The sequence below is a fragment of the Triturus cristatus genome, chromosome 5_2 (assembly GCF_964204655.1).
Source record: "Triturus cristatus chromosome 5_2, aTriCri1.1, whole genome shotgun sequence".
Lineage (NCBI taxonomy): Eukaryota > Metazoa > Chordata > Amphibia > Caudata > Salamandridae > Triturus > Triturus cristatus.
Window position 1 is genome coordinate 566,124,936 of NC_140588.1, and position 144,179 is coordinate 566,269,114.

General features: G+C 44.2%; 1 protein-coding gene across 1 annotated transcript; it reads right to left on the minus strand.

The window, feature by feature from the left end:
- Positions 1-33,724: 33,724 nt before the first annotated feature.
- On the minus strand, positions 33,725-100,667 carry GPR119 (G protein-coupled receptor 119). Its single transcript, XM_085606644.1, has 2 exons — positions 99,112-100,667; positions 33,725-37,424 (listed from the first exon to the last, which is right to left on the minus strand). Exons 1-2 carry the CDS (start codon positions 100,092-100,094, stop codon positions 37,397-37,399), a joined length of 1,011 nt encoding a protein of 336 aa, XP_085462770.1. The 5' UTR covers positions 100,095-100,667; the 3' UTR covers positions 33,725-37,396.
- Positions 100,668-144,179: the final 43,512 nt, after the last annotated feature.

The window sequence follows — 144,179 nt, forward strand, 5'->3', positions numbered from 1 at the left end:
GCACCCCTTTTGTCTCTTTCTGCACTCATCTTCCCTCTTTCTGCACCTCCCTTGCTTCTTTCTGCCCTTCTCTTGTTTCTTTCTGCACTTCTCTTGGTTCTGTCTGCCCCTTCTTCCCTTTTTTGCATCCCTCTTGCCTCTTTCTGCTGTTCTCTTGCCATTTTCTGCACATCTCTTGCCTATTTCTGCACCTCACTTGCCCCTTTCTGCACTTCTCTTGCTTCTTTCCATACTTATTTCTTCTTTCAGCAATTCTATCGCCTCTTTCTGCACCTTTGTTGCTCTTTCTGCAACTCTGTTGCTTCTTTCTGCACTTCTCTTGACTCCTTTCTCACGCTTCTTGTCTCTTTGAAGACCTCGGTTGCTTCTTTCTGCACTTCTCTTCCTTCTTTCTGCACCCCTCTTGCCTCTTTCTGTACTTGTCTTGCCTCTTTGTGCACCTCTCCTACCTTTTTCTGCACCCCTCTAACCTCTTTTTTAACCCTGGGCGTAGATCGCATAGTCACGCTACGCTACGAGAAGTGCACTTTGCAGTACGTTGCACAACGCGTAGCTACGCAAACTGCATAGTGCGGTAGGGAACTGCTGTCCGCAATGATTGCACAGTGCCAGATGCTTGTTCGCACTGTGCAGTCATTGCGAACGGCGTCATGCACAGTGCAAGCGGTCGTTTCTGCCGCTCAAGTAGATTTGTACTCGAGCAGCAGCTTTCTCAACGCGGACTGGTAGTTTCTCATACGCGACCACTCACAATGAGAAACCTGACCTCCCCGCTTTGAGAATCTCGTCAGGAGGTTTAGTTTCCACGTTTGCGATCGACAACATGATGTTGCCGATCGCGAACGAGGAAAAAGTCTTGCCGGGATGTTGATTTTGTTCGCTCGCGGTCGCCAACTTGACGTTGAGGACCACGAGCGAGCAAAAAATACCCGCTATGCGTTTTTGCACTGTGCTACGTGCGATTTGCATACCACGTAGTTGCACTCGCTACGCACACTCCACGAGCGTAGCGTAGTTTCCCGCCCAGGGTTACTCTTTTTGCACATCTGTTGGTTCTTTCTGCACTGCTCTTGCTTCTTTCTGCATCTTACTTGCTTCTTTCTGCACTTCTCTTGCTTTTTTCTATACCTCTGTTTCTTCTTTCAGCAATTCTCTTGCCACTTTCTGCACTTCTCTTCCTTTTTTCTGTACCCCTCCTGCCTCTTTCAGTACCTTTCTTGCCTCTTTCTGCACCCCTCTTGCCCCTTTAAGCACCTCTGTTGATTCTTTCTGCACCCCTTTTGCTTTTTTCTGCAACTCTCTTGCCTCTTTCTGCAGTTCTCTTGCCTCCTTCTGCACCTCACTTACCTCTTTCTGTACTTCTATTGTCTCTTTCTGCACCTATGTTGCCTCTTTCTGAACCTCACTCTTTCTTTCTGCACACCCATTCCCTCTTTCTGCACCTCTTTTTCCTGTTTCTTCAGTTCTCTTGCCTCCTTATGTAACACACTTGCCTTTTCTGCACTTCTGTTGCCTCTTTCTGCACCTCTCTTGCTTCTTTCTGCACCCCTGTTGTCTCTCTCTGCACCCCTTTTGTCTCTTTCTGCACTCGTCTTCACTCTTTCTGGACCTCCCTTGCTTCTTTCTGCACTTCTCTGTTTCTTTCTGCACCTCTCTTGCTTCTTTTTGCACCTTCTTCCGTTTTTTGCATCCCTCTTGCCTCTTTCTGTACTTGTCTTGCCTCTTTGTGCACCTCTCCTACCTTTTTCTGCACCCCTCTAACCTCTTTTTTAACCCTGGGCGTAGTTCGCATAGTCGTGCTACGCTACGAGAAGTGCCCTTTGCAGTACGTTGCGCTACGCGTAGCTACGCAAACTGCATAGTGCGGTAGGGAAATGCTGTTCGCAATGATTGCACAGTGCCAGATGCTTGTTCGCACTGTGCAGTCATTGCGAACGGCGTCATGCACAGTGCAAGCGGTCGTTTCTGCCGCTCGAGTATATTTGTACTCGAGCAGCAGCTTTCTCAACGCGGACTGGTAGTTTCTCATACACGACCACTCGCACTGAGAAACCTCACCTCCCCGCTTTGAGAATCTCGTCAGGAGGTTTAGTTTCCATGTTTGCGATCGACAACTTGATGTTGCCGATCGCAAACGAGGAAAAAGTCTTGCCGGGATGTTGATTTTGTTCGCTCGCGGTCACCAACTTGACGTTGAGGACCACGAGCGAGCAAAAAATGCCCGCTATGCATTTTTGCACTGTGCTACGTGCGATTTGCATACCGCGTAGTTGCACTCGCTACGCACACTCCACGAGCGTAGCGTAGTTTCCCGCCCAGGGTTACTCTTTTTTCACATCTGTTGGTTCTTTCTGCACTGCTCTTGCTTCTTTCTGCATCTTACTTGCTTCTTTCTGCACTTCTCTTGCTTTTTTCTATACCTCTGTTTCTTCTTTCAGCAATTCTCTTGCCACTTTCCGCACTTCTCTTCCTTTTTTCTGTACCCCTCCTGCCTCTTTCAGTACTTTTCTTGCCTCTTTGTGCACCTCTCCTACCTCTTTCTGCACCCCTCTTGCCCCTTTTAACACCTCTGTTGGTTCTTTCTGCACCCCTTTTGCTTTTTTCTGCAACTCTCTTGCCTCTTTTTGCAGTTCTCTTGCCTCCTTCTGCACCTCACTTGCCTCTTTCTGTACTTCTATTGTCTCTTTCTGCACCTATCTTGCCTCTTTCTGAACCTCACTCTTTCTTTCTGCACTCTTCTTCCTGCACCTCTCTTGTCTCCTTCTGCACACCCATTCCCTCTTTCTGCACTTCTTTTTCCTGTTTCTTCAGTTCTCTGGCCTCCTTATGTACCTCACTTGCCTCTTTCTGCACTTCTATTGCCTCTTTCTGCACCTCTCTTGCTTCTTTCTGCACCCCTGTTGTCTCTTTCTGCACCCCTTTTGTCTCTTTCTGGACCTCCCTTGCTTCTTTCTGCACTTCCCTTGTTTCTTTCTGCACCTCACTTGCCTCTTTCTGCACTTCTATTGCTTCTTTCCATACTTCTTGCCTCCTTTTGCACCTCTGTAGGTTCTTTCTGCACTGCTCTTGCTTCTTTATGCTGTTCTCTTGCCATTTTCTGCACCTCTCTTGCCTCTTTCTGTACCTCACTTGCCTCTTTCTGCACTTCTCTTGCTTCTTTCCATACTTCTTGCCTCCTTTTGCACCTCTGTAGGTTCTTTCTGCACTGCTCTTGCTTCTTTATGCACCTCACTTGCCTCCTTCTGCACTTCTCTTGCTTCTTTCTATACCTCTGTTGCTTGCTTCTTTCAGCAATTCTCTTGCCTCTTTGTGCACTTCTCTTGCTTGTTTCTTCACTTCTGTTGCATCTTTCTGCGCCTCTGTTGCCTCTTTCTGCACCTCACTTGGTTCTTTCTGCACATTTGACTTAAAGAGATTTTTAATCCCCCTGCCCTGTTATGTACTAGGGCCTTACAGGGGAGGTCATGCCAATCACAGTGGTACTCCAACCCATTGTGTGCCCTAGTGTATGTAGGTGTGTTCACTGTATTCTAAGTGTCTTTTAGCATAGCACTGGCTCCAGGCCTGGTTAGTCAGAGTCAGTTACCACCAGTACCCGTCCGCAAAAAGTTGGGGGCACAGGATGATTTGCAACAAGGCCTCTTTCTGCACCTCTGTTGGTTCTTTCTGCATATCTCTTGCTTCTTTCTGCACCTTTCTTCCTCTTTCTGGACTTCTGTTGTCTCTTTCTGCATTTCTCTTGTTTTGGAAGGGGGAATACAAGGAAGTGTTTAAGTTGTTGCATAAAAAGATAAGGGCTAAAGAAGGGTCAAAAGAGTAAGAGTAGAAACTGGCAGAAAGACCTAGAGTACCAGTCACCATTTAAAACTGGACAGTGGCGTTTTTGATATATGACAGCGTATGTTGTGAAAAATTCCCAGTGCGCTGTGTAGCTTTTAAAAAATAAATGGATGTAATTTGGAAAGCTTATATCACCTTTCAAGGCTATGCCTGGGTGTAGTATGATAAAGAATCTAGGGCACGATTAGCAGATTATTCAGAAGGTAAGTTGGGTGAGCTAGACGACTGATGGATGCATACCATGGTGCCTGTGTGACCCACACCATCTGTGTTTACGGCCAGTGGTTTGCTGGTAATTTACAGGTCCCTTCAAGAGTACTCCACCCAGGGAGGGGTGGGGCCTGCAGAAAGAGGATAAACAGGGCAGGGAGGAGCGTGTTGAGCCTATAATGGAGAATCATATAGTAGGGGATATTTTATATTCAGGCGTGAGTGCTCAAAATTCATTGTGGAAGGTATGTGGGAGCGCAAGGAGTATGAGGGGTCCAGTGGCAGCAGACAGCACAGAGAGAAGGGGGAAACAGGGATCTGTGGGAAAGGCTCATACAACAATTACAACGGACAGGTTGGTTTATTAGCTACAATGGTACGACAAGTAGGAGTACAAGAGGTTTTTGATAGATTTGATTTGATTTGATTGAGGATTTCTACCATAGTTTTCAACTGGGATATGTGGGGCCCAGAGACAGGAGATGGGCAGAGAATCTGAAATCTGTGTGGGAGTACTCAGAAGTGGTCGGGAGAAACTGAGCAAGGAAGTTTGAGAGGGAAGAATGACTGGCTGTTGGAGAGAATGATTGTGTCGCCAGCGGGGGTTGTAGCACAGAAGGAGAAAAGGCAGCATCTGTCCTGCCTGGAAGGACATTCTGTAAAACATTTCACTCCGGAACAAATATCTATGGTTTCCTACTCATCAATGGAAGTGGCACTGGATATGGTGAACAGAGCAGGACAGGGAGCTGAAATGACTATAAGTAACATTAAGACAACATTCAGACTACTCCCAATATATCCACAACAGTTCAAGCTGTTTGGTATACAATTTTGGGAATAATAGTATGTTGATAAAGCACTGCCAATGGGCTCTTCAATATCATGTGTTTCATTTGAGAAATGTATCTACTTTCTGCAATGGTTGTTCAGTGCCACACTATTTGGATGAATTTTTCTTTGTGGAACCTCCTGGCTCTGTGGACTGCCAACAGATGCTGGTAAGTTTTAAGGACCTCATGGTGGACGTGGGGCTGCCCCTGGCGGAAGAAAAGACGGTGGGTCAAAGTACAGTTTGACCGTTTGAGCATAAAAATTGACACAGAGAAGAGAGACGCTCGACTGCCAGAGGACAGAAAGAGAATGATGATACAGATGATAGACTCTTTGCTGGACAAGAAAAAAGTGCAGGTGAGGGAGGTGCATCTCCTTTTGGGTCATTTGAACTTCGCATGGAGGGTTGTGCGGGCAGCCAGAACTTTTTGCAGGAGATTGGGCCTGGCCTTATCAGGTTTTACTTTGCGACACCGGTTGCGGCTGAAGGCGGGGTGAAGGAGGAATTGAGGATGTGGTGCTCAGTTTTGAGTCATTTAATAGCATTTCACTGTAAGGTTTGGGCGAGGAGAAAAATTGGAAGATTCAAATTGTTTCTGATGCGGCAGGAGGAGTGGGTTTTGGCCTGTATTAGTAGGTCATTGGTGAGCAGAAAAATGGCCTGAGGATTGGGAGAGGGGCAAAAGGAGCACAGCATTTCTGGAGTTGTTTCCACTGTAGGCCGCTCTGGTTCTGTGGGGTGATGAATTTGCCAAAAAGAAAGTGTTGTTCAATGTGGATAACATGGCAGTGGTACAGCTGGTGAATAGGCATACCCTGTCATCATCATTCATTAGCTCACTTCACCACCCCAGTTCAGACACATCATCATTCTTTAGCTCACTTCACCACCCCAGTTCAGTGAATAGACAGTCAGCAAAGGATGTACATGTCTTGAAGTTGTTAAGAGTTTTTGTGTTGAATTGTTTAAAGTATAACATAAGTTTTAGGGCACGTCATGTACCGGGTCATGATAGTGACATTTCAGATGCTCTGTCTCATTTTTTAGTGGCAGAGGTTCTGTGATCTTGGTTCGGGGGCAGATGAGGACAAGACACTGATGTCAGAGGAATTATAGGAATTAGGTGCAAAGGGATGCTACAATTTGTAGAAGGTTCATTGGTGCAGTCTATAAAATGGCCATATGGACAGACTTGAAGAGAGTTTTAGGGATCAGGGGCACAAGAGACGATTGGAGGACAAAGCAGGGAAGAGACAGGAGGATGTGGTAAATTTTATCATGTCTATGATAGAGAAAGCATGGTCAAAGGTGACAATAGCGTGGACGTTCTCAGGTATTGGCTTTGTGGAAAGCTGCTGTGGGATCATGCTCCATCGGTAGGGGGCTGGGTACAAGGTTGTTGGAATAATGGGCAAGAGAGGCAGGGAATGGGGGGCAGAAGAGGAGATCTTTGCTATGGCCAGAATTTTTAAAATAATGGAATTGTTACCAGCGGTATGTACAGGCAACGGGGAGATGGTTTTGTTTTTCTGTTTGATGAGTTGCATGCTCTTTCGGACCTTCAGGATGTCAGAGTTGCTGGGGAGAAGAGAGGTCGAAGGACTCTGTTGGTCAGAGGTGCAGCCGTTTGGGGGTGGGGGTGTTCAATATTACATTAGGAAGTGCAAGACAGATCAAATGGCAAAAGGGGCTCGAGTTCGCACCCTGTAAGGCAGTATTGTCCAGTTTTTGGTGTCAGCAGTTGAGAGAGTGGGTGAGGTGCATGTAGGGTTTGGTTTTTCAACATCAGGATGGATCACAGTGACTGCATTTCAACTGTTGCATGTGTTATGCAAGGCAATGAGACAGTTGGGTTTACGTACAGCAGAGTATGCGACACGTTCATTTAGAATAGGGGCCGCAACTGAAGCACATAGAAGGGGATGGGGCAAGGAGCCATTCATTTGTGAATTGGGAAGAGAGGCAAGCGAACAAGAAAGGTTTTGGAACACAGCTTGGTTTGTTCCAGCATGGGGTTGAGGATTTTTGGAAGGGAAAAGTGGGAATGTTGAGGGGCGAGTTGGTGCCTTGTTTGAATGGGCTAAAGGATTCAGGCATTTGCCCAGACATGTTGGTACTTCACCTAGGAGAAAATGATTTGGTTCTGCGAAAAGGTTTAGCGCTTTTGAATGCCATAAAGGCCAATTTGGAGGCAATATGGAAAGGTTGGAGATACAATTACATTATATGGATGGAGCTGGCCCTGTGGAGGGAGTGGAGATGTGGAGACAGGCTGGCTGCCATTGATAAAGCACGGTGGAAGATAAATAGAGAATAGAGGAGGTTTTAGAAAGTGAAGGAAATAGGTAGGGTGGTTCATTTGATCTTCAAATTCTGATTGGCACATTTTTAAAGAGGCAACAGCATACATTTGTCTATCATGGATATGCACCATTATTTGCTGCAGTTAGGAGAGGCAGTGGGTGATACGCAGGGCATCAGAAGGTGGCCAACAGGGTAAAAGGAAAGGTGGCAGTGGGGCTGCAGAATGGGGGAAGAGGTTGGAAGGGGCAGAAAATCTCCCAAAAGAGTTTTTCTGAGTAGCTATTGATGATAGGTTTTCATTATTTGTATTGCTGTGACAGAGAGAGAAAGCAGTTGAAAGGGGAGGGTGGGAGCTGCTTTTATACCTGCCAAGCCTGGAAGTTAAAGGTTTCCAGTTGGAAGAAGCAAAGTTAGTTCATTAGGTTCACAATGTAAAGTGCAGTGCAGAGACAGATGGTCGAGTTTTGGGGGAAGTGTTGGATGGTAAAAATTAGATGTGGTGGGTATTTGTGTATAGTGAGGCTTTTAGTTTTGTAAAGCACTTTGCCTAGTGCTTTGTAATGTTTTGTGATGTGCACCTTCTTCAATAAAGCAGCCTTTGTCCCACTACAGGTTATCAGTGGTACATGCTGTCGTCTGACCCAATCTTTACTTTTTTCTCTTTTTATATCAAATAATGCTACCACTGGCTCTACCGTTTACCTACGCTGCATGGGAGTCACTCAATTCGCACTGTTCGGGGGCCTGCTCTAGAGCTCTTTGTAAGGAATTTTGTTGTTTTAGTTCTTGGTTCAGTATTTTTCACTTGGGGCATCATCCTTTTGGACTTTAGAATATTGTCAGTATTTGTCTAATGAGGGGGCCTTTCTTATTTCCGTTCTGCTTGAGGAACAGCAATGCTGGTTGCAGGCTCTGGGAGCACCATCGATACTGAAGGCAAGGAGATATTGCAAAGATTTTCCATGGATGAAAATATTGATATTCTGAGGATTGCTGGTAATTTTATTTACTTGCAATCCTTTGAAAGTGAACATCACGGGAGAGGCATGGCCAAGCCGAGCTACGAGATGGCGGCTTAATCTATCGGCGCCGACGACCGAGCACGACATCCGTCACACATCCGGTTAAATCGCCTATTTAAAGACTCTAATGCCAACTGATCGCTATCTCCTGGGGCCAGAACGGGGGGACAAAACACCCACAGCGAGCCCTGCACCATCGGGCCTGGTTGGGGAGGCGGCATGGCCGTGCGGCCTGAGCATCGGTTGTGATATCGGCGGCGCGTGCTCACCGGGCTTGTTCCCTCTGGTGTCTGGATGGTGGCGTACCAGTGAGCTGCGAACCGTTGTGCCGCGAGGGAGGCCTTGGACCGCGGCTTCTTCATCTGCGGCCCGCAACTGTCAGCGGGCGCGCCGCCGGCACTCCGGAGCCCAGACGGGCGAACAGTGTGCGGGCACCCAAGTGGTCGGTAAGAGCGGCACTGCGGACTTACATCTGTGTCTGCCCCTGCTAAAGGGGGCGGTGATGTGGTGTGATTGCAGCAAGGAGTGAGCCCAGCGCCGCCGCTGATCCGGAGCCTCTGACATACTGTAACCCAGGTGAGTACCTGAGAGGCTGGCAGACGCGGAGCTGCAACATCAGCCTCTGGATCTGTCCTCATTAAAGTGAGCGGTATTGTGGTGATACAGCAGCGAGAAGGGAGCCCAGCGCTGGCTGTGAGGGAGGGGAGTGCCCAGGCTGAATACTGCTAAGTCCATATTTACTGAGGGGCTCTCTGGCTGGGCCCACTGTTCTAAATCCCAGTAGATGCCTGTATGTACCACAAGAGAACGCTGACTCCTGCTAAGAAGCTCCTGGGGGTGGAACCCCCTTTTCCCCCAACATCGACCGTGTGGCACAGCTGAGTCGTAGCTCTGGAGAGGCCTTGGCGCGCATTTAAAACTACCCTGGTGCTGGGGTGTTCGGGTTGTATGCTACCAGTGACCTGAAATCCTGCTGTTTATGGGCTGTGTCGCGGAGCTGAGTCTGGTGCTTCCACGACTACTGCCACATAAAATACTACCTACCTACCGTGAATAAGCCCCATGGGTGGGACTTGCACACATTATGGCGGGGGGTCGTGGCTCGAAGGCAGCCCTCCAGACCAAATTGTCGAAATATGCATGGGAGGGAGGCCCCGTCATGAGCCCCAAAGGAACCCAACATACATCCGATAAACCTGAGGCTAGTGGGAAGCACAAGGAGCCAACTCTGCAGGATATTCTTGAAGCCATTACCAGTGTTCGCACGTCCTTGGAGTCGCGCATCGACACAGTATCCACTGAGGTGTCTCTAATCAGAGAGGATATGCGCTCAATGAACATCACGCTTAAAGGATGTTGAAATCAAGGCTACCTCCCTGGTGGAAGACACGTCTGGTGGTGGCTCGCCCATGCAGGACTTGAACGAAGCGGCGGGGGGCGCCAAATAACTGGTCTGTATGTTTTTTTTTGTTTTTTTTAATTTCTCTTTTGAAGTTGGAATGGTTCAAACAAACGACGGGCTGTGGGGACAGTGCTGTATTAGCCACCTGCATCAGACTTTGTTGTCTCAAGTTGGACTGTCATGGGGGCGTGGTTGGGCTGCTCTCCCCGAATTTGGCCCGGTTTTTCGTTAACTGAAAGGGTGTCTTTGGGTTTGTTTTAGGCCCTGGCTGATACTCCTTGTATGCATATACTTGACTATTCATGTTGATGCTGGTACAGTAAAATGTCTTTACGAAAATGCTCGGGTTGGCTGCACGAACCCGTAAGTTTTTGGAAGGGTGGGCGATAGTCACTCTGCTAGTTTGGGGGGTGGGAGGTGTTGCTTCCGCCAAGCAAGGAGGGGGGTATTTGGGGGTTGTACGCGGGGTTTGTAGGGTGGGTGGGGGGATTGTAATTGTGTTTCGATTTTGGAATTGTTATTGTATGAGTTGGTTATTTTTGTGTTCCTTTTGTTTTGGCATGTCACATTCGATTGTTCTAGTGAGCAGGACTCGACTGACGAGGCGCTTGTAGTGTTCTCATTGGCAACAGTACTCAAGAATGCAGGGACGTCCTTCCCCTTCTCCCCCTTGATGTGCCCCTCAGCGGGGTACCTTGTATTTACGACATCGGACGATGGGTACCACGCATAGACAGAAACTTAACCTATTATCCTGGAATGGGCTGGGTGACAAAATCAAAAGAGGGGTGGTTCTCCAATTCTTGAAGCAACATTCACCTGATATCATCCTTTTGCAGGAGACCCATCTGTTGGGTAATGGTTTTAAGGCCCTGTCTCGGTGGGGATTCCAGCTGGCTGCCCATTCCGCCTTTGGTTCTGGCTCTCGAGGGGTGGGCATCTTGGTTCGCAGGTCCTTCCCCATGATTGTTAACAAGGTCCACACGGACCCCCTGGGCAGGTTCGTAGCAGTGTCCGGGGTGTGGGAGGGGGCCGCCCTTAATCTGGTATCTGTGTATATCCCGCCAGGCCTACACACACAGGCATTTATAGATCTTGGTGATCTTCTCCTGAATCTACCGGACGGGAGATTGTTGATTGGGGGAGATTTTAATTCCATTGTTTCCAATTCCCATGATCGCTGGCCCCGAAAAGACCTGCCGACGTCCCGTAAACACATACATGGCTTTTTGGGGGCCATGGGACTGGTGGATGTCTGGAGATACTTACATCCCAGCGAGCTACAGTACACCCATCTCGCGGGGCCCCATTGCAGCATGTCACGAATAGATTATGTACTCACACTCACGAACCAGATTCTTAATGTCAAACAGATTCAGCACTTGGCTAGGGGGATTTCAGATCATTCACCCGTGCTGTGCAGGGTGGAAGTGGGGGAACCCACGGCTGGCCGCGTGGCACCGCTTATCCTCTGGTATCTCACTATTCCCTCAGTTAAGGATAAAGTATTGGGCGAAACTGACCTCTATTATCAGTTGAATCAGGGTTCAGTCAGTTCGTCAGTTTCCCTTTGGGAAGCTTATAAAACTGTCATTCGGGGGGTAGTGTTGGGACAGGTTGCTGGACAACGCAAGGAAAAAGCCGCAGGCATGGTGCGATTAGAGGGGGAGGTCCTAGTCTTGAAACGCGCAGTTCGTACGCAGGACTCGGAGGAATCGCGTCACAGGCTCTGAACTAAGATGAAATAATTTTCTGACTTGGCCACTGACGCTGCCAAAGCACAATACAGGGCGACTCTCAGCAGAATTTATGATGTTGGCGATAAGGCAGGCAAACTGCTGGCATGGTTGGATCGTAGAGAGGGGGCGAGGTGAGTGGTTGTGGAAATTGGCACCGACCAGCACTCCCGCATTACCGCGCCACAAGACACTGCGGATGCGTTTGGGCAACACTACCGCTCCCTATATACTTCTAGTACAATCTATTCGGAGGAGGATGCTTTATCTCTACTCCGCGATATAGACATGCCGACACTCACTGCAGAGGACAGCTCCAATCTGGAGCGTAACCTAACTGTGACCGAAGTGGAGAAGGCCATCCATGACTTGCGGGGGGGGGGAAGCATCGTGTCCCAATGGGATCCCCATATAATTATTTAAGCTGACGGTGAATGTAAATGCCCCTTATCTTACTGACATGTACCGGGAGAGTAAAGAGATTGGAATCCTTCCTGAAGACCATAGACTGGCCACCGTCATCCACAAAGTGGGCAAACCTGCAGATCAGTGTTCTTCGTATAGGCCTATTTTGTTGCTCAATTGCGTGGCTAAAATCCTTGCGAAAGTCCTCGCTACCCGTCTGTTGCAGGTTCTTCCCACCCTGATCCACCCGGATCAGTCCGGGTTTATGCCGGCAAGAAATACATCTCTTAATCTCCGCCGACTACATGGAGTACTATGCAGGGCGGACACTATTAGAGAGGATGCCGTGGTGGTGTCCCTAGATGCCGCATCGGCCTTCGATACCATAGAATGGACCTACATGTTTGCGGTGCTCCTTAAATTAGAATTTGGCTCAGAATTTATTAACTGGGTGCGCCTTTTGTATTGGCAACCGCTAGCGCAGGTGGTCGTCAACAATCGCAAGTCCCCTGTTTTTCCCTTGGGAAGCGGCACTAGGCAGGGATGTCCCCTGTCACCGCTCCTCTTCGCTTTGGCCTTGGAGCCCCTGGCGGCATGGATCTGGTGGGACCCAGCCATCAGGGGCGTGAGATGGACTCATGGCTATGAGGACCGCATATCTTTGTACGCGGACGATATCCTGCTTTACCTTGCCACCCCGGCGAAATCGCTTAATGTGGTGATGGACATATTTTGTAGATTCACAGGTTACCGGATCAACTGGTCCAAATCTGTGCTCTACATCCTCAATGGGCAGAAGTCCCGACTTCCCCGGGATTGTCAATTGACGGAGGCCGTGGCAAGGTTCAAATATCTGGGAATCTGGGTATCAAAAGGCTTGTCTCGATTTTATGAGACTAACCTCCAGCCTCCGTTAACGCGCCTCAAATCAGATGTCCAACACTGGAAGTCACTTCCCCTAACTCTCCAGGGGCGTTCGGCATTATTTAAAATGATGTCCCTCCCCCGACTTTTATATGCGCTACAGAACACGCCAATACCGGTAGCAGCGTCATACTTCAAGGATATAGAGTCTTTGGTGCGGGAATTACTATGGGAGGGTAAGCCCCCCGCATTGCTATGCAGAAACTCACGTTGGGCTGGTACGACGGTGGAATTGGGTTTCCTGATATGAAATGGTACTATTGGGCTTCACAGCTTGTCGCCGTCAACCAATGCCGATATAGACGACACGACGACCCGGCCTTTCGAATAGACCGATGGCTCCTCCCAGGAGGCGACTTCGAGGGGGCGGTGTATAGTAAGTCACCATTATCCGTCCTGTCGGAACCGACAAAACATGCTGTGCATGTCTGGAAAGACGCTACCAGGAGTCTGGGTTGGGAGGGCAAACTCACCAGGGTCACACCGCTATGGCACAGTGACCGGCTGGGTCGTCTGTCGCGGTCCCAAGGATTCGACAAATGGGAAACCATTGGCATCTCCAGAATTGGGGACCTATGGAAATCGGGGAGGTCATACCATTCTCCCAATTGCAGCAAGAATATGAAATGGCCAATTCCGAACAGTTTCGGTATCTCCAAATAAGGCACGCGTGGCTCGCAATTCTCCCAAAAGGGGCTGACATCCCTGAGTCCTCTCCGCTGGAGGACAGGATTTTGGATGGCGATTTGCCAGAGAAGGCTATATCCCTTATATATAGAAAACTCATTAACAACACGCCGGATCCCCTGATCCGCCTCAGAGGTAAATGGGACCACGATGTGGCTGGGTTGGATGACGAGGAGTGGCGGACTGCTGTGGCATCTCCGCGGGAAGTCGCCATCTCTTCCAGATTCTGTTTGGTCCAACTCAAAATCCTTCACAGAACATATTTGTCTGGACCCTCACTGGTCCATATGGGCTATGCCCAAGACACTAATTGTGTCCGGCACTGTGGGCAAGAGGGCACCTTTATTCATACACTGTGGGAATGTGCTACAATACAGAAATACTGGGAGGGGGGTGGTACGTATGATCGAGGAGGCGTTAGGACAGCAGATACCATGTAACATCAAATTGATTTTGTTGAACGTCTGGGAGTCCACGGACCTCAGTGCTAAAGAGAGAATTTGGGTGGCTCTGGGCTTCATGGTGGCTAAGCGCAATATTGCACGTCTATGGAGGGCCCCGAAGCCACCCAACATTGGTGACTGGGCTAAGGACATGGACAGGTGTATGGTGACGGAGGTACCTATCTATGTTTCTAGGGGGTGCCCGACGAAATGGTCACAAATTTGGGGGTCATGGAACACTTTTCGCGGGGATATATGAGAACCACCCGGGGGCGGGGAGGAGGATGCTGCTGTAATGTTATAATATGTGATTTTTTTAAATGACCTTTGGAATGTATTGTGCCATGGGCTATTGCTGCTGTATTAATGTGCTCTACAGACCCTTTGAGCATTACGGTGCCTTGTTTGTTTATATGCCTTTTTACAATAAAAAGATTTATAAAAAAAAATTTTTTAAAAAGAAAGTGAACATCACGTTTGTATGTTGATACCAATTATCAATTTCCTTTCCTTGTTTCTGTTAGGGATGATACTTTCTGTTCTGGAAAAGTTTTTAGTGCGACATTTTGGCTGCTTCCGCTTTCCATTTTTTTAACCAATTCTGCTCAGCCCATTAGCTTGAAGGTGCTTCTGATTTGTGGTTTTTGGATCTTGGATATGACTGCCAGGTCTCTCTAAATGTTCTCTGCCAGGATGCCACATCTTCTCATACAATCTGTCTACCCTTTATTTACATGCATAAAGCCTTTTGAGACATTAGACCTAGAAAAACTCTGAAGATGGTGGGGTGATTAAGATTTGCCCCTTCCCCTTTCTAAGGTGATGATCGAATAGATGATTGATGTAACTCCACTACCTTATCTTCAAGTTAGTCTCTCTTCAATCGCTTTCCTGCTCCTATCTGCCCCATTGTATAAACAATGGTCATTAATCCCTCAATCTAGTAATAAGTGGTCTGTAACATGAAATCAAATGCTGTATGCAGTGGGAGGAATATTTGCAGACCCTTAGATGGGATTCTGGTGAACCGCTTAGCATCTTACTTTAACGAGGCCAAACGATGTTCATTTTTTCAGATTTCTATTCAGTCTTCACATCAAGCTACTGGTTACCTCTGAAAGTCTAATGTGAGCCTAAAATGAAGGAAAACTAAACGAAGACAACGGTATTACTTTTGGGGGCCTTTATGATCTTTTGTTCATTTGTAAGCTGATAAAGGAGGTCCTAATTGTATGGTATCTTTTGTCCACCTTTTCTGATTTAAGACTTTAAGTGTTCAAAAATACATCTTGACACCTTGCTTTTAATCACATAGGCATTATTTTGTCCAGCCTGTAGCCATTATGTCAGGTGCCTCCTCGATTGTTTTAGTTTTTCATAGTTTGTCCTTTAACTCTGAAGAACTCACGTTCTACTTTGTTTAAAGGCAGGGAGTGGATTACTGTTAACCCTGGTAACAGTTTGGAAGACTGAAGAAGTCTTATGCTTCCCATATAGGGAGAATAGTTCTTTCTGCAGTTCTTCCTATTAAGACTGTTCAATTGTATGTACATTTGTGGCAAATGCAATGCACGCAGCTTAGACAATTGCTATACACACACTCTTGAATGCACAGTTCTACAATGTCTCCGACATGCTATTAAAGGTAAACAATTATTCTCTAAAACACATCTAAACTAGATGAAGGACCTGGATTAAAGCTCCATGCAGCACCCATATTTTTAGAACTGGTTGTTTTAGAGCAAGTGTACAGCCTATTACCTTGTTGTAACAAGCCAACAAGCCAACTTTCTGCTTTCACAATCTGATCACTAGCGTACTTCTCCAGTATAATCTACAAAACTGCAAAACGTCAGTGCATGCAACAAAGTAAAGCCTTTATACAGCCGGAGATGACGTTTCTTCAGTGTTTTGGGGCTCAGTCATAATTTTCTGGCAACATTTTGGATATTTAGATTTGGACCAATATTTGGGGTTGCGCATGGTTAGGTTTGTCTCACTAAGTGCTAATTCAGAGGGAAGACTTCTACAAACGTGAAACCAGACGTTACCGTTGGCGCCTCAGGTCAACATAGGTTTGCTCACGATAATGTGAATGAATTTCTGAACTCTTTTATTGCTTGGGTGGGGACACTTATATATGGCAGAGGTTTTGTCCCCCCCAAATACAAACATTTGAGCCATCAAACACATTTATCTCCTTTGCCTTGTGCACCCAGATAATTTATATAGCCCTCCTGATCTCACTCCCACATATTCAGGATCATCTTTCCCCTTCTCCTCAACTTGTTTTGAGTGCAGAGATAACAGACAGATGTTTATGTTTTTAATAGGCCAGCAGTGCCTATAGACCTTGACCACACCGCGAATGCAACCTATTTTAGAGTGACATAGTAAACATGCTGGCTTGGATCTTCTTGGTACGATCTGTATTCACATAGAGTATTCAGTTCCTCTAAGTCACAGGGGAAAGAATGGGTAAAGCAGTAAGTCGGAAGAGGCCTGAGCAAGCAGATTGGGGGATCTGATTGCTCAGAAGAAAGAGCCGTAACACAGCAAGATGGGTGTCATGCTTCATCATCGGGCAGTTCCTCGTTGGGCCGGTGCTGCAATGCCCAACTGGCCCCTCAAGGGGGCTCTTTGACGGAGGTCTTTTACGGATAAGATGCAGTGATGAAGTGTAAGTGGAGGTGCAGTATTTGTAGATTGGTGTAGGTGTGGTATAAAAATAACTAAGAAAGACCCTAAGGAGTTTTAATGCAGGGGCCCTCTTGTTATAAGTAAAAACACAGGGTGGCTGTGTTGCAAACAATGATCCAGTACAGCTCACAGAGCAGTGAAAAAATAGGTCAACGTGATTCTTGCCATTGATAGTCGCTGTCGATCTGGGCAATTCATCAGGACCATGAACCTAATCTACAAATTATTGGGGTTGTAGGTGTAATAATTAACAAATTACCTAATCACAAAAAGGCACTATCAAAGTGTAGGTTATACCTTAAAATATCTAAAGTCCGACCTAAAGGGAAAAAATAAATATACAGAGGATGAGAGGTAATACAGGTGTGGGTATTCAGGCAGTCATACGCCACTGCAAATTGACAATACATTAGACAATTGTAAAGAAAATAATGCCATAGGCGAAATCACGCCTGTCAATGAGCATGCAAAACATATAAACAAACACACAAACCGGCGGGTGATACATATGTGAGATTTTACAGACACAAACCCCATCATCCACACATATATGAGTGTGGTCAGGCACTATTATAGTGAGCACAGACAAAAATGCAGTAGAAGAAAGCAAAGGTGGAAAATCTTACCCAATTTGAGTAAGCAAATGACCCCTTAGGTGATGGCAAAGACAGCGCTAGCTGCGGAATAAAACTAATCAAAAAAGCATTTATTAGCACTTGAATGGTGAAGGCAGGTTTGCAAAGTAAGGTTTTCTCAAAGATACTCACGCCGTCCAGCACGCGAGGAAAGTGGCGACCTACCCGTCTCTGCCACCCTGGAAGTAATGAGGAAGCATAGGAGGCGGTTTAAATACTGGACTAAGTGGTAGTAATCAGTTGCAGGTGTAGCTATAGTGTGCAGGTTTGATTACTCGTGAAACGGCAAAATGAGGTCGATGTTACTGCCATCTTGGGGTGGGTCGAAGTGCAATACAGATCTGTCAAAAACGTTTTAGAATCGCAAAGAGATTGGCAACCCCCGCTTGAGAGAGGCGGGTGCCACGTGTGCAGAATCCCAGCTACCTTCAGAGAGTACTCGTGGGGCAGGGCATCTCGTGAGGCATTGTCGTAAAATAGGGCAGGGGAGCCACCCATCCCTTGGGATAGTAGAACGAATTGGCTGCCATCTTGAGGAGAATGTGTGATATTGAATATCCTCATTCCGTAATGGGGCAATACGCAAACAGGATATATTATTTAAGAAACAAGGTTCATATTGAGGAACCTAGTGTATAGCGCTCATGTACATTGAGGGATCTTGTATGCTGGACCTAGAAGCTGATAGAGCATTAAATTAACCTTACACAGATGTTAAAATGTGCCTTGACAAAGAACGTAGAGAATACTTAACCAAAAACAAACCGTAAGAAAATGTGCATTTCACAAATGTGTAAGAACAAATGTGCAGCCTGTTAGTCGACAGAAAGCTCCCATTTTCATTGTGCTTACATGACTAGACCTCATATTCTTTTCTTTTTCCCCTTTCCCTTTAATAAAATAATTTCTTTTAGAACTGCTTATTTAGTTAAAAATGTAACTGTAATAAGTGTCATTGTCAGAAAATGTGCTGTTCTTTCTTTCCTCACACCATATAATTTAATGTATTAGATCAAGTCACCCGCTATGTATAATAATCAATAAAAGGTTTAGTAGAATTAAGGCTTACTGAAGAAAACTTTTCTGATGATCTAACCAGGACATTGCAAATAGAAAATGTTTCATTTATCCCAAGGCCGGAACCCCTCTAGGGTAGAGAGTTTACCAAACCAAGTTCCCCGCCATAAGGGGGTCATTCCGGTCAAGCGGTGGATCCAACCGGTTAGGTGAAGGGCCGCCATCTAACAAATGAGGGACACCCCCATGGATGAAGGCAGGGTACTCGGTAGACATGCTCCATATAGGAGTTCAAGCAGGCCATATATCCCGAATGAATAGATTTCTAATCGATTTACCTGATCATCCCAGCCCCGTGAACAAGTCATTAACTGACACCATCTTAAAAGACAAATAGGACTCCAGAGATGTTGTGGAGTCCAAAGTGGATGGTCTCCGAGTGGCTCTCTAACTGCTGAATATGAGATAATATAAGTAAATGTCAGGTAGCCCCAAGCCTCCATCAAAGGGAGACTTACATAACGACTGAAACGCCACTCTGTGTCAGCCCCCACTCCACACAAAATCGGTAACCTTTGCGGTCAGGGCGTGGAACCACTTACGGGGGATGGGATAGGGATAATTACTCAACACATACAAATAGCGCGGTAGGCACACCATTTAAAAAAGGGCCGTACAATAGGATTCAATAGTAGCATGATCCAGCATCCTTTGCTGCACTGCCTTAATATAATCCGAGAACAGGAGAATCTTTGAATTTTCGAACCGCAGATCAGGACGGGTGCGGGCCTCCTGTAGTATCACACCCTGGTCTTTAAAGTTGAGCAGCCTCAACAGGCCGCGGGAGGCCCCGGGAGCAGGCCTCAGGACCAGGGAGCAATGTGCCTTGCCGATAACAAAGAAGGGGGACAGTTTGTTTTCGGGTACCCATGATTTGAACCTGTCCTCCAGAACACCCGCCAGGTCTCTCTGCTCCAACGTCTCCGGTAAGCCAATGAGTCAAAGATTGTTACGGCAAGATCTTTTTTCGGTGTGCTCCACCCTCTGTCAAGGTGGACACCGAAGACGCAGCTGAGTTTGGAAATTTCATCCTTGGCAGAGGAAACACAGGTCTCAACCTCTGGGTTACTCTGCACCACATTTTGCAGGTCTGGGCACAGCAGGGAGAGATCCACTCGGAAGCCATATACTTTTGACTCTACAGCATCCCTGGAGTCCTATACGGCTTTAAGGACCACATCCAGATCCACCGCCCGCTGTGCTGAGTCAGGCCCTCTTTCTGTCAAGCCCTCTCTATGTTCCTGTTAGACCATTGGTGGGACCGTGTACTGATCCATTTTCGTCTGAGCCGGAGATTGCGGTGGAACCTTCCCTCGCCCCATCCTCCAGGGGCGAGAGTCCAAAGACCAGGTAGGGAGGGAGCAAAAACACCAAGAGGCCGGGGCTCAGGGTGACCCAAAACGGGGTGGAAAGAAGCCATTGACCAGTCAGGTCCCCAGGCAGCAAGCCCCAGCACCCGATGTCGAAGATGAGGAGAGATGTGTCCAGCACAGTCCACAGTACCACACACAGTAGGAGGACTCCCGCTCAGACCCCTGCCCTGGGTCTGCTCCTGAGGAACACTTCACTGCTTCCCCAGCTCCAGGGGGTTATTCAGCCAACAGTTCTCCATTGACACACATGTTCTTCACCCAGGGCCCAGCTCAGCCTCCACACATGGTAAGTCCACTTATCCAGCCACACAAAGACATCAGGGGCCCACTGCGGGATGCCACTATCTCACAGTGCAGAGGGATGTGCCAGCGTCCAGAAGCCTCCCCCCATCACGCCTGATCCAGTACAGTCAGGGTCAGTCTGCTCTGTTAACTCCTTGAGGTGGCACCCAGCAGTTCAGTGCCATAGCTGCCTGCTGCAGTCTCCACAGCACAACCAGGCACAGTCTGGCCTCCAGCCAGGCGAAAAGATAGATATGCTGCAGGGATTCAATTCAGCAGGCTGCAGCCTCCATTCCCGACCCCCCAGCCTCGCTGTGGGTCCCTTAGAGGCACCCCTGGTGGCCTGCGCCCCCCACGCGTACAGTCCAGCCAGAGACGGGAAGGGGGCCGGGGAAGAGAGAAGAAGATGGGCCTATCACACGTTTGCGGACGGCGGTACAGCTACACCGGCCTTGACTAGGAGGGCCCAATATCCAATTGGGCCCACGCTGCATGATGGCACTCCCCTGCCCGGATTGGTGCAGTCAGCGTTCACTCGGCTGCCGTCAGGCCTCTGCCCAGCCCACCAGGACAGGGCGCATCACCCGCTGGAGCGACGTACCGCAGGCCAGCTCCACAGCTGCCGGGGGGATCCGTTTGTTCTCAGGCAAATCCATGGAGTGAGCCGCTCCCACTAAGTGCGGCAGCTCCGCTCCTCTGTGCAGCCCTCGCAGAGGATCTACAACACATCCAGCCTCCCTGCTCCTGCGTCGGCCCGGCGGCCCCAGGATGTTCAAAGGAGGCGCCTCAGAGCCCTGCAAGGAGCCCCAGGAGTCGGAGAGGCCGTCGTCTCCAGGCCAGATAACGGCAGTTTCCTTCGGCCGTTGGGAGCTTCGCTAGTGCTCAACCACCATCATGGCTTCCACGGCCATCGAGCAGATTCCAGTTTTGCTTGTTCATCATAGTATAGCTCCCATAAATACAGCCTCCATATCTCTGCATGGATGTTGTTATACAGGATCATCTTGCTCTAGTGCCCGAATTAGTCCCTGGAATTTATTTGCGTTATGCAATGCTCGCCAGTTCTTTATATGGTGCCAACGTTTTGCTTTAAATTATTTTCCTCTTCTTGCCATCATTTTGCTTTATAATCTGCTCTTAAGCTATTCAGTTCTTCTTGTTGAGAAGAGGGGTTCCACACCTGGTGAGGCACCTGTAGGGGCAGTTAAATTGACTTTTCATGACCCTCAGATCGTATGTATGTTTTATGGGCTTTTTTTTTGTTGTTTACCCTAGCTTGATGTTTCTCATTGCTGAAGGGGTTTATCGCCCGCTCTTACATAGAAATCAACTAATGATGAAAGGATGTTATCCCAATAACAATTATAATCACATTCAGCCGCAGACTGGAATTATTTCTCTATTTGTTTACTTCTGTGTAACAGTCACCAGCATTCACAAACCCCTGCAGAGTGTTCCTCTGAAGTTTTCCAGGCTGGGATTGTTTTCGTCTTCTGCTGTGGTCATTAATTGATTAGTGCACTTAATGCACCATCTAATTTCTGTTACCAGAGGCCAATGACCGGTCTCTATCCTGGACACTATGTAAAATGAAACAATTTGCTGCAATAGGGAGGTAGTTACTAGGGTGGAATATAATAAATTGCCTTTTGTAGCTACAAAATGCAATGGCCGAGCAGGTATATCCAATGATATTCATATGACCTGAATGCTGAATATTGGTACCCTAAAACTGGAGTTGGTTCTGGTGAAAGACCTTCGCTTGATTTTCATAGCTGGGATCTCTCAGAAGAATAACAGGTCTTTTACTTGGTTATGAATAAGCCAAATTGGGTTCAGAGGCTCGTTTAAATTCTCTGTAAGGATAAACTACATGATTGTATTTCCCATTTGCTGACTGATGATGTGATCAAACAGGGTGGATTCCCTAAATATTTTACGTAATGCATCCTGTGGGATGTAGCTGCTATACAGCACTAAAACTGGATGGTTAATAACCCAGCAACATTTTATTTCTGTAACTAGAATATAATCCAAGTCGCTTGGTATTATTCTTTTTGGTATTCTCCAGCCACGATGTAATTATGGTGTCTTGTTTAATCCAGGAGGTAGAATCTTGAAGCACAGGATCATCCTTCAACTATGTTTCTTGTAAACATTCTGGGCCTGATTCACAAAGTGCCTCCACGCGTTGCGGAGGACCAGCAGTCGTGGGGGAGCCTCCGCATTCAGGGCAGAAGCTCTGCAGTGAGAATTCTCACTGCGGAGATTCCGCTCCGAGTGCGGAGACTCCCCCACGACTGTGTTAAAGAAATAGCGTACATTTTTGCTACGTTGATTTTTGTTTTTCATTAGCTTTTTTAGCTTTCATGATTCCTTCTTGACATCTCCAACATTGGCTGCTCCCTAGTTACATTTGAAATGGGCTCAGTGTTAGCATGTTATCTAATTGTTTATCCTCCTCCGGCTCAATGGAAGCCAATATTGATGTTGATTCAGAAGTAGGCATGCTTGGAATAGAATTGTCAAGCAACTCTGAATTTGCAGACATAATTGATTCGTTTTCTCTACTCTATATTTGTGGATGGATTATGATTGCATTAATGTCAACTGATTAGTTTTCTCTACTCTATATTTGTGGATGGATTATGATTGCATTTATGTCAACTGATTAGTTTTCTCTACTCTATATTTGTGGATGGATTATGATTGCATTAATGTCAACTGATTAGTTTTCTCTACTCTATATTTGTGGATGGATTATGATTGCATTAATGTCAACTGATTAGTTTTCTCTACTCTATATTTGTGGATGGATTATGATTGCATTAATGTCAACTGATTAGTTTTCTCTACTCTATATTTGTGGATGGATTATGATTGCATTTATGTCAACTGATTAGTTTTCACTACTCTATATTTGTGGATGGATTATGATTGCATTAATGTATATTGATTAGTTTTCTCTACTCTATATTTGTGGATGGATTATGATTGCATTAATGTCAACTGATTAGTTTTCTCTACTCTATATTTGTGGATGGATTATGATTGCATTAATGTCAACTGATTAGTTTTCTCTACTCTATATTTGTGGATGGATTATGATTGCATTAATGTCAACTGATTCGTTTTCTCTACTCTATATTTGTGGATGGATTATGATTGCATTAATGTATATTGATTAGTTTTCTCTACTCTATATTTGTGGATGGATTATGATTGCATTAATGTATGATGATTAGTTTATTCTATATTTGTGGATGGATTATGATTGCATTAATGTATATTGATTAGTTTTCTCGACTCTATATTTGTGGATGGATTATGATTGCATTAATGTATAATGATTAGTTTATTCTATATTTGTGGATGGATTATGATTGCATGAATGTATATTGATTAGTTTTCTCTACTCTATATTTGTGGATGGATTATGATTGCATTAATGTATGATGATTAGATTATTCTATATTTGTGGATGCATTATGATTGCATTAATGTATATTGATTAGTTTTCTCTACTCTATATTTGTGGATGGATTATGATTGCATTAATGTATATTGATTTGTTTTCTCTACTCTATAGTTATGTATGGATTATGTTTGCATTAATGTAAATTGATTAATTTTCTCTACTCTATATTTGTGGATGGATTATGATTGCATTAATGTATGATGATTAGTTTACTCTATATATGTGGATGGATTATGATTGCATTAATGTAAATTGATTAGTTTTCTCTACTCTATATTTGTGGATGAATTATGATTGCATTAATGTGTATTGATTAGTTGTCTCTACTCTATATTTGTGGATGGATTATGATTGCATTAATGTAAATTGATTCGTTTTCTCTACTCTATATTTGTGGATGAGTTATGATTGCATTCATGTATTATTCCTGCTTTCCTGGTTTGATGGTCTACTCCTCATTGGATCCATTCAGCCTACTGCATGCTCCATTTTGCCAGGCACTAATCAGTGAATGAAAAACGGTGGGTAGTGACCCTAGCTTATTGATGTTCTCACCACAAAAGCAATGTGAAACCTCTTCGGATTGAATATTCTCATGCTTCTAGCTGACCTCAGAGGAAATAAATTTGGTAATGCAATCCTCAGTAGGCTATTGATCTCTGTATCCATTTTTTGTCATTGAAGATTGAGGGTATCCACTGTGATTGCCAACAGGGCTGCCAATCCAATGTTTGATTGATTATATTGTTCCATTCTACATTGTTAAATACAACCAGCTGTTTTAGAGCCTTGTTTAGCCCCAGTCTGTTCCATCTCTGATAGGCGCAGCTAAAACATTATGATGATATTTAATACTGTGATCAATCCATTAAACAGAAGGTCAACCACATAGAGCAAACAGTAGCAGCTCACAAATAATTGCTGCTGCTATCCAAGGTCTAGATTTGTTAACTAAGCACCAGGACTCTCAGTAGTATTAGAAAGTGTATGTTTGGGGACCATACATGAGTTCATTGTTTCTGTGGTATATAAACATGTCACTCCTAATTTTACTCATGTTTTAGTGTTGCTCTTGATGGTCTTGTCATAGACAATGTGTAGTGAACTAAATTTGCACTCACTCGGCTGATCCCAAGAGCGCTAGTAGCAATAGTCACAGACTTTGTACAAAATAAAAAGTTTTGTAGGTTTGCAAAATGCAATTGTTTTACAATATTCCAATTTTCTGGTATTTTTCAATGGGTCAATAGCTCTGTTATCCATATGCCATAGCAGTGCCACTGCTTTAAGACCTGTGGCCACCAACCACCCGGAGATTTGTTGCTAGCAGTATTGTGAATCTTGTTAAAAGCGTTTGCAGGGTACACCACTACTCCCCTTCAGCAAGTCACAATAAAGTCTCCACTTCCCACAGGTCGGCATCTCTACTCCCACCCTAGGCACGGACACAAGCTCTACGCTGTGTGGAACACCCACAGAAAGATTTGCCCTCCCCCACAGCTCTGGCTTTCCACCGTAAAGGGGAGGTTGGGCAGCACCCGAAGTGACCCCGCAGTACCTGGTGAGTAGGCCGGCATGAGAGGGGCACGAGCACTTTAGACGCTTCTGCCAGGGACATCCTTAGGATTTTGGGGACCCGATGCCAAACATATTTTGAGGGCCCCTGTTAAGAACATCTTCGAATTTGATTTCCAATTCCAGATCCTTCATACCCTCTTAGGCCAGTTCACTGGCAGTGCACAGATAGGAGCATTGGGCTCAAACAAAAATTATGGACCTATGTTTCGACGATTTAGACTTATTAAGTGCTACAAATTACACACCTCCACAATACAATTCTCCGTATAAATTCCTGGCTAATGATGAATGACTACAATTTACAAGGACACATTGAATTACAAGAACTACAACTCGAGTGTGTCCAACTTAGGAGAAAGATTTGAACATGAGTAAACTTAAAAAGATTTTTTAATCTAAAAAAATGCAATTCGTTAAAGAAAAATGTGAAATGTATTGCAGCATTTTCAGGATCATTTTATGCTACCTGTAGGCATGTATTTAAACATTTGAATGCTCTACACATTTTAGGTTGAGTGGGTGACATCAGCACAGATGTCACTGGACGTGACTTTAGAAAACGGAGTTTTGTTACTTTAACACAAATCAGACTAGTTTTCAATAAGAAAGCATTGTCTCAGGTTGCATATATCTTAACATAGGCTCAGGCAGGCAGCTGTCTCACCCAAACATTATAAATTCTTTGCAGGCTCAGGTATCAGCTTCACGAGCTGTGGAGATGTAAGGTTTTTGAGCTGTCCCTCTTGTTACACAGTTTGCACAAGAATTTACACATCTAATTTTTTTTATTTGTAATTATTTTATTTTCTTAAATTTTCAAATACACAACAAAAGAATAAAAACACAAATCAATACATATCTGGAAGGGATGGAAAAACAGGAATCAACAAAGAACAACATATTACAAAGATCTTACAGACAACACAACGGCTTTATAAAGCAGTTCTATCACTTAGACATGTGACAGTAACACCATCCCTGTAATTACACAGATCTTACAGACTCAGTCCTCTAACAGCCTAGCTGCTCTCAGGTTTCACCACTGTTACATGCTCAAGCATCTGAAAGAAAACTTGCTGGCACATGCATCAACCTAGGCTTTTGCGATTCCTTAATTGCGATTATTAAGGAATCGCAAATAAGGAATTGCAAAAGCCTATGCATGTAGGAATCGGTATAAAAATAGCGATTCCTACACATTCCTTAATTGCGACTCGCAAATTACGACTCGCAATTAAGGAATACCGTCCCATTCATTCCTATGGGCCTCCAGGCCCTTAGGAATGAATTGGAGATTGCATGAGCAATCTCGCAAATTGCTCATGCTATTTCAAGAGTGCAAGGGTGTCAAAATGACACCCTTTTGCACCCCTGAAATTGATCTGTGTACATATGTTGCACACACACACGCCCTAAGGGCATGTGTGTGCGCAACATGAAACTTTGAAAAATGCACAAAAGTGCATTTTTCAAAGTTTTTGCAAATTACCATGAAGTTCAACTTCATGGTAATTTGCTCCCCCTATTAGCGAAATCGCTAATTTTTTTACTTTAATGCATTGCATTTAAGGAATCTCAATTTGGGATTCCTTAAATGCAATCGCAATTTAAGTACTCGCAATTTAGAGATTCCTTAAATTGCGATTTTTGCATTTGGGATGATGCATCCCAAATGCAAAAATACCGGACGCAAAGGGGCAGATTCTGAGAATCTGCCCGTTTGCGAGCGGGTTTTCCTTTGTTGCATGTGCCTGTATGTCTTTATTTACCCATAAAGTACAGACTAAGGTCTCCAACAGCAAAGCTAACGCTGATGTTACAGAAATCTTTCTCGCTCAGTCGTTAGACAGGCAGAAGCAGGTGGGGTATGGGAAGCAGCATTGAAACCTGTCTTCACACACACACACACACACACGCACGCACACACACACGCACGCGCGCGCACACACACGTATAGCTGGTACCACACAGACAGCAAGCAAGCTCCCTCTCACAAGTGACAGAGTCTGAGTAAAATAGTGCAGAACAACTGCGGACTGCCCTTGAAAGTGGAATATGGACCCTGCACAGGACCAACTGTCTTTGTTTGCCTTGTAAGAATATATTATTGAAAAAGTGACCTTGAAGAGATAGATGCTCTCAGAAATTACCCTTATCTGGGCAGCTCTTGTGAGTGTAACGATTATATATGCCTGCATTATTAATGTTAACATGTGCTGAAACATACAGTAGGTGAGATGTAATATGCTAAACAATAAACACATAAATATGAGTCACGCATTAGATGTTAATGCAAGATCTATATGCGTTTACATCTCATTCATTAAAACAAAACTTGAGGAGTCAAACTTTGTATGACGGGGACCGAAGATGTGCAGTTTGAATAATAATCTTGAAATTCAGACGTACAAAGATTTTACACACTGATTTTCAACAGTAAATCCACAACCAAAAAAGTTGAATCTTTTGAAAGACATGTCAAAGGTGTGAATCTGAAATTCACTTTCAAAGAAATTCACAATGAAATGCACTGTGTAAGTCCAGCATGTTTTCAGCTAAGAAATCAGCAAAATTGAACTATCTCATTACTGGCCATATAGATGAGAAAGGAAAATAAACTCATGTTTACAATGTGGATGTGAAAGAACAGTTTCTAGGTTCAGCTTCAATATTTATGTTTATGAATAATTGATATGTTCATATTGTCTAACAGCTATCTAGACGGATAAAGCTATGTATGCATCTATACATACTTATGCGTTCATACGCATCAGTATAAAACATTGATAATATGTTTTTTCTAGACCAAATTCTAAAAAATGAGTTAAACAGTGAATCTCATAATTGTAGTAGGTCCCACCGAGATTTGGACTCGGATCGCTGGATTCAGAGTCCAGAGTGCTAACCATTACACCATGGAACCCTCTCACACAAGAGTGACTTTTCCATTGAGACAAAAGAGAGCGCATCAGTGATGGCCTTCTCTTATATTGATAAAAAGATATCTCATTTGAATGGTCATAGTGGATAGAGCTTTAATGTGATTTGATTCTTTTCAGCTTTATTCTCTATAAAAGTGTTAGATATTAAAATGTTTATCTGAATATAAAAGTTATATCACAATGTTCATCTTTGCCTGTAGCATAATAAAACCCACCTTGCACGCCTTAAACGTCTCTGGCTTCCGTGGGTTTGGGCAAAAATCCACTATGTGTGCTGGTTGGCGGTGGAGGGCATGGCTGGTGGTTCTTTCGGTACCATTGGACCCAGTGGCGTAGCTAGGGGGGGGCGATGGGGACGGTCCGCCCCAGGCGGCACTACTTTGGGGGAGGACAAAGGCATTCACATAAGGCTCGGCTTGCTTTCGTGGACGTTCGGGACGGGCAGAGAAAGAATAGGACTCGGGCAATGTCCTCTTCTTTTTTGTGCTGGCAGCTGTCCCCCCCTCTCTTCCTATTATTCCCTCTCTTTCTGTCTTGCTCCTCACTTACTGAAAACCGTAACTTGAAGAAACGGATCACAACCTCTTTTCTTCTTTCATTTAGTTGCTTCCCTGTGAAATGGATCCAAAAAAGAAAAACACTCGCAGGAAATGCCCTTTTTCTGACATTTTTCTATTCCAAAGTGCAGCAGGATGGAGAGAAATAGAAGGTTTTAAATATTAAAAATAAACACATAACTAAATAAAGCAAGACAGAGTGGTTGCAAAGTGGCCAGATTGGTTTTATTCACATCCAAACACATCAGCCTCACTTTACAGACTTTGCAGTGAAGCGCTACTTTTGTTTTCTCGTCTTTCTTTAAACAGCATTGTTGTCCCTAGGAGGGGAAGTGCACCATTCCTGGAGGTACTGCAATACCTGGTTGATGGATGGATTGGAAAACAAAATGCGTACCATGGCTTTGTTTAGGATGTATGTCGTTACAACGCACACTTTTACAACACATGCACTTACAACGCAACATCCACTACAACGCATTCCATTACATAGCATGACACTACAACGCATTTTTAAAAACTACCTTTACAACGCATTCCATTACATCGCATACTACCTTTACAACGCATACCATTACAACGCATAATATTAAATTGCATTTAAGGTAAGTATTGGATAGTATAGGGGTAAAAATTACTATTCTAACTCCAGGGGGTGCAACAGTAGGGTAAGTGTTGGATAGTATAGGGGTAAAAATTACTATTCTAACTCCAGGGGGTGCAACAGTAGGGTAAGTGTTGGATAGTATAGGGGTAAAAATTGCTATTCTAACTCCAGGGGGTGCAACAGTAGGGTAAGTGTTGGATAGTATAGGGGTAAAAATTACTATTCTAACTCCAGGGGGTGCAACAGTAGGGAAAGTGTTGGATAGTATAGGGGTACAAATTACTATTCTAACTCCAGGGGGTGCAACAGTAGGGTAAGTGTTGGATAGTATAGGGGTAAAAATTACTATTCTAACTCCAGGGGGTGCAACAGTAGGGTAAGTGTTGGATAGTATAGGGGTAAAAATTACTATTCTAACTCCAGGGGGTGCAACAGTAGGGTAAGTGTTGGATAGTGTAGTGTAATATTATGCGTTGTAATGGTATGCGTTGTAAAGGTAGTATGCGATGTAATGGAATGCGTGGTAAAGGTAGTTTTTAAAAATGCGTTGTAGTGTCATGCTATGTAATGGAATGCGTTGTAGTGGATGTTGCGTTGTAAAAAATGCGTTGTAAGTGTAGTGCGTTGTAAAAGTTGCGTTGTAAAGGTTGTTCCCCCTTTGTTTATGGATGTGGTCTTTTTACGTTTATTAAGGATATAAGCAATGGACATTGAAACGGTTCCCTTCAGGGCCCTGTAGTCATGTCCTTAACTTTTCAGGTAAAACCACTCACTGATTTCTGAATAGTGAGTGAGAGATCGTTAAGGTAACCATGTTGTTTCTGCTTACATTTCACATGCTTTACTTAATCTTGCATTCCCTATGAGTGTTTGCTTTTACTTTTTTTTGTAGGCAGCATATTACTCTTATCAAGTGCATAATTTGAATTGAGCCACATCCAAGTGTTTATAGCGGGCACAATTAGGTTGTAGCTGAAGGCAGTGAGAGTTTCTCTCAGTGGGGCAGTATGGTGTTCAGTGGGGGAGAGGATGTGGCACTATGGCCAGAGCTGTCGGATTTGGAACTGGGGAACTGGGTTCAGCCTTCATGACCAGTCCACCAGACCACTCTACTGAGGGAGCATATTGCCATGCTAGACCTTACAAGGCCCAACTAGACCTTAGAAGGCTTGATGTCTTAGTACAAGCAGGTGTACCCAAGTGGTGTCAATTGTGAGTTAACCTTGAAGGCCTGTCCACCACAATCCATACTGAAGTTCATCTCCAGTCTTGCGGGCAGGCCTACGAAGCAGCACACCCTAGAGCAACAGTGATCCAGTCACCGTGACTCTGTCACTGAGGTCACATGAACCTTGAGCAGGTTAGGGCGGTGCAAACGGTGTGACTGCACTGGGTACCTATTTCGGGTGGGTGCGTAGTGTTTGCAAGTATATTATGGTTTTAAAAAAATGTGCTGCCTCCTTCCTGGCCTCCAGCAATTTTCAGAAACAATAAAAATGTCATGATAACTTTGGTGATTAATGTTCTTCCTAGAGAGAGATCCGAGTTTTGTCTAGTAAAAGGGTTGACTCCTGGAAAGGTAGCACAGAGGGTTAATGTGCCTGCTGCAAAGAACATGTACCATGCAGATCACAAAGTGCACTGCTTTAATGGGGGGACCGTGATGAATGGTCATTTAATGTCAGCTGTAGATGATGGATCCCTGAACAGTGTCATGTATGTGCATGTTTGCATTGTGCTGAGGGGATTACCAGGTAATTGTTCACGCAGCTCTCTGATGGATGTCACATGCGGTATTTCTGAGTCCCCAGATAGATCATGCAGTCTGTGTGTTCTCTTTTGTACTGCCAGTCACCGGTGTATTCAACTGTATAGCCTTGGACCGTGTCATGTATGTGCATGTAACTTGCATGATCGAGGTAACTATTAGCGGTGATACTACGTGTCTCTCGGTCCTCTTTCAAGTGCTTGCCGTCCTTTTTCCCCAGCAACACCCCCCCCCCCCCCCCCTCCAGGGGCGGCAATCTGAGGGATAGCCCCGGGCGCAACAAGCTCTAGCTACGCCTCTGATTGGACCACGGGACAGCCAGGTCAACCGCAACAAGCACTGCCCGCACTGCTTGCAGGATTCACCTCTGCCGGCAGCCACTTCAGCACAACTGACTGGAAACCTTGTCTAACACCCCTTCTTTTACATTGCTGTCCTTTTTGAGAGCAAGGAAAAGTTTTCACAGCCGCTTTTTAAGAAGTATGATATTAAAGACAGAATTGAAACACAAGTCACTTTATGCTCAATGAAGACCTTAAATGTTGTAATTGCAATTGCAAAGTGTATTATACTAATTCAGAAGAAATCATTTTGATGTGATTTCTACTCATATTCAGACCCTGATTCCGAGTTTGGCAGTCCGACCTCTGGATCGCCATTGTGGCGGTCAGGGGGTACACCAGCAAGCTGGTGGCATCCTAACTGCTGCATTACGAGTAAACTGGCAGTGTTGCCGCAGCAATGCAACAGTGGCAGCATGCTTCGGCTCATAGGGAGCCTGCAGCACATGCCGCCACACTGGCTCCGCCTCTTGCACATAATAAGGCCCTTAGTATTTTATAAGAAGTTGTTACATTTATTTTCACAGAGGATGTATTGGGGTATTGTGCATTATTGTAATGTTTTTTTAATTTGGGAATTTTGATTGAATCCTAGTCCAAATGGAGAACTATTTTGATTGGTATGACTGAAATTATATGATTTTTTGGGGATTATATAAGTTAATGTGCTCAATCATTTTGGAACTTGGTTATTATCTATATGCAAATCTGTATTTTGTACTGCAATTTTGGTACTAATTTAAAGTTTTGTATTTCTATATTAATTTATTTTTGGAAATATAGTATTTTTTCACAAAAAGCTGTAACGCCTGGATGGCTTTAAGTCAGAGTTCCTCTTAAATACTGAGGCTATTTTATTCATTATTCAGAGGAAAAGTGGCTCCATGCTTTAGTTTAAATTTAAAATAGTATGCTGCATAATTTAAACCTGTGGTGTGGCTAATAATAAACACCTAAATTCTGGGCATCCAAATTCTGAATATTTTGTCTTTTTCAGTTATACAGTCCGTGAGTTACCCTTCTCTAGTCCTGAAAAAATCTACGGATAATGTGGAGGTTATAAGGCCAGTCATGCGCACACAATAAGTTCAACACTTGTATTGCAAGGTTCTCTATGTGTCATCAGCCGCGGCCAGTGCAGGTAAGAGCGGTGGGTCATGATTTCGACAGACGCGAGGGAAAATTTATTATTTATTTAATTTTCCTTCATGGTCGTCTGTCGAATTCCCCCTAACCCAGCCCCACCGCTCTTACCTGCATGGGCCGAGGCTGCGTGTCATCAGTTCCACTGTCCAAAAATAACTCTGGTTACTAACCTTCACTCTAATGAGAGAGCTGAACCACTGCACTTTTCTATTCTTTTTGTGAAAAAGTGGGGCTGCCCTCTGAGATACGCCTTGGTTTATCTGTCTTTGTGGCACAATGGCATGCTGAAGATTTCATGTGTCATGGGTTAAACATAAAATGCCTGTAAAGCCTCTTTGGGTGGTTATATGGGGTCATCTCATGGAGGGCTGAACATTCATTGTCTTTGAGTGGTGTACTAAATGTTAGAATTTAATCGTAAACCTAAACTGGCTAAGTGAATTATACTTAACCTGCCTGCCTCCTGTCTTCAGTAATGGACTGCAATCATCAATGGCTATAAGCGCCTCCCCTGTTTAATTTAAGCACCGTATCGTAATGGCAAAAAGCACCTCGTGGCAGATTGCAGAGTGCTAAACAACTTCGAGGCAAGAGAAGCATAACATTCTCATCAGCCCAACAGGCATGGGTTTCTATCTACATTAATGTGAATCATCAGCCCATAAACAATGCAGCAAATTTGCTTTCTTTCTGTCCTCTGAGAAACCGCAGTGGATTCCAATAAATACACTTTGATTAAGTCCTTGTATTTCTTCAATGGAATGCTTGGTTCGCAATGGACATACACAAATTCTTGAGCTGTACCAAGGATCTGCAGACGTGTAGGCATGGTGCCACTTACAACTTCTGTGAGTCGAGGTCCCCTCCGAAGAACACAGAGCTGTACTCCATTGTCTAGCGAATTTGACATCTTGGTGACATGCAGACTTAGCTGTCATTCCTACATAATCCTGGCACTCTTAGCGGAATTGGGAGGAGAGCACCGTCTCTAATAACGCATGATCTGTGTGTTGATATTGATACATTGGGTGGTTCTCATACTCAGGTCTTTTCAACAAGGAAGACATAGAACCTAAGCAACAAGCAGTGAGTAACACTAGCATATCATGACTGAACAGTCAAGCCCACCTATTATCTGAGACATGCCCATATTATGTACAGTCTCCTGTAACCAGGCTTTTTATAGTAACCAGTATAAAGAAACAAGCAGACATAGGTTCTAGTGGTACAAGTGAGACAGTGAAAGTTAATGATAAGCTCCTTTATTCCCTTCCCCTTCTGTCAGGTGATCTTGCACATAAACACCATTCCTGTGAGCGCCCACCACTCTTATAAGATGAACAAATACATGAACAACGCAGTGGTAGCTTTGAAACCTTTATTGCATGACATGAAAAGATGTTCTAGAACAAAGAGTGCAACAACAGGCACTCATATAATCCCCACAGTGTATACAACTCCAAGGGAACCCTCCTGACATCTCACACATGCCTGCGTCACAACAGTAAGCTTGCTTGCTGCCAATGACACTCAGATCTGCAAAACAATACAGCAATGACTGACACATTATGAGTGTGAAGAGACAGGAGAATTACTGTTTGTAAAGTGGGAGATTTAATACCACAAAAGTGTGTGCTTTGTGGCCACTGTATGCTTCTTGAGTATGATAATTTGAGACAATCCAGATGAAAGGTACTAAGATGGTGCAAGCACAAGATGCTGGTTGTGTTGACAATGCTTAGGCTGGAGCTGCCTTTAATACCATTTAAGGTGACGGCAAATTAAGGAGGTGCTAGTAGCTTTGCAGGAAGTGACCAACCAGCCCACTATTCCAAGTAGAAGGGGCTGATATCACATTACAATGGAAGTGTAAATGTGTATGGTTTGAAGATCCAAAATCACCACATTTGGCAAATAAATGCCTTGAGGTAGTCATTTTTATTGAAGTGTGGGTAGCAGTTTAGTATTTGGATTCACAGTTCTTGTGTTGGATGGTCTTTCTCACATGAAACATGTGTTTTCTATTCTCTCTGTGAAGAAGGGGAATGTGGCCTTTTTGTGTGTTTCTTACTGTATCTGTTTGTACGGCATGAAGATGTTATGAGGCTTATAAGGCGCATAGCTGCCACAACAACGGGGCTTCCCAGCGCTGGACACAGAGGCCAAACAAACTGCATCTGCCGGCACCCCAAGATTAGGGGGGAGGGGGGGCTAGATGGAGAAAAGCCAGGTCTTGAGGTATATCCTGAAAAGCAGGTGGTTCTAATGAAGAGAGGAAGGGAGTTCCAGGAAGATGGGGCTGGGGCACAGAAAGATCAGCCCCAAACTCTCCGATGTGGTGTCAGTGCCATGCCCTTTTATCAATGAAGACACTACATGCTAGACTGTATTCAGGACGACCTGATGCATAAAGAAAAGAAAACCACATTTGACAAATAAACGACTTTTAGATCTTCAAAGCATGTGCCTGAAATGTTCTACACTTATTAAAGAGAGTGCTATCAGCTCCTCCTACCTTCAAAACAATGCTAGATTTTTATACTAAATAATATGAAGACACAAGCAAAGGCAACTCTGTTTACGTCACTGCTGTCCCGCATAAGAATGCAGTCTGCCTGTGGTGATTTGTGCAGGAAGCTCGCCATGTGATGGTGTTCATTTTAACACCTCAGCTCACTGTGTATCCGCCTTCATTTGTGCTATTGACTGAACATCTTATAGGAGCAGTCACTCAGAATTGAACTACTGATGCAAGAACAGTCAACCCAGACATTTCCAGGTGGCTCAGCAAATACCCTTCAGCAAGGCTTGCCGCAAGCCTTTAACCTGAGCATACTGGGGGCAGAGACCTTGTTTTACTGTCATGCTAAGTAGGGTGCCCCTTGTCAATATTTGTAATCAAAGCCTGTGATTACTATTTTAAAGAGATCTGTGAGCCTTAATCTGTTTTGCTTTTGCTATTTAGATGTAATTCCTCTGGAGAGTACTATAGCTTTTAGAATGTTGTAGTTATCTTGGTTCCTGGAACTGCAGGCAGGGTGGAATAACCCAAAATGCACAATAGGGATCTAGCGCTGCCACTGTCCAACCTCATTCCTTAGTGTCAATGGGCAGTTTATTAGTGTAAAATGATGATTCTTGTAAGCAGTGGAAACAGTGACAGCTTTTGAGATCTAAGGTGAACCTATTATGTCATGGGCACGATGGACACACCCAGGACATCATCAGACTGCAGACTAAGAAATGTTAAAAAAGAAAAAACAAGACACAGGTGTTTTCCATCTATGTGTCCAGGATCTGGAACAACGTCCCTGTATCCATCAGGACTGCACCAATGCTTCTCCAATATAGAAAAGAGTTGAAGACTCATCTCTTTAAAGAAAACAACATCACAATCCACTAACCGTCCACAACTCAGCGTTCTCTCCTATTACTCACCCACTTTAGGCTTGCCTTTGACCATGTACAGCATTCCACTGCCTTTTGTTTAGGTTTGAGGTATTGAAATTCCATATCCATACATAATCTTTGGCAAGAGTAGGGGGGCTAGATTTAGATGGCAGATTGAAGGTATTCCCAGAATGTAGCCTTGGAGTGGTTCAGTGGGCCAGGAAGCACACACTTAGCACATTTTGAGTCATACTGTAGAAATTGCCGTGAGGCGAGAAGGGCATGTGCCCTTGCTTTTTTGCATCCGTGGAGCACTTTAGTATTGCTGAATGGGCCACAGACACTTCCACAGCCCCTTCTGTAATACATAACGTGCTAAATGTCTCTCTCTCAAACACAGACCGGGTTGCTGCCTGCAAGGCGAAAGGCAGACCAGCTGCTTCAACAGCCAGTCCACCTTTAACTAGTGTGTTGTTGAGGTGTGTTCTCGTTCCTGCACTCGAAAAAGAACATTTGCTGTAATAGGGTGCACCGTTCAACTCTGCACCAGATGTCCACACTGAAGTGTGTGGCAAAGCTTGGAGTGAGGTAGCCACTCTATTGTAAAATGACCCATGAAATGTATTCCTGCCAGCTGGGAATGGGGTTCCCTTTTTAATAGTTTCTCTGACATCTACAATCTAATTTCCACATGGTTGCCCAGATACTGACTTGTCATCTCTTCGACATGTTCCTGAGATCGGTAGGCTGGGTGTGATGGTTCAGTACCAAGTACCAAGACACCCGTTGGCTGAATGTGTGCTTTGCAGAAGACACATTCTATGTTATAAATACCCTCAGTTGGTGGGGTGGAGGCTGCATTTACAGGAAATTGGCATGTTGGAATCCAATGTTATACTTGTGAAGGAAAGTTTGACTCACAGTTTCCCGTCAGCTTTTTCAGCCCCACGCCTAGTATGTGCCAGCTGACCGAAACAGGACAGTTATCCCATGCCAGATGTTGTACTGACTGTGCTGAAGTTTGATATGTTGTCATCTGTAATGTGATACTTAAGTAGCACGGAGACTATGGGGTGATTGATATTGTTGAAGGGAGCTCTTCAAATAGGATGCCCATAGCAGACAAATAATGTAGTGCCCATGTTTAAGCCTTCTCTGTTTAATATGGCATTGGTCTTAATAGGTTTTCTCAGGTATGTATTATAGCTTTGGATCATCAGGAAGTCAAAGGATGTGTTTGTTTATTACATTTCATAAAGTGCCATTGCAGCCACATTTTTGCCTCAGAGACACTCCCTGAGACACTGGGTGACAGAAAATATATAACCCAAAGTATATGCAAACAAAAGGAAAGAGGACAGGCAGGGGAGCTAAACAATTACATCAAACACAAAAAAGTAGTTCAAGCTAAGCAGCCCCTTCAATAAGTAAGTCTTTACTGGGTTCCAAATCCCTATCAAGGTTCTGAATCTTATGAGGAAGGTGATTTCAAGGCAGCACCTCTCTGGCCAGCACTCTTCTTACTCTGTTCTAGAGCTGGGACCACCTTCTGGGATTAACTTCCAGCAGCCCAAAGTGTTCGCTTAGGGACACCAGGATGCCTGGGAGCTAATGTTAGTAAAATCTTCCTCTTTCATAGGCGCCGGTCAGGTCTTTCTCATGTGCGCAACTGGTCCAGTTCTCCTTCACCTGGCAGTCCGCCCTCCGATTTTCTTTAAGGCGCACACGAGGGTTGGGGTTCCCTGCAAAATACAAGGAAGACAGAATCATACAGACGCACTCGGACGCATCACTATGTTACAATTTTCATTCCTTAGCACTGTGATCTATATTACTTTTTGTTTTGGGACTCCTGCAAACCATTGTGTCCCATCCCTTCCAGCTTGTTCACTGCATCCTCAGAGGTTCCTCTCTCCCTGCAGTTCCCTCTGATGGGCCCTGCTTACTCCTAAGGCAGCAGATATCTTTAAAAAGGTGGTCATCTTAGATATTATAATATGGTAAACCCTTTCAGAAGCAAGGACCTACTTTTGTACCAACATGCCCTGATGGTCGTACCTTTCTCATTCCATTTTTATTTACTTAGAAATTGCATCAGTTCATTTTTAACAATTCTTGCATCCCTTCAAATGTATAGGGGGTTCCACTGAAAATAATTAAATACAGTTTTACTGTGGAAAGTAACACTTCGTTTTTGTTTTTTTAACAGATAGACTTAGGTTAACTGTAGCAATCATCAACACACCTTCAATTAAAACTAAACAAATGTAATCATAAAGGTTAACACGTAACTAATATCCCTTACCCTATAGCCCCAGACCCATAAACTGTATCCCTGTATCCTTAACTATTTAATGTTAACAAGAGCCCTATAACTTAACCCATGTATACTTAACTATATTGTTAACCTCTACAGATGGTAAGCCCTTCTCCCTAAACCCTTAACCCCCATATCCTTATTTTCTATACCCCATAAGCTTAACCCTGTATGCCTAACCCATAACCTCTTACCCATAACACGTATACCCTAAAGCCCTAACCCCTGAACCCATACCCTTAACTTCTGTACTCTTAACCACTAACCATATATCTCAAACCCTTATCCCTACACCTTTAAACCTAAACCCCTAATCCCATACGACTGAACCCATGCCCTTAATCCCAACACACATCCTACACCCTTAATCCAAAAACCTAACACATTAACATCACACATAACCACTAAACCCTTAACCCTACTCTTTTTACCCTACAACCTTATCTCCTTTATCCTTGTCCTAAGTTTATAATATTTTGGGAAGAAACACTTTAGCAAGTGTTCCTTTTCAAAGTATTTTTTTTGTATAAACAGATTTTATTTGGTATTGACAAATGAAATACAAATAAATCAGGGCATCATGAACCAAAATAAAGCTCCATATCTTCGATCTCAGTACCCCCCTATCCCACCCACCGCCCACCGAACATCAAGCCACATTAGAAGGCAAATAATCCAACGATGAGGACAACCCATAATGGCAACAGCATTAACCCAAAATGTTTGAGAATTTCTCCAGACATCCCTGGGCAATATAGATCACCTCCTCCTGTTTAGCACAGCAATCCATTCAAGAATGCCATTGCTTCAACTTTGGCAGGTTGGATGTTTCCAAGATTGCACTATTTCTCATTTGGCCGGGCTGCCAGTCCCACCAGAGTCCTATCGACCCAAGATTCCCCAAAGTCATCCAACATACCCAGCAGTGCCACCTTTGGGGTCAGTTGGATTAAGGTATCAAAGATGGCCAAGAGGGTAGAGCTAATCCAGGGCCAACAACGAGTAATCTACAGGTATTGCCAAACCATGTGAAAGAACTCTGCAATCGGAGATTGACAGTGGGCACATCTGGAGTCTAAAAGGATACCTGCATAACCCAGTAATTGGGGAGTCAAGTAGGTCTGGTGTAAGTAGGGCAACTGGATCAAACACAGTTGGGCTGAAATCACTAGTTCTCTAGGAGCCATATACGCTTCCCGCCACTCAACCTCCTCCAGTTCCCCAATCCATCCCTCCCATTTCTGTTGAAGCAAACCCAGTGTCACTGAGGTGTAACCTATAAGGGCACGATATAGATGGGAAGTACCCTATCATTCCAGTTTCCCCATCAATAACCTAGTCTCCAAGGGGCTGAATGCAAGGAGTTCTTGTAGGTATTCGCCATAACATCCTAGGGTGTGACACACTTGTTAGTATTTATGGAATTGGGTAAGAGAGAGAAAACTGGGTTTGAAGATCGGCAAAGGAGTACATGGTGGATCTGTGCCACACATTGGCCATCCATCCCAGCTCGTGAAGCACAGATCCCCTCTCCAAATCAAAAATATCACTCTGGTTACCTCTGGAAGAGTGAGGGGAAGTAGTCGGCCATTTGGAAAGTTCATCATCCCATCGAAGCCCAGGCCGCTTAGTTACAGCTGGTACGCCAGACCGTTCCAACGGCCCGTTAGCCAGTCATTTATAATTAGTAGGTGGAATGCCCGTTAATAGAGGCGGATGTTCACCACCCTAACCCCGCCATCGTAAACCGACCTGCAACATTTACTCTGGGTGATCCAAGAAGAGTGGCCGGGCCAAAGGAAGGATTGAAACATTGCTGCTACCTCATTGAACCAAATATTGGGAATGTGGAGTGGGATGTTTTGTAGGATGTACAGGAATCTTGGCAGTATCATAATATTTATTAGTCCAACTCTACCCACAAGATGAAGAGGACGATTTTGCCACACCACCAGGTTGGACAGAGTTCCCTTCAAGAGGGGTGTCAAGTGAAGAGCAGGAGCGAGATCGGGCAGAGTCGTGATGTGCATCCTATAATATTTAAAGTTGAAGCGAAGTATGGGGATCCCCACCTGCCATTTGCTTGATGAGCTGTCCCTTTGTAATGGAAAAAGAAGAGATTTCTCCTAGTTTAGGCGAAGACTAGAGGCCTCCTCAAATAGATAGATAAGCTCAAGGGCACGCTGGCCCTAAACTGCTGGATGTGCGAGATATAGAAGGACATCATCCACATATAATGCAATTCTGTTTTCAGACACCCCACCCACTGCCATCCCCTCATCTGTACCTCGCATCGAATCAAACGTGCCAAGGGCTCAATGGCTAAAGAGAAGACGAGTGAGGAGAGGGGACAGACTTGTCGGGTACCACACCCAATCAGAAACACATGGGCTAACACCCTGGTAATCATGCGTCACTGGATGGGAGTATAGAAGAAATATCATACCCCAAAAATGGACCCTAAATCCCATCCAGCAAAGCACTTCTCTTAGATAATCCCAGTTGACTGTGTTGAATGGTTTTTCAAAATCGACTAGTAGTAAGGACACATACTCTGATTTCACCGATGCAAGTGAGGGTGACGTGCAAATGCGGAATACAGTGTCAAGTGCTGCAGCCAGGCAAAAAGCCACATTGATCTGGGTGCACCAGAGTGCTGATGACTGTCTAGAGCATGGTCGCCAGGATCTCACCATACATTTTGGTGTAAGGGTTAATCAAGGAGATAGGGCGAAGGACTCGCAATCCGTCAATAGTTGGTCTGTCTTGGGGATGACAACAATAGTTGCCAGATCAAGCTCTAGGGAGAAGGACCTCCTTTATACAGCCTCTGATTAAGAACCAGAACAAATGATGTGCTACAATGTTGTGGAGTTTAGAATAATAGTCTAGGGAGAATCCATCTGGGCCCGGAGTTTTCCTGGATTTCAAGTCGCGGATGGCCGTTTGGATCCCGTCTTCAGTGAATGGTTCCTCTAGGCCCCCCCCCCCCACTCCATGGATATGCTTGCTGCGTTGTTTAGCAAAATCAAATCCGGGTCCCCTCTTGACCCTGCACCTCTGAGAATTCCTGCTCTTGGAGCAGATACTATCTTATCTTTCCTGCTTTGGTTCACCTCTGCCTGGAGAAGGGTCTGGTGCCTCAACCATGTAAGCACACCATGGTTAAATCCATTTTAAAAATGCCGAACCTTGACCCAACTTGCCCAGGGAATTTTTGCCCCATTTCCCTACTGCCTGGTATAAGTAAGGTGGCAGAAAAAATGTTAACAGGCATCTTTCTGAATTCCTCGAGACTAAATCATTCCTGCACCACACGCAAACCGGTTTTCAACCTAAACACAGCACCGAAACCCCTCTTCTAGCAGTGGTGGAAGATGCGAAAAGGAGATTTGATCAAGGGGTCACTGTTACTATCATTCTGCTTGATACTAGCGCGGCTTTCAATGCCGTTGATCACCTTACACTCCTAGATAGGATGCGTAAGGCCGAGGTGGCAGGGAAAGTTCTGACCAGACTTGGATCTTTCCGGATGGATAGATCCTTCCAGGTCTTCGATAAGGCTTGTGCCTCTGCCACTTTTCCAATTACCAGTGGAGTCCCGCAAGTGCCTTCTCCCAGCCCTATGCTGTTAAACATGTACCTTCAACTCTTGGCAGATTTCATAACTCCCTTTGGGATTTCTATCATCTCTTACGCAGACGATACCCAGCTGGTTTTCTTACTTGCACCAGACATGGATCCCTCAGCGTCCACCGTGTGACCTTGTCTGGAGCAGGTAGCCAGCTGGATAAACATATCCTGTCTTAAGTTGAATGGTATGAAAACAGAACTCATGATCCTTAAGAGCAATCGCCACCCCAGAAGTACCCTTGATTGACACGGTCTGCCCCTGCCCTCCACCGGCTCCCACAACTGCTGTAAAAAGTCTAGGGGTGTGGCTGGAAAAAACATTTACTATGGAAACTTAGTCTAACTGTCTACTACCTGCTTTGGAATCATGGGTATGTTGCACAAGATTCTGCTCCATTCCCTCAGCCCACGAGGAGGCTGGTAGCCTAGGCTTCAATTCTCTCGTGCCTGGACTACGGCAACTCGCTTAACATAGGTGCTCCCAAGGCCGTTACTCAACAACTACAAGTGGTGCAAAATGCTACTGCATACTTGGTGTTAGGGATAACTATGTATGAGTCATCTAAACAGAGTTTGATTGATCTTCACCGGTTACCTGTTGACCAAAGGATTGAGTTTAAATCCTTGTGCACAGTACACAGTGTCTTCTATGTGTATGGTCCCCACATTTTATGCCAATTGTTTCCCCCCTACATCCTCAAAATGCTTCTTAGATCAATCAATGCATATCTAGCCACCGTCCCCACTACTAAAAGATCTAGAGGTGGAGGAAGGTCTTTTTGCTTTAATGCGAGTAAGCTCTGGAACACCCTCTCCTTGGCTGTTCAGTCCATGAACAATTAGCTGAGTTTTTCAAAATCTCTAAAGACCTGGCTTTTCTAGATTTGATCTTCTAAACTTCTGGCCTTAGCGGAGCAGTTTTCTTTCTTTGTCAGTGCTGGGATGCCTTCGGGTCACCATGCGCCTCTATAAAACCCCAAGCATAGCAAAGCATATGTGTGGAGATTCTATTCAATGTTGTAGAACTCGGTGATGTCATTCTATGACATCACTGTAAGACTCTGTGGATGTTGCCAGTTGAAGAAGCTGGAGGTTACTTTTTGGATGTGTACTTTTTATCTTGAGATAATAAAGGATTTAAACTACTAACCACTGCCTTTGTGGTTACTACATTTTCATGGCGACGAGGATGGGATTTTTATAGTTTATTTTTTTAATTAGTTTTGTTAGCTTGTTGTTTGTATTTTGAATTGCAGGAATGTCTGATCAAGGTATGTCTGCTCCACCTTCGTTTTTACCCATACCTGGTGAACCGACAATTCCATGGAAACGATGGAAAAATATTTTTTATACATATATTTTAGCCATTGGTGGTGATAAATATGGACCATTACGAAGACAAGCTATTCTTCTACATCATTTAGGGACAGAGGGAAGAAGAATATATGATGATCTTCCTGAAATTTCTTTAGGTACAGGTAATGGTCAACCTGTAAATGTTTATGAGAAGTCAATACAGATGCTGGAGAAACATTTTACCCCAAAACTTAGTGTAGTCTTTGAGAGACATAAATTTTTTTGTCGCGTACAAGCACATGATGAGGATATAATGACTTATGTGGCGTCGTTACGCGGACTAGCTGTAACATGTGAATTTCAAATGTTGACAGAATCTTTAATTCGTGACCAGATAGTGAGATGTACCAACAATAGGAAAATAAAAGAAAGGCTTCTGTCTCTAGATCCTACCTTGGATGAAGCAGTGCAGATTGCTAGAAGCTTAGAACACACTGACGTGTGGATGAAAGAGATTGACATTGGGAAATTGAGTATAAAATCTTCGGAAAAGGAAGTAGTTAATCTTGATGTGGAAGAAGTAGGTCTGAAAAAAGCGACTAAGCCAGAAGCTTCACATTCATCTAACTTTAAAAATGAAAAAGTTACTAATGTACCTAATACCTCTAATACATTCAGCGGAACTGTTAGAAAAAAAATTATATGTTTCAGGTGTGGGTGTCCTGGGCACATTGCGACTAGTCTAGCATGTGGTGCTAGAACCGTAACATGTAGGTCGTGTGGAAGAAAAGGTCATCTGGCTAAAATGTGTAGAACGAGAGGCCAGACTTCCAGTGTAAAAATTGTGGAAAATTTGGGGGAAGTGAGAGAGGAATTAATGCTTTCCATTGATGAATGTGATGTATCCAAATGTAAGGAAATTATTAGTGTAGTTACTTGTAATAACATAAAAATGGAAAGTACTGACAAATTAGAGAAACCTCACTGTGGCATTATCTTAGAAAAAACGGAAGTCAAAGTATTAGCAGACTCTGGTAGTTTGTTTACATTAATTTCAAGAGAAGTTTATCTAAATAATTTGAAGAAAAGTTTGGCTGAATTACAAAACTCAGATATAAGTGCTGTGGGATATGGTGGTAAGAGAAATTCCTAATAGGCCGTGGGAGAAAGTGGCAATGGATTTTTTGGGTCCTATTAACAGGCTAGGTGTGAGAAGTAGATTTTTAATAGTTCTAGTTGATTACCATAGCAAGTGGTTTATGATAAAGCCTGTTGAGCACATCACATCTGAGGTTGTTATTGATTTTTTGAAGAATGCATTTTTGGAAGAGGGAATACCTAAATGCTTAGTTACGGATAATGGAGTGCAACTTGTTTCCACGATGATGGCAAGGTTTCTTTCTAATCTTGGTATTAGGCATGAAAGGGTGGCGGTATTCAGGCCTCAAGCCAACGGATTGGTTGAGAGAGTGAATCGTATCATAATGGACAATATTCAATTGTCATTAAGTAATGGATTGAGATGGAGAGAAGAGTTAAATAAAATGGTGTGGGCACATAGAGTAACTCCACACTCAGTCACAGGTGTATCCCCTTTTGTGGCTTTAAAAGGGAGAGAACCAGCAACGAAAGAGTCCCCTGTATGGTTACAAAAGAAAGATCAGGTGTGGGTAGATCGAGAAAGAATTGCAGAAAGAGTTAGAGAGTCTCAAGAAAGAAATAAAGATGATTACAATAAGAGAAAGGGAGTGAAGGATATAAAAATTGCAGTGGGTGACTGGGTGATCACTAAAAGAATGGGTTTGGTTAAAAAAGGAGAGAGTAAGTTTTCCAAACCTCAAAAAGTGGTAAAGGTGATGAATTATGTGGTAACTCTTGCTGATGGAAAAATATGGAGCATGGGAAACTTGTGCAAGATTGATGTTCCAAATTCTTTTGAATGATTATATTTTTGTATCTTTTGTGATTATTTTGTTATCACTATGAATGTTAACCTGTATAGTTGCTGTCCTTGGATTATTTTATTGTAAACGCTTTGTAAGGGGGGAGATGTGTGGAGATTCTATTCAATGTTGTAGAACTCGGTGATGTCATTCTATGACATCACTGTAAGACTCTGTGGATGTTGCCAGTTGAAGAAGCTGGAGGTTACTTTTTGGATGTGTACTTTTTATCTTGAGATAATAAAGGATTTAAACTACTAACCACTGCCTTTGTGGTTACTACAATAGCTTAACACTTTTGCTGGATCCATGCCAGATGAGAGAGGGGTATGTCTGCGAGCAATGGCTGAGCGCTTTCAGCAGGAGTACATGGTTGGCATGCAAAGAGCTGCTCATAGTAAGTAGCAAATACTGCTGCAATTTCATCAGCTGTGGTAACTAAGGACCCCGATGGTACATTCACGGCAGGGATAAATTGCAAACCAATGTTTCTGGTTGCCAGCTGATATAGAAGCACACTGCTCTTATTGGCATGTTTATATATGCGAGAGACCAGTTGGCACAGTACAGCTCTATCTACGTCAAACTGTCGGGTCAACGCCTCAGTGGCACTGAGAGCGATTCCAGTTTCGTTATCAAGTATACAGGTCTCAAGGTCTACAATGTTGTGTTGCCTATCTCTCTCCTTTCATTTAAGGTAGATCTTTCCCACTCCCCGGATTGTCGGCTTACTGCCTGCCTAAAGAGTACAAACATTTTTAACTGTCCCCGTGTTAGTCTCGAAGAAGGAGCTTAGTTCCTCAGACAGGTATTCAACCAGTCCATCGTCAACAAGGGACCATGTGTTAAGGCTCCACTAAAGATGTTTATGGGGGGTTGGGGATCCTCCTCAATTAAGTTGTTGAGAATGGTTTGATATACCCCGGGGGAGCATGGAGGCTCCCTTCATGGCAGAATTGTCTAATGCTGGGAGAAAGACATAGTCAATACAGGATATGGTGATGGTGGCTATGCCAACATTTCCGCACATCCTAAGCTGTAAAATAGTTCAGGGGAATTAAATGTACAAATCTAAGAACAAAGTAAGATAGGTGCTCTCCTGGTATAAATGGAGGATCCCCAGTTTGCCATACTAATAGTCAAAGAAATACCAAAGCACACAAAGAAGTCCAAAGTCATACAAATGTATTCAATAAAGCAGTGAAGCAACGTTGTAGTTGAATTTTTTGCAATTTATTCTTTCCACAGTGTTGCACATTCCTTATGGCAAATATAATATCTAAAAAGACAGGGAGCCGACACGTGTTTCATCACAGAGACTTTTTCAAGACTGGAAAATGTGGTATAGAGGCAATGCAAAAGGTGAGTGTGTTTCAGTATGGTGCCTCACTGTAAATATCAAGGAAACCAACCCGTAAGGCTAGTGGGTGAGCAGATAAGGTAATATGAAGCTCAAGTAAGCCTATGAAGCAAAAGCGTGAAACACATGAAAAATGTGCATGCTACTTAGGAAGTTCATGTCAAGCCTTGATAAGCCTTAGAAATGTAGCCGGTCCTCCCAAGGGCGTTGCCAGGATGAAGTAAACCAGCTATAGTGTCCCAGTCCAAGGGCAGCCACCATTTTGAGTATCAGGGAAGCGGCGCAACCCGGTACCATTTCAGCAGCTCCCTAGGTCATCGGGCAATCGCCAGCCAAGCCGCCCCAAGTGAGCGTCAGGAAATTCGGCTGACTGCTGGCAGTTCACAGAACCTACAGTGCTGGAATCTGCAGAATTAACAAGGAGGTCTCCAAAGCATCTTTAGGACGTGTCTTCCAGCTTGACTGTGTTGGCCACACCTCCTTTATTTTAGAATTAATAATTGAGAAATTTTATTTTTAAAAGTATTATTTTCGATGTTTTGAGGCAATACCACCCTGAAGTCCTGTCAATCTTTGGACGATGTTCCCCATCATGGGCTGGCTCTTGCCAGTGCTTTGTGCTGTTGTGACCATGTCATCTGCCTATGATGAGACTAATGCTTGCCCATCTGCTGCCTGGCAGTGGTTACCGGGAGTTGCATGCCTGCAATGATAGGAGAATTAATTTGTCACATTACACCTGTTCACACTATTTAGCTGCTATCTCACTTGGAGCTATGGACTGACATGACACCATTCACATTCAATATGTGTACCTACTAAAACAGAACACTCCATCCCTTTACAGAGGATCAGGCTGACGTAGCAATCTCTGGTCATGGAAGGGTTTATTGTTGAGTAAGGGACAGCCTTCACTTCATGACATGAACACGTCTGCTCAAAAACAGGATGGGATTGGGGGAAGGAGGGTTCCTATTTCTGAGTACTTACTCTTGAATTTCACTGGATTTTGGCAAAGTTCAAGAAAAATTTCCAAACAAGAAAACTAAATATGCAGGTATGTTTCCTACAGTTCACATTTATTTACAAGATACATCCTCTTTCTGTCCAAAGTATGCATCACATGTGTATTGGTGGAGAGTAGGCTTGGTATACAGGTGCCGGTCATAACTGCACCTGGAGTGAGGATTCATAGATTCCGAATAATGTAGACTATTTAGTTTTCCTCTCACAAGACAATGAATTGCTGCACAATGCATGTTCACTAACTCAGGTCAGCAATAGAAATACAGTTACCCCAGATGTTCTCTGAAACAAATCGAGAGTTGCCCAGAGAATAGCACAGTCGCAGCTCGCATGACTCGTGGGTGGGGGGAGGGTGGGCGGGGCGCAAGGGTGTTCACATGGGGGGGGTTTAAAAATAAATTTAAAAAACGTAACTTACCCGGTCCCTGCCTCCGCTCCTGGCCAGGTCCCGCCTCAGGAAGCAGGCATCCTCCATCCCCTCCCCTAGACCAATCACAACGCTGAAATGGCAGCCTTGTGATTGGTACGGACGGCGCCCAGCCAGGTGCCTGTAGGGAGGCCATTTTTTCTATGTAAGCTGGATGCCGAGTGAGCATGACTAGTTTGGTCGGCCCCAGAGGGCCGACCAAACAGTTAGGCCCACAGCATTGGACAAGCCACTCCTCCCCGACCTGCCCACCCGCCCAACCCCATCCAGGCATACTGTTCTGCTTTCTTGCAGCACGAGAAGCAGAAACATAAAATGGTATATAAAATACCATTTTATGTTTATGCTTCTCACACTGTGAGAAAGAAGTGGGGCGACGCTCCTACACCCTCATGGAGGAGCTGCCCCTGGAAAGGCAGTGTTTCAGCAGCTGTCTAATACACACTAGGACCTCAAGATGCTGAAGTTCTTCAAGATTCAAGATCAAGAAATCTTTAAAAGATGCACCTTGTCCTCCAGATTTGCTGCATGACAAACCTTTGCCAATAACAGCAGCTGATTTACCTTTGAAATGCTACTGGCAACTTGTGATTTAGAACAAAATCTTTGTGACACCTCTTGTAAATTTCTAAGTGGTTCCTTAAATGTTTTTGTGAGTCACACACTTCAGCACTTATACTCATCCTCTGCAACCGACTGTTAGTTCCTGTAGTGCAATAGATCCAATCCAAGGCAAATCTAATGGCCTTTACAACTGTAGGGCCCAAAGTCCCCAGCACTGTGTACATGTGACAACCTACCCCTATTTTATAATTTAGACTGACCTGGTATGTTTTCATGTGCACAAGATCCATGTCATGCGTCTCCTGAGAAATGACCTACATGATGTGGTAAGTTGCTCAATAATGGAGTACTAGACACTACCTAATACTAGATATGGAGTGCCACCAAAGTGGTTTTCCTTTTATTATGGGTGGCAACAACCACCATGACCAGACGATGACAGTTATAATAGATTATTGCAGCTGATTATAGCAGTGGAGTATAGGCCTGTTAACTGCGTCCCAGTGGCGAGAGACTGCTTACTAGCTCTCCCTAGTATCTCTGTGTGATAGGCCATGACTGGGCCTGCTGATTATCCTTGATTGTATGTAGTGTGCAGTAGAGTAAATATGCACATTAGAGCTGGAGTACCACTGGGATGCCATGGTATAAACACACTGTAAGACTATAGAATGCTCTATTGGCGCTATCTTCCCACTGTGTTGGTGTCGCTCTCCAGATCCTCCTTCGCTGTAAAATTAATGGTAAAGCAAGGTGCATATGAGTTTGAATTCACAGTAATTTTGAATAGAGCATGAAAGATATTGTGTACTCACTGGACCTCGACCAAACTAGTGCCATCGGGTCAGCCTGTGGCTGGAAAGTGGCAACACTTATACATAGACAAAGGGCATGATAAGAGACTATATAAGGAACAAAGGAGGGCCCCTGAAAATTCAATATATAGTGGCAGGACCAGAGGAAAACAGACTACAAAAATACACACATCTGCCAACTCAACCACATTATATAGGTATAACTCTTCAAAAATGTAATATCCACATTATGATCACAAGCCACAAAATATCCAGAAGGAACAATGTACTCAGTGTTATTTTCTTTTTAAATATATTTGTATTTTTAGCACTTTATAACACTCTATTTTGAATAGCCTTATTAATCACAAGGCACTTTGACTTAACAGAACACAACTTTCACACTGGATACTGTACAAATATATGATCTCGAAGATGCTCCACCTGACAACCCACTCACACTAAAACATTATGTATACACTCATGCATATAACATTCATACTTCATGCATTCAGCCTTACTCAAACAGAACACCGTTAGAAAATACTGTTACTACAAGACAGACCAAAAGGCAAAAAGCAAAAAATATAAATTCAAATATAAATCCTAATGTGACAGATAATTTTCTGTATTATTGCACACAATTTAGTATATGTTAGGCGTAATACTGTCCTATTTTCTTTAGGCTGCGCAATTTCATACAAGTATATCAAGAAGTAAACAATCTATTTTTAAATTCTTTTGTAGATTAAGGGTCTTAGGAACAGGCCCCCTCAGTTAGACATGTGGGTAATGTGGTCTTCTGGTTTGCATTTAGTTTCAAATGATGCTGGCATGCTTTTCGGTGCAAGACCAAAAGTGGTACAATCTTCCTCAGAGTGATAAGTAACAGAATATGAATAAAAGAAAGAGAGGGGACAGGGAACAGCTGGGAGAAGACTAAACACATCAAGGGCTTGCACTGATAGCCTGATAAACTGAGTCTCAAATGTCACAGTTGACCCATGGTAGAAGCTGCAGAGAGACCATAGGGCATAGGTCTTCAAACTGTGGGACGCGCCCCCCTGGGGGGCGCAGCATCCCCTCGGGGTGGGCGCGCACTCCACCCCACCACTTAACTTCCATTGTTGCTTTCAGCGCGAAACGCCACGTTAGGCTGAAAGTGCTTCACCCCCTGCCGTCGTGTGTCTCAGCTCGAGCTGCTGCTGCAACTCGAGCTGCTGGGGGCTTGGCGGGCAGCGTCTGGAGTCTTATCTCCAGCACGCCTAGGCTGTGCCTGCCTGGATGGATTTCCGCAGCCCTCCCAATAAAGAGAGTGTGGAAATACACATTTTCCAGGGAGGAAACATTCCTAGCAGGAACCTGTACCAGGAAGGCGATCAAAGGCAGGATTCAGACAAGTGGGGCTGGAATCTTGCAAACTATTCAAGAACTGTTAGTCCAGCTATCTGTCTTTCCTTCTTGGCGTGTTATCATCCGCACCATTTGATTCTCTAAAAGGGAGAATCTTAGAGACATCAATAATTTCACCGGGTTCCCCTCGATCTGGTAACTAGCACAATCCTGTATTCCCGAGCAAACATTGTCAGTTTGTAGGGAATTATGATAGGCGTCCAGCTGCATGTGGCATTTAGAACACAACACACGATTACTTGAGTTGAGACGTTTATTTACCTACATAATTTATAATTTAGAGATCACACTCTATGACCTCTATCTTTTTATCTCTGGCTTCTGAGCACACCTGTCTGGCAGAGCATTTTTCACCACTGTTATAAAAACATTTAATTGCAGTTCCCCAACGGAGTAAACATGTCACTCCTCATTCTATTGACAGTTTAGTGTATCGTTTAGCCTACTAGACAGCGCATCCATAGTAGTGCATTAGATGCATTGTTTTCAGTACATGGTAAGGACTCTTTGGTGTAGCGAGAGGCCATCTTGGAAATAAGGATTTCCTCTCTAAGAGCAATAGGTTTTGCATTATGAGCAAATGTTAAATATGTAAATGCTTCAAATTATTGGTCATGTGTTCTTTTTAAAGAAAATGTTGTTTTTGGTGTGGAAAAGGTACCCATAAAAAATATCAGAGACATTATCTAGCGTTCACGCACTTCTTGATCAGCTGTGTCATTACTTCTCTTAGGCTCCCACTTAATTCATCAAACTGAATTGTGTGACTTCGTTTCATTGTGAGCATGCCTCTAACAAAGTCTATATGTGGCATTATAGTGCTTCTTATATGTCACTGGCAGTATGTGCCATTGTGGTCTTTCCTCAATGTTGCTGGTTGAACGTGCCACTGCTGTCCATCTATATCACTTGTGCTATTCCCCTTTTATTCTACTTCTTTTACGTTGTTGGGTCTGTGTGCCACTCTGGCCCTTCTTAAAAGTTGCTGTTTGTATGTGCCACTGTAGACTTTCTTCTATGTTTCTGATTGTTGTACTTCTTAAATATATCACTTTTTTAGAAACAGTAAATCCAGTCTTGCTAATATAAGTTCTGCCACATTTATTATTATTTTTGGTATTTACATCACAATTACTTTACAGTTGCCATAGGTGCTGACTTTAGTTCAGGGGACCCGGGTCCGAGTCCTGGCATTGGCTCAACATCATGTGATCTTGGGCAAAATCACTTAATTTACCAGTGACTTACGAAAAATGAATTTTTCCTTGATTAAAGTCGCTAGTGCTTGTTTAACATGTTCCAGTCCCTAGAGCGGAGTCCACGAGCTGAGTCCACAAGCCTAATATAACAAATATTGTGAAGTATGCCTACCATCTGTCCTCACTTCCTTCGTAGACCAAAATTAAATGCTTTCTTGTGCAACTATTTCTGAAGCTTTGGAAAAAAGATCTTCTTTATAAGCCAACTATGCTAACAAATTGACTCTTGATGCTGCTACAGAATAAAGCTGTATATATCCTCTTAAATCACTTATATCAAATGTCCCCTAGACCTTCTTGGAAAACTGTGGCTGGCCTCCTACTGGCATGGCAGCACCTGACCATACTCCACTTGATCACAGATTTTTCAATTGTGTCCAAAAGCATGTTTTGTGAAACCTCTTTTTCTGATATCTTGTCTAGGGGCAAGGATGTGGCGCAACAGCCAGAGCCGATGACGGTGGAGCTGGGAAACCTATTCTTGCTCAACAGCCTATGATTCTGGGCAAATCACTTAATCTCCCTATGCTTACAAAAAATAAATGTGTGTCTGTGTAATGTAAAAGATGCTCCTGTATACCTTTGGCTCCAATACCTTTGGGTCATGTTCGCCATATATAAAACTGAAGAAAATATATTACAAAATGTTGTGAGCGCTCCTGTTTCTAGGTACTGCTCAAGATTGGAAGTGGAGCACAACCACAGTATTCCATCCACACATTGACTGTCTCTGTGGAGAAAAACAGGCACACCCCTCACCTGTGTTTTGAGAGTGTATTTACTAATCTATCCTACATTTTGTGTTTTATGTGAAAAATAAAGCACCAATGTAATTTTTTGTGCTCATTTTTTCTTGGAAACATTTCATTTGAACTTTATATTAAGCACAAGCACTACAAAAACTTCAGTTTACTAAACACTCTTACTTTATTTAATATTATTTGCCCTATACAACCTGGGCTCTGCTGGAGGGAATGGCCATCAATGATGCAGAGTACCAGCTTCCAGAACTTTTTTGTCAGGAGGTGGTGGCGGGGCTCGATGTGTAAAAAGGGTTAGATGAGGGGGCTCAGCCGACAAAAGTTTGAAGACCTCTGCCATAGGGTCTCTGCTAGCGGAGATCCACTCTATGCGGGGGCTCAGAGACAGGGTAGTTCCTCCTATGGGGTTAAATTAAAGACAAATCTTCAAAGGCAGTGTTGTGATGCTGTATTATTATGCAAATGTTCCTTTATGATGTAACCTTTCGCTCACACCCTATTGGCACTGCGTGTCCCCCCACCTCTGTACATTCCACAGTTGACGACTGTTAGTTCAAATTCCGTTTGCTTTTGACTGAACCAGATGAGTCTGGGGCTCTAGCAATAAATCTTATCAGAACCCGTGCTGGAAGTATTTGTCTTCTTTGCTAAATTGGCGATGAGCGGAATGATTCCCAGGCGCTACTTAAATCAAGAAACAGATGTCAGAAATTTGAGTACTACGAATAAAGAAATGGTGAGGCACCTTTCGTTACAGAAGAAACGAATATCTGCAAAATGGAGGCACAACACTGACTCACATTACCATCAGGAGGTGAGGAGACAGCTTTAAGCATGGTATGGCAGACTGTTTATGCGAGCTACTGAGGAACGTGCTGATCTGAATGCTGTACGGACGAGGAAGAAATGATGACGTGGGACGAGTGATGTAAGCGAATTACATGAGGCAAGCGCATTACAACGTAAGTACTACGCGCCCAACCAGCTGCAGAAAAAATGTAAGTGAACGTCAAGCGGCCATCTAAAGAAGCAGCGTTTAGGCACCTCCCTAGTGACCGCGTGAAGCATTACCTCAGGTCTGCGGCTCACAAAGAACTACACACGATAGAGACTCAGACAATCTCCGGTCCTCATCTGTCCTGGAAGCAAGGAATGTGCAGTTATCAACAGGAATAAAAGTACTGTAACCAACTTGGTGATATTTTACGGAAAAAAATAAGTAGATTGGTTTGTCTTGTGTGCTATAGCCTTACAAGCTGACCATTTAAAAAACAAAACATATCTGGTACTGGTCATATTACAGATTGGGTACACTCAAGCTCAGAAAAGAGACTTGGGACTGGGTAAAGTATAGTAGAATTGATAAAGTCTATTTTATTTATAAGCAAAGTGCTAAGCATATACATACTTCCTTAGCCAGTGTATTCAGCCCATATTAAAGAATGCAATGTGTGCTTTAAATGTGATGAATCTCACAAACCCACAGCCATTTCTTGCTCCTAAAGGTGAATCAATTTTACCTTGGAAGGAATGGAAAGAGTATTTCTGTAATCATATGGACATATTTGAGGATGAAGATTTCAGTCCTGAAAAGAAAAAAAAGTTTTGTTGTATTGTTTAGGTCCAGGAGGACTTAAAACATATAACCAAATAGAGAAAAAACAACGTGAAGGGGGTGATATCTATACCCATGCATTAGAGGATCTTGATGCACATTTTTCACTATTGTCTGTGTGGCTGTGGACAGGTTCAAATGTTTCCAAAGGAAGCAAGGAAAAAGCGAGAACGTAGATGATTATGTTTCAGCGTTAAGGGCTTGAGCCTTAACATGCAGGTTCGGAACTCTACAGGAAGAGTTCATTTGAGACCAAATAATAATGCATGGCAGTAATCCTAATATTCCGGATAAGTTATGGGTCAATGGGGAGTCTCCTTTAAAGGAAGTTGTGGCCATAGTTAGGAAAGCAGAATTGACGGGACATTGTGCAAAGGCCGTACTTGAAGATGTGCAGGATGTCAAGGCAGTTAGTAAGCTTAGCCCTGTAAAGAACAAGAAAAGTGAAACAAAAACTAATTTCAAATCCAATGATGTGCAGGGAAAATATACAAACACAGAAGACACCAAGAATCCCTGGAAGAATGATATTGATACAAACAATTCCAGGAGGTTTTATCGTTGTGGTTCTATGGAACATTTGGCTTACTATAAAAAATGCCCAGCCAAGTATCAAAAATGTTCGTCTTGTGCTTTGATAGGCCACTATGCTAAAATGTGTAGGAGAAAGGTTGGTGGATTTAACAAGAAAGTACATTGCGTACGGGAAGTAAATGATAGCAACTCTGATGTTTCTGATGATTTTGATAATCCTAATGTCAACTATGTGTTCTGCATTGACTATGACATTCTAGATGTTAATCAGGTTAAAGTAAATAAACCTGTCTGTGAGGTCGATATGGACGGTGTAAAATTGAGTGTAGCAGCAGACTCAGGCTCACCTTTTACAATAGTGACTGAAGAAGTTTGCAAGTGTCACTTTGTTGAAAAATTAGGTACTCATTTAGAAAAAGCGGATGTGGTTGCAAAAAGTTACACTGGAGACAAAATTGACTTTGTTGGATGCAAGAATCTGGTCTTCCAATACAAGAATAGATCAGCTAATTGTTGGCTATTCATAGCAAAGAAAGGACCTTCTGTATTAGGTTGGAGTGACCAAGGTAACCTAGGCATCATTCTCAACCCAACCTGTGCTGAACCTGTATTATCCATTAATGATATTGACATGAATTGTTCGGCATTAGTAATGAATTTCCTAGAAGTATTTTCAGGCAAGGTAGGATTACTTAATGATTTTGAACATCACATAGAAATAAAACCTACAGCCATACCATGTATCCACAAAGTTAGACCCCCCTACCCATTTCGGTCCGTTATGAAGTGCATAATGAATTACAAAAGCTAATGGCTGCTGGCATCATAGAACCTGTAGAATCTGCAGAATAGGTTTCTCCATTAGTTGTTGTAAAACGTCCCAATGGCAAAGTCAGGGTATGCATTGACCTCAGAGAGTTGAACAAAAACACATTGGTTGATCAGTTTCCACTTCCCCGTAACGACAAAATGTTTTCAGCAACTAAAGGGATGTGTTGGTTTTCAACCAAAGAGTGAAAATCCGCATACCACTACATGTAGACAGCAAAAAATATACCTCATTCATAACTCTGTTTGGATGTTTCCAGTTTACAAGGTTACCTTTTGGTCTGGCATCCGCTGCGGCACTTTTTCAAAGAGTAATGACTAACATTCTTGAAGGGGTAAATGGTGTTATGTTCTTCCAGGACGATATCCTGACAATGGGCAGTGATAAAAAGGAGAATGATACCCGTTTGAAGCAGGTTCAGGAAGTGTTGAAAGCAAAGTGTTTAACAGTCGAACTAGCCAAATGCAAATTCGCACAAAATGAGGTCGTGTACTTAGGCCACAAGATTAGCAAAGATGGGATCAAACCCAGACAGGGTTTTGTAGATGCGATTGTTAATGCATCTGGTCCCGCAGGGAAAAACAATGTCAGAGCATTTCTGGGTATGACAGAATACTATTCGAAATTTATCAAGAATTTCTCTGAAAAAACCTACCACATACTTCAGCTTTTGAAGGGGAAAACAAAATTCACTTGGTTAAATGAGGGTCAAGAATCCTTTGTTAAAATAAAAAATGAATTATCAAATGCTCCGTTTCTCAAACGTTTTGATCCTGAATGTCAAATTATAGTAACCACTGATGCTAGTGATAAAGGATTGGGGGCTGTTCTTTCACAGCGTGATTATGAACACAATGAGTGGATGGTAGTTTTTGCTTCACGTTCCCTTACTCCCGCAGAGAAAAAATACTCAGTGATTGAACATGAAACATTAGCATGCAAATGGGCCCTTGGACACTTCCGTCTGTATGTTTGGGGTTATCATGTTTTGCTACGCACCAATCATAAGCCACTCGCAAAAATATTATCCACAACAGGATTACAAAAGGCGTCTGCCAGACTAAGCAAGATGAATGTGAAATTACTGAATTTTATATATGATATTGAGTATTGGCCAGGTGTTAAGAATCGGGTAGCAGATTTTTAAAGTAGGTTATCCTTACCTTTGGCAGAAGATGAAAAAGATTTGCAGGATCAGGATGAGAAGGTGGCGTTACTGTTTGATGTTGGCCATGAGGGAGTCACCAGTGCAGAATGGAAGGATTTCATTTCTGAATATGACCTTCTCAAACGTGTAACATCATTTGTATCTAAAGGATGCCCCGACAAGAACAAATTAGGAGTGGAGGAAAAAGCATTCTGGGAGGTTAGGAATTAATTAAGTGTAGAAGAAAACCTTCCGTTCACAGCTGGGAAGTTAATAGCCCCAGTGAGATTAAGAAGAAGGTTGCTGAAACTGTGTCACGAAGGGCGTCTTGGAATATCCAAGACAAAACAAAGAGTGAAATACAATTACTGGTGGCCTGGTATTGATAAACAAATAGAAAAAATGGTAAGGGAATGCAGAAAGTGCAATGATTCTGACAAGAGCCCAAAACTTTGTAAACCTCCTTTACATCTCATTGAAAGTCCAAGCATGTCATGGGAAAGAGTAGGTGTAGACATTATGGGTCCTATTGAAGGAACAAATGGAGAATGGAAGTACAAATTAGTCTTGATCGACCATTTTTCAAAATGCCCAGAAATGACATTGTGGAAAATGCAGATAGCTCTAACATAAACTTATTTTTAGACAACACTTTCATGAGGGAGGGATTACCTAAATGCATCATTACAGACAATAGATCACAATTCACATCCAAAGTGTTTATGAATTTCTTAACGCGCAACTGTATCAAGCAGAATACAACATCTATTTATCATAACGGAGGGAATGGTCTAGTTGAACGCTTCAACAGAGTACTCAGAGGAAGCATTCAACTGTCTAGAAGTTGAAAATTGAACTAGGAAAGTGAATTTTGTAAATTGATTTGGGCCTACAGAATTACTCCAAGTCTAAGTACTGGCAACAGTCTGTTTACAATGATGAGGGGAAGAGAAGCTCTGAGCAAAGACTTGGGTTGGATGCCAGTTCCTAAACACATGCAGTGGTCTCCAGATTGTGTACGAAAGAAAATTAGCCTAGCACAAAAAATATATAAGGAATGGAATATGAAACATGGTTCTAAACCAATGTTGTTCAAGATTGGAGACTGGGTGAAGGTCCTTTTGGAAAGGAAAAGCAGAAAAGGAGAGAGCAGATTGTCCTGCCCTTTACGCATTTGTGAAAGATTTTGTAACTCTGTAAAACTTAGTGATGGTAAGGTTTGGCACATGAGCAGATTAGCCCTGTGTAAATCTAATGGAAATCTACAACACATGCTTAAGGGAGGCAAATGCAAACAGTGATATGTGATTAGATTTTGACGATGACGGGGACGATTTACCTGATTTTAACAATGATACAGTGTGTGTTTTGGATAGGAGCATTAGTGTCTCTGATGGGGCACAGGTTCCGTCCGAAGGTACCCATTTTGATGCCAATATACAGGAAGGTGACACTGGTTTAACTAGTAGTTTTGGTAATCCTAGTAACAGCCAGTAGTTGCGGGAGAACCATAATCAGACCAAAAAAATATGATGATTACGTCATTGATGTTTAATTACCTGGTGCAACCTCCTGTGCACTTTACTGTACAACCGCTTCACATATTGTGCATTATATTCTATTTCACCATTGTTTATTATCTTTATTTTTCCCCTCCCTCCTCTGGCTTCTCTCCTTTATTTCCTCTGTGGAAGAGAGGATGTGTTGTGATGCTGTATTATTATGCAAATGTTCCTTTATGATGTAACCTTTCGCTCACACCCTATTGGCACTGCATGTCACCCCACCTCTGGACATTCCACAGCTGACCGTTACCTAACGACTGTTAGTTCAGATTCCGTTTGCTTCCGACTGAACCTGATGCGTCTGGGGCTCTAGCAATAAATCTGATCAGAACCCGTGCTGGAATAATTTGCCTTCTTCACTAAAGGCGGTAAGTCAGGTTCTTTGCTGGTTCTATGGCAGACCTGATTAAAGGTGTCTCACAAACTGTCCATACATCCGTGCTTTCAAGGATACTGAAATATACGATCACAAATATGCAAATTCGATTAACCATCCGGGTCCCGCAACCACAAATCTGGTACAAACATCACAAGAGACTACACAATTTAAAAAAAACAGATGGGCTGCCTGCCCATCCCCTGAATCCTGTGCCTTGTCCTGAAAGAGAGGGATGAGCCCAACAGCAGCTCCTGATTTGCCTGAGGTCTCCTTAAATCAATACACTCCCTGAGCGATCTCCTCTAGCTAGGTACCATAGAGCTGTGACACACATAAAGTAAAATACATGTTAACATGATTGGCTTACTCTCAACCCCCAAAAGATTTTGATGAAGTGATCAGAGTCCAACTGCCACTGTATTGGATATAAGCTGATACCTTTTGGCTCAGTCGGTATTCACAGTTTACTTCAAGGCGCTCTACATACCACTGTGGAGGAAAGCTGGAACCTTAGGCAGACTTCTTAGCTTTGAAAAATACAGACTACAGCCCCAGGACTGAGAACACCCTGAAAGAAAACAGAGGGGATTGACTGCCCAGTGTGGAGACACACTGCCTTGCCTTGGGACAGAACATGTGTTCTGTGATCCTGAGCTTGAGGTCTATGCCTGTTGTGACCGGAGGCCAGAAATCACTGCCAGTCTGACTGCAATTTCTTAAGGGAGGTAGAGTAATATATACACTTACTTAAAAGATTGCAATGAATGCCATAAGACTTCCTTAAGTTACTAACTATAGTTTCGTGTAATATCTTTTATAAAAAAAATTATAACACTGTTTGAACAACTCAATACATTTCATATCCTTCACACCTCAGAATATGGTGCAGTAAAGATCTCAGAGCTTAGAATTCTGGTTTTACTGAGGATGCTCTGTGTTCATCTTCAGTCATCCATGTCTTCTATGTTATGTTATGTTATAAATGTACACAGCGCACGCATACCAAAAGGTGTCTTGGTGCTAACAGAACAAATAGAAGCGAGCAGGAGCACTATTCAATGAACAGCCAGGTCTTAATGGCTTTCCTGAACAATGTCAAGGAGGTAAGATTTCTGATGGTAAGAGGGAGGGAGTTCCACAGTCTTGTAGCTCCCACCACAAAGCTTCTTCCACCCCAGTTTGATTTAAAAAATCTCTGGGAAAGTATCACTTTTGCCCCTTGTGATCTAAGGCATCTGTTTGGAGAGTACCAGTAGAGTGACCGTTTCAAGAACTGAGGACCAGTCCTGTGTAGTGCCTTAAACGTGATACACAGGGTTTTGAACATAATACGACTTTTGATTGGCAGCCAATGCAGGCTCTGGAGGTGTTTTCCTACAGTCTGAAATTTGGGAATCCCCAGGAGGAGCCTTCGAGCCGCATTTTGGATCATCTGGAGCCTACGTAATTGCTTCATGGGTATACAAAGATATAACAAGTTCCAATAATCCAGTTTGGAAAGGACTAAGGTTGTAACTACAGTTTTCCTACTTTCTGTTGGAATCAGAGGTAAGATTTTCTTGATCGCTTTAAGAATAAAGAACTTGATGATGAAACTGACTTGACTTGGGCTTCAAAGTCCAGTCTCTGATCTATCATCACACCCAGATTGTTTGCTTTGGGGACTGGGATTGGTGCTGTTCTCAGGTCATCTGGCTACCAAATCTGAGGACAGGAGGGGGCATAGTTACTGAACAGAATCAGCTCGGTTTTCCCAGGATTTAGCTTAAGGCAGTGCAAACTCATCCATGAGCTGATGGCGGTCATACAAAAAGTCTAAAAAGTGGTTTACAAAATCCGTAACTTCTAGAAGAAGCACACTAGCAGTCTAGGTGGGCAGGTGTTTCCACGCCATTAACAAAAGCTCACAATTTATGTGTTTAATTTTTTTGTAATTCTCCAACTTTCTATTCAAAGATAAAAATCCATTAATATCTTGGCTGCAGGAATTAAGTCAGCCTTATACTCTCGGTCTAATAATGGGATACATGAATGTGGACCATGGTGCTCTGCTAAAAACTCAATGAATTAGTGAGTTTGAAAACATTCCATCCTATACAAACGGGCGGGATCAGGGCTCTCTTCAACATGCAATGCAGCATGTCATATTCCACAAAGATCGCCTCCCTTTCAGCTTCTGTTCAACATGTACATGCTTCCACTAACACAAGAATTGGGGAACTAGCAAATCCATTCCAAATGGTCTTAATCAGAAACATCACTGGATCACAGTTAGCTTCCGTCTTAATGGAACTAAAACTAAAATCCTAACGGTAGGTGTACACGTCCCAGAACATGTTCATATCAGTGCCAGATATGTGCCTTGGAGAACCTTGCAGACCTCACAGAAAGTAGGACACTTTGGATTTATTTTTGGCAAGGAGTTCTCTTTTGCTTCCGAGATAAATGCAGTAATCAAAAGTTTCCACTATCAGTTATGAAAGCTAAAGAAAAGCCTACCACTAGTTGAAACCCAACATAGAGTGCTGCTTAGTGAGCCTTAGTAATGTGCATCGAGATCATTGTAACATTATAAATATTGCTCTTCCAAAGAAACCTGTAGACAGAATGCTAGGAGTTTAAAATCAACCTGGAAATGTTTGCCTCAAGCTCAGGAAGCAAAACCACCTTTAACTGACTGCAATGGCTCCACTGGCCCCCGGTAAATTCAAAAAATGTAATTCAAGGTCTTGTTCACCATTCATAAGGCCAACTGGGGCATACAATTTGATTGCCTACAAAGACAGCCACCACATTACATTTAAACTAGAGACCTCTGATCGACCACCTAAACATACATTCAACAAAAGGGTTGAGCTATGTAATTATGATGAAATATCTCAGAGGGTTTAAGTCCCAAACTTTGGAACAATCTAATTCCCCTTCTCAGGCCTGCACCACCCATCTACAGTTCAGAAAACACTTGGAAAATGGAATGTAGAACATGGTGTTTAAGTATGCTGATTTTTAAGGGTAATTAAATGCTGAAACAGGGATCCCTCACATCCATCTGGATTCTACCTAGCCTGAAATTTGCAAATTATCTGTTGTGTTGTACATCCCACCATGTCCATGTGACTGTAATATGACACGGCAGCTCTCAAAAAATATTAACAAATTAGGTCTTGCAACTTAGATTTATGTTCCTCGCGAGTGGCGACTTTGACCCAAGAAATGAAGAGAGATGGGAATAGTGGTGATCACAACACATTCACAGCTTTTATATCCTGGTGCAAGATATGCTTATTCATAGTTTATGACCCTTAAGGGTGAGATATGACCTTGACCAAGTTATACTTAAAACCTTTCTACGTGACCATGAACACCTGAATAATACAACCATATGCCTGAAAATTTCGATTGATGGAATGAGGCAGGGTTTCTTTATAAATAATATATGGTGTTGCTGCATCTTTTGCAGGAATACTGTTTACAGTGAATGTGCTTTTTTGTTCAGGAGACCGTGGAAAGAGGGTCACCCCCCTTACAACATTACTGTAACACCAGATTCCTGCGGCACTGCAGGGAAAACTATCACTGAAGCAGGCATTTATGAGATGTCAACAATGGACTTATTCAGTCACAAAATGTTGAAAATGAAAATATCCTATAAAAATATTGTGACAGAAATATCTGTCAAAAATATCGTCAACTTGACAGAAGTGACCCTGATAAGAACTGATCTGAGAAATATGGGGGTAAGAGTAAAGGAGAATGAAGATGCCATTGCCACACTCCAAACGGAAACCATAGCTCTCCGAATCCAAGTAGGGGAGCTGAAGGAACTGGCGCAAGGGTTCGAGGCAAGAGTGGAGGACGCTGAAGGCCGCTCTCGGCGGAATAACATCTGCATTCTTGGTGTCCTGGAGAGAGTGGAGGGCAGTGCAGTTTACCTGTTCTTAGAGGACTTGATCTGCAAAAATCTCCAACCTAAAGGTCTATCTATTCTGGTGGAACGAGTACATCGTGTGCCAGGCTTGGCGCCCAGACCAGGAAACCCCCCACATCCAAATATAGCCCAAAGTTTTAACTTCAGAGACCGCAATGTGATTTTACAAGCAGCCCATGCCGGAACCCCAGTGAAGTGGGACAATAACACAGTCACATTTTTCCCAGACTTCACCCTCCGGGTTCAGAGACTTCGGTGCTCATTTCTTGAGGTAAAGATGGCTCTGAGGGAGAGGGAGCTGAAGTATGCAATGATCTTATCGGCCAGACTGAGAGTGGTTGCTGACAATAAGTCGCAGTTCTTTGAAACCCCGGAGGAAGCCTGGTCCTGGATAGAGGGATGGCAAACAGTCGGCCGGAGGAGCAGAGCAGAAAGAGAGGCGGTGGAGTAGGCGCTGTCACACAGAAGAGGATCGACACAAGGCAGTGACGTGAGTCACGCAGAGAAGCAAAATGGCTAAGAAACAGACAATGTTAAATAATTGGGACTAGGACCATATTATAGATGAAGCCAGTAAAGTGGGGAACAAACGGGACTGTTCAATGGAGGAGGGGGTCGGGATGCAGATTTGACATAGTTATTCAGGGCAAATTCTTGTTATGCAACAGGGTCTCGAGAACTCTACACCAGCAGTTGCAGGATTTGAATGTGAGGTAATCGGGCAGTGAAAACTATGAGGTACAGTGGGCAGGGTAGCACTGGAAGAGGCGGCAGTTTCCGCTCCTCAAAAGTTTTAAATTTGTTTTTGGGTTAGAGGCACTCTGCATAGTTGAGGAGGCACGCAGTTTCAGCCCGTGGTTTAAGGAAAGCAGGTGGGGGGGGAAGTTTGGAAATGGTTTTTCATTATTTTATATGTAATGTTTTGCCATCTACGACAACTGTGTCTAAGACAGACAGGGATGGAGGTTTCCCTGGCCGGCTCTCAACCTTGCTCATCTCACAGGCCCTATACTCCGTGGCCAATGTAGATTAATGGTGTGCTGGGTGATACTCCCGGCATAATACACAATAGCCTAGTACAGTCAGGTGGCCCTCAGAAACCAGATACTGGCCCCCTCCTGGGAAGATATAAAAGTTTCAAGATTCTTTCCTGGAACGTGAACGGGTTGGGGGAAAAAATAAAAAGAGAGATAGTCCTCCAGTTTCTCAAGAGACATGCGCTGGATGTAGTTTGATGGCAGGAAACACATATCCAAGGAATACACTATGGCACACTCAATCGATGGGGATACAAACTGCTTGCACACTCCGGGTACACTAGGGGCTCTAGAGGAGTCAGGATTTTAGTCTGTACTTCCTTTCCCCTTACAAATCCTAAGGTTACATACGATCCGCAGGGTAGGTTAGTGGCGGTCTCGGGTGGCTGGGAGGGATTCACCTTTAACTTAATTTCAATATATATTCCTCCTAGACAGCAATCCCTGGTCCTGCTGGAACTAGGAGCTCTTCTTTTGAAGCTCCCGGAGGGGGTGGTGATGATTGGGGGCAACTGTAATGCAGCTCTCTTCCCGGAGACGGACCGTTCGCCGTCGAGACCACAAAACCAAGCGGGTGTGGCGTTGGGAGACATTGTGCGGGCAATGGGATTGCATGACATTTGGAGGGGACTCAACCCCACTGCACAACAATACACATACCACTCGAGGGCGCATGGTAGTATGTCCCGTATGGACTACCTTTTTACACCAACATAACAGGCACCTCACTTCCGGGAGGCTTACACCCTGGCCCGTGGGATCTCCGACTACTCTCCTCTATGTGCTCATTACGAAATAGCAGATCCCAGACAGGTGCGATTGGGCAGGATTAACCCCTGGTATCTTCAAATCCCTACAATTAGATCTAAAATACAGGAAGCGACAGACCAATACATTGCAGAAAACACTGGCACAGTGAGTTCGGCGTGCGTCCTTTGAGAGGCATATAAAGCAGTGATTAGGGGCCAGGGTATCTCGCTGATAGCGGGGGAGAAGAAACAGAAGCGAGTGCAACTGGACGAACTAGAACAGGATATTTTAAGTGTTGGAGGCACACATACTCGCAATCAATAAGAATGAGGTAGACATTGTCTGGACTTAAAACAAGCAGAATACAAAGCAATTGCTGAGGAGGCAGCAAAAGCCAGATATCTGGCGATGCAACAGAATTTACATGAAGTAGGGGATAGAGCAGGAGAGTTACTGGTGTGGCTCAACAAAAAATCAGTGGCATCTAGATGGGTGCAGGAGGTACAGAGAGGGGACGGAACCGGCATCCAAAGAGGTAGTTCCATAGCTGAAGCATTCGCCGAATATTATGAGCAATTATATGGCCCCGAGACCAGGGCCAAGATTAGCGAATCCCAGGAATTACTGGACACACTCCAGTTACCATGCTTCAAACCGGAAGAGAAAGACCTGCTAGAACAAGACCTGGTAGAGTCTGAAATTGTAAAAGGATCAGAGACCTCAAATCCGGTAAAGCTGGCGGCCCTAATGGCCTGCCAATTGAACTATACACAACAAATGCAACCAAAGTGCTGTCCCTGCTACAGAACATGTTTAATGAAAGCTATGATAACAAGATACTTCCTAGGGACCAGCGAGTGGCCACTATTGTGGTAATTCCAAAGCCGGGCAAGCCTCCGGACGAGTCCATTGAAGAAGATTCATTGATAATATCACTAGACGCTTGTATGGCGTTGATACAGTGGAATTGCCCTTTCTGTATGCAGTATTAGAGAGGCTAGGCTTCAGGCCGAAATTTCTAAACTGGGTAAAACTCTTATATGAAAAGCCGCTGGCATAGGTTTCAGTGAATGGCAACATTTCAAGGATCTTTGAGTTGCGTAGGGGAACGAGGAAGGGATGCCCATTGTCCCCCCTGTTGTTTGCATTGATTCTAGAGCCCTTGGCCACCTGGATTCGAGGAAATCCCATGATCCGTGGACTCCGCTGGACGGCAGATTGGGAAGATAAGATCTCCCTGTATGCGGATGACATTCTTATGTATGTAGCGGACCCCAAGGTTACGATCAGTAGAATGTTACATATCCTTGCATTATATCGCAAGTACTCTGGGTACACAATTAATTGGGATAAATCTGTAAAATATGTCCAAGCAGGTAATAAAGCTATGCTTCCCAGAAGATGTCAACTGAAGATTGTTACTGAGGGGTTCCGATATTTGGGCATTTACATTACTAAAGACCCCTTGGACTTATACGAGCAAAACTTGGCCCCCCGCTAAGTCGCTTATTAAGGAATACTCAACATTGGCGCTCGCTGCCACTATTCTTTTTGGGAGAGCGGCACTGTTTAAAATGATGGCACTGCCCAGGTTCCTCTATATTTTACACAGCACACACTACACAGTATCCCCACGGTACTTCCAGAAAATAGATGCGGCAGTGAGGCAACTGCTATGGAATGGAGGAATACCACGAGTCTCATTAGTAAAGTTGACCACGGGCTGGTATGATGGTGGGATAGCGCTAACTTCAATCAGACACTATTACCGGTCAGCCCAACTGACGGTGATTAATCACTCGGTACATAAACCGCAGAATGACCCTGCTTACAGGATGGACCGCCATAACACGTCACCAGGAGGATACCTCAGGGCTCTATATGGGGGGGCAGTGGGAGCCTTTCATGTCCCAACATCAACCACACTCCGACTAGGGCAGGAGAGTACTAGAGAGCTGGGATGGCACAGAAAACTTACCCAGATGACTCACCTGTGGGAATCAAAAAAATTAGGCCTGTGAAATCTGCGCGTGGGTTTTAGTAAGTGGGACACAATTGGAATCTCCATGATAGGATCTCTGGGATGGGGGGAACGTAAAGGCCTTCCCGGTGCTGCAGAAGGAATAACAAATGCCACAGTCCGAAACCTTTAGATACATCCAGCTCACTCACTCACTGAGAAAGACATTACCCAAAGGAAGGGCGCTCCCAGAGGCATCCCTACTAAAAGATAGGCTCCTGGATGACTCTGGCTACAAAGGCAATATCCAGGGCCGGCTTTAGCACTGGTGGCGCCCTGTGCGAAAATGTTTGTTGGCGCCCCCCAATGACCACCGCTGCCACAGCTTCCCTCACTGCCACCATTTAACAGTGTCCCTCAAGTCTCCACAACCAGTCTCTCAGATTCATTTAGTTTTATAGCGCCACTCATACCAGTGTGAAGTGTCAGAGCACTTTACATCATACACACATTTAACAGAGAGAATCACACATGTAAATCAGTGTATAGGCAATGTTACAGAAGACAGAAGATTACAAGATGTAGGAGTCAAATGTCATCCATACTGGTAGGTAGCACAGCTTGGTCTGGAAAAGCACCACTTCAGAATTTAAAACATAACACTAATTGTTAGGGGTTCTCTTTAATAATAATAATTCATTTCTACCCAAATGAACCCTTTTTGCAAGATTAGGTTAAGGAAAGACAGGGCAAAAAACTATGTAGGTCTAATATACACCTTGCAGTTTGCATGCACCTCTTTGATGACAGTTAATAGCTCATTTTTCCATATTAGGATTTTAACTTATAAACTGCAAGTAACAAAAAGATCTCTCTGACAAAAGCAGTAACCCACTGACCTATTGACATTATATGCACTTCGTGATCTGCATTGCACACGTTCTTAGCAGTAGGAATATTAAGCTGCTGAGCTGCCTTAGGAGGAGTCGAACTTCCACTAGACAAAACTCCTCTCTCTTCTCCAGGAAGAGTATTAATCACTGTAGTTATCCTGACGTTTTTATTGATGTCTGAAAATTGCTGGAGGCACGGAACGGGAAAGCCGTAATATATTTGCAAACAGGGCGCCCCCACCCAGTGGCGTCACTAGGGTTGGTGTCACCCGGTGCGGGTAACTCATGGTGTCACCCCCTCACGACTTACCACATGGACCTTCTCCGCCCCGAGTCCGCCAGTGGACACAGTTGGCAAATAACGGGACCATACAGAATCCTTAGTAACGTTTGTAAATGTAGGTCCTATATTTACAAAATGTGCCTGTTAACAACAGTGTGATAATGATTCATTAATCAGGTTGTACAGTGGGCTACCTGCTAGTCAACAGTTTATTGGAATTTATAATATCATAGGTATGGTACTTTTTACTGGTGTGGTGTTCCCACTATCCAGCAACATGATATATCAGTGGTCGAAGTGGGGGAAAAAAAGTAGGGGAACTGTGAGCGGAGAATCAGAGGGCCGGAATAACCCAAGGATTGGATCAGTGGGCAGAACCAGAGGCGTGGCCAGAATGCACAAACGTCCCAATTTTTTGTATTTGTTTGGTGTCACTGCCCAGTTTTATCAACCAATGGATACACATGATTATTTAAGGTTATAATGAGTTATTGACAGTAAAATGTATTCACAAAGTGGGATATGCTTCTAATCACAGAATGTCCCCAAATACGATAAAATGTGGAAGCACAAGCCATTTGTCTCTGACTCCGAGCCATGGAGTTTCTGTCATCAGCACTTCTCCCTTTTCCAAAACAGCAGTTCAAACATGAATGGCTAAAAATCCTAGTTTGCAAATGTTTTCTAAATAATAATGGCTCTGCCATATTTGCCTCATAATGCAAGATCTGCAACATGATCTGACCATTTAAACTAATAAATTGTTTGTAGCTCAAACGTATCAAAAGTTAATAAAAAATGTGACTTGTGTTGCTGCGGAGTAGATGACAGTTAATCGCTCACTGTTCTATGTTAGGATTTTAACTTATAAACTGCAAGTAACAAAAGGATCTCTCTGACAAAAGCAGTAGCCCACTGGCCTATTTACATTATGTGCACTTTGTGATCTGCATGGTCCATGTTCTTTGCAGCAGGTACGTTAACCCTCTGAGCTACCTTTCTATGAGTCAAATCTTCAATTAGACAAAATTCCGATCTCTCTCTACGAAGAACATTAATCACCAGAGTCATCATGGCATTTTTATTGTTACCGAAAATTGCTGAAGGCCAGGAAGGAGGCAGCAAGCGCTTTTAAAACCATAATATACTTGCAAAAATTATGCCTCCACCTAAAGTCAGCACCTGGTGCGGTCACACCGGTTGTAACGGCCTAGAGTTGGCCTGGCCCTTCTCAAGGGTCCTGTGATCCCAGTGACAGGGTCACTGTTGTTCTAGGGTGTGCTGCTTCATAGGCCTGCCCTCAAGACTGGAGGTGAACTTCAGTATGAATAGTGGTGGACAAGCCTTGAAAGTTAACCTACACTTGTCATACTAGGGTCCACCTGCTGGTGCTACGACACCGGGGCTTCTAATGTCTTGCGAAGCCTTCTTCTCTCCTCTGTTGCCTCCATACACTGGGGAATTTGTCATGGTTACTGTTCACAGATTTGTTTCAATTTTGTTCTATTTAACTCACTTTTTTGTTAATGATGTGTTGTTTCATGTTAGTGATTCAATTTTAGCGCATGCATCTCTGTTCGGCCTCACCCAGCTGGCGCCGTGGCCCTTCCCGAAGGCCCCGACTTGTCCCAGCGTGTTGTTTTATTTTCATGAAGGCCACCTCATTTCCCTGGCATTAAACGCCACTAGATCTGATGGGTCCCACAAATCCCCACGTTATTTATCGATTTTTGTGGAACACATTCAAGCATTACACAATTTCCCATCATGCAGAAATAGAGAAGGCTGTAGTTCAAGGTGCAGGCCTTAGAGCACAACTAAGGGCAGATCCATAATTGATGCAGGGAGGTTGCACAGATGTGCATAAAACTCGGTTTGCTAGTGAAAAGTTGCTGAACCTAAATCATTGATTCAAGATCCGACTTTGTTAATAATCCTGAAGCCGACTATAGGAGCAGAGACGTAGCTAGAGCTTGTGGCGCCCGGGGCTATCCCTCAGATTGCCGCCCCTGGGGGGGGGTTGCTGGGGAAAAAGGACGGCAAGCACTTGAAAGAGGACCGAGAGACACGTAGTATCGCCACTAATAATTACCTCGATCATGCAAGTTACATGCACATACATGACACGGTCTAAGGCTACACAGTTGAATACACCAGTGACTGGCAGTACAAAAGAGAATACACAGACTGCATGATCTATCAGTCAAGCCAACAGTTTTCCAGCATAAATCTCTTGGCTTCTAACACGTTTCTCTGAGGTGACACAAGATGCTGGAATAAGAGAGGTATAACATCAAGAAGAATATAATGCGCACAATACTGCTGCTATCATAAAGAAATGACAGGAGAGAGCACTTGAGAAACCTGCACCTGAAGAAAAACGGTAAAATTAACAAACATAAATGTGGAGTCTGAATGGGAACTTTCTCTGATTCTACCGCCCAGAAAACGTTGCTATAAGCATAATATTCTGCAGACATTTACACTCCGCATTCAGCATTAAACCCTTTAAGGAAACATTGGTTCTGGCACAACAACTGCTCAGACCCATCCTTCTTCTGTCAGAGGGATGAACGCGTAATGCTGTGGTTTATAGCCTTGAACTTGAGAAGTTAACCTCTTCGTGCCCTGCATTCATAATGAGGTGAAAAGTCTTCTTCTCCCGGCCTGTGGGGAAGACGGCAGCCCTGCAGGCCTATACCGGCTGAGGGAGGGTATTTGAAGAAATGTGATTTGCCATTATGCCATAGTATATGACTTAATTTAATTGGGTACAAAAGCATATACATGAGCAACATTGCTTTCAGCTTTTGTTTAACTTAAAATAACACAACGTTTTCTGTGAATTCCTTGGTCAGAACGCTAACCTAGGAATGCTCCATATAAAGTGATCTTTACATCTTAATTAGTTTTTTAAAACTATTTCATATCAGCTTTATTTCGGTCGCTAGGACCATAAAAGAGTAAGACAAATAAACATACAAAAAGTGCATACAACTCAGAAAAACAAATTAAGATAGATCAAGTAACAAATGAACCATAATTATCAAAGAAAATGTTCAGTCACAGTATTTGATTGTATACAACGGTTGCGACTGAACCACATTGCTGTTAAAAATTTCGCAACTGCGAATACTGTAGAAGCTGATAGATCTGTTTTTAAAATTCTATAAGCTGGGAGGTGCTGCCTAAAACCCAGATTTTTAAATAGTGGGACCAGCCAGTATTTCCTAGGTCTTTGATAAGCTCGACAGAAAAATATAATGTGCAGGTCGGACTCAGATGGATGACCACATGCTGGACATTGTGCTGCGTGCTGCGAGTGTGTCCAACTGGCCATGTGTGCCCTGAGGGGGAGGGTGCCATAGCGCCATTGCAAGTAAAGTTTCCTTGTTAATATTGGACCTATGTCATCAAAGACGAGCTCTCGATGGTATGTGTCTTTGAACCTCAGGAAATAATCAGATAGGGACCCAGCCCGAACATTCATGAGTGAGACACGTAAGTTGTGCTCGTAGTAGGCCATTGAGATAGTTTTACGTGAGATCGTGCGGCATACATTGGCTGGATCTGACCACAGATCAGGTCTTCCTAATGACTCACAAGTTTGTTTCACATACCTTAATCATGGAACTTGGGCAACTTTTACAAGGCGCAAGATCTCTTGGAGCTCCATTCTGTAATTCTGGAGCTCTGGTGTACACCAAATTTTGCGGCAAAAAATTATAGGTTTAATTCCAAGCTCCTCTGTAATGGGTCTTAAACCCAGGTCTAGTCTTAATGGTAGTAATGGTGTACTAGACGGTAAGGCTGTCAAATGCCTTAGGAAGTTATTCTCGATAACCTGCAGTTTCTGGGTAGCTGTATGGCCCCAGATTTCACCCCCATATAGCCCAGCCGCCCTCACCTGCGTTTTGTAGATGTGAAGGCGTGGGCCTAGTGGTTTGTAAGTCAATCCTTTCGTCATCCTACAAATGCCGCCCGTCATCTGGGTCAACTTCAGTTTTACCTTTGTTTGGTGTGAATCCCACATCATGAACTGATTGAATATAACCCCCAGATATTCAAACGTATATACCCTCTCAAGTCTAGAGGCCCCTATCCGAGGACTCGGTCTTGTTGAGGAGGGCGGGTTGAAGATCATGTACTTAGTTTTTGAGGCATTGAACTCCAAACCATGGATCTTGCAGAAGTCCACAAATCCGTCCAAGACCTTTTGTATGCCATAGGAGATTTGGAGAGCAGCAGGGTATCATCTGCAAACATAATTGCTGGAACCCTGCTGCCAACCAACTTGGGGGCATCGATGTTACTTAGCTCATTTAGATGGCTAAAAACCCCGTTGACAAAGAGGCAGAAAAGGGTCGGTGCAAGCACACAGCCCTGTCTAACCCCCCTATCAACGGGAAAACCATCCGAGAGGTTTCCTCCTCTGCCACACCTTACCCTTGCAAAATTGCCCTGGTGTTGTTTCTTCAAAATTATCATGAGGTCAGCAGGGACCCCTAAATCCGTCAAGACGGCCCATAATTTGTCCCTGGAGACTAAGTCAAAGGCCGCTCGCAGGTCAATGAACACCGTATATAGGCTGCCCCCCTCAATTAATACAGACTTCCAGTAGAGGAGGTTCAGGCGAAAAATTTGGTCCACAGTTGAGACACCTCTCCTAAACCCTGCTTGGAAAGGGCTCATGATTTCACAATCATCAATCCAGACCTGGAGGCGGTTCAGTATCAGTCTACCGAAATTTTTTTGTGAAACATCGATAAGACTGATGGGTATTTAGTTGGCCGGGAGCAGAGGCGAACCCTTTTTATAGATAGGAACGATCTCTGCGCCCAGCCAAGTATCAGGGACCTCCATACCCCCCAGGACGGAATTGAATAATAGAGCTAAATAAGGTGCCCAAACATCCGGTTCCTGTTTAAAAAGATCGCCGGGAGGCCATCCAGGCCAGGAGCCTTGCCTGATGCCAGCCCGGCGATGGCTGCTCTGACCTCCTTTATTGTAAAACGCACCACTTCCACAGTGTTATCAACCATCAATGAAGGAGGAACAACCAATTCCCCGTCTGGTGATTGATATAAGGACTGGAAGTGGTCTGACCATACCCTAGCTGAAATATTCGGCTCCACTGCTGGGGCCAAGTCCGCGGAGCCTGTGTTCACGCTACGCCAAAATTTGCGTGAATCCCCCCTAGCAAGTGAAATGGTGAGTGTTTCCCATTTATAATGTTCCCATTCACTTTTTGCATTGCTGATTAGAGTTTTGTAGGCAGATCTCTTGCCCCTAATTTCCTCACTTCCCATGCCCGCCTTGATGGAAGTCAATAAGTTTGTTTTTGCATTGCGGCAAGCCTTGTTATACCAAACTGGTCCGGCAACGCGTCCGTTGGCCCTTTTTGGTATACAAGTAAGGATTACGGATACCGATTTGGAGAGATCTTTGTGGAACTGCCCTAATTGTTTTTGTAGACTCCGAGTTGTACCATGGGCCATGAGTGCCTGTATCTTTTCAAATGTGGGAATTACCCTCGCGTAAAACATGGGTAACTTCTCTGGGTTGGAGACTAATCTCTCCCATTTCCCTCTGCGTCTATTGTGCGTGAGACCAAGCCCCGCCTCAGATGTCACCCTCTGTCTCACCTTGGGGTCGAGACCGGGATGGTCGTATTCCAGTTCCAACACATTGTGGTCGCTGTCTTCCCTAGATGTCACAAGTCGTTAATGCGCGGCCACAAAGCTAATGGAACAAGGATATAGTCCAGTCTTGACTCCCTGCCCACTCTGTTATAAGTACATCTAGCTGGTATATCCGAGTTTAACCTGCCATTGCAGGCCCGGAGACCATGTTTCAGAGTTAGAGATGTAATTTGTGTGGCTAGAGGTGTCCAGGCTCTTGGTGCCGGTGCTTGCAAGGGAGGTATAGACCACACCAAGTCCTCCTCCTGAGCCAAATCCTCCAGTAGACCCGGGAGGGGCTCAAAGTGACAGTTAAAATCTCCCCAGATTAAAATGGGGGTACCCTGGGGAATTTCGTCTAGAGCGAGTGCCAGCTCCTCTATCGTGCGCGATGCCTCTGAAATATTAGTTGGCCTGGAATATACATTAATCAGCAGGAGACTATTTGCATTTGGCCACTCGAGCCGAATGGCTAGAATGTCCTCCGATTTTTGTGGGTAAGCAACGGCCCTGCATCCCAGGTCATTAGCCACCCATGTAGCCAAGCCTCCCGAGGGGCGTCCTATACCGCCCCATTTTGCTTGCGCAGCAAATGTTGCAAAGCCTAGGTGGGGGAGGTGTTCTCTCGCCCAGGTTTCTTGAAACAGGCAAATGTCTTGGGCCTGAATATAGGCACTCCAGTCCGGGCAATTTACTTTATTGCCCAAACCTGCCACGTTCCAAGATAGAATCTTGAGGGAGGACCAATTAGTTCTCTCCATTGCTAAATTTAAAGGCGCATCCTTTCCCAGAACATGCCCTGTAGGTGGTATATTAACTAAACTAACTACTTGGGGTACAATTACCTCATTTGTACTGGGCGTAAGTAAGAAGGTCCCGGCACCTTTCTCCGTATCTAGATGATCCCGATTGACTTTAACCTTCTCTGCCGGAACTACTTTCCGTGCTTGAGTTTTATTAGTCCTTTTGTGAACTGTAGCCTCCCCACCCGCTATCTTATTTGGTCAATCCACCATGTCAAGGCTACTGAACCTGTTATAGGTGGAAAAGTAGTCAAGTCGTGGTGGTCTGGGGTGAGGGTTGGCACTTGTGACCATTGGAGCCCGGTTACCTCCCCTCCTGGGTACTAATTCTCATCCCTCCTCTACCTGTTCACGATTAACAAATGGATAAAAGAAAGATAGAGGGAGTGGATGTATTGATGTCCCTTGTGCCTGATGTGTCCAACCGCATATATGAGAGACGGTGAGGGGATCTCTAAAATTAATTAGGACGCAGTCACCTTGAAGTGACTTTCTGGTGTTTCCTATCCATGGGACTCGCCTCACCATGAGCACCTCGCTATGTATTCCTGCCGGAAGAGGCCTGTTGGCAGAGAGCCAATGAATTACCTTGTTCTTCAGGGCCCCCAGTGGTTCTCGGTGGAAGAGTTTAATTCTGGGATGCCAGTTAAGATAACTGTATATGGTATGGCCTCCGGTGGCAAGTTAATAGATCTATAATTTACATCTTTACCATAAGCGCCCGTTACGGGTTCAGCTGGCTTCGCTTGCTGACTTATGCCTTGTGCATTCGTTGGAAGGTTAGAACTTAAAGTCTCTGAAATTACGGACATTGGCTGTTGTAATTGTGTGGCCTTTGGTGTCAGACAGCCTTCCTCAGTTAGAGACACAGATGGAGGGATCTTGACACTACCAGTCAGTCTACCACTTGGGAGCTGGTTGATTATATTTGGGCCCTCGACTAGTTGTGTGATGCCCTTCTGAAGGTGCACTAGGCATGTTTCTATCTTTACTAGGCAGTTTTCGAGGGGGTTAAGCAATTCCCTCAGGAGAGTACCAATGTTCAACAGGGTAAGGCCCTCCTCCCTCAATGCGACGTTTGGACTGGGGATTTTTTGGGGCAGAATATTAGAAAGTAGTAACCCTTGTTCTAAGGATTGACTCTGACCCTTTTTGGCCGTACCGTGTTGATTATTCTCACAAGTGGAGTTATGTTTGGGAATCTTGGGTTTTCGCCCTCCTGTAATTTGAGCCCTTCTTTTCCTTTTCGGGATAGCTCCTTCCCGCACATGTTGGAGTGTCTGATCGAACTGGGGAGCCCTTGTAGTGGGTTGCTCACTATTTGATATACTAGGTTTGGCGTTAATGGCAGGTAAAGATGAGTTGGGTAGCGGGAGAGGTAATATGCTGAGATCAATGGGAGCAGAAATGTCACAGTCAGTTGTAGGGACACTAAGGTTACCAAGTACAGAGTGATCAGACATTACATTTGGTCCCCCCTCCTCTGCCAATGTGCGACCAGGCGTGGGATCTGGGGTTGTAGCATGTCTAAGAGGACCCAAAGAGGACCTTCTGACCCATTCTATTTCTTGCGAAATACGCCTTTCTAGTGTAGTAATTTCGTCTATGAGGAGAGACCCCGCCTTGGCGAAGTACGTGTCCTAAGTACCTTTAGGGGCCCCCGAGGCCAGGAATGTTTTGCTCCTCGTTTCTCTTACGGACATCTTCTCCAACTCGATTTCACAGTTCGTTGCGAGGTCTAGATCCAAGTATGTGGGCCCTAGCCCTTCCTCGCCCGTTCTCGAACGGCCTCAAACGGCCCGCTCTTTGCCCGGTCTTCGCCCCGAGCTACGTCCCGCGCGCGTTCCGCTGGGGCGTGTGGGCGGGGCAGTATTAATAAATAATTTAGCAGGAGGAGGAGGAGTGTGCGGGAAGAGGCCCCAGCTGCAGCGCTGATGGGAGACGCTATGCAGGCTGGTCCTCGCAGTCCCACCGCCGGCTGCGTTGAGCAGCAAAGCGTCCTCAGGTCCGTTGTGGTGTGGATTTGGCGATTAGAGCTTCCCGTGTCTCGGCTATCTGCAAAGGCAGCGAGCGGCTCCCGCGAAGCGGGGGCCGCGAGTCTTTAAATATGCTGGTAGGAGGAGTGTGCGGGAAGAGGCCCCAGCTGCAGCGCTGATGGAGACGCTGTGCAGGCTGGTCCTCGCAGTCCCACCGCCGGCTGGGTTGAGCAGCAAAGCGTCCTCAGGTCCGTTGTGGTGTGGATTTGGCGATTAGAGCTTCCCGTGTCTCGGCTATCTCCAAAGGCAGCGAGCGGCTCCCGCGAAGCGGGGGCCGCGAGTCTTTAAATATGCTAGGGCCGCGAGTCTTTAAATATGCTGGTAGGAGGAGTGTGCGGGAAGAGGCCCCAGCTGCAGCGCTGATGGAGACGCTGTGCAGGCTGGTCCTCGCAGTCCCACCGCCGGCTGGGTTGAGCAGCAAAGCGTCCTCAGGTCCGTTGTGGTGTGGATTTGGCGATTAGAGCTTCCCGTGTCTCGGCTATCTCCAAAGGCAGCGAGCGGCTCCCGCGAAGCGGGGGCCGCGAGTCTTTAAATATGCTGGTAGGAGGAGTGTGCGGGAAGAGGCCCCAGCTGCAGCGCTGATGGAGACGCTGTGCAGGCTGGTCCTCGCAGTCCCACCGCCGGCTGGGTTGAGCAGCAAAGCGTCCTCAGGTCCGTTGTGGTGTGGATTTGGCGATTAGAGCTTCCCGTGTCTCGGCTATCTCCAAAGGCAGCGAGCGGCTCCCGCGAAGCGGGGGCGGCGAGTCTTTAAATATGCTGGTAGGAGGAGTGTGCGGGAAGAGGCCCCAGCTGCAGCGCTGATGGAGACGCTGTGCAGGCTGGTCCTCGCAGTCCCACCGCCGGCTGGGTTGAGCAGCAAAGCGTCCTCAGGTCCGTTGTGGTGTGGATTTGGCGATTAGAGCTTCCCGTGTCTCGGCTATCTCCAAAGGCAGCGAGCGCCAAAACTATTGCTACAGGCCCAATGTGCACTGAAATGCCTCTTTTGTCACTTGCATGGAGTTTTTTTTACCCGGGCCCCACAAAGGAAACATACATACCATTTGGGCATATCTATTTCATTGCCAAGCTGTTTGCTCGTGTGCATTTGTTGTAGACTTAAAATTAATAGTCGATATTTTTAAGGGTCAAATGTTTAGGGCTGGAGATGACAGATAATGGGTTTAAGCGTGTTGAGGTCTGTGCTGAAGAGTTTAAGAGTGATGGGTTTAGGGGTGAAGTGTTCCGACATAAAGTATTTTCTATCCATGAAACTCATGGTCTGTCCGATAGGCTAAACCCCATACGGAACAAGTTCCTTGCAAAGCTGCAATCACAACGTTTGAGAAATGGCCATTAAACCAATATCGACCAATCGTTAAAATAATTGTTCATTTTCATCTTAATATTATGTACAGTATTGTGAACTGTTACCGTTACGCGCGCCAACCCCTAAATGGCGCAGCCTCTGGCCCTCCCTCGCACTGGCGAGCTTGTCTGTCAATCAAACTCAAACTAAGCAGACATCAGGAAATTCGCTCATTTGGAACCTTACCAGCATGCCACACACTGACTTGCTTGCTGCTGACAGTGCTGAGGTTACGGGAATATATAACTCATGCAGGCCCGGCTCCAGGAATTTTTATTTGGGTGAGCCAAAGGTGCATTTGGGTGGGCCACTGCGGGCTCGATTTGTCTCTTATATGTCTAGCCAGGCCTGCTTCCGGGCACTCCTTTAACTCTTCTTAGTCTTACAAGGGCCAGTTTCAGGCACTCTTTTCCAAATCTCTTTCTAAATATTCCCTCATCTTTACGTAGCCCCTCTCCTTTACGTAGCCCCTCTCTCATATGCATTTCATTTGTTGTATAGCGCTACTCATATCAGTGTAGTGTGTCAGTACTTTACACCACGTACACATTATACAGAGACAATGAATCATACAAGTCTGTAAATCAGTCTACAGGGAATGTCACATAAGCCAATGAAGATTACAAGGTGTATGAATCACATGTCATCCATACTGGTGGGCTGGATATTTTAAGAGGGTTTGGTCTGGAGAAACACAACCTTAGGATTTAAAGAGTATTCCGTGGGGGTCAGCTTTACTGATAAAAATGTATATCTGCCAAACATACTCATTTTAGCAACATTAGAATAATAAAAGACTGGGGAAGTTCTAACTATATCACAAAACAAAAAAGCGAAGTTCTAACTTTAAAACTCACGTTTGTAGGCAGCTCTGTGATTACATATCATTGGTCACTATCCTATGTTAGGATTGTAACTTCTGAACTGCAAGTAACAAAAGGATCTCTGTGACAAAGGCAGTAACCCACTGAGCTTCCACATATAATACAGTTCATCTCCATTTAAAAACTACTAACAGACAAATGATTGCTCTCCAGCAGGATCATTAATCACCAGCGTTATCTGGGCATTTTGTATTGTCTAATTGTTGTCCTGCATCGGCCATGATAACGATAAAAACTGTTTAAATGAAGCACGCACGAAGTATGTGTCCTGCTGGGCCTGTGCAGATTTTAAAAAGAATAGTAACACATTATCTTACCTACTCCATTAGTCAAACTTTGTGTCACAGCCTGATGTGATAAGCAGGGGTCAGGAAAGGTGAATAGGAATAAACACATTTATTTTCTCTGCTGCATAGAAAAAGAAATATCCACGCAGCAGAACAGTAGGCAAAGGTTACCGGGGCCAATGAAAGGAAGTGTCCCCTTCACCATGTGGAGATGAAGGGGTGAAAAAATAAACAAAGCCTCGTTAACATGTAAATGGTCTTTTAAAGACCTGTGAAATACTGGGGTGCGGCTGCGATAATCACTAAAACTGTCTGTGTGTGTGCGCGCACCGGGGAAGGTGTCTCGGCCCAGCCTGACACACACGACGGGGTGGGGGGTATTCGGGGTTTTGAAGCACTTTGAGCCAAATGGTGATGCGCGCCTGCCCTCAAGCCCTCACTGCGAGGGCCAAGGCATCTGTTTGGGTGAGCCAGAATGATGTTTGGGTGGGCCCTCTAGAACCGGGCCTGAACTCATGATAACGCCACTGCCCCCACCCCAAGTCAACGCCCGGTGCGGTGGCACCGATCACACCGCTTGCAGACCTCACTCGCCCAGACCACCCGTGCAGCGGATCTAGCGTTGCCACGGCTGTTGGTACCGGGACACCCTTGGCGCCATTTCCGGCGCTTGCCGCGGACACGCCCCTTTTCGAGGCCACGCCCTCCTTCTAGCCCTTAAAAGGCGCTGAATAATGAGCGCCAGGCAGATTGACAGATACTCCTGAGGCGGAAGCCGGGAGCACGAACCTTGTGTAAATTGATTTTAAAAATATTTGAGTGTCACCTTGTTTCTTGTACTTTTAACTCACTCACCTTCTGCTCCTTGAACTGCTGCTTGCAGACCTCACTCGCCCAGACCACCCATGCAGCGGATCTAGCGTTGCCATGGCTGTTGGTACCGGGACACTCTTGGCGCCATTTCCGGCGCTTGCCGCGGACACGCCCCTTTTCGAGGCCACGCCCCCCCACCCCCTCTTACAGATCCATAAAGCATGTGTAGATTTCGGACGCGCAGCGGACGAGCGCAGCGGGTGCGCCGATTGCGCGCCGAAGGCGCGCCCAAGGCAAGCCCGTCTGCGCCCGTCCGTGGCCGACCGGGGCTAGGGGCATGTCACTCTGCTCAAATCATCACCTACTCTTCCTCACAACTCCACAGTCTTCATGGCCCCTAGCCTCTCTCCGCTTCCACTTGCTCTCTCATATCCTCGCATGACCTGTCCCCCTCTCCCTCATCTCCCAACCCTTTCGCTCCCCCCACTCCTTCTCACCCTCTCAGAGAAGACGCCAGCCCAGTCTCACTTAGAACCCTTATTGCCTATTATCTCAACACCCGGTCAGCAGTGGCCCACTCACACGAACTGTCGGTACTGCTAGACCTCCACGCACCTGATCTCCTCTTCCTAACAGAGACTTGGTTCAGTGAGGACTCTCTCCCTACCTTACTGGCCACCCTTCTCGCTCCATATTATGCTCTTCGAGCAGACCGTTCCAATGGTAGGAATGGGGGCGGCGTAGCGGTCATCGCCCGGACCGACCTTCCCTTCCAATGTCTACCTCTGCCAGATATTGCTACAACAGAGTACCTTGCCATTCGCACTACTTCTACCACTCCCCCTCTTACTTGTGTTCTCACTTACCGCCCCCCTCAATCACCCTTATCTTTTTTGCCTGACTTTCAGGAGGTACTTTCCACACTGACGGTCAATAACTCTTCCATCCTATTACTGGGAGATTTTAACTTTTGGCCTTCAGACCCAGCGGAATGTCCGTCCTCCAGAGAATTTTCAGATACACTCCAAACCCTCAATTTCGTATCACATGTTCACTCTCCTACTCACGTTAAAGGACACATCCTAGATCAGATTTGGTCCTTGAACCGTCCGGTAGACTCTCTGTCCATCTTGCCATGCACCTGGTCCGACCATCATCTGATCTCGTTTACCCTTCCCCTCAATCCCACTATCAGGCCCCCGCTTCCAAAGAATGTTTGGGTCCGCTCATGGAGCCGAGTGGACCCGGAGAATCTATCTACACTATTAGCCTCCTCCTACCCTACCTTACAAGGCCTTTCCACTCATTCCCAGGCCGTTGCCATTGAACACTGGCTCTCCTCTAGCTGTGATTCCATCGCCCCGCTGAAGCGGGTGACCTCTAAACGGGAGAAAGACGCCAACTTGTGGTTTAACGAGAATCTTAAAACCACCAAACTTGCAGTACGCCGTGCCGAGCGTGCCTGGAGGAGGAACTATTCTCCCTCACTCAGAGCTGAGTTTACCACTCTTCTAGCTCAATATAAGAAGGCCATCTTGGTTGCAAAAACGGCTTATTTCTCATCTAAGATTCTTGCAGCTGAGAATCAACCGAGGGAAATCTTCTCGATTGTCCACAATCTGGCATTTTCCGACAGGACATCTCTCAAGCCTTCTCCTTCCCAGGACCTCTGTCAATCTTTAAATAATTTCTTTATCGAAAAGATTGCTACTATTAAAGCCAACATCCCCTCGCCCCCCCGACTTTTGTTGACCTTCAGCGTCCTCCACCTAACGGCAAACTTGACACTTTTCCTCCCCTGACTAAAGATTCCTTGACTTCAATAATTCCTCTTGTCAAATCTGGATCCCCATTGGACATTTGCCCTGCGCATATCCTTCGCCACATTTATACATCCTGTCCAGACCCCCCCCTTCACTTCCTTAACAGTTCCCTTTCCCAGGGGGTTGTTGCCACACCACTGAAAGCCGCTGACATTGTCCCCATTCTACAAAAACCTGGCGCAGACCCTTCAATCCCCGCCAACTATCGCCCTATCTCCCTCCTACCATTTCTGGCTAAGGTGCTCGAACGACATGTCACCAGGTCCCTGAGCACCTTTGTGGAGGAGTATGGGATTCTGGCTCCCCGCCAGGCTGGCTTCCGCCCCGCACACTCTACGGAGTCCGTAGTTCTCTCGGTCCTAGACAACCTCAGGGAGGGAATGGATACCAACCAGGCCCAGGCCTTGGTTCTACTCGATCTCTCAGCCGCCTTTGTCACGGTTGACCATACCATCTTACTCTCCCGTGTCAGGGCGGCGGGGATCGGGGGTACCGCTCTGGTATGGCTATCCTCCTTCCTGAGGGACCGCACCCAGGCTGTTCGCCTGGGTGTCTTTTCTGCGGACTTCCGGAAAGTTCAGTGCGGGGTTCCCCAAGGTTCCTCCCTTTCACCCCTCCTGTTTAACCTTTATATTGCCCCTCTTATTTTCTCACTACAGCAAATGGATGTCAGCATATACAATTATGCGGACGACCTTCAACTTGTTTTCAATCTGTCTTCTTCCCCTGCCTCCATCTCTAACTTTCAGTCTATCATGACTTTCATCCAGGACTGGATGAACTACAACCACCTGAAACTTAACCCAGATAAGACCGAGCTGGTGTTGACAGGTGGTAGCACCAGTCCCTGGTCTTCACTTTTCTGGCCTCCCTCACTAGGCTCATCCCCGGTCCCCTCTACCTCAGTTAAAACTCTAGGTATCAAACTTAACTCTCAGCTCACTCTTCACTCCCAGGTTAGTTCTGTGGTGTCCTCCTCCTTCCTGTCACTACGCACCATCCGCAGGGTATCCCGCTTTTTTACCTTCGATGCCCTGAAAATGATCATTTTGGCGATGGTCATCTCCCGCCTGGATTATGGCAACGCCCTATATGCGGGTATTCCTGCATATAGTCTACGGCGTTTGCAGCTGATCCAGAACCAGGCGGCACGGCTGATATTCAATATTCCGAAATTCCACCACGTAACTCCCCTCCTCAAATCCCTACACTGGCTCCCCATCCGTGAACGCGTCCAGTTTAAGCTTGCCTCTATCACCTTTCAAGCACGACTGGGCGCAGCCCCGGCCTTTATTACATCTGAGATTGTTCCCTTTGTGCCTACCAGGGAACTGCGCTCCTCCACGCAATCCCTGCTGTCAGCCCCCCGTTTTCGGAGAAAGAAATGGGGAGGATCAAAGTTCGCAACCCATGCCCCACTCCTGTGGAATTCCCTTCCTTTTGAGCTCAGATCTCTAACTCTGTACCCTCAATTTCGGAAGAAACTCAAGGCCCATTTTTTTGCCAAATGTTTTAACTAGACCACTTATTTTCTCTCCTTTCTATTCTGCTTTCCTTCTCCTACTCTGAGAATCTGTCTGTTGCAGCGCCATGAAACCGCCGGTGAAGGTGCGCTATACAAATACTTTAAACTCAAACTTTAACTTTAAACTTTAAACTCAAACCGCCCTAGAGCCGGCCCTGGCAATATCATTGGTATATTGCAAGTTCATTAATAATCTTCCAGAACCCATGACGAAGCTTCGGAGCAAGTGGGACGGAGAACTAGGTGCACTGGTGGATAGAAGCCTTTGCCTCCCCTAAAGAGGCGGCCATCCGTCAGCATTTTTGATTAATACAGTTAAAGATACTCCACAGGGTCAACAATGCATGCACCACCCAGGTTAAAATAAGAATACTTGACGCACCGCTGTCCCCAAGCGGTTGTGGGTAGGAGGGTTTCTTCTTCCACCTGCTGTGGGAGTGCCCCCCACTTCAGCAATATTGGGGAGGGATATTTTTTATTTGAATAGTCTTTATTCGTTTGACACACAACGCAACATACAGCTGTAAATACGTCATAGTAAAGTAAAAAATATAGTACATCTCCATTTGCATTATTGTGCCCACTAGGTGGGGGGTGGAGGGGAATCACAGTGCTCGACATTACAACCAAAAAATAACGACATTAATTCACTTCAGAGATTAACAGCAGATGTTACTGTACGAAGCTGTATCAAAACATAATGTAAAAGAGAAAAGAAAACTATTAAACTTGATACCACCTTACTAGTGTGCCTGTCCTATAAGTATTGTGAGTATGTTCCAGCTGAATGTGCCGCTTATGCTGAATGCAAGCTATCAGGGTCCTGCTGTAGTGGGTGCTCCTTTTGGAGCAGAGTAGGGGATGGATTATGCAGAGCAGATGTTGCGTTATGTGTGGGTGCGATCAGGCCGGGCCAGAGGTGTGCGACAATTATAACTGAATGCTACGCCCGTGTGTGTGTAACTCATCTCTCCGCCTATGAGCGTGCCCTAGTGTGAGTGCACGGGGTATCCCAGTTATGTTAGCCAGATGCAGTGCCAGTGCTACCGTCATGTCCCCCATGGTCGTTTGTGTCCCGAAGTCTGGCTTCTATAGTGGTTACATAATGTTGCCAGTCCACAGGCTGTGCCCCAGACGTTGGTTGTGGGGGTTGAGATGTCAATGTGTTGTGTTTGGCCACTAGAGCACGCCGAAGAGTGAGCAGCCAGTGTCTAGTGGATGGGCCCGTCTGGGACTTCAAGGCCAAGGCCAGAGAGCGTTTGGCCAGAACCAGTGCCAGGTCGATGAATTTGTTGAAGTTCTTACGGCGTGCGTTCCTTTTTGTAATGCCTAGCAGGTAGTGCGAACCCTGAATTGGAATTGTGGTTCCTGTTGCCGCGGCCAGTATGTCGGAGACCTTCCCCCTGTATGTTATAATGTAGGAACACATCCAGAACATATGCAGAAAGTCAGCACCCATGTCATGGTACCTGGGACAAATATCCATGGCGGTCGGGTACATTCGTACCAGCCTGCACGGGGTTAAGTATATAGTTGAATTGCATGAATTTCAGACGGGCATTCATTAAAATGGTCTTGGTGTTACCGATGCATTGTTGCCATTGCTTATCTGTGAGTTCGGTGGAGAGTGCCACTGTCCAGTATTTGCGTAATGGGGACAATGAGGGGGCTGTGTCTGTTCTAAATGAATTATAGATGCCCCTGATGGCTTTCCAACCTGACTCGTGCGTTAGTAGTGTCTGCAAGGCTACAGAAGTCAGTGGTACAGTGCTTATGTCCCCCCAGATAATTGTTGCCTGTTGTGTTAGCGTCACGTAGAGTAGGAACGTTCTGGGTGCCACACCATAGTGGTCCCTAAGAGCGTCAAAATCACACAGGACGGAGTTGACAAATAAATCTCCCCATGTTGGCAGTCCAGCTGCCTGCCATTCAACCAATTCCGGGCGCTTTAGGAGGGTTTATGAACCTGGTGATGTCTCAATGGGGAGGTCGGGGGCATACGGCGGAGGTCGTCATTTGGGTATCACGTAATATGAACAGGCGCTACGGGCTGCCCGTAGCAAAGTGCAGCCCTCCGTCCTTTGAAGCTGAGTTCTAGTGCCTGATAGCCACTCATGCAGGTCTGGTCGTGCTAAAGTCATTGCCCAGGTGTCTAATACAGCTAGGTTCTTCTTTGCAAGCCAGCACATGGGCCACTAGAGCTGAGTGGCCGCATAGTATAGCTCGTAATTGGGCGCTCCCAATCCTCTCTCAGATATAGGGAGATGAAGCCTTGAGAGTGCTACCCTCACCCTGGAGTGGCGCCATATTAGAGATACTAACAGTGATCGTAGGTCATGGAACAGTTTCTGGGGCAGACTGTAGGGCAAAGCAGCTAAATAGTATAGGAGCCTAGGGAGGAGGAGCATCTTGGATATGGCTATCCGGCCCATGGGGGATAATGGGAGGGTGGTCCAGAACGGGAGAGTCGCCCTGGCACTGGCGATCGCCTTCTCCAGGTTACCGTCTATTAAGTCAGCTCGGGAGTGGTAGACATGGACACCCAAGTATTTAAATGAGTCATATGCTTTGGCAAGTGGGGCATGGGGCTGCCGCTGCCTTTATACGACTGGGATGGGTGACATCGGGAATAAGATGGATTTATCCCAATTGACTTTCAAGTTCGACAGCCACGCATGGGTGTCTAGGAGTCCCTCTAGACCTTGGAGCGCCTCGCCCTGATTGCATAGATAGATCAATCCGTCATCAGCATAGAGGGACACTATGTGCCACTGCGTATGCACTCGAATGCCCCAGTCTATAACATGACTGCGGAGCGCACCGGCCAGGGGCTCCATGGCCAAGGCAAACAGCATGGGTGATAGTGGGCAACCCTGCCTGGTGTCGCGCTCAGTATCAAAGGGTGGCGAGATGACTCGGCCTGTTTTCACCCGGGCACGTGGGTTGGTGTATAATATTTTCACCCAGCGTAGGAATTTAGGGCCTATGCGGAATTGAGCCAGCACCGCCTAAAGGTAATCCCACCCCAGGGTATCGAAGGCCTTTTATAGAACCAGGGCTCCTATCCAGTGTTGCTCAGGAACTGTTTGGGACCACTCTAGGAGTTTGAACAAGCGTCGAAGGTTCAGCCCTGTGCTCCTACAAGGGACAAACCCGTTTTGGCCCGTATGGATCAATAGGGGAACAGCATCCAGCAGCCTGTTGGCCAGCAACTTACCCAGGATTTTGTAGTCCGATGTAAGTAAGGACAACGGGCGGTACATGAGGAGGGGGTCCCGACCAGGTTTTGGGTGGACTACGAGCACATCCTCGCAGAGAGAAGGAGGCAATGTGCCTCTATCAAAGGATTCTTGAAATACAGTGGGCAGCCAGTGAGCAGCCAGGAAGCCAGCTGGGTTGAGTAGGTAGCATAGAATTCCGCGGCCAGCCATCCATTCCGAGGGTTTTGCCTCTATCAAGATGTTTGATAGTGTACGAGAGTTTAGGTACTGTGAGCGGAGCCTTTAGTGCAGTGTATTGGTCCTGCGTTACTTGTGTGAGGGCCTCCTGTTCTAAAAACAGATGCATTGCCTGAGGGTCACCTAAGTCTGGGGTCTTGTATAATGACAAATAGTATTTATGAAAATAGTCATTGATCTGTTCTTGTGTGTTAACTAGGCTACCATCCAGGGTGTATATTGCACTGATAGGTGGTTGCGTAAGGTTGCTCCTAAACAGCTAAGCAAGCGCCTTGCCTGCTTTGTCACCCTTCGCGTGTCGTCTAGCCGAGTACTGATTATAATCTAGGGCACACAATTTATCCAGTGCTTCCTTATGTGCTAATCTGGTTTTGCAAAGTGCTGGTAATATGTGCGGGTCCATGGGGGCCGTGCGTTCCTGGTGCATCATGTCAGCCTCAAACCCTTGGATTACCCTAGTTAGCGTCATGCGAGTACCGTACACTACCTGTATGAACTGCCCACGTAAGGTGACCTTCAAGGCGTCCCATTCAATGCCGGCATGTGTGGCCGTTCCTTCATTGGTCTGGAAGTGTGTGGTTATGCACTGCGAGATGGTAGCACTCAAAGCCGGGTCACGAAGTGCTTCCAGAGGGAGACGCCAAGTCGGTATGCTGGGTCTAGACGCACCCCAAGTCAGGGGCTATGGTCCGAGATCGTACGAACTAAATGTCCAGCGTGAGCTACATGTGTATTCTTACTCCAGTCAGTGCAACAGTAGGGAAAGTGTTGGATTGCGGAGAGGTACAATTCACTACTCCTACTCCAGTCAGTGTAATAGTAGGGTATGTGTTGGATTACAGAGGTGTAAAATTTATTACTCCCACTGCTATGGCATGTGCCTTCCAGGTGCGCCGCAGGCGTATCAGAAATATTTGTATCCAGGTGAAGGGCAATATATCCCAAAGCTGTTAACTGAAGCTGCTCCATGCTAATTTACAAAATGAAATGCATTCTGGAACCACCAAGGCGTACACTAACAGTTAGTACCAAAAATGATAAAGTCAGTAGAGGATATTTATACAGGCCTTGGCTCGGGCCACATGCCATTAAATTTAGCTTACATCTCATTGCCCCTCACTACATGGTGGCAGGAGTTGAGAGGAAGAAAGATGGCCAGGTGGGTCGTCTCAACTGTCCCTTCTGCAAGGGACACAGGTACATGCAGTCTGATGACTGACAAGGGCTCCGAAGTTCATGCCTTGATGTTGACTAAGCACACACAACATCACAACACAAGTCTGTTCCCTGATCACTAAAATATGAATGACGACATCAGACTTGACGTCTCAGATTGAATGGGTTGATTTCATAATGAATCATGGCGTCTCCAACACTCTTATTTTGTTTGGTTGTATGCAGAGAACATGTTTGTTTGACAGACTTGGCATTTTTTATGTGTTGGGTAGCTCTACATTCTCTTTTTATGCCCACATAATGTTTACCTTTTTCCATCTTCTCAAAGATTCCAATTATGGAGGGCCTGACTAAAGCAGTGAACAATTATATAGGCAATTTGCTTGTTTTTACCACTGCATCGCCTCCGAGCAGCACTTGCTCTCAGTACTCAGCACAGTTCTGTGTCCCCACAAAAAATCAAGACAGTGCATACGTGGACAGGATATTGTCAATTTGTTTCGATGTTCTGTCAGTGGTGGCTGGTGCAATGTGTATTTCCTAACCCTGAACACATCTTTTAAAACGGCTAAATGCGTCTGTTCTTTTGAACGTGAGAACGCTATAAATGCCAGCAAATTGTTAAAAACAGGAGATGCTACAGACACAAAGTTTATATAAATAGCAATGTCATTGATAAAGTGCAAGAGGAATAAGTGACTTTTTTAGGCTTCTTTTCTACTTGTGGCATTCAATGTGTAAGTCTTATGTTTGAGTATTCTCTCTGTTTAAACATTGAATCAGTGCATGACAACAAGTAGGGGTTCCCAGATAGGGTGAATCGGAGGAAACAATTGTGCATTGTTAGAGTTAGATTTTCATGATCTTTCCATATTATAAAAATGTATTCCACTCACAAACCTTTCACCTACTCTCAGGCACAGCTCACCCACCATTTACTCTGCACAGTCACCCTGACATTGCGCTGCCAGTCACATACTGCTCACCCACCACTCCCACAGGGCTGGCTCTGCACACACACACCATTGACATACCTCTCACCCAGCACTCACATTCCTCTCACCCTCCACACACACCTCTCACCCTGATCTCAAACCGCTCATCCTGCACTTATACGATTGACATACCGCTCACCCTATACTGGCACACCTCTTACCTTGTACAGGGTAACATCTCTCCCCCTGTACACTCACACAATTCTCAGTCTGCACCGAACACTCATCAATCACCATACATTAAGGCACTTTCACCCTGCACTCACACACTTATCAATCTTCATTCGTGCACCACTCCCCTGGCACAGAGAGCACCGCGCCATTCTCCATGCACTCCTCACTGCTCCCACACCTCTTATTATTAATCTCATAGGCGAAACCTATTGCATTTACCAATGCTTCTTTCTTCATGTGTACATATATGCTGGTAAGCACAAGCCTATAAACGTGTTTGTTTTTTAATTTTGAATGCCTAGTATGTGCATCTGTCAACGTTGCGTTTTATATGTATTTGTTTGTGTATGTATGCAACTATATGTGTGCATCTTTTGTTTATGTGTATGTGCCACATGTGTGTTCCTATGTCTCTGTGTGTGTTTGTGATTGTTTGTATGCATGTCTCTGTTTGTGCTTATGTCTACGTGTGCTTCTGGCTGCTTGCACCCTTGACTATTTATGTGTATACATGCGCCTATGTGTGCCAATGGCAGTGTTTGTGTATGTAAGCCCTGACATATACTAGTCTGTGCAATTCATAAATATCTCCCATTAATTAAAAAGATAGGTAAACTGTGTGGGCTTTGAATGGTCGTTTAATGAACCTCTGGGCACTTTCCTATGATACATTTGAAGCACTTTGGGCACAAAACCATGATTTTGAAGGGAAAAGATGAGACTTAACACTACAGTACAGGCTTCCAGCCATGAGGAATTTTGAACACAGATTTGTTCTAACACCCTTCCATATTCAATCTCTGCTTTTTAAGACCTTGTCAGAGAATTCTATACTGCTTCAATGTAACTCTCCAGGCACCGGTCTAGTTGTTTTTCACCCTTACTGAATGCAGACCATGTGTTCCAGCTATGTACAACTAACACAGGTTTGCAGCAATTGGTACACTGTTGCCTGTATCCATGTGAACTATTTTGAAATCAAGCTGTAAAAGATCAGCATTATATTCTTAGGAAAAGTAAAACATTACAAATGATATTAGCATGTCTTTGATTGCCCGGTAGGATGTATGTTTTCTATTGCTATTTTTCGAGACTCAATGGAGTCAACCAGCCCACCCCATCAACGACCATCATTGCCTTGGAGAAGACGGTGATGTGTGGAGACAGTGGGCAGGTGTCACAGGTAGCTCACTCAGATCCCATTAGCTAAATCCTCTGCACAAAAGTCCAAGAAAAATGTCACACTTCCTGTATGCCATCTAGTAGTGCAAGTACAGCCAGGTTGGCGCTTGCGGCCGGAGAGCACCTCAGATATGGCTCCAGGACGGACCTGGTGCAGCAGGTACCCTCTCCGCATGGCAGCCAGACAGCCATCTCCAACCTCACCACTGCCCTCAAGTACAAGCTCTCTGGGGGAATTCTATATGTCTGAGGCTGTATTGAGAAAGAAAACCGCATGATGTGATGATGGACTGAGACAGACTCCTTTAACGAGCGCATTACGAACAAGCATTGGCATCGCCAATAGGTCTCGCTTTTGGGACCTTATAAGTATTTAGTAATGCAGCACAATATCCTTGGTGCAACAACATCAACTATTGCGTGGCTAAACCCTTATAAGGTCCCAAAGGCGAGACCTATTTGCTATGCCAATGCTTGTCGCAGAAGTGTGGGCCTCCTGCGCCTGGGAATTTGGCTTCAAGTGGATGACCTCTGGTTGGGTGGGGGGTGCCCACCCTCGGCTCTCTGGGGATGGTGTGTGCCAAGATGCCCCTTTTTCTTTCAATGTTTGTGAGCTTGCAAAGATTTTTTTTTTTACAAAAGTGCATAGGTGTGGTTCGCTCTGACACCGCAAAAATAACAAAAAGAGGGTGCATTTCCCAGAAGTTATTTTGCTATGTATGGTATCGATCAGAGTTTCTGGCGCGTAGGCTTTGTCTGCTACCTTCTTGCAGCTCTTAAAATCAGGAGGAAGCACATCTGGTGCGGAAGTTACACTGGAAAAACTTCTCTTCTCTACCAACCGAAAATCAATCAAACCATGCTTTGCTGATAACCCTGTCTCCCAGCCCAATATCAAAGGTGAATTAATTAAGACTTGTGCACATCTGGCGGCACAGTGAGCACTCTCTCCTGTGTTTAATCAGCTCTCGAAGCGGTGATTTTTGCAGAGATAGCTTTACTTTAGGGGGAATGGTGCCCCCGCCTACTGCGACTGTACAAAAAGATGAAGTAAAATAGCTTTTCTGCTATATCCTGTGCCCCAGCAGTTATTCTGCCTTTCTGTTCCGACTTTTAATCGTGGGGCCCCCAGCGATTAGACCAACGAAAGAAGAGGCGCTACACAGATGCCAATAAGCATTACAGCCCCAACTAATCATGTACAAACAGATGTGCTGCTGTCTCTGGTCAATTTAGCACAGAAGCGGCGGGCGCATTATCTCCCCTCTGTGTGTGTAATTTCCGCGCGTGTTGTGTGGAAGATGTTGAGGCGGCGCGCGCGGCCCTTCTTGCGAAGGCGATGTTGACACTGACCCCATCACATGATTAGAGGGTGATTGATGGCCGTCCGGACGGAACGCAATTGGATGATACACGCAGTGACAAATGGACTGTCCCTTTCCGTCAATATCATTGATCGAAGGCTCAATTGAGGCAGTTTTCAGGCGAAGAGTTGATCGGACATTCTCCTCAAAATGAAATATTTTGGTTTCTCCGTGTGCTTTTCAAATTGCACTCTCTGAGTTTGAACAAGACAAGCGTGCGCGCCTCAAGAAAAAGAAAAAAAACGGTCGGCAAAAGTGAAAGCGCTTCCCGTGCGGGAGCGAGCGGCGCCAGGAGCGATAATTGATAACACATGGCGAAGAAGCTCGTCCCGCAAGGGAATCGCTAGACGTGCACGCAGGTTGCCATTGGAAGTAATAGTTTGGTGGACTGTCTCAGACACACACCAAACACTAGTAGTTAATGGCAGTTTATTAAAAAGAAAAGAAAGTGATATGAATCTGCCAGCCTTGCCCGTGTCATAAAGCGTTTTTGAACAGCTCGCTGCTGTGCAATATGTTACAAAAAGCAGTTGGGGAGCAACATAAGGGAGGCGAAGGGGAAGAAGGGTGGTGGCAGCAACAACGGGAGTAGGGAAAAGCAAAACAAGGAGGTGCGGGTGGGGGGAGGCAGCACCAGATGGGGCAACAACACGGAGAAGGGAGGAGAAAGAAAAAATAGTATGACAATCACAGCACAAACAGCGGACGAGCACTAATTAAGCTGATTCAATCTGTGCTTTGCCCATGCTGCACAGAAAGGAACGTAAGTGATGCTTGCTCTGTGCTGGCCAAACAGGAGGCAGCAAAGACTAGTGACATTGAAGCTAACAAATGATAAGCAGTGAGTGAGTACCAAGCCCTTTATGGTACACAATATGTCTCACAAGCGCACATGCATGCAGCACATGTGCTGTGGCAGGATTGACCTAAACATCCAAGCGGGAAGAGTATAATGCAGAAAAATGGAGAGGATCTGACTACAAAAGATTTCAAAGTAGACAGCAGTAAAGAGCAGAGGAGGGCATCAGAGTAGGGTCCAGGAGAGAGATGGAGGGGAAGGAAAGGGGATGAGAGGAGAGACCAAAAAAGAGGGGAAGGTGAGGATAAAGAGAGAGGAGAGTTCAAGAAAAAAGAGTAAAATGAAATTAAGGACAGGGAAAATAGGGCATGAGAGAGAGCACAGTAGAAAGGGGTACAGAAAGAGAAGTGTATGAAAGGGAATGAGAGATTAAAGGTGATATGTAGGTACAGGAGAAACCCAAGCTGAAAATAACACATCGGAAGTGGGCTCGCATCTCCCAGGAGAAGTTTAAAAATGCCCTCTCGCAGGGTGGGCTGCCTAGGGGCTTAGATGTAGAAGAGGCATGCAAAACCTTGGATAGACGCATTTTGGAGGCACTGGATAGCACCGCTCCTTGGACATGAAAAACGCCGGGAAGAGCTCATAAATCTGCCCCCTGATACACCGCCGCCTTGAGAACGGCTAAAGCAGATTGTAAACGTTTTGAAAGGCAGTGGAGGAGAGACTTCTCTGCCCAGGTGCAGAGGGAGTATAAAATCACCTTGAAGCGCTATCATGGGCTGATTAGAAGGGATAAGGCATCCTACTATCAGGATAGAATAGGGGCGGCTGGGAATTCAGTGAAGGAATTGTTTAAGGTCCACAAAGAAATATCCACCCTAGCAAATACGGCAGCACCAGTGGTTAGCTCGGAGGAGGCATGCAATTGTGTGGCGGATTTTTTTGCAGATAAAGTGGAGAAGATCTACTCCACTTTCCCAGCTGCTGCTCCAGCATGCCATGTGACCTCCGGAGAAGTTGGACCCGCTCCAGTGATAGGCTGCATGGATGAATTCATGGTTCCCCCCCTGAGACCTTAATACAAATTTGTATTAGTGTTAAGTCAGGCTGCCCCAGGGACCCTGCCTCCCCTGAATTTCTTAGAGGGAGTATTGGAACTCTGGAGCCTTGTATTAGACACCTCCTGGAGCTATCCTTTATGTCAGGCACGGTGCCAGCAAGATGGAAGGAAGCGGTGGTCCTTCCACCACCTAAGAAACCGCACATTAGCCCAGATCAACTGGATAATTTGCGTCCTATCTCCTTGCTTCCCTACTTTGCTAAAGTGGCGGAGAAGGTGGTAAACACGCAACTCACAGCTCACATTGGGAAACACAATCTCCTTCACTCTACTCAGTCGGGTTTTCGGTCCCTCCCCTCTACGGAATCGGCTCTGCTACTCTCCACGGAAACCATCAGAAAATATTTAGATGCAGGACAGACTGCGGCCTTAATTCTGCTTGAATTAAGTGCCGCCTTTGACACTGTTGCCCACCATACTCTGCTGCATTGTTTGAGGAAAGGTGGTGTCTGGTAGCGCAATGCGCTGGCTGCAATCTTTCCTGTCGGAGCGTAGTTTTCAGGTGTCGCAGGGCTCTTTTTATTCTAAAGTTGTCAAACTCAAACAGGGGGTGCCTCAGGGATCTACCCTGAGCCCTACCCTGTTCAATCTCTATGTTACTCCTGTAGCTGAGATTGCAGAAAAATTTGGAGTCATGGTTGTGTCCTATGCCGATGCCACTCAACTGATGGTTTCCCTTACACAGGCACAGGACACGGCAGCCTCCAACTTCGTGGCGTGCATGCAAAAACTTGTACTGTGGATGGCCAACAACTGCCTGAAGTTGAATGACAATAAGACCGAGGTGCTTGTGTTTGGGAAAGCTCCATCAGTGTGGTCATCGGCGTGGTGGCCCCAGAGTCTGGGGCCTACCCCCACGCCCTGCACTCAGACTAAGAACCTTGGGGTATGGATGGATACCAAACTCTCTTTTGAGCATCATACCAGGCGGGTGGCAGGCGTTTGTTTTGGAGTCCTGCAGGGCCTTCGGAAAACCTTGGATGTGCTGCCTACAGCAGCCAGGAAGACCCTGGTATAGGTCCTGGTGACATCGCGCCTTGATTATGGGAATTTACTGTACCTAGGTGCTACCGCTAAATGCATGCAAAGACTCCAAGGCATCCAGAACGCAGCTGCGCGCCTGGTTCTTATGATCCAGAGGAGAGCCTCTGCTAAGAGGGCGCTGGTCTCCCTCCACTGGCTGTCGATTAGGGAGAGAGTTCGGTTCAAGGCGATGTGCGTCTTCCACCGTATTATCCAAAGGACGGGCCCCTCTTATTTGTTGATCTACTTACCCTATATTCCCCTAACCGGCAACTTAGATCAAGCGGGACCGGTCTGGTGTGTGTGCCTCCCATTAAGCGAGCACGGATGGGGGGCCGTTCATTCCGCTTTATGGCCGCACAGCAATGGAACAAACTCCCTCTGAGCCTCCGGCTGGAGGGTTCGCAGGCTACTTTCCGGAAAGAATTGAAGACTTCTCTCTTTCCTGTTGCATAGTCGCTCGTTTTAGGATAGGTCTTAGCGGCAGAGGGCAGTTTGCACCGCAGCGTGGGGACACACTGGCCTAGTGTAACCAGGCACTTTATAACATTTAAGTATTATTAGTATTATATGTGAAATGGGTGCATAGGAGAAAAAAATAAGGGAAATACATGAGATGGGGTGAGGGAGTGCGGTGGCGGAAATATTATGAGTGAGTGGATTGAGGGGCGAGAAAAGCGAAGAAGGCGATGGGGGATTGCAGGGTTAGGAGGGGGCACATACTGTGTAACAACATTGTGAAGGGCCCTGACAATTAAACAGTACTGATGACTGCATGGCAGACTTTCTTCTTGCTGTTTAAGTTTTGGCCCTTGGCTACTTGTCCCCTGTACGTGAATGAGCTTGGGGTCAAAGGTTACCTCCTGCCATGTTTGTTCAGAGCAAGGGACTGGCTCGGTGAGAGAGCTTAGATACAAGTGATAGTAAATTAAGGCAAGCCGAAGCCTGTTTGGAATGTGCGTAACTATGTAAATAATAACTATGTGTCTTCACGAACTGTTAGCATATTGAAAGGGTAATATTCTCAATGTCTCATTTAGTACCCCCAATTGGGAAATCAATTGTGTATTAAATTACTTTCCATAATTGAATATAGTCTTAAAGTATTGGTGACTAAGCCATGAAGTTATCAAACACATCCATTATATAGTGAAGGTAAAGCCATTAAGTTATCCAACATAAAGGGCCCGTTAATTCATCAAACAATGGAAAAAGTATATGCACAAGCAGTGTTATTGAAATGGATTCAGCTGTGGAGCAGTCCTAAGTGCATGAGTATCAGCGAACCTCTTGGTTTTCAAGTGAACATTTACGGTAACAGATAAACCTCTGAAATGGAGCCACTCGCTCTCCTTCATTGAACTCTGAGCCTTCGCAGAGCCCTTCAGCCAGGGCAATGGTTAGGAGACAGATAACAGCTATAGAAGACTGATATGCATATCTGGCCAAGACTGGAACACAGAGATGAATTTAGAGAATGAATCTTGGCCCTCTCTTCCAGCAGGAATGCTCAGGATGGGATACTTGGCAAGGGGGAAAAAAGTCTGGAGACCGACCCTCCAAACCCCTGCCTTTTGCAACGCCTCACCATTATATAAACACATGATACAGGCATATAGAGGCTCAGTAAAAGCTACAGCATCATCACTAGCCTGGTTGTTGAATAGGGGGAAATAACACACGCACCAAGTTTAATTTGAACTTCCTGTCTTTAGTTTACTGAGGGTATAAGTTGGGAACCTGATTGAGAAACATGCATTCAGCTACTTCATTCCGGTAGGTGGAACCTAATGTTATTAGACAAATGCTTCAGTACTAGAACTATGGCTTAGGCAGGGGTATGGAATTTAATAAAATATCTACTTGTCCATGGGATAGGCTGCTTCATAAATCTTGTCCTATAAAAATATCCCCTTGTTCCTTTGGTACCATGTAGTGCGGCGACAAATTATGGTAGCAATCCCAGTATGTAAGAGCTCTGATATTAGCCTCTTTGATTGTGCCGAGGCTCATACTACAGTAGGGTTTAAATATTAGCAATTCCATTATTTTGCCACCTTTCAGCAAATCTACATACTGGGGCTGGAGGTAGCAGTAATCAATAGTTCCAGGGTTGGATTGTCTTTACGAGTCTGCGCAAACCTACTAACTTGCCTATTTTAGGGGTTTTCTCAGCTGTTCTCTAGTTTTATTCCATTCTGAGAAAGGTTAGAAATTTACTCCTGACAAGGGCAGAAGTAGAACTTCTTAAAGGGTTGGGGAACAAAATGTTTGGAAGGAAAGTAAACTTGTAAACACTCAACAGATCTTTGAGCAAATCTACACATGCATATCTGCTAGAGCTAAAATGCTGTTCACAAATATTTTTAGGGAATATGATTTCCTGGCCTACGTCTGTAAATACTTGTGAATTTATAAAAGCTATAAATATGAACTAATGCAAGGACATATAGCATGGGTGCATTTTTGTGACTTGTTTCAAGAATCGGGCCCCTAATTAGGGTTGGTGTTAACCAAGACCTTTTGTTTTGTATTAAAATGCTATCCCTCTCTCCATTTATCGGCGGGCTTCACTGTTAGTGACCACATTCAGCTCTTTCACAATGAGCATATCAGCACACAAAGTAGTTTTGTTCAGGGCTTGGGACTACTGTAGCAATGGCTGTTTTTTTTAGACCAACATTTGTTTGGGCTTGAGGGCCCGGCAGCTCCCAAAACAATAAAGCTTTACCAAAACCATTTCAAAACAAGACACACATTGACACAACCAAACGACTGACCACCAATGGCATAACTATTGGTTTTGCCAATGCTTGTTTATTTTCATGTTTCCCACAATCTTTTTGAAACTGGTTACATTGATTTTCCATTATGAATATTTTTTGCAAATACTAGCATGCATAAACCCATTTTACTAAATGGTGTCTCAAAGAAATGGTACCTAAAATTTAACAGTACTTTAGCAAAACATTTTTTTCCTAGTTGCATTTTTTTTAGAACATTTTATTGTGAAAGCAAAGAATTATCAATATTGCTTTTAAGCTTCTGCAAATATTTGCATCTGCAGCATTAAAAGTAGCCTCATATCGTTAAACTCATCAAATGTGTGTACACATTTTTATACTGGAACCACTGTCAGTAGTGCAGTCCGAGCATACAACATATCTTTAGAGCCCTCACGCTAATAATAAAGGCTTTGCATTAATGAACTATAAATACAAGTTCAACGAACTTGCTACGCATAATTGCCTGTATGCCACACTGGCTTTGATCTGCATGATCTATAAGATGTGTATATTCGCTATGGTTGCTTGATTTTCCTTTTTACATATGAAGAACTGCCTTTGATGATTGTAATCCTAAGTGTATTCTTTTAATTTGCGAAAATCAATAATAATTTTTTTTTTAAACTATAAATACAAGTTCAAACAATATTAACTTATGGACACAAATATTACCTTAACTGCAGGCAGTGCCCTTCTCTGATCCACAATGTGGTAGTGTAAACTGGCAGCCAAAGGGATTGTGCTGCAGGGGGTTGGGCCTACTTGTCCCACGGACAAAATAAACATGAAAGCTTGTTGTCCTGGATCCCAAACATCATGTCCTGGGCGTCGGGCTACAGGAATTCCACACCCATGCTTTGGGGAACAGACTGGGTTGTTTTAAACTACAGTCATTGATTGCAGTGTAGGAATTCAGGCTTAGATCAATGTTTTCTCAATGATTCGTCCTTGATTTATTTTAAAGCTCAGCATTAACGAAGTATTCTAGTTAAATAACCACATTCACTTTAGATACCTCTCTGAATGTTAATGGCTTCCTGGCCAAAATTAAACATACAGAAGTAATCAAAATGGCAAACAATATAACCCAGAGGTTCTGATGCTCAACTGATGAGTACTAACAGCAATTTCTTTGCAAGTAACAGATACTACTTAGCATAACAGTCTGACTTTACTCAGGGCTCAAGGTGGATAGCGCACTATTGAAGCAAATGGAAAATATTACATGCACACAAAGTGTTAGTAAAACTGATTCAGCTGTCGAGCAGTCCTAAGTGCACAAGCATCAGTGAACCTCTCGGTTTTAAGTGAACATTCATGTGTTTGACATGCCTCATTGTGTTAAAGTGAATAGAGTGCAAATGCCATGCATTCCAGTGTAAATACAATTATCAAAATGAACGTCACAATGCCAACGTGCCTTGTTGACCTGTGTCTTATTGATTTCAAAGTGACTCTATGCGGGTGCAAAAATCAAAACCTTTCAGAATCAAAAGTGTAACTGGCGCAATATCCTTAATAAATAACTTACCGTGTTTGCAATTCTAAGAGCATTAACCGAACAGTCTCTATCGGGCATCTAAGTCGGCCGCCATGTTGGAAATGTTAAATATACTTGCGTTGGTGTCATTACCATGCGTGATTAAGTAGAAGCCGTAAACATGAAAATAGAGCTAAAATCAAGTATCTTAACATTAGCCGCCATTTTAGAAAGATGACGGCTGAATGTATGTCTACAGAAAACCACAAATGTGAGACATCCTGAGTTGGCCAGGGTATAACAATATATCTACAGTGTGGATCAATGTGATTCACCCTCTTATAAGCATGTTTCTTATATTGATGATATGAATATCTATTAAGAATGAGTGAAATAAAAAAGTAAATGCTAAATACGTACTTTGGTATCAAGAGTATGTATGTTTATGCATGAGCTGTAAAGATGAGGTAAAAATAAGTGCCTCAGATCACGCTATACAAATTACATTACCTGTGCGGAGACAATAAGAATCTGTGGGCAGTGCGGCACGTGGGGGCAAGCTGCTGTGCCTCAGGAAGAGGACGGAGGAGGAGGGGACAAGCAGGGGTGCTGACGCGCTTGCTCAGAAAGTATTTTGACACAAATGAAAAGGAGTACTTGGGCCATGGGATACTGATAAGAAGAACACATGAAGAACAACAGGAAATGGCATGCTACAAACATTGGAAACAAAGAAAAAGTGGCAAGCACACCAACCAATGAAAAGCAAGGGCAGCATGTAAACCACTTTTAAGATTTATATTAACAATAGATTTCACAAGCCTTGCAGGCGAAACCTAAATTGCAAGAGTTTCTGAGGGAGAAGGAAGGGTGAACATAAGAAGGCAGACAGAAATTTGAAACACTAGCAATGGAAAAGGTAGAGTGGAAAAGGACACTGTTCCCTTGCCCCGCCTTACCCTTCACCCTGAGGATGGGTGATGTTATTCAGGTGCGATGCAGTCACTCTGGGCATCGGAGGATGTCTCTCCACATGCAGCAGTGAAAGGGCCCTCCTTCTGACTGCCAGACACATGTGGTACAGCTGCTGCCTCACCTCCTTCTGCCAGTAGGCATAGATGAGTGGATTGAGCAAAGAATTCCCAAGCCCCAGGAGCCAGAGATACCTCTCAAGTACTGCATAGAGCTGACATGATTTACATGCGAGCTGCACGATACTCACTACAAAGAAAGGTGACCAGAATAACACAAAGCAACCAATCAATATGGCTACCGTCCGGATGGCTTTCAGATCATGGTTGTTGTGCAGGTTTGTGCAGTGTAGGGCTGGTCCGACTTGCTCAATGTCCCAGATCTGGTGAGCGTGTGAGCGTGCAATTTTTAGGATGTCACAGTAGAAGTAAATGAAAACAAGCAAACCAGGAAGGAAGCCAAGACTGAACACAGTGAGCATGTAAGATGGCTCGAAAACACTGAAGAAAGTGCACTTCCCTTTGTAGTCATTGTGCTGGAAGTTCTCAATCATCACCGGAAGGAACCCAAAGAAACAGGACACGATCCACAGTCCCACCAGAAATGCAGCCACCACTGGAGCGGTCATGACCTGCAGGTAGCGCAGCGGCTGCTTGATGGCGACATAGCGGTCCATGGCCACCAGTACCATGGTCAGGATGGAAGCAGCCGAAGGAGATGTGATGAAGGACATGGTCAGGGCACAGCAATGCTGCGATGTTGAATTCGGTTGTGACAACTCTAGGGAGGCAATTCCGGTGATGGAGATGCCAATGAAGGAATCTGCCACTGCTAAATTCAGCACGAAGCACAGGCCTAAGGACTCACTTTTCTGAATGAGCAAGATCAAGGTGACAGCCATGACCGAATTTGTAGCAAAGATGAGGCATGAAAAACAGCTGAGGATGACTCCAAAGACAAAAGAATCCATGGCATAGTGTTTCCTGGACGACACAGAATCCAAATGTAAAATGTCTCACAGACGAGCAAATGCAACACACAGCCAGCACGTGCAGCGGCTGTACTTTCCAAGCATGAATCGCAGCATGCTGCAAACAAGTCCTGGTTGTAAACGAGTTCACTTGCCAGCGTGTTGTCGCGGTTTAGTGATCACGCTGCGCACGTTCTCCTCTGAAGTATTGTTGGTCCGGTGGTGATGACGCGGCACCAGGGGGCTACCAAACAGGTTCAGAAACGGGTCTTATTCCAACTTCCAACAGACAAAACGAGAAAATACTGCATTGCAGCAAGGAGTGCACGACTTTCTGTGGGTCTCTTTTATCAAGGAGACACGCTGGAGAACTGAAGGTTGCTTCCCAGTTCCATGCAAAATGATTAAACAGTGTGGCAGCTTTACAGGTCCCGGGACAGTAGATGTGAGCGGTCCACCATCACTTCCATTGATGTATAAAGAGGCTTCAAAGTACGTTGCCTGGTTGTCTTCATAAGTCCCAATTCATCTAGGCCTTGCAATGAAGTCCAAAGCGTGTCTGGGCGAGTTCACGTGAACTTCTCTACCCGCGGTGAGGATGCGCGGCCGTCCTACAGCGTCTGTGCGCTGACAGGGCGCGCGCGGCTGACTAGTTCACTTTATTGCCGCGCGCCACGCTGCCTTTCCCCCACCGACGCTGGAAATCAAGTCAATGAATAGCCACATCTCATCAAGAGTTTCCTGTCAATCCGTTCTCGCGGCTCGTGCTGCACTCGCAGCCGATAGGGCACTTGGCAGCTGCCCCTCTCATCCGCAGGCCACCTTTTAAGAAGAAATGCCGGCAATTTGTTAACGATTTGCTATTCTGGGACATCCACGAGAAGGCAGAAGGACAAACAAATCTTGTAAAATTGTCAGATTTCTTTTGTCACACACAGGGCGGTTACCCTTTCGTTTATTCTAATAATCATTCTGGAACGATTTAGACAGCTCTCAAATACTTTTTAACTGGTTTCCCTATGTGATTGGTGTTTCAGGCAAGAGGGAAAATGCGGCGTCACTGCTTTTTCGAATATTTTTACTAGCCTGGATTTCACAGTGCCAGCCAGGCCATTAATAAAATGGTCAGATGGCAATTTTAGGACACCGATCGGCTGGATCACCTCAAGCCTTCTGGGCAGCTACTTCCGGGTACGGTAACCAACCCTTGCATTTTTGGTAGGGCACTTACTTTCCCTAAAAGGGGAGTTTTGAGTTCGAAGCTCTACAAACGCGAATTTAATTAAGACACACCTCAGTCACAATGTTTGACTGACTTGTGTCATAAATAGTTGAAGTGAAGCCCTGAAGGGTATGCCCAGACTTGGGTCCCGTTCATACTGTGTTACTGAAACCAAGCTATGTCTAGTTGCTGAGCCCTAATAAGGGCAAAACCGGTCTTGTGTTGCTTGTGTTCCTGTTCAGGGGCAATCTGGTCTAGCAGATTTGGGCTGGACTGTTAATTACCAGTGGCTAAGATTAATTCAAGCATTCTATTCAGCACTTTTTTTGTTTGCTCAGTGGCGTTGGTAGACTTAGACCGCCTGGGGCAGTCCCTGCTCTTGTTTCCCCGCGGCCGCCGCATTGAAGAGCGGGGGGGCCGCTGCCCCCAAAACTCGTGCCGCCTGGGGCAGTCGCCCCCCCCACAGCCCCTCTTACTACGCCACTGTGTATGCTTCAGTATGACACCCTATGTGGGGAGGGCATGCCCAGACATGGGTACCATGCACACTGTGTCACAGGAACCAAGCGATACACAGCTGAGGAGCCCGTAACAAGGACGAAACCGGTGCTGGGTTGATTGTGTCCCAGTTCAGGGAGGACCTGGCCTGGCAGTTCGAGCTAGACTGTTCCTAGTGGAGCAGGGTCAAAACTGATTTGCATATTGATGGATCCAAACTGGGATGGCAAGGTGTGCAAAATAACCAATCAATCAGGAATTTATATAGCGCAGCTACTCACCCGTAAATGTCTCAAGGCGCGGACAATAACAATGGATTGAGATGCAGCCTGAGTAATTACTAGTGGCTAAGATTAATTCAATCATTCCATCCATCACTTTTTGTATAAAATAGTTGAAGAGCAGCATTATTTTACCACCTTAGAGGCAAATTATTGCGTGTCACAGGAGTTATAAAGACGTGCTGTTTTTGATAGGGAATGTAGCAACATTTGTTGATCTAGCAAAAGTAAACAACAAAAAAATAACAACATACTCAAAGCAAAAAAAAAATACACAATTAAAACATAACAGAGCACAAGACAACAAAAAAGTTGAAATATAACGCAATAGCCACAGGTCAATTTAAGATCACATTGCAATAATTAGGCATAGCAACACTGCAGGACAAAAAACTACAGATCACATCACCACCACAATAAAATGCCACACAACAAATAACCATCTTTCTAGTGTTCAGGAACAAGCAGAGTTGTATGAAGAAACAATTTTTTTTACAACAGACTTGCATTTTTCGAAGAGGTAGTCTATTTATCCTAATTTATGTTGTTTCAGCCTGCTTGTAGTTCACGGTGGAAACAGGTGTGAAGCCCATGGGTGATCCCAGAAAACTGTATAAAAAAATTAAAGTACATAAAAGTCTGAATGTAGCAGGGGGTCATTTGTGTAGATCCCACCATGTTTTTCCAAATAAACTAACTGTTTAAATAAAAAGATGAGTAGGAAAAAACAGCCATTTGTGACAACACTTTTTTAAACCGGCAATACAGGGGAAAAAAGGAAGACCCTCTGGGGGCCTAGTTATATGGGTCAGGCAAACTAATAATTATAGGATAGTGGAAGTTCCAGTTTTGAACCCTGATATCCTGGGAATAAAATTAAGTAGGGCAGACCACAAGAGCTTGTTTATTATAAACATCTATGCTCGTGGCCTACCGGGGGGGAGGTGTCTAGAAGTAATTGGAGGGACAACCCCATTATACTAGCAGGGGATTTGAATTGTAATTTTGAACCCTTGGCGTGTGAAAGTCAGGATATACGGGAGGAGGAAGATGCAGTTTGGAATATCCCAGTTTTGGCCCTAAATCGCATCAAAAAGGCAACAGAGGCGGCTCTACACTGGCTTGGTTTGTGTCTGGAATGGGGGCTAAGAGCGGTTAATGGCCGCTCCCTTTCTGATAAAAACGGACATCCTACTTATGATAATGGGGCCAGTACTAGCAGAATTGACTATATTTTGTTAAAAATGGAGTATTGGTCCCTGCTGGATGATATGGAAGTTGTTGCTCACCCAGAGAGCGACCATAATCCTTTAGTATTAAGTTTAAAATACTTAGTTGGCCAAGGTGGAATAGATCCAGTGAGATGTCACATTGCAGAGACATTTCTCACTAATGATAGACGTAGGGTCCGTTGGCCCAGGGCCTTGGAGGACCCGGATTTGTTGCATGAGTCATCCCTGGAAGTATCTTCATCCTGGGGTGCTCTTCAGGATCTGCCCATTACTATAGATACTTTACACCAGATTAGCAACACACATGACCAGCTATTAAAAAAATTAAAAGCTCTACTCTCTAAACCTGCAAACCCTGGGAAAAGTGCTGCTATGGGATTCCGTCAGAAATGGTATAACAAATCATGTAGGGAGGCGCATAGTGATTTGATTAAAGTCATTAAATCTAGAATTAGCCTTGACATTAGAAAGGCACGTGGGAGGTATAAAAAGGTTCAGTGGGAGGCGAAGCTAGAGTGGGATGAATCCCATTGGCAGGACCTCTATGAGGCCTGTCTATCTTCCAACCAGATTACATTTTGGGAGGTGGTGAATTGGGGTAGAAACACAGACTCGCAAATCCCAGAAAATCACGTCCCCACTGATGCCTGGGTGGATTTTTATTCTTCCCAGTTCAAGGGAGTAGAGAATGTACCTGATTATGTGATAGAAAATTCGGTACAATTGCGTGCCCCACCATCCCAATTTTTAATGTTTTTGAATGAGGACACAGAATTGGCACTGGGTTTGATACATTCGGGAAAGCACCCGGTATGGATTGCATCCCGGCAGATCTTTTTAAATTAGATCAGTGGATCTGGGTCCCTTATATTACAAAGATTGCTAATGCTATTGCTAGTGGGGCCAGGATTTCTGATTCATGGAAAGGGGCGGAAATTCTCCCAGTTTTCAAAAAAGGAGATCGTTCTGTCCCAGAAAACTACCGCCCTATTAGCCTTATAGATGCCCTACAGAAAGTTGTATCAAGGATGATCCTTGCAAAAATCCAGATCTGGATGGAGAAGGAGAGTATTCTCTCACCAATGCAAGCGGGCTTTAGGTCTAGTATTAGCACCATTGACCAGGTATTTAGATTTATCCAGATATACTGGAAAGTGGTGCTATTGGGTGGTGGAACTATATATGCTGCTTTTGTGGACCTTAAGTCCGCTTTTGATCTCGTGCCCAGGGCAAAGCTATGGGCCGTGTTGGAGGATTTCGGGATGCCGCAGGACATTCTTGAACTAGTGATAAGACTCCACACGGGCAACTTTGCTAGGGTTAGGTGGGGGCGACAGGGCCAGGTGACGGATTGTTTTCCTGTAACCCGTGGAGTCCGCCAGGGGTGTGTTTTGGCTCCCACCTTATTTTTGTTATTTATTAATCAAGTGGCTCGTTTTTTTTCTGAAACCCCTACTGACGCCCCAATATTGGGAGGTACTAAGTTCCCCCTGCTCATTTTTGCCGATGATACGTTAATCCTCTCTAAGACTCGCAAGGGTCTACAGAAGGCGATTAATAGATTCGAGGATTTCTGTAAACTAAATGATCTACAGGTGAATGTGAGCAAAACTAAATTCATGGTACTAACTAAAACTCGATCTCTAAAAAGCTATGTTAGCATGAACGGGGTTGAGCTTGAACAGGTGGATGCCATGACCTATCTTGGGGTGACTTTAGATTCTCATTTGCGTTGGCAGCCACAGGTGGATGTTCTTTGCTTAAAATTTGCGCGACTTACGGGTACCCTAATCCAGGAGCAACGCAAATCTCTGACTAAAAGGGTAAAGCCAGCCCTAAAAATATATAATGCAAGGATTAGTTCTGCCATATTGTACGGTGCTGATCTTTGGGGATATAAGGATTTAACTCCTTTGGATAGGATAGAAAATAAATTCCTACGCAAGTTGGTTAGTTTACCCCAATCTACACCAATTAAACCCTTATTATTGGATATGGGTTGTAAAACAGTAAAGGAACAAGCACGGTACCGGTTGGTAGCACTATGGAGACGCATTTGGACTACTCCAGAACTGGCACTATTTGCGAAAGAAATCGAAGATGTAAGATCTATTTCGGGTTATGCAAAAATTCCCTGGATTAGAGAAGTAAGGAAAATTTGGGATAACATGGGACTTAGTTTACTGTGGTCTGATCCGGGCACAAATGTCTTTCCCTCTACTAAAGATTTTAAAATGCTATATTGGGCAACTGTTAAGCAGCAACTAGTCTCGCAATCGGACCTGCTTACATTAACAGGTCAGTTCCTAGTACATAAACTGGATCCCCATCTGGAGGACTACTGGGATGTAATTACGAGGAGTCTAGATAGAAAACTATACCATCAGTTTAGGGTGGGGTCATTACCCCTGAGATCCTTTACTAAAAATTGGCAAGGTCAGCCAAATGAATATTGTCAATGGTGTAAGGAATACAGGGAAAGTGTTGGCCATTTTTTCTTTGCCTGCCCTGCCTACTCGGTGCCAAGGTGCAAATGGTTAAAGCCTATCTGCAAACGGTTGAACTCCAGGAGGTGTGCAGATGCATTATGTGAACTAAGATATAATACCTCAGAGTTTATCGTTATCGGTGTGGCGAAATTCTTAGGGTGGGCATGGATCATTAGAGCCAGATAGGTCTAATGTACGATGAGATATCTTAAATTATATGATTACAAATTTAAATTTGCAAATCACGTCTTGAATGGAGGTTTAATAATCTTTTATGAAATGTTTTAAAGATTACATATTGCTGTTTTTAATTGTTTAAACAGTCTTTTATGAATTATGGTGTATGTATTTTTTTATTTTTATTTTTATAGACTGTCTTTTATGATGTAACTATCGAAATAAAGACGTATGAACTGAACTGACAACATTTTTATCTCTAACTTCTTTCACGATGGCCGAGTTACAAAAGCAATATACCGGTATGTCCAGCTGACCCTTCTGGTCGGGGTGATATATAATGTTTGCAGGTTCTCCAAAACATTCAGTACCCAGAGCCAATAACTCCGATGCACTGTACAATGATTTATCTTTCTGTACAGACTGCACAACAAATTCATATGGTAAAATATAAAGAATGATAAATAGGTACAGAGGAAACCTATTTCTGAAATGTACACAAGATACTGAGTTTAGGAATAGTGGTTACTTGTACACCACTTCATTTCTGGTTATCCACACTATCATGTGATTCAGAGGACATTTTGCAAAATGTCTTCTTTCCCGCACACAGGCTTACATTTGAAGGCCACAGATGCAGAGAAATCTGATTGGTAACAACAAATTGTAAGACCTGTTAGGGTGGTCATTCCCCAAATATCTGGCCTACTTACCTCCTCTTTTTGCTGTATCTTTTTGTTGGCCGTAGGACTCTTTAGCACTGGTCAGCTAAAGTGTTCAGTGCATGTGTTTCTGCCCTAAACATGGTAGCATTGGTTTATACATGATTGGGATATTTTGTTTACTTGTAAGTCCCTTGTACAATGGTATATCATATAACCAGGGCCTCTAAATTAAATGTGACTAGTAGTGGGCCTGCAGCACTTATTGGGACTCCCACACCATAGCCTTTCAAACCTGGCTCAGGCCTGCCATTGCAGTGCCTATGTGTGCAGTTAACTTGCACTTCGACTTGGCATTTAAAACCACTTGTCTAAGACTTAAACTCCCCTATTATTATACATATGTCACCCCTCAGGTAGGCCGTAGGTATCCCCAAGGGCAGGGAGCTGTGTAACTAAACGGTAGGGCATGTACTTTTCAAGTTGTACATGTCCTGGCAGCGACAAACAGCTAAATTAGTTTTTCACTACTGTGAGACCAACTCCTTTCACAGGCTAGCATTGGTGATTCCTTAGTACACTTTTAAGCTGTAATTCCTGATTAGAAAGGAGTAGCTGCATCATCTTTTATATCTTTGGAATGGTAATAATACATCCTCTTTAATGGTAAAGATGGATTGACCATTACTATTTTAGAAATGCCACTTTTAGAAAGTGTGCATTTCTCTGCTCTTACTGCTCTGTGTGCCTTGCAACCTGTCTCCAATACACATCTGGTGTGGGTAATAGCTACACTTTGTGCAATCCCTGTAGACAGCCACAAACACAGGAACAGTGGGTGTGACAGAGAACTCATCTGCATTCACCTGCATTCTGATAGCTCTTCTTGGGCAAGAAGAGGGGGGGAGCTGACACTTACACTTGAATAGGCAGTGTCCTGTTTCCCACACAAAGGGCTGATTAGCCCCTACTGATAGTCTGGAGCCAGGGCTGGGAAGTAAGGGGGACCTGTGCACTTTAAGGACCTGCTTTGAAGTCACCCCCACTTCAAAGGCACAAGTGGGTATAAGTACTTGGCCTCTTAACCTACCAAGACAGTAACTACTGGACGTTTGATGAACTCTGCCAGGAGTAAAGACTGTTGTGCTACTAGGATTGCCACTCTGCGTCACTGCTGCTCTGGAAGAACTGATTTTCTGCTTTGCTGCCCTGCTGCCTGATGATGACAAGGAAGGACTAGACCCATCTCACTTGAACCAGAGTGATTCCAAGGCCTTGCTGGCTGGCCCCCTGTTCTCAAGTCTCAGGGCCATCAAGGTCTTCCTTGAATTAAATGAATGAATGAATGAAATAAAATGTATAAACGCGCACCACTGCCCGAGGGTGTCTAGGTGAAAAACTCAAAATAGGAAGATAGCCGACTGAAGCTACCGAGGTATTTTAGCAGATTTACTGGCTGAAAAGACAAGTTTTAAGGGCTACCCTGAAAATAAGTGCATCAGTTTCCTTTTTCAATGAAGTAGCAGGGAGTTCCAGAGTTGAGAGGTACAGCCTGCAAAACGTGTTCCTCCCCATTGTGCTTTTTTGAATTTAAGGATAATCAGATCGAAAGTTGTGGCTGAACAGAGTAATCTGAGGGGTGGGGTGGGGTATACCAACAAAAGGTTTGCCTAAAATAAGCTGGTCCTTCTTCATTAAGTGCCCTGAAGGCAATGCATAGGGCCTTAAAATTGATACCTTTTTTTTTATGGCGAACCAGTGAAGAAAGGGAAGAGTGGCAGAGACAGATTCCCTTTCAGGAATGCCTAAGAGTAGACGGCTGCAGAGTTTTGCAGAATCTGCAATTTGTTAATACAGTTCTTTCTAATATTGACAAAGAGGGCATTCCCAAAGTCGGTCCTATAAAGCAATAAGGAAGATGCCACAGTTTTCTGCAAGTCCCTAGGTGTAAAGGAAAAACTTTTCCTGAGTAGTTTCATAGTAAAAAAAGAGGCTGAAGTGATGGAGTTTATGCGACCCTCAAAAGTGAGTTGGTTATCAAAAACTGCTCCAAGATCTTTTACCTTAGATTTTTTACCTTAGTGACTGGGGTAGGGAGCGCACTGAGTTCCGTCGGCCACCATCTGGGAGACCAGAAGGAGGTATCTTTTCCAAAGAGCAGAACTTCAGTTTCCCCTGAATTTAGCTTCATACAGTCCTGGGACCTATCTCCTGCATACAGTTATGGAAACTCCTAGCTGTATTTACAGGATTGGTTGATACAGACCACAATTTGTCTATCATCTGCATAGGTTACCTCTGTGAACCCAAATGACCTGATCTGCTTGGCCAATGGAGCCACGTACACAATAAAAAGGGTTGGGCTTAATGACTAGCCTTGGAGAACGCCGCAGGGAAGAGTGAAGGAGGAAGAATTTAAGTTTTCCAAGACAACAAATTGTTTCCTGTCAGAAAGAAATGATTTAAGGAGTAGATAGGCTTTATCCTTATTGCCAATAGTGGAAAAGCGGTTCAGTGGAATATCATGGTTGACTGTATCGAATGCTGCCCATAAGTCTAAAAGAATCAGAGCAACTTTTCCATCGGAATCTAAGGTCTGTCTAATTTGTTCTGGCGCACTTACAGGATCCAGCTCCGTACTTTGGTGACTTCTGAAGCCAAACTGGCAGGGGTCTAAGTGGCTCTGCTCCTCAATGAAGGAGGCCAGCTGAAAATTGATGGCCTTCTCGATGATTATTGCACGAAAAGGGAGACGGGAAATCGGATGGTAGTTATTGGGATCTGAGCGGTCCAGATTGGGCTTTTTGAGGCAAAGAAGGATACACACTAGCTTCCATTTCCTTGAGTATTGCCCTGAGCCTACCATCAGATTGAAGATGTTGGCTAGATGTTCAGAGATGATTTACGAAGTAAGATGTATTATTTTGGAAGGGCAGGGATCAAGAGGGGAGCCTGTCAGAGTGGTTTTTAGGATTAGTTGAAAAGAGATTAAAAACGAAAATTACCTTGTCTTGAAAAAATGTAGCCAGTGAGTCACGGAAGGTTTTATTAATGTTATTATTTACATTTCCTGGGGCTTAGATAGTTTCTGGACTGTGGCAAAAAGTTATCTTCAGGACTTTTTAGCGTATTCTATTTTATGAGTATAATATCTGGTTATCTCCTTAAAGATCATTTCTTTGTGGATGGCTAAGGTGCGCTTGTACATTTCTTTTTCTATTATACCATAATGGACCCTCCACTTCCTTTCTTGCCTACAACATGCCTGTTTCTGGAGTCTTACATTTTCTGTGAACCAAGGTTCTGAGGGAGAGGACCTAGAGTTTTTATTGTACTTCACTGGTGCTAGCTTATCCTGGACCATATCTAATCAGTGGTGAAAAGATTAAGCTGCTGAGTTCAGGTCTTCAGTGACCGGAGGTGGTCGGTGGTAAGGCAGCTTTCAAATTGTCGGACTCGATAGTGTGCCATTTGCGGGAAAGCCTTGGGGGTAATGGATGCTTGGTGGTTGCTGCATTCAGAACCAGTTTAATGTTAAACATGACCGCCCAATGGTCTGACCAGACCAGGTGGAGGGCTGGGATGATTTGGAGATGTGGGCAGTCAGAAAAAATACCATGAGGTGGATGCCCTGCCGAACTGGTTCGTCCCTTGATCAGTTGCTCTTATCCTAAACTGTTCATCAGGTCTGTAAATTGGACAAAATCATAGTTAGAGGGATTATCCAGGTAAATATTAAAATCACCCAAGATGTTGACATCCAGGTAGTCAACTTTTATGTCCAATAGTTACAAGAGATTGGTTAAGAAGGCTGCACAAGGGCCTGGAGGGTGATATAGGAGTAGACTGTTGAAGGAATAGCGCTTAGTGAACTGTATTTTAAAGGAAAGTGCTTCAAACTCCTTAGAGCTACTGAGCCCAATGAAAGAGGTTTTAAATGAGCTTCTGATTATGACGGTAATGCCGCCACCTCTTTTACCGACCCGATCTAGTCCGAACACAGAGTAGCCTACTGGTACTGTCGTAGAGAGCTCAGGCCCAGAGTCCACATAGGCCCATGTGTCTGTAACAAATGCTACATCTATTATTTGCATTTCTAAATAGTGAGCGAATTCGAGGGCATGTTTTATATGGGAGCGCGTGTTAATGAGGGAGCAGTGAAGGGACCCAATAAGTTGAGATGTCTTATGGTCAGAAACCCTAACTCTTTTTATCTTAAAATTGTCGAGGGCGAACTTGCACCTAGGACAGGTCAGATGATTCTCTGGGTCAGCTAGGCAAAGAGTGAGACCTTTTCATTTCCTACCTCGGTAATAATCCATGTTGAGCAGTTGCTCCTGATTGTAGCGAATGATGGTTGTGGGCTGGGAGGCAAAACCATCAAAGTGGCTGGCGCTGGGTGCATTGCGGTTACAGACAGGCAATGACAGGCTTGCTTTAGGCGTGCTTTCGGTGTGCCAGCTGTGTGCCCACGGCACGAATCCACGTGAAGGTCGGCATCAGTGGGGGGCGTGATGACACAGTGCTTACAGCGCATGCTAAAACCGTACTCAGGTGGAAATGAAGTCAAAACAAGGGTCCAGCAACCACTTGTGTTCTGCCGCAAGATCCCTTGCGGCAGGCACTACTGGTGACCAAAAGCAAACTAAAGAACATAGGATAAAATGTAGAGACAGCATAAAATAATCAAACACGCTTCACAATAGTTGAAGGACTAAAAGCCCTTAGCAAGATGGCGCTCCTAATACGCCAGGCAACTCCAAAACAGCACTACTGTACTTACAAGGAATGAAAGACAGTAGAGTATCGGCTACCTTCGTTGTGGCAGCGCTGCTCGCTCTGGCGTTCAATTTGAAAGCCAGCATCAGCAGGGGGCGTGTCTTGGGGTGTGACAACACAGCCCAAGCTAAAACCGTCCTCAGGTGGAAATAAAATCAAAAGAAGGGTCCAGCAACCATTCTTGTTCTGCCGCAAGCTCCATTGCGGTAGGCACTACTGGTAACCAAAAACTAACTAAAAAAAATAGAATAAAATCTAGAGAAAGCATAAAATAATCAAACACTCTTGCCCTTAGCAAGATGGTGCTCCTAATGTGCTAGGTGCCAGGCAACTCTAAAACAGCACTAAGGGGCTTACAAGGAAAGAAGGACAGTAGAGTATTGGCGACCTTCAACAGCACCTGGACTCTGCCATCTATGAGCCCTAACCTGCCAACGCAGTCCTGGGCCTTTGAAAGGTGTTTTTTGCTGTTCTGATCCATCAAAACAGATGCATTAACAACTTTGCACCGAGAGGAACCGATGCATTGCCCTTCGACACCGACGCAGTTGCTGCTCAAAGAAACACGCTTCATCGGACTGCATGGCTCAACAATGACAGACTGCTCTACTGGACGACAACACTTCACCTGCATCAAAAAGGGGTTCGCCACCAAAGACTCACCGACTGTGTGATCAGAACCGACGCATTGCCTACATTCAAGGGATAAGATGCCGGCACCCCACCTCCTCCGCTCCTCACTTTGAGTCATCGACGCTCCCTCCATCCAAGGTAGTGTTTCAGCAGACTAAAGCTGGTCCCACGTCCGACTTGCACTCCATCGTGGTCGACCGAAACTTTGGATTTACCCTAGTCTTGTGTGACCAAATTACCCTGGTTGGCGCTTTAGGACCTTAAGCACTATATTTCCATTTAATTGTTAAAAATTCATAACTCCATTTCTACTTATTGGATTGTTTTGTTTTGGTCTTGTTTTACTCATAAAAATGTAATCTATTTATTCCAACCCTGTGTAGAGTATTCTTGTGGTGTTTTCATTGTGTCAATGTGTGTGTTGCACAAATACTTTACACATTGCATCTTTAGCTAAACCTGACTGGTCTGTGCCAAGCTACCTCAGGGTGAGTACAGGTTATCTTTTAGTGTATATCTAGCTTCATCCTGATTAGAGTGGTAGTTCCTGCTTGTACAGGGTGCAAACTCTGACAACCAGAAGTCGGTTTAAATACAATTTTAAAACCCCAGTAAACACATAAGATAGTTAAAATCCGTACCAATCTCAATAAAATGCGGTACCTTATGCACCTCTTATTAGACTCAAACATGTTCAACTAATTCTAAAACGGTAATGGACCTCTCCGTTACTTTGTTTACTGACGGTTTCAGGCTGATTACCTGGATGATTCGACTATTAGCCACCTTACTGCAGGTGATTTTGATTACTTAGGCTTAACCAGTATGGAATCCAAATGTCAATGCCTTGGCATCTGATTCTGTATTGTTTAGGGCAACCCGCCAGTAACTGTAGTCACTCTTGATCTTAAACAGAGGTTCGCATAAGCCTTTCCCTTTTGCTCCAGATGGCAAATAAATACATTGAAACAGCAAAACTATAGACTGATTAAAGGTCATACTTTAAAATTCTAATGGCTGTTTGATAGCTAGAGGTCCCTAGGTTCCTACAAATCTTCATTATCCGTTTAGATTTATATTTTTTGTAGGCTGAGCAGATAAAGAGAGCATCAGCCTCAGTTTATTCAGATGCACCACATGATGGACACTTCTGAGTTGAATCCTGTCTCAAGGTGTTGGTAAAAGAGGGCAAAGGAAGGGGTCCATGTCTGAATTGTATGTACAGTCTTCTGACCAATGCTGGCTGAATCTCATCTAGAAAGGCCTCAGGACTATAGACATCTTTGACCCTGATAAATCTGTCTGTCAGGGTGCCCAAAGTAGTATTCGTCAACAAGGAGGAAAGTGTATACTCTTTATAGCGCTTCACAAGATCCTTTCTAGATATTAGTATACAAGCTACAGCGGGAGCGCACTATAGCTTCACAAGGCCAATCCTAGTCCGAGGGTCCCTAATGTAGGAAATGTATGGCAATCTTTTGGCCCCACATAGTTCTAATATCGATTCCAGAGCAAGTCTATGTGGTGCTCAACTCTAGGGTGACCCAGATTCTCCTCCAAAAGAGGATGGGTCTCTAGCCGATTCCCTCAGAAATGGGTCTAATTCCTACATCAAGGCAAAGTGGGACTAAAGGAGTACTAGATGGAAGACTCACTAGCTGCCTAATACATTTATTTTCAGCCAACACTATGTCATTCAAAGGTTTGTGCCCCCAAAGCTTCGCCCCATAGGTAATGGCCCCTAAGGTTTGGGTTTATAGATCTGTACCGTGGGATTTACTGGCTTGAAAAAGGAGCCCCTATGGACTCCAGCAAGTTTACCTGTGATCTTGGCAAGTTTCAGCCTTTGTTTGCCAATATGGAAACCAGTCCATATGTTCATTGAGAGTGAGCCCTAAGTAGTCAAAGGTAGAAACCCTCTCAAGGGGAATTCTATTGAGGCAGGGATTGGACCTTGAGGAATCCGATGGGTGGAACACCATACATTGTGTCTTGGTGACATTTATTTCTAGGCCCCTCCTCTTACAAAATGAGCTTCACCCACCTAAAATCCTGTGCATACCTATCGGAGATTTAGACAAAAGAAGGGTGTCAGCAAACATCAATGCTGAAGCTTTAGTTGTGCTGATCTTAGGGGAATAGTTGATGCTGACCCCATTAAGTGAATTCACCTTTTCCTCTTGGCTCTCTTGACCATAATAAAGGGATCGGAAGTGCCCATTCCACATTTCGACCGCAACGTTGGGCTCAAGACAGGCTCTTCCGTCCATATTCCCAAAGGTGACTATATTCCAAAAGGCCCATGAATCCTTTTGTTTTAGGGTCTGAAGTAGAGAGTCCCATTTGGCATGGTCCCATTCTTTCTTGGCTAGTTTGATAATGTTTAGGTGTGAGGCTATCACACTTTGGATAACTACTTTGTCTGTGGCTTTGATTGCTGATATTAGAGCAGTATTATCAATCCTCCATTGTCTAATATACTGTGTGAGAATGTTTTGCCTATGACCCCTGGTCTGCACTGCAGCACAAAATAGATTCTTTAAGGTATCTGTTAATGCTGCATGAGTCTCTGCCACTCTGCCTATCAAACTGATTCTTCCATCAATAGAATTGCTTAAATCTGTCATGGCGATACTCACAGCCTCATACAGAGAACTAATTACGTTGGGAGACTGCTGCATGGTGGTCCAATGAATTCAGCGTCATGATGATGACAGACAAAGCCTGTCATCAAACGGGTTAGGACGCATTACTCTATTGCTCTCGTCCTAAAGAGCCAGGTCTAGAGACAGGATGTTGTGGTCACTGTCAAACCTGGGTAGAATAGCAAATTCCAGGACTGCAGACCAAATCCTTTTATCCATAAAAATGTAATCGATTAAGGACACTGACCCTACCCGAAATATTATTAATATGTTACTAGGTGTTGAAATGTATAAAATATTTGCAATACAATTTTTTTAAATATAATTATAGTAAAACCAACCTTTTGGGGTGGGATGTGAGGGATATAGAGGTAATGGGTGAGGTAGTGTATTAATACTAAGGCATTCATTTTTATACTTGGGCAGTAATTAATAGGCATTACATTTAAATTACAAATAATATTAATAGTAATCTTTTAAAAATGTTAGACCTACAACTACACTCACCTTTAGGGACAGGAGGCAAGGAATATAGGGGTAATGGGTGGGTAAGTGTGTTAATACCCTGGTACTCATCTTAACATTTGAGCATTAATTTATAGGTATTAATACATTTTAAAATTTAATGTTACCATTAAATTTAAATACTTTTTAGGCTACTGTAACACTCACCTTTAGGGACGGGATGCCAGGGATACAGGGGCAATGGGTAGGGAAATGTATTAATACCCGGGTATTAATGTTAATGCTAGATTATTAATTAATAGGCATCAAAATATATTTTTATTTAATGTTATCATTAAACTTAAATAATTTTTAACAACAGTAACACTCACCTTTAGGGACAGGATGAAAGGCTTTTAGAGGGAAGGAGGAAAGTGTATTAATACTTAGGTATTAATTTAAAGATGTGAGTATTGATTAAAAGGAATTAAAATATATTTAAATTGAATATTGCCTTTAAACCTAATTAAATCTTTAAGCTACTGCAACAATCTCCATTAGAGACAGGATGCAAGGGATATAGGGAAAAGGGTAGTGAAGTGTATTAATGCCCAGGTATTCATTTTAATAAATGTGTATTAATTAATACATTCTAATTAGTATTTTTAAATAGTTAAATTATTACAATTACAGTGAAATTATTTTGTAAGACACCTATTTAAATTTTTGAACACAATTTTAAAATTATAATAATAATTACAGTTATAGAAACTTTGAAATAAAATTAAGCTTTAAGAGGGAAATAAAAAACACCATGCTTTCTCATTTAAAAATGTATATACAAACAGTAAAACAATTGGCAAATAATTTTACAAAATAGAAATACATATGAAACCTTTATTAAAAATAAAACAAGATTTTATTGCAATAAGTAACATTTAAAAACAAATTGTAGAAAGTAGTTTCCCACGCTTTTACATAAGTTTCAATGGTGAAAATTGTCCTTTTTCCTTTCTACTGTTAGGCCTCACGCACGCGGTTGTGCGTCTGTTTTTACAGTCTGTGAAGCGTCGTCTCAAGATCAGAAGCAAGGAAGAGCTGTGGTGAAGTAAGAGCGATAACTTTAAGTATATAGGCGGCTAGGTCTTATGGAAGGATAGAGGGAGGAGGTAGTTAGATTTTAGTAGTAGGTAAACCAATGACTGTGTTGCTTTTACCACATTTTCATTTCGATACAGGTTGTGTTTGCATGCCCACGTCCGGATGGTTGCTTTTTTCAAAAGTAGGTTAAAAAAAGTGTATAAGGAAATGTATATCATGTTTTTAATCCTATTTCAAATTAAAGTACCATTTTGATGGGGTTTTTTGTGATATTTTTTTTACGAATTGTGTACAGTATGATTTGGGAAATGAAGACCACGCAGCAGATTGGGAGAGTTGGAAAATCGTACACCGTATTCAGCAGGACATTTTTTGGGAGAATGCTTTGGATATCTCTAAAGTTCTGTTTGGTGTGCCAATTTTTTTTTTTTTGTTCAGATTTTTCTGTTTGGAAAAGCGGATTTTCCAATAAAGAGAAGACAACTGGGATTGTACACTCATTTTTGTACTGAAGGATTGTTTTTTAATCAGGCGACTAGTTTAATTAACTCTTGGATTTTTTGAGGAACTTTGGTTTTGGGAGTTGTGTTTTTTACAAAGATGGTTGTAGTGGATTAATCATATTTTTCGGGACTTGGGGGCCTACTGCCATCGCAGCAGGAATGCGACCGCCCGACAAGGAGTTGGAGGTCCCACCCGCCGAATTACAATGGGACCGCCAGCACAGCGGTCAGAAAAGTGCTCAATAACACTGCGGGTTGTGCTGCGGCCCTGCAACACAGTACATGAATGTGCAGTCGGGGCCCAGGGCCACATTCCAGTGGCTCACAGGGGAGGTGGGCCCTGCTTGGGGCCCACAAAGTACCTTTCCAACAGCTTCTCCATGGCGGTGGGTCCGCCATGAAAAGGCTGTCTGAAAGGGACATCGTAATCCCTACGGCAGTGTCTGCTTGGGCACCGCCTTCATTGTAGGGATTACGTCTGACCAAAACCCCAACAGGCTCCTTGAGCCTGTTGGAGGCGTCGGTCTATCCCTCAGACCACTACGATCTGACTGACCGCGTCATAATGCAGCGGTCGGACCGCTATCCTGGATGTACCACTGACATCCTAATGAGGGCCTTGTTTTTTTTCTTGGAAGCTTGTTTTCCTGCTTAGAATATTGGACTAAAGGAGACTCTTGGACCCTTATTACGATGCCGGTCAGACGAGCATCTGACCAGATTCTTAGAAGGATGGAGACCGCATGGCATGTAGTCAGCGGGTCCACCCTCCTTATTACGATGCGACCGCCGTGAAGGCTTGTGCTGCGGCCCGGAAAAGGGCCGCAGCACAAGCCACAATTGAGAAAGGCATGTTTTTAACCATCAATGCACTGTGTGCCAGGCACACGGTGCATGGATGTTTGGGGGGCACCACATGTGCCCCACTGGCCACATAACAGAGGCTCAAGGGAGACGGGACCCTGCTAGGGGCCCTCAAAGTCCCATTCTGTCTGCCTTTACATGGCGGTCGGAACGCCATTCAAAGGCAGAGAGAAAAGGGACATTGTAATCCTTACGGCAGTGCTTTCGTAGGCACTGCCCCCATTGAAGGGAGTATGCTCTGTCTGACGTTTGACAGGCTTCTTGAGCCGGTCGGAGCCCTCGGTCGGTCCCTCTGCCTGCTGCACTCTGACTGACCGCATCATTATGCAGCAGTCAGACCACAGATATCGGACGGACCACCACCAGCGGACTATCGATGGCGATCTGCCCGATATCCTAATCGGGTCCTTGATGATCTGATGTTTTTAAGAAGTCACCAAGGGTTGAAAAGAAGACAGCTACAGGTAGGAACCCCAAAAATCCTTTAATTTAGATGAAAAAGGTTAGAAATGTATTATGTATGCAAGACTGTCTTGTTAGTCTAGAGCCACTATCAACAAAAATTGTTGCATTTTACTCAATAGTCTCGTGGACATTTCTTTACTGTTTTTTGGAGACACATGGGTTCAGGCTACCTGACTGATTGTGCAAGTCTCATTTCTTCCTTCTTCTAAATTTCCAAGAAATGATGTAGGTTTGGGTAATGTCTGCCAATTGATTTGTTGAAGGAATTGTGCTATCCCTCTATAGCGTTATTAGTCTTTGCACCACCCTCTAAACAGGCCGTGTAGCACTTCCACCATTCAATGGGATACTTTGGCTTCCCCCTGCGATCCAGCCTGCTAATCCATGTATCTTCAAAGTGATTTAGTAAGGGTGCTAATTTGTCTTTATTTTGTATAAAAAATTCTGATTCAGTAATTGAAGCGTAGAACTCATCTACACTGTCTGGTGGTACAAAGCATAACACAGTTAATTTTCTTAACTCGTACTGTAGCTTACTGCTTGTAATGTAATCCTCAACTAAGGGTGTTTTTTGAACTTTTCGCCAATATGCCTGTGAAACGTGAAAATAACATCATTGAATTTGGGTTTCAGGGTACAATTTGTTGACTGCATTAATCATAGTCAATCAAAATTGATTAGCACTTTTTTAGGACTTTTATTCATTGTTTTGGATTTGATCACTGTTAAAAACTCAGGGTCTGATTTCGATCTTGTCAGTCTTACCATCGGACCACCATGATGGCTGTCCTGAAAACACCATCAAGTAGGCAGTGCTTCCTCCTGCTTTATTGAGATCCATGCTAGCTGGGCCGCTGTCGACAGAGTGTTATGGTCAGGGCTCACGCGCCGCCAACACGGTGGACTCCTCGGCTGGTGATTAGCATACTCTGTAAGCATGGAGGGATTGTGCCGAGCACATTTAGATCTCACAGTTGAACTGGCGGTGTCCTGGCAGCTGTTTCCCGATAAAAAAAAAAAAAAAAAAAAAAAACAACCAGTATACAATAGGGTCTAAGGGAAAAAGATTTAACGACCTGCCACAGTTCTATTCCCCAACTTCTACAATATCAAAAACTAAAGGAACTGGGGGTCTTGCGGTAGATAAATATATATAAGGGTGTATATATATGTCAGCATGTGTCAAAAGCTGCCAGGAACAGGAGTGCAAAAACAGAATATCATGAAAAGACAACAAAAGCAAAGAAAAGAAAAGTGGGACCCTTGAGCAGAGTTTGGATCACCATCAATTGTCTATGTGATCAATCCTATCATCTGGTCATCCATCCCAATGAAAGATATGTCTCTTGATCATAGAGACTATCTTCTAAGGAAAAAGCTCTCTCAATCGGATCAACCGAGAAGCAACAGATGGACAAGAGAGAAAGATCGTATATAGCTGATTATTAGTCAATTGAAGGATTAATGCAGTGCTTAGAAAAGAAAAAGTAGTGTGCTAAAATAGGGTTATGCGGAAAAAGTACTATTTAATGAAATAAAAGAAAACCTCATACCCTAAATAAAAACAACAGTGCAATAAGCAGTGTACAACAAATAACTGCTATTTATCCAGGTCGACATGCTTCAGCAATACGGGGAAAAATTATTACCCAAGGCTTTCTTCAGGACCTCAGTTGTCAACTCTTTGCTACTGCATTCATGTGAATAAGAAAAGAAAAAAAGATAACTATGCTTATATTGCTATTAAAAGGTTGGAATTAATACAACCTTAATCTGATCCTCCGCCTCAAAAGGATGCAGTAGGCATCCAGTTTGATCGAGGGCTGGACCTCACCTCGCCTGGAACCTTACTCAGGAAAACGAGGCCCCGCTCTGTCGTCAACCAGATGATAGGATTGATCACATAGACAATTGATGGTGATCCAAACTCTGCTCAAGGGTCCCAATTTTCTTTTCTTTGCTTTTGTTGTCTTTTCATGATATTCTGTTTTTGCACTCCTGTTCCCGGCAGCTTTTGACACATGCTGACATATATATACACCCTTATATATATTTATCTACTGCAAGATCCCCAGTTCCTTTAGCGTTTGATAGCTGTTTCCCGATGACAGGATGCCTTTATGGGACATTGTCAGAATGTACTATTCTTGTGACCATTGGATGTTTGCAAAATACACACACCTAATGTCTATTGGCTAATTTCCTTCACCTGCACATTACCCAATAAAACACACTCTATATTAGACCATGATCTTTTGCCACTCCACAGCAGCACTACCATGCAGACAGCCCAGAGGACACAGGAACCTGTAGTATTATTTTCTCACTGTTATTTGTTCCTTTTACCACTTCTTTCCATTTATGACCCAGTTATTTGATTAAATCAATTTATTTTGGAAATGCCAAGGATGAAAAACCCAAGTTGTTCAGAGGTGGAATTGTCAGTCATGGTGGATGAAATCACCAGAGTAAAGTGTTAATTGTTTGGAGCCCAAGTCCAATATAAAGCTATTGCACAGAAATAGCTAATGTGGACAAAAATAGTTGACAGAGTTAATGCTGTAGCTGCCAACGTGTGCACACTGGAGAAGATTAGGAAGCAGTGGAAGGGCCTGCGGGCGAGGGTCTGTACCCTGGTCTCTAAGTACCATCTGGAGGCCAGACAGAATGGTGGTGGTTCTTCCAGGCCCCCTTCAAATCTGCACCCCTAGGAGGAAAAGGTCTATGAGATCCTGCATCCTGAAGACGTGATAGGAATACTTGGCAGAATGGAAACTGGTAATTTATACTTCTCAATGTATTGCTAAACCTAAATCCTCTTTTTGGTTTCAATGTAGCTCCTACCAATGTGTTTCCCACCTTTTACAAACATAGACACTTAGATATATTTGTAGCATATGCTCATTTGTTTTTAGGAATGTGTTTTGTTGTGTTACGATTACAGGTCTTAATCTCCAGCACATTCCGCATGATGCAAAGGTGTTTGCAAGTGTGTCTATAACAGATAACAAGCTTCACATATGCGTTTTCTTTTGTAAATGTTATCCCTCCTTTTACTGCATAGTATTACTAGGTATGGTCAACTTACAATTTAGCCAGTCTAGGCAATGTTACATTGAGATGGTACAACTACCATGATGCCTTGTTTCTGTTTTGTGAAAATAAGATTGCATTGTCATATTTGTTAGCTCTCTCTTAAATATCATTTATCCACATCTGTTAGACTGACAAGTATTCATCAAGTTCTATGTTATGCTCTCTCATGAAATGTGTTTGGGATTAATTGATTATGTCATTCATTACTTGTTTTGGGCTAGAAATTATTTTTTTGGGCTCACTAATCAAACTGTGTTGAGCTACAAATGTTAAGGTATGTCCTTTGGTAAGCGCAATACAAGTGGTGGCCTCTAAAATTGTACTCTGCAATATTCATTTAATGACCAATTACAAACATCCCTCTGAGTTGTGTCTTTGCCAAATAGGTAGCCTGCTAGGCCTTGGAATGTTTTTTCACATTCCTCGCCTCAACTGGGTTATGTCCAATGTTTGGCATACTTCATGTATACTTACTAACTACCATTTTTCATTTTCAGGACATCTTCTCACCTGTTGATGTAAAGTTGTTGTGGGGAATTCTAATTGTTTGTGTAAATCACAGCAATACTACTGAAATGACTCACCATTACATTATTTTCCTTTTTAAGTTGCTTTAGGTATTAGCTACAAACCTTTTACATGTAAAATCCAGACCTTTACAATTTTTGTTTTTCATACACAATAGGTCCAACTGCAAAACCACATGGGCCCACAGCTGCAGCTGAGGCACGCTCCACTGTACCCCAGGATCAAGTCTCCAGGGATGCCTCTGCTGATAGTCTAGATGAGCAGGAGTATGCTGTCTCATCTGGTCAGCCTGAGTGCACAGCTCCAGGGAGCCTCACTCACCCCAGAGCTACACCTCCCAACCCAGTGGAGACAACACCACAGCCGATTGTTGCATCCACATTCTGTGTCCCAAGCACCAGCACAACCATCTTGTGCCCCCATTCCTGTCTGGAGTTCATCCACCAGCAACTACCATCCAGCCAGGACCCAGTGGGAGTGGGCACACAGGCTCAAGGCCACAGGGTATGTGGGAGGGAACCAGTGAGCCAGGACAGTGAGGTCAATGAAATCACCATCACCCAGCTCAACATCTTGGGATCCAGCGATCAGCCCCAAGACATGGTGAGCCTGCTCATCACCGAGCTCTGTGAGTTAAAGGAGCTGCAAAGGGAGCACAAGCTCCAGATGGGGAAACACAACTCCAATTTAGTCTCCCTGAATGGGGTGCTGGAGGACATCCACACCTATATGTGCAGGGCTTTGCCTACACCATCTACCCCTTCCTGTGGTCCAACACCATCTTCCCCCAGCCCAAGTACATGTCACAGAAGCCACAGAAAAGAGAGGCCGTGCCACAGGAGGAACTTCCCTCAAACCATCTCAGTCTCAGCAGCTGTGGATCCCACCCCCACCTCTTGCTGCAGAAGGGAACGTCCTCCCAAACTATCGCCAGGAGAGGAAGGCAAGCCTTTCATCACCAGTAAGAAATCCTACACCTAATTCCCCCCCCCCAATGTGTGCCTAACATTCACTCAGAGTTCTATTTATGGACACATTTACCTTTTCGGATGCCATGTGTATATTGGACATTGGACTTCCAACAAATCTGGCTCCACAATAATAGTTTCCTCTACCATGACTGACAATTCCATATTTTGTTCGGTTATTTCTCTTCACCCTCTATCATTTGTTCTGGTCAATAAAACCCCAGATACCAAGCTCAAAGTCTGCTGTTGTATTCCTTTTTTCAATTTGTTGTCAATTTACCTACTATCATACATTTTGTAATATCAACCAATGCAATGTTTATTTATGTCAACATGATTTACCTGTACGTAATGGGCCACACATATGTCAGAGATGATATAAACAAACCACACATCAACTACTAGTGTTTTATTGAACTGTAACAAAGATTTGGTTGTCATAGTTTTCCAACATTTACAACACATGCATAATCCAAATACCCAGTGGCATTTGCACATCTATAGTTCCAGACCTTGGCACCATGTAAGAAGGGGATAGAAACTAAAACAGTCAGATTCAATTGGCAAACTATCATTGATTGAATTTCACAGCTGGAGCCAGACTTACTGTCTCACAGTATGAATCCTACATTTCATACACCAATGGACAAAAACATGGCAGTATTCCATTTTGTGGCCACGGGATAATTCCCAAATACACTGATCCAGTATCTGGTGGAACATCACAACCAAGTTGCAATGGTGTGCCACAAGACATATGTACTGCAATGATAAGACACATCAACAGCTACATACACTTTGCACACAATGAGAATTTAGCCAATGTGAAGGGAGATTAGCATGATTTGCCTCCACCACCACATGGCATTTGAGCTAATGATGGCACACATCCTGCCTTGGTGCCAACACATGACAGAGAACAAGTCCTACGGAGTCCTCAAATCTTCCATCTCATCAATTTGTCTTGGTACACAATTTGTACACCCAAAGTCTGCGCCTATCTGTCCCCGAACTAACCCATATTCCCTTTGTACTTCGAAACAGCTCGATATACCAGCAAATGGCACAACTCTGAAATGTCCAAATGAAGACGACAATGGTGACAAAACCTAAAACAGATCAAAACAAAAAGATTGACAATCAAACCTATCAGACTCATCAGCTTATGTAGGACACAATTTCACAAAACATTCAGAGATAAACAATGAAACTGTACACAGTAGTCAATTTGTCAAAACTTTGGCCAAGAAACACTATGGGCCTGGATTCCCCTGAGCTTGTCCTTCTTAACAAATTAGGACCACATATTTTACTCATCAACACATCAATAGTTGGTGTAACGATGATAGAGAGTACATGTACAGATATATTAACAGTCCTGAGAAGAAGTTGCCAATGACATCTTGATGTAAGTCAACTCCTTCCTCATCACCACTATCATCTTCATTTGGCATTTCAGGATCCCAATCTGGTGGCTCTTTATGGCCTGTATCCTCCGGGATGTAAGGGATGTTCTATTGCAGGACAATGTTGTGGAGCGTGCAGCAGACCACAGTGATTTGGAACACCTTAGGGGGTGAGTAAAGGAGATTTCCAACAGTTTTGTCCAGGAAACAACATTTGGTCTTAAGGGGGCCCAAAAGCCCGCTCCACTCGATTCCGTGTTCTTCCATGGGCCTCATTGAAGCGGACTTCCGCAGGCTTTGTTGGATTACTCAGCGGTGATAACAACCATGGTCAGTTGGGATAGGCTGAGTCCCATTAGATAGAAGACAAAAAAAGAGCCCAATGACATAACACACATTTTAGATCATACAACATGAAATTGCCCAAATATTATTATGACAGATTGTGCTTACCAACAAGCCAGGCCCTCTCAGGCCCAAGTTGTGACATTTGCAAGGGTACAGTGCTGGTCTGTAGTACAAAGTAATCATGACTGAACAGGGAACCGGGCATAGATGCTTCAGATATATAAATAAGGTAAGCAGACAACTTGCAGATTGATTGAATGGAGCTGCTTCCGATAGACTAGTTTTCTGGCATGTGGTGGCACTGTGGCAATATGTGTGCCATCAGTTGCTCCAACGACACATGGTATGCGTGCAGAAGCATAGAAATCACCCTTCACATTGGCCAAATCCTGATGTCGTGGGAACTGGATGTAGCTGTCAATGTGTCTCATCGTTGCTGAAAGTACTTGTTGTAGCACACCACTGACAGTTGGTTGTGACATAGCACCAGATACTACCACAGTGTATTGGAAGGAACCTGTGGCCACAAAATGGAGTACTGCCATGAGTTTGACAAATGCTGTAATAGATGTGGGATTCCTGTTGTGAGCACGAATATCAGGCTGTCTGTTGATATAAATACATTATAGCTTGCCTATTCAACCTGAACTTCTTGATGAAATCCCTTTCTTCCATGGTGGCAAGGTCTGGAAAAGGCCGGTACACTGGAGCCTGTTGTCTCCTCATCCTCCCAGGGTTCAAATGTCTACATTGGGGAAAAATGTTAACCTATTAAAAATTTCAAAATTATCATATATGATAAAGAGAGCATATTTCATGCTGTTCTAAAAGTATATGTGGTTTGCCAACACATTTTAAAGACCGCTTTGGTTTTGTCCTTCAATCTTCACAAATGAAAAATAGTCACATTAAATTATTATAATAGAAAAAATTGCTTAATAATACATTTCACATGTATTTCACATGTATTATTTACACAATTTTATTGTTTTTAATTTTATCCACCCAAAATACTGTCAACAGAGGTGTTAGCTACACTGCATCTCTCGCATTTATCCACAGTAACACACTACAAATTAATGTCTTGGTTAAAATTAATAACAGTCCCTCGTAGTTAGAACATGTAAACAAACTAGCCACCATTTTGAGTGGTGGTTACACTCCTACCAGTCACAAACATATGGCGGGAGCCTGACCTCACTGTCAGGACATTTCTAATCAGACGGCTGTGAACGTCACAATGGACACAGCTATAGGATAACATTGGTGAAGGTCAATGGCTGAGTCTGTCTCCTCTGACGAGCGTGCATCGGCGGCTGGCATGTACTGAGGGTGGGAAGAACAACAAAAAAAGTAAATAAAATGTTGACTCTATCGAATAGCCGTACCTATTCGAGGTGCTAGCGCGGTCTGGGTTCGGTCCTCGGTTCCTAGCATGGGTGCGCCTCCTCTATGAGGACATGTGGGGCCAAATACGGGTTAATAACCATACATCCCGAGCCTTTCAGTTAAGGAGAGGCACCAGACAGGGCTGCCCATTGTCGCCGTTACTATTCTCCATTATGCTTGAACCATTGGCGGCGTGGATTAGACGAGATGCAATGGTAAGAGGGTTGAAGTGGGCGCCAGACCTGGAGGACAAAATCTCACTATACGCAGATGATATCCTCCTTTATTTGGCCTCCCCATACCGGTCCATCAGGGCAGTTCTAGATATATTCACCAACTTTGGTAAATACTCTGGATACGCGATTAACTGGACCAAATCTACACTGTATATGCTCCAGGGGCGGGTGCCCCCCCTCCCCCCGGCTGCAGACTAGAGGTGGCTGAGGAAGGGTTTCGCTACTTGGGAGGCCCTGTTCTATAGCTGTAACCAGCCCCCCCACTGGCCCGACTGAGATCCGATGTCGAACACTGGCGGACACTGCCGCTCTCACTGGCGGGTCGAGCCGCCCTTTTTAAGATGCTTGCACTCCCGCGATTCCTGTATATCCTCCAAAACTGCCCACATAGGGTTACGGACACCTACTTCACAGCGGTTGAGGGTGAGGTTCATTCGCTACTATGGGACGGAGGCGCCCCCCGGATATCGCTGAAAAAACTCACCAAAGGGTGGTACGACGGCGGCATAGCCTTGCCAGACCTTAAGCTGTACTATTGGGCCTCACAGTTGGTGGTGGTCAATCACTGGCTGTACCGCCCCCCTGACGACCCAGCATTCGGGCTCGATAAATACCAGACAGGCCGGGCAGGGTATCTGGGAGCGCTTTACTCCACGGGGAAAAAACAGTCATATATAGGCCCCATGTCCCATACAATCGACATCTGGCGCCGAGCGAATTCTCGATTAGGGTGGGCAAATGTTCTTACAAAGGCGACACCGCTGTGGCAGGCCCAAAGACTTGGTTTACTATGTTTCCAACCAGGGTTCGACAAATGGGACCTAATCGGTATCTCAAAGGTAGGGGACCTGATAAAGAAAGGGGCCGTCCTTGGCTTTGAGGAACTGAAGACCACCTACCACATGGCACAAGGTGAACTATTTCGCTACCTCCAGATTCGACATGCCCTGCAGACAGCATTCACGACCCCACAAGATATCCCCGACTCCTCACCCCTAGAGGACAGATTATTAGATGGGCAATTGCACTCGAAGGCCATATCCCTGACGTACAAAAAGCTATGTAACAACCTCCCTGATACATTTGAGGCACTTCGGGAGAAGTGGCAACACGACGTAGGACCCATTGCAGAAGAAGACTGGAGGGAGGCTTTGATGTCTCCCAGGGGGGCAGCGATCACCCTCCGATATCGACTGATCCAACTAAAAGTCCTGCACAGGGCCTATATCACGGGGGTGGTTCTTGCGCGTATGGGGGCTAGGGAGGACTCACTATGTATTCGAGAGTGTCACCAGGAGCCCGCTTTCTACCATACAATATGGGAATGTCCCGCGATCCGACCGATATGGGAGGGGGCTACAACCAAACTCCAAACCGCACTGGGAAAAACTCTGACCCTCACGCCTCAGGTGGGCCTACTGAACATATGGGAGGCTACAGACCTCACGGAAATAGAGCAGCAGATGGTGACGCTGGGCTTCACCCTGGTCAAGCGGGAAATAGCGCGCCATTGGGGGGCCGTAGCGGTGCCATCCATACGAACATGGATACAGGAATTAGACAACTGTATGGTAGCTGAAAAGGAAGTCTTCATAATTCGGGGGTGCCCTAGGAAGTGGGAAAAGAAATGGAAAGCGTGGAATAGGTACAGAGGGTCCCTGTGTACATCCCCGCTGGTGGATTCGGCAATGCGACGGAAAGAACTTAAAGAAATGTTGAACCAAATACTGTAATTTATTATATGCTATTCAGTAAGGTGTTTCATGTTGCTGCTGCTAAAAATATAACCCTGTATGTGCAACGGATAAAATCAATAAAATGTTATCCCACAAAAAAAAAAAAGTAAATAAAATAAACTTACCTTCCTTTCTTTGCAGTGTGACGACCTCCCTCAGGTGTCTTCAGGAAGCTCCAGATGCAGGAAACTGCACTACCCAATCCTGGCGCTGATTTCACAACATGAGAGCAGCACCAGGATAGGATAGAGCAGGTTCTTCCAGCGCTCCTAAGAGCACTGGAGGCCTGCACTTTACATATACCTAAAGTTGTTTAATGTCATAAGGGGCCATCTGTACCAAACAGGCCACTAGTCTTTATTGTGTCAGGTATGATGTTCCTTCACTAATGTGGATGATAAAATGGTAGCCCTTTTACATTTGTCATAGCATACTGGGCACTTCTAATGCAGTGGATTTACCAAACCTCACACAGTTAATTTAGGATCCTACACAAACAAAATTTGATTCATTACATAACCCAATAGGTGTTTAGCATAAGAAATACAATTTCAGAAATGGTTAGACTATAAGATTAGCATGAGGTTTCACTCCTTTACAAATGTTTATAGACGTTTAGGAGTGAAATGTGATATTGTATTTTGCTCTGTACTAAAGTGTATCGGGAAGGTGTGTGGGGCTATGGAAGTTAATTTGCTGTATGAGTCATTTATAAATCCCCCAATATGTGTTTCTGATTGTCTCCAACATCCTAGGTATGTATATGGTATGTGATACATTGCTAAGGTACTTCGGTACTGATTTCACTGATCAATTTTGAGAGTAGGCTTATACTTTAGTGTTTTGGAGTGAGTGTTCCACAAGGCAAGAAAGGAACCCGCCTGGTTTATTTAATCAGCAGAATATTTTGCCATAACCTGGGGAGGATAGACAGTCATCCAGGAGTATATATATATTCATTACAATAATTCAGAAAAAGCATGGGAAACCATCAATTTCAATGTCATAGTTCTCATCAATAAATTGTATTTATTGTAATCATATTCGTGTAAATACAAATACATCCATTAGCATCAAACAGTCAAATATCTCAAAGTTTATATACACAAGGAAAAGCAAAAGGAATTCTTTCAAGCTCTGGAAAAAACACACTATATACCCCTTGAAACACTCAGCTCATCACCATAGCACTTACGCCACTGTCATTCTCGATCTAAAAGCCATTCAATATTGCAAAACCCATTCAAACAAGACAGCAAAATATGATAAATAACAAAAGAGCTAAAGAAAACAGAATATTTCCTCTACATAAAAAGTGAGGAGTTGTTTTATTCTAAATTAGTTTACATACATTCATAACATGTGAAAAAGTATCAAAATACTTCAATTATATTTCATCCAGCGAGTATGATAGTCCTCGCATCTTGTTTCCTGGCAGTGCTCCGACGCATGTTTTGGTGAAGACCTAGTCATGGTTACACCATCTTCAGGGCCAGTGGCGGCTCCTTTATTTAAGCGTTGGGGCGTTGCCCCTCTATATTTCCCCCGAGCCCCTTAATTTAATGTAAATAAATGTACGAATAAATATTTATTTTCCGGCTGCCTCACTGTGCTTTTTTTCACGTGCCCGGTTGCTTAGTGATGAGTGAGCAGGGCTTCTATATACAATACACAATCCAGGCTCACCCTGGTCCTGTACACAAACTTGCACTTCAAAGTGTGCATGTCAGTTTGGCCAACTGCCTTTTCGCGACTAGCCTGACATGCTCACTGGAAGGCTTGTCACTATCTGTGCATGGTAGGAGGAGGGGGGTGAGCAGCCGCCGGTCTCAGTGCTCAGGGTGAGCGGCCTCAGGGATTCCCCTGCTTGATCCAGTCCTGATGGTGGTCTCAGCAAGTGAACGGCGTCTGGATTGGCCAGGACGTGCGGTACAACTGCAGTAACCAATCCATGTGTGCTTAACGCCACTTGCTGCAGTTTGTGAGAGGCTGGGCTGAGTTCCCTCCGCTCCTCTGGCGTCGTTAAGGAGGGGTCTTCCTGGGCCTCTGGCTGAACCCAACCGGAAATGTAGTGAGGGGAAAACAGCGTCCTGACAGTCAGTAGCCCAGAAGGAATTGCTGACTAAATCATCCTGCCTTAATGTCCACCCTGGGGTCCAGGGTGACCTGTGTCAGACAGAGCCCTACCTTAGCCTTCTGAGGAGTGGCACTTTCCACAATCTCTTGTGCAATGAAAGCAGTGGAAGGAGAGCCGAAGGACAGACAATCTCTGATCACCCTGCCCTGAACGGCTCTGTTGAGAAATAGTTTGAAAACTTCACAAACTCCTGAGCAGGTGTCGTTGAGAATCTTTTACTCACAGACGTTATGACATCTGGTAACGAGGACATCGTGAGCACATCAACATTCGGTGGACACAAGTGGGCAAAATCAAGTACAGCAGGTTCGAGACATAGGTGAGCACTTAAATGGGCCATTTTGGTCAACAATTCTTTCCCCTGAGTATTTGTTGCCATTCAATTTTGGAAATGCTTCTTCATTTATTTTTTTTCTGAATTTTGGCTGGCAGGGACTTTTATGTACAATTTTTGTTGACCCGAGGGAGGGTTTTGAAGTATATTACACAGTTATGATGGTAGCGCGGGGTGGCAACGCCAGCTGGCCCCCATGGAGGGCAACTAAGCCACCTCCCTTGAAGGGCTCCAAGTTCCACCGTACCTCCCCCCACCCAGAAAAATGGAGAGGATGTAGGCTTAGGACCAACCCCGGGGGTGCTGTTTTGTACCCTTGCCCCAGACAATCTTTAGGTAAGTGATGGGGAATTTTAGAGACGTGGGTCTGGCAGGGTCGGTTTATGTTACTAATGTGGTTTACTTTGGGGCAATTTGTGTATACAGGACTACGTTCATGCATGTGGGTATGTACCAGTGACTTAATGTGTGCCACTGTACTTGCATTTTGCTGTCTATGCACATTGCACGTTGATTGTTGGCATTTTCAGTGTGTAGTACAGTTACCGTATCAGTGGTCTCAGGAACGTGTGCCATTCAGTGTGTGCACGTACGTGTGCATGAATCTCTGAAAGGGTGTACAAGTCTGCTTTGCTTTTAGTTTGCATGGCTGGCTGGTGCCTCTACATCTGTGGGTGTGTTGTGTATGTTGGCTTGTGCCTAGCCGCACCTGCACACCACTACGTGCATGGCATTACATTTGCTGGTCCTGAAAACCATGTTTCTAATTGCATTTCACTTTCAAAGTGTGCGAATACATGTATCTAAAGTATGAATGTGTGCAGTGCTGTCTCTGATCTTACAAAAAACGTGCAGTGATTTACCACCTGTTCTATACAAACAAATGTGTTTTCTCTATTCTCAAACATGAATGTTATTCCTTATTTTAGCAAGTGAAGCCTTCTTAAAAAATGCCTACCAGTATGGATGATGTGAATCCTACACTTTGTAGTCCCCTTTGTCTTATGCAATATTTTCTATACACTGATTTACACATGTATGACTCATTGTCTCTGTATTTGTTTGTGATTTAAACTGCCCCAAGACCCTACACTGGTATGAAAGGTGCTATAACACAAAGGAAATGAATGTGAGAGAGGGGATATGGAGAGATGTGGGGCACTGTTGGAGGGTGATAGCGAGGGGCTCATTAACAAGCCCCAACAAAGATTGTTGAATCCTGGTGCACCATAAGGTCTATGCATTAAAAGCTAATACTTTGGTGCACACTAGTCTGCTCTCGTGAACGGCCCAGGGAGTTAGCAAATGTGTTGTGCAGCTTGATCTGCAGCAAACTGATAGGAGACACAATTACAATTCAGTAATATATGGAGAATGTTATGTTTTTCAATATTTTAAGTCTACACTTTCACAATTGCTTTATAAACCTTCTTACTTTCTCAAATTTGCTTGAAAATGCACCATTTGCCCACATCTTTTTCGAAATGTTCCCAGGGGAAGAACCCCCTGAACGCTGCTTGTGACTGTCGGGCTCGCTCTCTACTCTCACTCGTGACAGCCTACCATTTCAAATGTCACCAGCCACCACTTTTCAGGGTGCTAAAACATAAAACCAGGACCACGAGGGGTACATCCAGAGCAAAATTACTAATCAATATAAATTATGATAATGCCTCACAGACAGGGATATATAAGAGCAAATATGTATCCACAACTCAAAGGAAGTTTCTCTTTCAGATGTAAGAGAACAAAGGTATATAACAAAAGGGAGAAGGTAACAGCTTAAACCGAAAAGAGGTACATAATTAATATCAACCTCCGGGTCCTCCAGGATCAGCGGTTCAATAAACACACATCAAAGTTTACAACAAGAGCATACATGTCACCTGATTTCTCCCCTTGGCATCACAAACAATGACGTCTCAGAAACAGATGGAGTGATTGTTCTACATTATCAAATGCACATAGAAAGGTTAGCTGCTTTCAGTTTATGCTACTATTGGTGCAACATTGCAGTATTTGTTGACTCCCATTGATTCATATTTCATGTTTGGAAAATGTACAGTATGCAGACTTTAGGGCCTTGTGAAGACACTGTACTGAGGTGTTTTTGGTAGGTGTCCTATTTGGTGACATTGCTGGAGCAGAGTTTTCTGTTGAAAATTTATCGTGTTCTAAGCTCCAGTTTTGTTTCTATGTTATGATTAAAAATATTAATTTGAAAATACTAATTAATAGTTTGTTTCGTTAAAGTCTGAACTAACCAACATTACTAATGAGAAGAAACGATTACACGTGGGACGCATATATGTTGCTTAATAATAATGTGTGGTTTAATTAAATGAGTGTTGTAAAGTGCTATTTGTTTCATGTTTATGCTTTTAAAATAACGTGTACTAATGCTTTATTGCGTTGCAGAAGGCTAGATAATTACATACACATATGGGTATTAGTGGGGATTAACACTGTTTAATCATTATGCTGTGGTAATGTTGTTTTGTGTTTCTTTTAATTAAGATGGTCCGTTTTGGCCTAAAACAAGATGGCTGCCTTTTACAGCCTGCACTCGAGTGATTGAATTTTGATGAGAGGCCTTGCTGAACATGGTCGAGAGTCACCTGACCGCAGCCTTTGCCTGGTTAGAAAGTTTTCCGTGAGGACAGCAGCTCTGGGAATGATTCCAGCTGCCCTTGGACAAGGATAAAGCCACAATGAACAATGACTGGTCTGCGGTGGCTCTGCTAAGATATCAAGGAAGAACATTTACGAAAGATACATTTGCAAACTCGAGTTTCCTTCTTCCGTCTTTTTATTTTTGTGATTTTCCTGAGCGGAGGTTTCCTAAATGTAACTGAATGGCATCCTTTCCTGCTTGCTCTGCTCAGCGGCTCAACGGATATTCAACATTTGTTTGTTACTTTTTATTTGTTATTTTTCCTATAAATATGTTAGACTAGAGATGGTCCGTGTTCATTGCGTTCTTTGGTTCCATCGAGTTCAGTGCGTTCCTTGCGGTTCATCGCGTTTTGGACTTCTTCCTGAACCTATGCTGAGGACGGCATCTCGAGAGACTTTACTGAGAGACCTGTCCTGACCCTTTTAGCTAGAATAGGTAACTATGAGAATGATGATTTTACTAATTATTGACTTTCATCCTGAATTAATTTAGATAAATAAGCATTTGTTTGAATTACGGTGTTGGTGTTCATTTCTTGTCATTTATTGAGGTTTCAAATGTATTTCCTATGTTTAAAATCATGACTCAGGGCAATATCATTCAGGTCGCATTGACCTCATTGTAGATGCAGATTGGTTCACCTATACGCAGTGTGGATAGAGTAATAGTATGAATTTTAGTGTGATGGGCCCTAGCGTATGATGTGTGTATGTGCGTGTGACTGTAGGTTTACTCTGTCCGTGGAAGTAGGGAGAATTTATATGCGCCGATCTGCAGCAACATCAATTTGCTATACCAAACTACAAAGGCCAAAGTATTGAAGGGGTAACACTGGTCCAATAGATGCATAATGATGGGTTAGAGACAAGTTCATACATGAGTTAGGAGCTATCTGAGGTATGACAACATTTCTTTAGATTATGCTGCATATATGCATGGGCTCATGCTAATGGTCAATCCAAGATTGGATGCCATAAGGCATGCGAAATCTGCAAAATTGGGAATTGTTTTGTGATCAAAGGTCAGTTGTGTTTACATGGATACAATTAACCTGTTGTATATGTCATTTCAGCATCATCCAGGGCGAGTGAAAAAGAAATGGGTGACCCAGGCAGGGAAACAGATGGCCACAGCAGTTCTGGTCCTGTCACCACAGAGACCCAGGGACACAGTGGGCCAGAGGGTGAGGGGAGTGCTACGGAGGACACAAGTTCCACAACTTCATAATCTGACGCAGTGGTGGAGAACCAACAAGGACTCTGACAACATCTCCTTCCCCTCCATTACCAGTAACATCTCCACCCTCCCTGTTGCTCCCCACCCAGTTGGCCGGGCCTGCAGCCCTCAAAGGGAGCTATCTCCTTTGCTCCAGGTAACCCCCGCCCATGTACCCCAGCTACACTGAGTGAGGAGGCTATTCACCTCCTGAGGAATATCTCTGTAAGTTAGAATTCAATACTGAATCCCATCCAGGGGCAAGGCAGCCATCTGCAAAAGATGGTTGCCTACCTGGAAGATATTTACAGTGCAATGACTGGCCTACAGAGTTCTTTTTAGGCACAGACCTCCTTCCCCAATGCAACCTCCCATCCACCCCAAATTTGGGGCCCTTCCCATCCCAATGCTCTATTCTCAAACCTGTACCAACCACACACACACATTTGCACACACTCACTCATCCAGACACTACCACAACACACACACAGATACACAAACATCACAAGAAACACATGCACAGTCAGACATATTGACAGCAACACCACCACACCCACAGTCACTACCACATCAACCATCACATCCACAGAGGACACTGGCAACAACACACCCACAGTTACCACCACAACAACCATCACATCCACAGGCTCAACCACACCTACATTCACCAGCCATACCCCATCACATCCACAGCACACACATCCACAGTCACCAGCCACACCCCCATCACATCCACAGCACACACATAAACCGGCACAACATCCTTAGAGAACACACTTAAGAAACAGAAGCGCACCTAATCATACACACAACAGACCCCTAGGACAAAAGACACACCCACACTTGCCAAACATACACCAGACTTGGCAACAGCGCCATTAACAGACACATGCACATCACACACAGCCTTTCCCTCTACCTCCCAAACCTCACTCACTCCCACACAGCCTCCCAAATTCCCCATTGAGGATTCCCATTTTACCCTTGCCATAACCCCTCCCATTACTAAAACCACCCCAATGAAACAACAAACTACCCGTCCCACACCCAAACCGACCCATCCTGCATCCCAATCCACCCCTGACAAAGGCCCATCCACCCCTTCCACTTCCAAGGCCCACACTCCCAAAAACAAACCTGCCCCTTCCAATTTAAACCCCGCCACCCAAACACAAATCCACCCCTTCCACTTTCAAGACCCTCCTCCCAAACCGAAGGACACCACCTCACACATCCATGTCCACCTCTCCAAACCCCAAACTCCCCCTCCCATGTAGGTTACGTGAGGTGACTCCCCTGCTGACTAAAAGCCCCTTCCTGAGGAGGTTCCCCACGGCACACAATTGCACAGGACTTAACTAGCAGCATTTTGGACTGCCATTTGGCATAAATGATTTTAAGAGAGTTATCTCATTTGTTGAAAAAAATCTATGGTTTAGATTTCAACAATTTAGTCCTGGCATTTCTTTCCCTTAGCAATTGCTTGATTCCTCGCAATGTTTGAGATTGACATGCATAGTGAATATTTGTCTTTACCATGATGTCAAGTAATCCAGCCTATATTTTTTGATGTCTACTTTCTTCAGTGCATACACTGGTTGACATGGTAAGTGATGGTCGTTTGTATTTAGGTGCAGGCATTCATTATAGTAATGGTCATTTGCAGCAACATATAGATGTTTCAACTTGATTTTATGATATTTTCATATCGAAGTGTTTGTGTCCCACTGATTACTGATAAGTATGTGCACATATTCATTTCCCATGTGAACTAATGTGACACATTTAATTGTATGCAATAAAGGACTTCCACTAGATAAGGAGAAATGTTGAGGTGATGAATATGTAGACTGGCATTAATGGTCCTGGTAATTGTTAAGGTGAGGGTTCCACCTTGTCTAGTCCACTTTCTACATATAGTTACATTGCACTTATAACAATGATGTGTTTGCCATTTTAGTTTAATGTGCCATTTTTCGTAATTTCTGCTAACACACCTAAATAGTGACTTTTAGCTTTATGATTTGATGGATTTTTTATTGTGCCAGTGCTCATTTTTGGTAAGGCAGCTTGCCCCAAATTCCTTCATACAGTATAGTCATTCAGGTGTGTTACTTTACATGTTGTAAACGTCAACATTACTGACATAGGCACAACACTTTGGTATGCTATGGCTTGTGTGTGTAATTTGAAAATTGCACAAAGTCTTTGCAAATTGCCAAGTCAGATAGTAACAGGTAATGTTGGTGCTTACCTTCGGTTCCAGCAACAACGGTGTTGATTTCGATTGTGTTGAAGCAGCAGCTGCAAGACTTGTAGGACTTGGCCTATGGCGGTACAGGAAGTGTAAAGGTGAGTGAAGGTGAGTTTCGGCCTCATATGCATTGTGTGCAGGTTTGACCGCCACAGGTGCGTCTGCAGAAAAGCACATGGTGATTGGCCGGGTGGAGAAAGTGGCTGGGCTCCCATCATCAGCCACTTTTCCCTAGGACCACCGTCGGGCTAAGACCAACAGGAGCCCGGCAGTCTTTCAGCTGACAAACCGCACACATCTAAACCGGGTAAGCGGACTGCATACTAGGCAGATGAGGAATCTGACGAAGACATGACAGTGGGACCGTCACCGACCGCCAATATCATAATCAAGCACTTAGTGTAATTTGAGGATTGCTTGTAGGGGAGTAAGTTATACACTAATGGAACAGTTCTGTTATTTATGTTAGCATGAATAGTATAAATTTGAGTGAATGGATGGGTGTTGACTTAAATGTCCCATCCATCATCCAAATTTCACTATTCTCAAGGGTGACCAGGTTATGGGTTGTGCTAAAAATTTATATTTTTTTCTGAGGGTTTTCATTGTCATGCAGGAGGAAATGTTCATCAGAGAAAGGCACACTTAATTCAATGGGGATGTTAGTATCTCCAAAGGTTTGTGGAGGTTACACGTTGGGGATTACTTGCCAGCTTTTATCTGTGGACCATTCTCCTAAGGTTGGGAATGGTGGGCATGCTACTAGCAACGATCATGAGTATGTTTTGGGCAACTTCCCTCAAAACTGAGCCACAGGGCTCATTGGAAATGCATGCTAGTAGTTTAATTTGTTGTACATTTTCATGTCGTTCAGTTTCCATTGCAGAGTAGTTATGTTCAGTTGTCCTAACAACAGTGTTTTCCAGGGTAACCGCTATGCCTGTGCAATGGAAAGATAAATATTGCACGCACCTCCAATGACTCCTGGGCTCAGGAAGCCTCTCCTTACAGTAGAGATAGCCACCATACTTTAACAGCCTGTTTCCTCTTCGTGATTTTACAAAAGTAGCTTGAGGAGCTGAGGCCATTCTAGATCTGTTGAACAATAAAAAAAGAAAAATACACTAATATATATTTTTCTTATTTTTATGCATTTCTGACTTCTGTTGTTTTGCCTGCTAGGGGAAAGAGTAGACTTTGGTATTTGTTGTGATCAGTGGGCAAAGAGAAAAGTTAAACTACTGTGCTGGAATTAAAACAGTTTTAGTACGTTGTCTTTTTTGGTTGCTAGCAAACTATCTGGGTAAGAGTATTGGATATTTACAGCATATTTTATTACCAAAGACTGAAATGGTTTTTGGCTTATTGAAGGATGGGAGTGATACTTGGGGACTGATTACGATGGCGGGTAGACTAGGGTGTTTGGGTCATGCGGCGGTCCCTGCAATTAGGATGTGCCCGTCATATTGGTGGGCGCATCCAGGGCTTTTAACATTGTGGGCGGTGCTACTGGCTGCAGTACCGTATGCAATGTTAAAAGTGCTTGCACTGCATTTCCCAGAACTACATGGCAGGCACCACACAGTGCTGCCACTTGGTGCATGGAAATGCAGGGGGGTACCATGGGTACCCCCCAGTGCAGCGACACCCCCCCAAACCAGAGGGGCTCGCAACTGGCTCCCAGACCCAATCCCCACCAGCCTTTCCATGGCGATGCTGCCGCCATGGAAAGGCCTTTCCTATACCCACATCCTAATTTGGTGGACGGTGCCTGCTAGGCACCGCCACCATTTTAGGGGCCCTGCACCGTCCGCCAGGCAATCGTTGCGATTGCCTGGCGGTGAAGCGGTGGAACAAACTTTGCATCCACCGCGGTACCCACTGCCATCCTAATTTGGTGGAGGGTAATACGCTTGGTGATGGCAGAAGGACTGCCACCGCCGGCCCAGCGGTGGCAGTCCTTCCGCCATCATAATGACCCCCTTGGTTCTTCAAGTTGCTAGTTGTTTTGTGGGTGATACTGGCACTTTTGGACACTGCTTCTGTGGAAAAAGGAAAAAAATACAATTTTATTGTTCTAGCATGCATTGCACAATCTGGTGACTTTCTTTTTATTCGCTTTGTTTTTTTCCATATGCTTATGATGAATTTTCTGAACTTCCTGGAAAATCTTTTATGTTTTCAGATGTTTACCCCATGGTATTCGTGATGGTGACATCTGTTTAAGTAAAAAGGAAAAATATTTAATTGTGTATTATTTCATATATTAATTTAAAACTACAATCTTTCTCCAACACCTGCCCTGAGATAAGTACCCAGTGGGCCTATAATAGTAATTTTTCCCTCCAGTCACTGTCCAGCACCTGCCCTGAAGTAGGCCCCTGGTGGAGTTAGAATAGTAATTTTGCCCCCAGTCACTGTCCAGCACCTGCCCTTTAGTGTCCAACACTTCCCAAATTGGTATACGTTGGAGTAGGAATAGTAATTTCACCCTTTAGTGTCCAACACCTTCCCCAAATTGGTTTAGATTGGAGTGGGAATAGTAAATGCCATCTCTTCAGTGTACGACAGTTTCTTTAAATGGTTTCTGTTGGAGTGTGATTATTTAATTTAATAATTTTAGTGTAAAATACTTTTAAAAATTGTATTTCTATGCTATAGGAATAATTTATGTTATTTAATTGGTATTGTTGGTGTTTAGAAAGATACTAAAAAAAGTAATTATTTGTACATTTGGAAAAAATAACATTATTAATTACCTATTTTCATACAATTAACACAAGTAACACATTTTTCAATTTTTATTTTTTCCAAAGTTTTTTTGAACATATATTTTTTACATTTTTAAACCTGTATATATGTAATTAAAAATAAACATTTATATATATAGATAAATAAAACTATTTTAATACATTTGTATTATTAAATGAACAGAACAATGTAAATCATATATAAACAGTATTGTATGTTGTAAATTTTCCAGATCATTTTTTTCTTAGTTTATTTTTTTTTTAACATTTCTTAAATTGTTTCATATACATATTTCCAACATAATTTAACATACTTTTTTCAGTATATATTAAATAATTGTATATTTTTATACTATTATTTAATTAATACTTTGTCATTTTGTAACTTTTTTTACACCATGTTTTGATATGTTTTACATGTTTAACAATTTTTACATTCGTAATACATTTATTGAAAATTTTTTACTTACTCCGCCTTTTATTTCTATGGGGGAAATAGCCTTTTTTTAGTTTCATTTAGTGCCCATTTTTTTAACCACTGCCTTCTATGGTGTAACCTATTTGTGTATTTTTTGTCTATTTTCTAGGATCCTGGTCATGGTAAGTGGCTGCTGTTCATCCAAATAGATAAGTCCTTTTTTTTATTTGATATTTTTATTAATTGCAAACTGCAAACCGTCACAGATAGTAATATGTATAAATTTCAACCTTGTGACATCAGGTGCATGTTATTTAACAGTGAAAAATAAGTCAGTCAGTCACTTCAGGTACACATTTGTTATTCCTTGACAGTTCCATTTCTCTAGATGGGGATACACACAAGTTCCCTCGATATGCGTTCCACCCACTCCACTTTTTATCCCACTTCTTGGTACACCCTCTAGATTTATACACTTCTTTTTCTGCAATCATACACTTATCCAGTTCGGCAGCCCAAGTCTTTGTCAATGGTCTTTCCATTACCCCCCATTTCATTGCTATTGCTCTTTTCACCAGCGTGTACCCCAAAGTAGCTAGCTGTTGTTCCACTTCCGTGAGATCAGTCGCTTCCCAAATGTTAAGAAGCCCCAATGATGGTGTACGGTTGATCTTTTTCCCTATTGCGTCTTGCATGTGTGTCGTTGTCCTCTCCCATATGGGTCGTAGGAACAGACAGTCCCATATTGTGTGGTAAAAAGTTGCCTCTTGGTGATATCTGCGCAGACACAGGGTGTCCTGTCTACTTCCTATTCTCGCTAGTGTTACCCCAGTGAGGTACGTTCTATGCAGGATTTTTAATTGTACCAGACAAAAGTGAAGTGCGATAGCTGCCTCTCTTGGGGACATCAGCGCTGTTTGCCAATCATCATCTGCAATGTCTCCTATGTCGGCTTGCCATCTACTCCGGAGGGCCTTGAAGGGGTCAGGTAGGTTGTTGCATAGTTTGAGTTATGTTAGTGATATGGCTCTATCTGGGATTGGTTCAGAGAGCAACCGGTCCTCCAAAGGGGATGAGTCTGGCAAAGTTCCAACATCTGGGAGTGCTGCTGTTAGGGCATGGCGAATCTGCATGTGCCGAAATGTCTCCCCCAGAGCTAACTCATATTTCTCCTGTAATTCACAGAATGGGAGGATTTTACCTTTCTTAACTAGATGGCCTATGGTGGAGATTCTGATTGTGTCCTATTCATCAAATCCTGGTTGATAACACTGGAGTCCCAATTTCTGAGTAGACCACAACGGGGTGGCTAGGGTCAGTACATCAGTCCAGCCTAGACGTTTAGTCGCCTGATGCCAAATTTCCACGTTTGAGCTGTGGGGCCAGATATCTCACTTTCCTGAGCTTCGTGTATACATCTTCTAGGCATCCCTACTTCCCCATCTGATATCTGTCTAACATATAAGCAGGGTCTATCAGAGAACGGTACATCCAGTGATTTACTACCACCAGTTGTGAGGCCCAATAGTAGAGCCGGGAGTGCAATCCCCCCGTCGTACCATCCTTTTGTCAATTTGTGCAGGGCTATGCGAGGCACTGTGCCATTCCATAATAATGATCGGACAGGACCTCACTTTCCATGCTGTTAAAATAAGAGTCAGAAATATTAGATAGACGGCGAGGGCTCCGGAGCCGGTTCAGTCTGCGGCCATTCCCTTCAGCTGCTAGAAAACACCCAGGCAGATAAGTCCTTTTTGAAGTATTTTTTTGTAAAACTTTTTATTGATTTTACAACTTTCAGTGAAAAAGCAGCACAATGAGCGCAGCACCAATGCAACAAAAAATTGCCATACATTCCATTGTTACAAGAAGGCAGAACAGACCACATTGCATTTCACAGCTGAACTACTGACCACCCAACTAAGGAGCAGAATCCGACCCTCCCGTTCACACATTGATATTGTCCACTCCACACAGACCCGTGACCCCACCATCTGCCCATGGCCTCTCAGTGCACGGCTCTAACTGTATGCCCATTCCTTCCAGATCTCAAAGTGTTTCTGGGGGAAGCCCCTTGACAAGTAAATCGGATAGTCCATTGCCATGCAGTGATCAATGCCCTTGGCCCAGGTGTCCACAAGTGGGGCCTCCTTTGCCTTCCAATCCTTGGTGATATCCCTCTTTGTGCCAATGAGTCCCAGCAAAAGAACTGCCCTCTGATAGTGAGTGCCCCCAGATCATCTATGACAGTGTTTTAGGGGATATTTCAGCCTATCCACCCTCAAGGCAGCCCAGCACACCCCCTCAAAAGTGGGCCAGCCCCGGGTAATGCCAGAATGTGTGAGGTAAATCCCCTCTCGGGTCATCACAGCGCAGACTGTTCCATGAGGGGATCAGGCCCATGCAGCGGAGCCTGGCCCTAGTGAGATACACTCTATGAAGCACCTTAAATTGGATCAATCGAAACTGATCAGCTATCACCGGCTCCCAGGGCGCCTTCACCGCCTCCTTTGAGTCGTCGTCTGCCAGACAGCCCAATTCACTCTTCCACACCTACTGCACTCCCATTGGGTCCATCACATTACGCAATACCATTTTATATATTTCCTTTTTGGCCTCCATCGGGGAAACCTTGGGGATATGCTCCACGGGCCGTATATGAGGGAGGAGGGAATGAAGGAGCTGCAAGTAGCTAAAGAACTGCATACCGTGCATGTCATATTCCTCCTGCAGGTCCTGAAAGAACTGGATCGTTCTCCCATTCAACACATCCGCCAATGTTGAAATGCCTATAATGTCCCAGGACACAAATCCCCTCAGGGCTCACACCTGCAGAAGTTTGGTGCCCTGCCACAACAGGGTTTCCAAAGTGAGACAATCAGCCCATCCCACAGTCTTCATAGCTGCATTCCATATCTTTAGCATAACACTAGTGACAGGAGGGAACGCAGTAGGTGGGGAAGGTCTCGGCCATCTAACAGACATTCCTCCACCGCCATTGCAGGATCTCCAAATCCCCTGAACCACTACTCATTCACAACAAGCAGATGCGCCGCCTCATGAGAAATAGCCCTGCATCCTCACGGTCTGGAGAAAGTAACAAAATGCTTGCACCGGAAAGGAATGTAGACACTGCCTCAGTCCACAAGTGCCATGCTCTCTAACAACAAAGAAAACAGAAGCTAAAGCAATGTGCTGACTTGGGGCAAGTTAACTACAACAGCACAGATGAGAGCGAAGAGAAGGTAAGCAACACAATCTGAGCCTTTTGTGACCTTGCTAGGATTACCCACAGAAATAGAAAAAGAAAAACAATAATTGTAAATTGGTTCTTTTATATGTCCAATCACAAAGAATCTTGAAGTTATAACAGAAGAATGTAAAGCCCATAATTGCACAAAATCATGATGACTGGTACTGCCACAGAGGATTTAATATAACATTCTTTACTAATGTTCCTTGTATCTACCTCAAAATTATAGACCGAACTCCCAAACAGGATAGGTCAGGCAGAAAGAAAAGTAAAGCAAATGTACCTGTGCATTTTAAAACTGAAATACCAGTATACAACATGCGTACACATACTTAAGGAAGCCCCAACACCCCCAGTGGGACTAAGCTGATGAATTGTGAAAAAGAGCCCCTTTTCTTTTCAGAAAGTGAAAAGGACTTGCATGCCTAGATACTATTTTGAGTAATGATTGAGTTTTTATTGACACACTTATGCATGAAAACAATCAAAGAAAATAGCAGAGAAATACACCAAAATGTAAAGGTGATTGGGGGTGCCTCAGTATGTATGGAGTATTCATAGAGTATGTGTAAATGAAAACAATACTTAATTGAGCAGGTCGTGTCCGGGACAAAGTACACAAGAATCAAGTCCAAGTGTCAGTACAAAACAGAAAGATTTATGGCTGTATAGAGGGCTCATATCCAATCACATCCAAGACGACAGCCCTCCCGGTAGGCTTGGGAAAGATTTGTGGATAACTTTAGAATCTTACAATGGGAGGAATCAGGGTTTAAAAAGTAGTTTCCCAAATCAAACTTGTAACCCATGGCATTCCATGTACACACTGCTTTCAGGGGCTACTCTGAAGGTCACCATATTTTCTAAGCAGGTATTGCAGTTTCCTCATTGTGTTCATGTAGATGTGTACTTGGTCTGGATGGAAATGAATGCACAAATTTGTGCAGAGTTTCGCTTCTTAAACCTGGGTGTGCGGATCTATACAACCTGCAAAGTATGAGACAGTGAAAACTACATATGTCAAATGGAAATAACTAGTGAAGAGAGTGCGAGCCTTCTTTTGTTTTGTTTCCTGAGTTGTAGAAGAATCGAATTAGGAGTAAAAGGATAGTTGTTGGTTACAATATCGCCCACAATTAAATTGCAATATTACTGTTCATCTACCACTACATCATCCAGTTAAGTTTTATATTTGTTTACCTCTACAGCAACCCAATTGCTAAGCTCCTTTTTACTTCAACTATAAATTGTTAATTACATTTTCTTAATTGCAATTATAACCCGTTTCTCTATTGATTCTTTGATTGTTTAATTGATTGTACATTACATAACCTCCACAAATATA

Coding starts and splice junctions, on each gene's coding strand:
- GPR119 (XM_085606644.1), bottom strand. CDS start 100,094: ATGGATTCTTTTGTCTTTGGAGTCATCCTCAGCTGTTTTTCATGCCTC. Junction 37,425..99,111: donor ACCCATCCTCAGGGTGAAGG/GTAAGGCGGGGC, acceptor TGTATTTTGCAG/GGAACCCCAACCCTCGTGTG.